Source organism: Thamnophis sirtalis, unplaced genomic scaffold (genome assembly GCF_051295495.1).
Source record: "Thamnophis sirtalis isolate CommonGarterSnake01/CBP01778 unplaced genomic scaffold, rThaSir2_p1.2 scaffold_8, whole genome shotgun sequence".
Taxonomy (NCBI): domain Eukaryota; kingdom Metazoa; phylum Chordata; class Lepidosauria; order Squamata; family Natricidae; genus Thamnophis; species Thamnophis sirtalis.
In genome coordinates this window covers 67,250,166-67,394,344 of record NW_028261388.1, presented here as the reverse complement: position 1 = coordinate 67,394,344, position 144,179 = coordinate 67,250,166, and the positions used below count along the sequence as shown (strand labels likewise).

At 43.2% G+C, this 144,179-nt stretch overlaps 2 protein-coding genes across 2 annotated transcripts; one reads left to right on the top strand and one right to left on the bottom strand.

The window, feature by feature from the left end:
* The first annotated feature begins 25,905 nt into the window (after nucleotides 1-25,905).
* POLR3F (RNA polymerase III subunit F) lies at nucleotides 25,906-78,578 on the top strand. The gene is made up of 9 exons (XM_014053252.2): nucleotides 25,906-26,063; nucleotides 26,586-26,703; nucleotides 27,524-27,591; nucleotides 38,637-38,704; nucleotides 47,997-48,109; nucleotides 71,230-71,373; nucleotides 72,765-72,872; nucleotides 73,974-74,165; nucleotides 77,967-78,578. The coding sequence occupies exons 1-9, from the start codon at nucleotides 25,960-25,962 to the stop codon at nucleotides 78,042-78,044; spliced, it is 993 nt and encodes a 330-aa protein (XP_013908727.1). The 5' UTR covers nucleotides 25,906-25,959; the 3' UTR covers nucleotides 78,045-78,578.
* Nucleotides 78,579-91,153: 12,575 nt separating this feature from the next.
* DELE1 (DAP3 binding cell death enhancer 1) lies at nucleotides 91,154-134,389 on the bottom strand. Its single transcript, XM_087721831.1, has 11 exons — nucleotides 134,266-134,389; nucleotides 134,031-134,130; nucleotides 129,668-129,749; nucleotides 129,416-129,551; nucleotides 124,818-124,879; nucleotides 115,501-115,594; nucleotides 107,256-107,317; nucleotides 103,731-103,824; nucleotides 100,077-100,219; nucleotides 94,612-94,705; nucleotides 91,154-93,819 (listed from the first exon to the last, which is right to left on the bottom strand). Exons 1-11 carry the CDS (start codon nucleotides 134,342-134,344, stop codon nucleotides 93,569-93,571), a joined length of 1,197 nt encoding a protein of 398 aa, XP_087577957.1. The 5' UTR covers nucleotides 134,345-134,389; the 3' UTR covers nucleotides 91,154-93,568.
* Nucleotides 134,390-144,179: the final 9,790 nt, after the last annotated feature.

The following is a 144,179-nucleotide window of genomic DNA, read 5'->3' as shown; positions in this document are numbered from 1 at the left end:
AATTCCATAAACATGGTAAAAGCAATTTATACGCAACAGAAAACTAAGTGATGGTTAATAGAGACGCAACGGAAAACTTCAACATAAAGGAGTGAGGCAAGGCTGTCCACTATCACCATTATTATTTATTTTAACCTTAGAAATATTAAACAGAAAAATACGACATGACCCAGAGATTAAAGGGATGGAAATTAAAAAGAAAAAATACAAATTACAAGCATTTGCTGACAATTTTGTTTTTATATTAGAGGAACCATTACAAGCAGCCCAAAAAATTATAGGCAAAATTGAGGAATATGGAACGGTGGCAGGGATGAAAATAAATAAGGAAAAAAATTAAAGTAATAGTTAAAAATCTCACCGATAAACGAAAAAGGAACTGACAGGAAAAATGTGTGTGCAGATAGTGAAAGGTGTGTTACAATTAAAGATGATAATTATATAAAACTGGTGCAGCAAATCAAGTTGGATTTGAAAAGGTGGAAGAATTAGAATATCGTGCAAAAGTCCATTTATTTCAGTAATGCAACTTAAAAGGTGAAACTAATATATGCGATATCTATCTCATATATTACATGCAAAGCAAGATAGTTCAAGCTGTGATTTGTCATAATTGTGATGATTATGGCTTACAGCTCATGAAAACCCCAAATCCACAATATCAGAAAATTAGAATATTATATGCACTCAATAAAACAAGGATTGTACATAGAACAATATTGGACCTCTGAAAAGCATAAGCTGTCACAGCTCCTTCACTTAATAACCAAGAAAGAAACCACTCAACTCCATTTTGAAGAATTAAGAGTACTTTTACTGATTATAAGTAATTAGAAGTTAAGCAAAGCTGGATCTGAGCAAAAGGCACGAAAGCATTAGATATTAGATGCTGAGGCTTGATTTTCGGAAGCTACTCCCCCACTGCAGGGAGGTGGAGCCGATTAAATGGTTCCGCCCCAGGTGCCTGATGGACCCGTTGGGATTTCAGACGGAGCTTGGGGAGATACCTGACTCCCTTGCCCACAACCCGACTGAGTCCTTGGTCGCTGCTTGGAATACAGCAGCGGCTGAGGCACTAGATCGGATTGCGCCTTTGTGGCCTCTCTGCGGCAGTGGATCCAGGAGAGCACCTTGGTTTACCAAGGAACTCTGGGAGATGAAGTGCCAAAAGAGACACCTAGAGAGACGCTGGAGGGCTAGTAACTCCGAATCTGACCGAACACAACTAAGAGCCTTTATTAGGACTTATTTAGTGGCGATATGGGTGGCAAAATGCACTCATTTTTCCACTCTTATTGTGTCCACAGAATCTCGCCCGGCTGCCCTGTTTAGGATAACATGCTCCCTCCTGAAAGGGAGGGATGCTGGGGAACCCTTACAGGTAAGGGCTGAGGAATTTGCTCAGTTTCTGTCGGACAGTCACTCAGATCGGAGGGACCTGGACTCCATTTGGACAGTGTCAGTGTCACCTTGATCAGATTTCGTGGAGTGAGTTCCAGCTTGTCACTCCTGAGGAAGTGGACAAGGCCATGGGTGCGACAAGTGCCACCACCTGTTTGCTGGACCCGTGTCCCTCCTGGTTGGTCTCGACCAGCAGGGAGGTAACACGAGGCTGGCTCCAGAGGATTGTGAACACCTTTCTTCAGGAGGGATCTTTCCCGCAACCTTTGAAGGAAGTGGTGTTGAGACCCCTCCTCAAGAAACCTTCTCTGGACCCAGCTGTACTTAAAAACAACCGTCCAGTCTCCAACCTCCCTTTTTTAGGGAAGGTTGTTGAGAAGGTGGTGGCCTTCCAGCTCCGACGGACCTTGGATGAAGCGGATTATCTAGATCCCTTTCAGTCTGGTTTCAGGCCAGGTTACTGCACCGAAACTGCTTTGGTCGTGCTTACCGATGATCTCTGGCGGGTCAGGGATAGAAGACATTCCTCTATCCTGGTGCTCTTTGACCTCTCAGCGGCCTTTGATACCATCAACCATGGTATCCTTCTGCGACGGCTGGAAGAGGTGGGAGTGGGAGGCACCGTTTTACGGTGGTTCTCCTCTTACCTCTCTGGCAGGTGCAGTCGGTGTTGGTTGGGGGACAGAGGTTGACCCCCAGGCCCCTTATATATGGGGTGCCGCAGGGCTTGGTCTTGTTTCCCCCTCCTATTTAATATCTACATGAAGCCACTGGGTGAGATCATTCGCAGGAACGGGATTAAATACCATCAGTACGCGGACGAAACCCAGCTGTATCTCTCCGCCCCGTGCCAACTCAGTGAAGCGGTGGAAGTGATGCGCCAGTGCCTGGAAGCTGTTAGGGCCTGGATGGGAGTGAACAAGCTTGCACTCAACCCTGACAAGACCGAGTGGCTATGAATATTGCCCCCCAAGGATAGTCCAGCTATTCCATCTTTAAGCCTGGGGGGTGAAGCTCTACACCCCTCAGAGAGGGCCCGCAACTTGGGTGTCCTCCTGGATCCGCAGCTGACACTGGAACATCATTTGTCAGCTGTGACCAGGGGAGCTTTTGCCTAGGTTCGTCTGGTGCACCAGTTGCGGCCCTACCTGGACCGGGAGGCATTTCAAATGGTCACTCACACCCTCCTCACCTCAAGACTTCACTACTGTAATGCGCTCTACATGGGGCTGCCCCTGAAAAGTGTTTGGAGACTACAACTGGTCCAGAATGCAGCCGCGCGAGCGATAATGGGTGTACCGAGATACACCCATGTTACACCTATCCTCCGTGAGCTGCACTGGCTCCCTATCGGTCTCCGAACACACTTCAAGGTGCTGGTCATCACCTTTAAAGCCCTACATGTCTTAGGACCCGGATATCTACGAGACCGTCTTCTGCCACATACCTCCCAGTGTCCGGTAAGATCACACAGGCTGGGCCTTCTCCAGTCCCAGGACGATCACTCCTGCAGAAACGAAAGAACACAGACAAACAGACGAACAACATAACATAGAAGAAAAAAGAGATGGGGAAAGAAAAGAGAAATCATTCGAGTTCAAGGCTTGTCTGGGTAGGCAGAGTAAAATTTACGGAGAAGTCGAGGAGCCCACACATGGGTGTTATCGACCCATTCAGCATGAGATGGAGGGAAATGCTTCCATGCCACAAGATATTGAACACAGTTTCTAAGTTTCCTAGAGTCCAAAATTTCTTTGACTTCAAAATGCTGTTCACCCTCAATCAGGAGCGGGGCAGGTGGAGCTGCCAAAGGACCCCATAACGGAGAAGTGCGTTCCGGCTTCAGGAGATTGACATGAAAAACCAGGTAGACATGGTTGAGGTATTTAGGCAGTTCAAGACGTATGGACATAGGGTTGATCACCTTGACAATTGGGAACGGGCCAACATATTTCAGGCCCAATTTCTTAGACTTCTGAGAGGTCCGGAGAAATTTGGTGGATAAATAAACACGATCACTGACTTTATATGCCCTCGCCTTTGCCCTCTTTTTATCTGCTTGTTTCTTATGTGCCTGATGTGCTGCATCCAGTGCCCGGTAAGCTAAAGGCCACATCTCATGGAGTTGGTCGCTCCATTCGGAAAGGGACAGCACTTGCAGTTTCTCCTGAGGTATTTCGGGGATAGGCACAAAATCATGTCTGTACACCACCCTGAAGGGCGTAAATCCCATGCTGCTGTGTACCGAGTTGTTATACACCACCTCAGCGTGAGGTAACAATTCCACCCAATTATCCTACTAGTAATTGATGAAACACTGGAGATACTGTTCTAGTACAGAATTAGTCCTCTCACAGGCCCATTAGTTTGAGGGTGGTGGGCGGAGCTTAAGCCCTGGGCGGAGCCTATTAACTTCAAAAACTCTTTCCAAAACAAGGAGGTAAATTGGACCCCTCTATCCAAGATGATGTGATCCGGTACCCCATGTAGATGAAAGATATGTGTAATGAACAATTTAGCTAGGGATTTAGCGGAATGGATTTTAGAGCAAGGAACAAAATGAACCTGTTTGGAGAACAAGTCGGTAACAACCCAAATTACTGTATTCCCTTGACTTTCCAGTAATTCAACAATGAAATCCATAGAGATCTCCTTCCACGGCGCCTCAGGATGGGCTACTGCTTGGAGCAATCCTTGAGGTTTTCCTGGCAGTCATTTCGCAGCAGCACAAGTGGGGCAACTAGCTACATAAGATTCAATGTCTTTTTTCAATAAGGGCCACCAAAATTGTCTTTTGATGAGATGCAGGGTCTTTACAAACCCAAAATGTCCAGCCAGGCGAGAGTCGTGAGCGTGCTGAAGGACCATGGGTCTAATAGTCATGGGAACATATGATTTAGCTCCAATCCAAGCCAGGCCATCCTTCATGGTGCACTCATTTGTATGTTGGTGAAACCACTCATCAACCTCAAGGGCTTCCTTGAGTTTTGCAACGAGGTCTTGCGTGACCTCCAAATTGGAAATAGTCTGACTCCTGGTGACAACTGGAGCGGTGAGGCTTCTTGTTGGCATGACAGGTTGGACAATACTAAGCTTTGAACCGTTATACTGAGGAAGTCTGGACAAAGCATCAGCCATAAAGTTTTTTCCTCCCGGGATATATTTCAAAGTGAAATTGAATCTATTGAAATGTTGTGCCCATCTCATCTGTTTGGGGGATAGTTTCCGGGGTTTTTTTTAATGCCTCTTGATTTTTGTGATCAGTCCATACCTCAAAAGGGTGTTTTGCCCTTTCCAAAAAAATGACGCCAGGTCATCAAAGCCCATCTGACAGCAAAAGCCTCCTTTTCCCAAATAGCCCATCATCTCTCAGTCTCTGTTAGCTTTCGAGAGGTATAAACGCAGGGTTGCAACTTCCCATGTGCATTCGTTTGAAGTAGCACCGCCCTTACTGCAACATCACTAGCATCCGCCTGGATCACAAAAGGTGAATCCATGTCCGGATGTTTTAGAACTGGTTCAGCTGCAAAAAGCTGTTTTAATTTCTCAAATGCAGCCTGGTATTCCATAGTCCAGTTCAAGGGTTTACCCAGCCTGGGTTTTGCCTCCCCCTTTGACTTTAGGAGGTTTGTAATTGGTAGGGCAATCTTGGCAAAAGAAGGAATAAATTGACCATAGAAATTAGCAAAACCCAAGAAACTTTGCAATTGTTTGTGTGTTCGGGGGGCCGCCCATTCGGTGACTGCTTGGACCTTCGCTGGGTCCATCTCTATTCCTTCGTGGGAGATGCGATATCCCAGGTAATCTACCTTCTGATGGAAATTGCATTTTGACAATTTAGCATACAGTTCTGCTGCACGGAGCTTTTTGAGAACTGTGCGAACAAGCTTCATGTGTTCTTCACGTGTTTCTGTGTAAATAAGGATATCATCCAGATAGACCATCACGCCTTTGTAAAGGTGGTCATGTAAAACCTCATTTATTAATTGCATGAAAACAGCTGGCGCCCCCTGCAGTCCAAATGGCATAATTCAAAATTGAAAACAACCAAGAGGGCAATTAAACGCAGTTTTCCATGCATCGCCTTCCGTAATTCTGACCTGGTAGTAGGCCTCTCGTAGATCTAACTTTGTGAAAATCCTTCCTTTACCCAGCTGGGCCAGCATGTCTTTCATTAATGGCAAAGGGTAGAGATTTTGGACACACACACCGTTCGGGTTTTTAAAATTAACACATAGACAAAAGGAACCATCTTTCTTCTCTCTGAATAAGACTGGAGCAGCCACTCGGGGTCTAGCTGGTTCAATGAAACCCCTTTCTAAATTTTTGTCAATGAATTTTCTCAATTCGTCCATTTCTCTAGTGGTCGTTGAGTAAATCTGAGGTTTTGGGAGTTTTACTCCAGGGAGAATGTCAATACTGCAATCGGTGGGTCTGTGTGAGGGTAACATATCTGAAGATTTTTCACTGAAAACATCTTTCAGGTCCCAGTATTTCTTCGGGATTTTTTCCTCCCCTTCAATTTTTTCCTGTCCTCTGGCTGCTAGGTTGGGGTCTGACTTATTCAGTTCTGGAACCCCTTCTTCCCTTTCAGGGGGTGTAGCAGATCGGATGCGTAACCACCCTTTCCTCCAATTTATGTGTGGGTTACACTTACTCAGCCAGGGCAATCCCAATATAAGGGGTCGGTCCATTCCTGGGGCTACAATAAAACTTATTGTCTCTTGGTGGGTTCCCATCCACATCTCAATCGGCTCCCTCCCGCAATAGAGCCATCCAATTGGCAAAATGCAATTGGGATTTTCAAAGTTTTTAGCTTCAATCCCAATTTCTATATTATTTCCGGGCTTGTAATGCATCGTGTACATCTGAAATCTAAAAGAGCTAGAATTTTCGCTTGTGCGCCAGAAGAGGGCACTCTAAGCTCAACTGGAATAGTCATGGGTCCCGAACGGGAACTTACCCATCGGTCATCATCAGAGTCACTTCCTTCCAAAGAGCTGGGGGGTTTCCTCTCCTCCTTCCACAGGGTTGAAACGCTGAGAAGTTTCCTCCCCTTGCAGGGCAGGTTCTTTCCTCTTGCTGCAAGGTTTTTCCAGCCTCTTCTCTTTCTGAGGGGGTGGGGTTTTTTGGTTCATCTTGACCCAGCAATTCACGGCACGATGCCCATCCTTCCCACAGCGGAAAAACACGAAGGGTTTGGGCTTACTTGCAAATCCACCTTTCCCTCCTTTCGGGACTCCTGGGGGGGGGGGTTGGCAGGGGGGGATTCTTCACCCTCACCTTCCCCTTGGTACTTCAGCCTGGCCAGGTCAATTTCTACAAAAGCGGCTGCTTTATACCAGGGCTGCAATCTATGGGGAGGTCTCCTGTTCACACAATGCTGGTAAATCTCTTTGTTTAACCCATCAGCGAAATGGTCCAGCAATGCTTCTTCAGACCACCCCTTCATAAAAGCTGACAGCTCCCAAAATTCTTGTAAATAATCAGCTACTGACCGTTTCCCCTGGGTAAGAGTTGTAAACTTAATTCTGGCTCTTCACTCTGTGAGGGGATCATCAAAGCGTTTCCTCAAAGCGGCTATAAACCCATTAAAGTCTCTCAAAAGCAGGGAATCAGCGTTGTGCAATCCCACCATCCAATCTGCCGCTTTTTGTTCCAAAGCCATCAATATAACCCTTACCTTTGCTTCATCAGAACCCAGTTCATCGCCATACATTTGCATGTAGTTCCACGCTTGAACAAGGAAGAGACCTAGCTCTTTTGGTCCTCTGTATTTTACACTTAAAGGAGGAACCTTAGCCATCCGGCGTCTGCGCCCCCCCTCCCTGGAATGTTTCTAGCTGCAGAGGTTGGGGTCGGCGCTGGGTCATCTTGTTCAACTCCCACTTTGGCCCCTCCAGTCTCTCTCAGGTCAGGCAAGATATATTTTTTCTCTGTCTCTACCTCAATTTCTCTCTCCATTTCACTCTCATGAGTCCGGTATCTCTCCCACGCTCCTTCGAAAAGTTTCATGGCTTGGGGCATCATAAGATTTTCCTCTTCAGGATCCCGCCAGTCAGCCGCTGGTTTTCTGGGCCTCCTCATAGTAATCCCAGTCAAAGGTTCTTCAGGATCCTCTTTCCGTCCCACCCCCCAAATCCACCTGGGTCGAACAGATCGTTCTTCCAACTGCAGGCCAGCCATCCGCTCCATCTCCAAAGGGCCTGCAGCTGCTCCTATATCTTCTTCATGATCACTGCCTTGGTGGGACATTCTTCAGGTTTTGGGTGGACCCCCCACTCGGAAGGTGTCAGCTCCGGAATGGGTGCGAGATGCGATCCAGCTTAATGTCACAGCTCCTTCACTTAATAACCAAGAAAGAAACCACTCAACTCCATTTTGCAGAATTAAGAGTACTTTTACTGATTATAAGTAATTAGAAGTTAAGCAAAGCTGGATCTGAACAAAAGGCGCGAAAGTATTAGATATCAATACATGATTCATTCCCCTTCCCTTGGTACCCCAGTCCATAGTCCAATCATATATCTCCACAGCTGTCAGGTGGGAGACAACTTCAAAAATCATCATCAGGGTGGTATGCCAGACAGTTGGCCTTGGCGGGAAACTCCCCTCCTTCCACATATGCAAACGAATGGTGAGAACAACTCCCAATTAACAGTCCTCCTGCACAGATTATTTCCCTCACCCAAATACCATGCCCTCCCTCCCGTTTCAATGGCAGCCGAAAAGCAAGCAGCAAAACAGAGGCTGACATAAGCATGCACGTGTACTCAGTACTTGGTTTGGGCCTCTTGCAGCAATTACTGCCTCAATGCGGAGTGGCATGGAAGCTATCAGTCTGTGGCACTGCTGAGGTGTTATGGAAGACCAGGATACTTCAATAGCAGCCTTCAGCTCTTCTGCATTGTTCGGTCTCATGTATCTCATTTTTCTCTTGGCAATGCCGCATAGATTCTCTATGGGGTTCAGGTCAGGTGAGTTTGCTGGCCAATCAAGCACAGTAATCCCACGGTCATTGAACCATATTTTGGTAGTTTTGGCAGTGTGGGCAGGTTCCAGGTCCTGCTGGAAAATGAAGTCAGCATCCCCATAAAGCATTCTGCAGAAGGAAGCATTAAGTGCTCCAAAATCTCCTGGTAGACGGCTGCGTTGACCCTGGACTTAATGAAGCACAGTGGACCAACACCAGCAGATGACATGGTTCCCCAAATCAACACAGACTATGGAAACTTCATACTGGACTTCAAGCATCTTGCAGTGTGTGCCTCTCCATTCTTCCTCCATACTCTGGGTCTTTGGTTTCCAAATGAGATGCAAAAGTTGCTCTCATCAGAAAAGAGGACTTTGGACCACTGAGCAACAGACCAGGTCTGTTTTTTTTTAGCCTAGGTAAGACGCTTCTGATGTTTGTTGTTCAGGAGCGGCTTGACAAGAGGAATACAACATTTGAAGCCCATGTCCAGGATCCATCTGTGTGTGTTGGCTCTTGATGCACTGATTCCAGCCTCAGTCCACTCCTTGTGAAAATCCCCAACACTTTTGAATGGCCTTTTCCTGACAATCCTCTCCAGGCTGCGGTCATTCCTGCTGCTTGTACACCGTTTTTCTTCCACACTTTTCCCTTCCACATAACTTTCTATTAATGTGCTTTGATACAGCACTTTGGGAACATCCAACTTCTTTTGCAATTACCAGCTTTCCCTCCTTATGGAGGGTGTCAATGATGGTTTTCTGCACAACTGTCAGGTCAGCAGTCTTTCCCATGATTTTGATTCCTACTGAACCAGACTAAGAGACCATTTAAAGGCTCAGGAACCCTTTGCGGGTATTATGGTTTAATTAGCTGATTAGAGTGGGATACTTTGAGCCTAGAATATTGCACCTTTTCACAATATTCTAATTTTCTGAGATTGTGGATTTGGGGTTTTCATGAGCTGTAAGCCATAAACATCACAATTATGACAAATCACAGCTTGAACTATCTTGCTTTGCATGTAATGAGTCTATCTCATATATTATTTTCACCTTTTTAGCTGCATTACTGGAATAAATGAACTTTTGCACGATATTCTAATTTTATGAGTTTCACCTGTACTTTTCTTATTCCAGGCAATACTGATAAAATTAGAGAAGGAATTTTTTGATGAATTAAACAGAACAATTTTAAAATATATACGGCAAGGTAAGAAAACAAGGATAAAACTAAAAATGTTGCAGGAATCCAAAATTATTGAGGGCTTTGGACTCCCAGACTGGGAATTATTTTATCAGGCATCAGCTCTTACATGGATAAAAGAATGGATAAATTTGACAAACAGAAGGCTATCTCCAATTAGGTTGGCATATTTTCTTATGGTATGGCAGGATCACGTGGTTCCAAAGGCACCATGTGAGGAATGCGCTGCTTTATATTTGAGAAAAAATTAAAACACAACATTATATGAAAATACCAGTCTGGCTTTCCACAATTGAAACATTAATATACCCAAACCTCATTAATTTTGAAAAAAATGTATTCTATAAAGATTTTTTGAATGAAAACGGCAAATTGAAAACCAAACAACAATTACAGAGTTATATTGGTAGTCATATCTCCAGATACAATCAAGGTATGAGAAAGACGTTAAAACATGGGGTGTAAATAAAGAACCAAGAGCACTTAACAAGATTCTGATGGGGAATGGATTAAAAATTGATAAAGAAAATGTATAATTACTTATTGACATTTAAAATGGAAGAGGAACAGGTCAAAGAAACAATGATTGTATGGGCAGGAAATTTTGGCTATAACATTGAATTAGAGAAATGGCAAAAATTATGGGATAGGAATTATAAATTGACTATGGCCTTAGCTTATAAAGAAAATGTATACAAAATGTTCTACAGGTGGCATCTACCTCCCAGCAAGACTGGCAAAAATGTTTAGTAACCTGTCTACAAAATGCTGGAAATGCAATCAGTCCCCAGGTAGTATGTGAAGACACACACTACCACATGTGTATGTGCAAAAAAGCAAGAAAATATTGGAAGAAATAACATAATTGGCTGGAAGATATAACTAAACAGAATATAGATTTGAAGCTGGAATTATATCTGTTGAAAATAATACCAGAGGGTTATGATAAAGGAATCACATAGTCTTGCATATACTGACAGCAGCAAGGATTATATTTGCCAAATACTGGAAAAATGAAAACACTCCGCCAGATGAGGAAGTAATTTGGAAAATTTTAGAATATGCTGAAATGGATAGGCTAACTTTTAAAATTAAACATAAAGAAGACTCAGAATACTACCGGATATGGGACAGTTTTTATGAATGGCTAGAGACATTGGGTAGGAATTAGAGGAAAAAAGACTCTGAATGTCTGTATTAAAATAGAGATGGTTTTCAACTATAAGTATGATAATCTACAAAATGTAAATAGGCCAAGATATAAGAAAACACAGTTGAAACTACTCGGTTATACTATAACGATTATAGTTAATATAAGTGTTACAGTTACTGTTATGATTCATGTGTTAATATTTACCATGTTTTTTATTCTGATCTTTGTCTGTGTAACTGACATACTCTATATTCATACACTGTATTCAAAAATGCATATATATATAAGGAGTCGATGGTTAACACATCTGCCTAAGAGGCAATAGAGCACAGGTTCGATTCCCAACATGGGTATGGCTAGCTGATGAGAGCTAAATAGCTTGAAATAGATCTATACTAGTCTCCCTTTATTTATTTATCAGCATAAATATAACATATATATATGTTTTCTGAGGTTTTCGCGGGTGTTAGTATGTAGGTCTCTAGTTGTTCGGGTTTTCTCCTGGAAACACCAAGCCTGAAGTAGTCTGAAGCAGCCTGAAGATGACGAATGAGACTTCGTCGAAACGTCGCCAAGACATCTCCAATTCTACGCGGGAGAAAACCCGAACAACTAGAGACCCATATATATGTGTGTGTGTGTGTGTGTGTGTATATATGTATATATACATATATGTATGTGTGTGTGTGTGTATATATATACACACACACACACATACATATATGTATATATATGTATGTTATATATTATATTATATTATATTATATATAAAATATAATATAATATAATATAATATAATATCTATTTAGAGTTACAACCCCCGGTATGCCCAAATATGGGAGGAAGTTCACTACTTCCATTCTCTGTCCATTGACTCGTCACAAGAGACCATCCAGACAGAAACACAATATTTTTACTGCTGCCTTTGTTACATTTGTGTTGTATTTGTGCTGATAAATAAATAAAGGGAGACTAGTATAGATCTATTTCAAGCTATTTAGCTCTCATCAGCTAGCCATACCCTTACTGGACACAGTCGAACTCTGTGGCTTAGTGGTTAACACATCTGCCTAAGATGCAATACAGCACAGGTTCGAATCCCAGTAAGGGTATGACTAGCTGATGAGAGCTAAATAGCTTGAAATAGATCTATACTAGTGCATATTTAGTGGGAATCATTTTGAGAATCATGATATTTGCAGGCTTACTATCAGGAGAGGCAGATACCGAGGACGCTACGGCTGTAATTCCAGAGATGGTAGAAGTGACTAATCTTTGGATCAAAGAGGTAGGGTAGGAAAAAGAGACCCCCAAAGGCTAAAAGCACCAAGAACCCAATACGTTTCCAGCAGGGACATGCAGTCAGGAGAGGCAGGGGAGGCAGAGCCTCACCACTGTCACAATGAAAAGAAAAGAAAATGTAAAAGGAATAAGGCAAGAGCTGAGGTCAGGCTGAGCTAGTTGCTGTCAGAGTCACCTTGGATGACTCTGCTTAACTGTTTAAAAAAGCCTCTAAAAGCACCCTCTACAGGAGGAGGCATGAGAACGACATGCCTCACCTACATCAGGAATTTTCCAGCTTTTAACCCTTGCTTAACTCTGCTCGAGTGATCAATGCCGGATGCCATTTGTGGCGTACGTCCACCTGCCACTGCCTTAGCCAGAGCAATCTGTGAGATGCTACAGAAGAAGCAATTGCCCTGGAGGTAAACCTTGCTGCAGCCAAAGTGGCATCTGATGAGAATTGGATGGCTGCCACCAACTTATTGATGTCCTGGTGTGACCTGACATCTGCAATCAGAGTGCGCTGTTGGCGGGGACTTTAGGGCTGGCCATTACCGGGGAAGGAGGGTTCGCTACGTTACAGAGATCCCTCCTTCTGGCCCTATGAGTCCCACTCCAAGGCCAGATGGCGCAAGTAATCAGGACCCTGGTCTCAGGCTGCTGTCGCTAAATGCCAGGTCTGTAGTTCATAAGGCTCCTCTCGTTCGGGACTTAATTCTAGACGAGAGGGCAGACCTGGCATGTATTACTGAAACCTGGCTGGGCCCGGAGGGAGGAGTCCCCCTCGTAGAGATGTGGCCAGAGGGCTTTCAGGTGCTTCATCAGCCGCAGGGAAGGGGTGGGGGTGTGGCTATTGTTATCCAAGAGTCCCTAGTACCTCGTAGGATCCCTGCTCCGGAGCTTGTCGGGTGTGAGTCCCTGCTGGTGAAGTTGGACCTCAGGGGTCAAGTGGGCTTGCTGTTAACGTACCTGCCTCCCAACAGTGTTGCAGCAGCCCTCCCCTCGCTCCTCGAGTCGGTAGCCGAGCTGGCAATTGAGTTCCCCAGGCTTATGGTTCTGGGGGATTTCAATTTGCCTTCGCTCGGTGAACACTCTGATGGAGCGCAGGAGTTCATGGCTTCCATGACAGCCATGGGCTTGACCCAAGTAATCCGGGGCCCAACTCACTTGGCGGGTCACATGCTCGACCTCGTATTTCTCTCGGAGCAGTGGAGTTGTGACCTTGGTCTGAGGGGTAGTGAGATCTTACCCCTGTCATGGTCGGACCACTACCTACTGAGGCTTGACTTTCGGAGACCAAACCCCCACTGTAGGGAGGAGGAACCGACCAGGTGGTTCCGCCCCAGGTGACTTATGGACCCGTCGGGTTTTCAGACGGAGCTTGGGGTTATTCCTGATACTCTCGCCCGCAGTCCGGCGGAGACTCTGGTTGCTGCTTGGAATTCAGCAGCGACAGAGGCTCTTAACCGGATTGCGCCTTTACGGCCGATCCGAGGCAGTGGATCCAGGAGGGCCCCTTGGTTTACTGAAGAACTCCGGGAGATGAAGCGCCGAAAGAGACGCCTAGAGCACCGATGGAGATCCAGTAAGTCCAAGTCGGACCAAGCACTTTTAACATCTAGCATCAGAGTCTACATCCGGGCAATTAGGACGTCAAAAAGAACACACATTGCCTCTCTGATTGCTTCCGCTGAGTCGCGCCCAGCTGCCTTGTTCAGGATAACCCGTTCCCTCCTAAATAGGAGGGATACGAGCGATCCTTTGCAGGGCAGAGCTGAGGACTACGTCCAATTCCTCACAGATAAAGTTGCTCAGTTTCGGGCAGACCTGGACTCCAATCCCGCAGAACCAGCTGAGGCCCCAAGGGATAATCTGGTAGGACATCACTGGATTGATTTTCAAGCTGTTACCCCTGAGGAAGTGGACAAGGCCATGAGAGCTGTAAGTGCCTCCACATGTGTACTGGACCCGTGCCCCTCCTAGCTGGTTGTTAACAGCAGGGAGGTGACACGGGGCTGGATCCAGGCGGTTGTTGCCGCCTCCCTTTGGGAGGGGGTCTTTCCCCCCGCATTAAAGGCGGCGGTGGTGAGACCCCTCCTGAAGAAATCATCTTTGGATCCAGCCGTCCTAAACAACTATCGTCCAGTCTCCAACCTCCCCTTTGTGGGGAAGGTTGTTGAGAAGGTGGTGGCCTTTCAGCTCCAGCGGTCCTTGGAGGAAACCAGTTATCTAGATCCCTTCCAGTCGGGCTTCAGGCCTGGCTACAGCACGGAAACCGCTTTGGTCGCATTGATCGATGATCTCTGGAGAGCCAGGGATGGAGGTCATGCCTCCATCCTAGTACTCCTTGAGCTCTCTGCGGCTTTCGATACCATCGACCATGGTATCCTTCTGCGACGACTGCGGGAGGTGGGGGTGGGAGGCACTGTCTTACGGTGGTTCTCCTCTTACCTCTTGGACAGGTCGCAGTCGGTGTTAGTCGGAGGGCAGAGATCGACCCCTAGGCCCCTAACGTATGGGGTGCCACAGGGTTCGGTCCTGTCCCCCCTCCTCTTTAATATCTACATGAAACCGCTGGGTGAGATCATTCGACAGCACGGGATAAAATACCACCAATATGCGGATGATACACAGCTGTATCTGTCCGCCCTGTGCCAACTCAATGAAGCGATGGACGTGATGAGCCAGGGCCTCGAGGCTGTTAGGGACTGGATGGGGGTTAACAAGCTTGTACTCAATCCAGATAAGACCGAGTGGCTGCTGTGCTTCCCTCCTACTAATTGGCCAAGTGTTCCATCTCTCAGGCTGGGGGGTCAAATAGTACGCCCCTCAGATAGGGTCCGCAACTTGGGAGTCCTCCTGGACCCACAGCTGACTTTTGAACACCATTTGTCAGCTGTGACCAGGGGCGCATTTGCCCAGGTTCGCCTGGTGCACCAGTTGCGTCCCTACCTGAACCGGGAGGCTCTCACAACAGTCACTCGTGCCCTTGTGGCCTCTAGGCTGGAGTACTGCAACGTGCTCTACATGGGGCTGCCCTTGAAGAGTATTTGGCAACTTCAGCTTGTCCAGAATGCAGCCGCGCGAGTGATCGTGGGTGCGCCTCTATTCACCCACGTAACACCTATCCTCCGCGAGCTGCACTGGCTGCCTGTTGATCTCCGGGTACGCTTCAAGGTGCTAGTCGTCACCTACAAAGCCCTTCATGGTATTGGATCTGGGTACTTGAGAGACCGCCTACTGCCAATTACCTCTACTAGACCAATAAGATCCCACAGACTAGGCCTCCTCCGAATTCCATCAGCCGGCCAGTGTCGACTGGCGACTACCCGGAGAAGGGCCTTCTCTGTGGCTGCTCTGACCCTCTGGAACGAACTCCCCGTGGAGATTCGTACCCTCACCACCCTCCAGGCCTTCCGCATAGCCCTTAAAACCTGGCTGTTCCGACAGGCCTGGGGCTAAAGACTTGCAGCCCCACTTCGAATGGTATGATTGTTGTGCTTTTTAATTGTGTATGGTTTTTATGTTTTGTAACTTGTCTGTTTTTCCCCTCCCTTGAGTTGTGAGCCGCCCTGAGTCCCTTTCAGGGAAAAGGGCGGCATACAAATAAAGCAAAATGAAATGAATGAATGAATGGAGCTCCTGCAACCAAAGCAAAGAAGACTGGTTAAAGAAGGAGGCAGTGATGGCCGCTCTCACTGCCCAGGCCGCTGCCTGGTGACCCCTTTGTAAGGTGAGGTCAGCCTTTTGGTCCTCCGGTTTCAAGGCGTCCTCAGGAGCTCCGGGCATGTTGGCAGGGGTATGCAGAGCAGTGACTGGAGCATCAATAGTAGGTTGCAACAGCACCTGGGCCATGTCTTTGTCCACATTGAAGAATGTTTTGTCATTTGAAGAGGGCATAGGGCCTGAGATGGGAGACGCCCACTGTCGCTTGACTAAGTCAAGGAAGGATTTAAGAGTGGGCACCATGTCTGCCTCGATAGCTTGTTCCTCAAAGATTGTCTCAGCAGAGATGCCTTGAGGTTGCACCAGTGGCACCGATGGCTTGTCCTCAAATTTTGCAAAGGCCTTAGCCTTAAATAGCAAGGACTTAAACAATGAAGGCTGAAACAAACCAGAAAAGGGGGGCTTAGAAGGAGGCATGCTTTTATCCTCAGAAAGGTTTTCCTCTCTGATTTCGCCCTCCTCAGAGTCTAAATCATTATCTTCCCATGATGGGGCAGGGGAGGCTGGAAGAACTTCCTCCTGACCATTTGGCCTCTCAGGAGCTAAAGGCAGTGGTACACCTGTTGGTTGAATTTGAGGCTGTTGGAAGGCCGCTGCCATGCACTGCTGGAAGGCCCTGAACATCATATCCTGGAGGTTAGGTACCCCTAAAGTGGGTAATTGACTGGCACTGGCCACTGCAGAAGTAGACGGAATAGGCTGGGCAAAGCCCCCATCATTGGGGGAGGCGCAGATGTAGTGCGTGGGGGTGATTGCCAACCCCCAAGGCCTGAGGTGTCAATGGGAATTCTCACATGGAGAGAGAGATCCTCCTCTGCAGCCTCTCCAGGAGAAGAGAGTCCTGGCAGATGTCCCAGTGAAGGACTTTTATCAATGCCCAAGACAAGAGAAGCCTTTTTGCCACTGGCCTTTTATAAATGAGCTCCAACGCCTTATGTCTCTGTCGCTCAAACTTAGAGATAGGCCTAGAACTAAGATTGGTCACTTTGGAGGCTTGTGAAGCTACATGCTTTGTCTTACTTCGTGCTTTGTGGCCCCCACCCCTGGGAGGGACATTAGGAGGGAGGGTAGGTGCAGATGGGGAAACCTCTGGGCTTCCCATAGGACTGTTGGTCGAAACTGCGAGGACCTGACTCCTGTCAGTGTCCTCTGGGTTGCTGGCGGCCACCATTTTGGATCGCGGCTCAGGCTGGCTTCAAAAAGGCGGTTCGCACCAAAAGCAACTGAAAGGTCCCTCAGACAAACGATAAAAGCGGCTTGTGATGCTTAGAGCTGCCTTCAGACTCACCTCCGACAAAAGCAGCTCATTAACAAGCTCCTCAAGCCGCTCTTTCACCAGCAGTCAATTTGCACTCCACAGTGTTTTAAACTGCCGCAGTTCACCGCTTGACCTTTAAGGGAACGGCAGAGAACTCCTGCGCCAATTGAGACATTCCTGCTGTCAAATATGCTAGGAAACAAGTCCAGCTGTCAAATAGTCAAACAAACTAGAGGCGCAGCACTTCAATCCTGCCAGTCACAAGTCCTCACAGAGTGACAATAGGTCTGTCAGTTATAACCAATCCTGCACGCCACCCCAGAGGTTTAATGGTGAATCTACACCACCCCAGGCTGGGGTTTCTGATGACAATATAGGTACTCACGCAGCCCAAATCAGATCTGAATTTAGACAATTAACCTAATATTTTCCAAAGTCCACTGGAGCACTAGGATGACACAGCCGTCAAAATTGAGGGACTGAGTCGAAAACTGGGCTTGCCTGGCAACATGGGAGTGGCTAAAAGGACTTATCAGGCTCAGTCCAATCAATGAGCAGATGAAGTTAACCCAGTCTGGATGCTACTTCCTCCACTATGGAGAATGGGGTCTTCACCTATAAAACAAAAACCAACCGATCTGATTGCTTGGACAATGGAGTGTCAAAAAGCCTTCGAGAAGTTGAAAAGACTTTTTGCCCAAGAGCCAATTTTGCAACACCCGGACACAGAAAACTAATTTATAATACAAGCAGATGTAGTCTCCAGAAAGCTCACCAACACTGAAAGGCAATGGGCCATTTGGGAGAAAGAGGCTTACACCTTCCACTGGGTCCTACTCATTTGGAGGCACTTCCTAGAAGGGGGTAATGTGCCTTTTGAGGTCTGGACTGATCACAAAAACCTTGAAGCCCTAAAAACCCCTAGGAAATTATTTCCCAAGCAAATCCACTTGACACATTACTTCAAGAGATTCAAATTTGAGCTGAAGTACATCCCCACGTGGAGGGTGGAAGGCTTCGGGGGGAGGAGCTGCCGCCGTCGGGAGCTCAACAAAGCTCCTGCCAGGACTCTGGTTCGTATATCTTATAAGATCTATAGATATCTCCCCTTTCTGGCAGAAAGGGGCAGGGAGAAGGTCAGTCGTTAGGATCTCTTTGTAATTCATAGCTTTTCTTTTTGCTGTGAATGGAGAAGAGGTTCAACATTAGCTGAGCCTTTACTCCGGCCAGTTTTCCGCGCTGCCTTTTTTGCAGCCTAGGCAGACTGCCTCCCCCCCCAGGACAAAGCCAAGCTATTTAAAAGTCAATCCGGGCGGGGACCATTCCCGAGGAATTTCTTCCATTACTATTTAAAATACCAGCTTCAATTTCGCAAAAGGCTCCCTTTCTTTTTTAGCTGCGTCACAAGATGGCGATCTCGTAGCTTTTGTGTTTGATGTGACGTACTTAGTTAGCCCTACCCTCCTGAAGGCTTCTCCGTACTAATTGCTAAAAGATTAACTGAGGGGAGCAGAGACTTTGATTTTTGGCTCGCTTGATTGCTTGTCTTTTATTTTTATTCTGGAATGGCTCCCAAATCTAAACAGAAGCGCTTCCTTAATAACATATCTCCAAAAACTGCTATGAAGTCGCTACCCTTGTCTCCTACACCCTCCACGGGAGAATTGCTAACACAAGAATTTCTTCTCAAAACGCTTAATGATTTCAGACAGGAGATTAATCAACTGATATCGGATTTATGTGATCAATTTGATGCTAAAATTGCTCAGGCAAAGCAGGATATGATCGGAGTAATGACAGTCATGACAGATTATATTGCTGAAACGGAGGACAAATTGGAACTTTTGGAAGAAACTAACCTTAATCTGATATCAAAAATTCAAACGTTGCAACAGGAAATTGAAACTGCTCAAAAAGAACTTGTTATGATAAATTATGATAAGACTGCCTTTGCTATAAAAGTTAGAGGACTGCGTGAAAACCAACAGGAGAATTTGAAACAGACTTTCTTTGAGGCTTTTAGCCGCTTGGTGGGAAGTCCGGGACTTAACTTTGATTGGCAGATTCAAAGAATTTACCGCCAGAATTCCTGGGTAGCAAAACAGCGACAGCTTCCGAGGGACATAATAATATACTTTACTACAAGGGAATCTAGAAATGAGATAATACAGAGGCTTTACGGAAAGAGGTTGAGAATTGATGGGGAGGACTTGATTGTTTTTAAAGAGATACCATTTCAAATATTAAGAACAAGGAGACAGTACGCTTTCTTAACCGAAGAACTCAGAAACTCTCAGATTCCATACAAATGGGAAGTCCCAGCTGGTATTACAGTTACATTTGGCAACCAAAAACACCGCATTAATTCTGTCTGTGAAGCCCAAAAATTTTACTACGAGACCTTGAAGGCGGGACTTCCTGATTCATCCGGACCTGGAGAGAGACAAGGAGAAGGAGAAGACAAACAGCGAGACACGTGGCTACAAGGCGGAGGGTGTTGCTTTTCTCTTCCGGAAGGGCAGAAGACTAAAGAATAAAGACTAAGCGATGTTTTTAAAGCTTTATGATTTCCGTCTGGGATAAAATGGAAAAGTGGCATATCGATGATGAGACATGGAGACTGAAAGAAGCGTTGCTGATTGTGGACATATATTGTACATAAGTTTTGTCTGAACTCTAACTCAAATTGCGCATGAACTATTTTCTAAGGCGAGGAGAGCGGAAATTGTGATTTTTCTGAGTTGTGGTTTGGGACGAACGGAGTTGGGAGGTGTGTGGGAGAGGGAGGGGTAGCGAAAGCTTAACTAGATTACCTGGGGCCAGAACGCAAGCTGATGTTTGTTTGAGTTGCTATCTCAATATAAGGTTAAGAAAGATTGGTCGGAGAATCTTCAGGAAAGTGGAGTAAACATGGGAGGAGCAATGAATGTGGATAAAATATATATGTGGATATGGATAAAGGCAGGGTGGAAGGTAAAAATTTATATGTGGAGGTGGGTAAGGATAGAAAGGGAGGTGTTGGAAATGAAAAATGAAAGAAGTATTTGAGCTTAATGGTGTAATAGAAAGGTTTGGATATTTGGATAAAAAAGAGATAAATTAAAGGTCTGAATAGATAGACAAAGCAATGAGACTTTTAGTTGGGGAATCCTAATTGATCAACTTACCTGGCTCTAATACAGTTTGAAACCCTGCAAGTAGCAAAATAACCGAAATTTGGAATGAACTACATTGTTTAAGATTTACAGATAATGGGAAGCTGTGTTAACGTAGTGGGTTTATTGACCCTTTTTGTTTCTTTCTTCTTTTTGTGTGTGAGTGTGTGTTTTTTTTTTTTAAATTTCTTATTTTTTACTATTTTTCCTTTTTCTTTTTGGCTTTACCTTTATTTTATTTTTTTAATTTTAAAGTTAGCTGGCCTTATTATACTCAAATGCTTGTTAAAGAATTATGCCGGGTATGGGACCTGCGAAGCCATAAGGGGGTTGGGGAGGGGGGATTATAGGGGGGAGGGGGGAGGGTGGAATTACAGTTTCAATCTTTAGAACAATAAGAATTCACTTGTATACTGCGGCTCGTTTTTCTTTTTTTTCCTTTTTTCTTTTTCTACTTTTATTTTAAAAACAAACTGAATTGTATAGATACACCAAAGTGAGGAGAAGAGGGAAAGAGAAGGGAGAAGTAAAGAGGGAGTGAGAGGGAATGTAAGGAGGGTGAGATGGAGGGAGGGGGAGATGTCTGAGGGGGTAGGGAAGTAGAAGAGGGGAATGCTGGAGGGGTGAAAGGAAAGTTGGAGGGGGAGAAGAGAGGGTGTATGGGGGAATGAAGTGTTATGTTGGGTTTTCTTTTTCCTTTTTTTTTTTTATGCACAGTATATAAGTGATTGTATAAAATGAAAATGAAAATGAAATAAAATGTAAGAGATTCAAATTTGAGCTGAAGTACATCCCCACAAGGAAAAACCTACTAGCAGATGCATTGTCCAGCAAGCCACAATTCGACAGCCACAGGGAGGAAGTGGTCCATGACCTCATTCCACTGCACAACTGGTAGCCCAAGTCACCACCAGAGGCCAAGCCAGATGGCCACCAAATCCCAGTCAGGACAAGCTGGCCGCCACCTTGAAAGCAGTGCTGCCTACCAACCCCTGACTCACCAACAATAAAGGCATCATAACCATGAGAGATGGCTTAGCCTGGAAAGGATCTAAAATATACGTCCATTTCAGCTTGAGGCTAGAAGTGTTACAGCGCAGCCATGATGCAAAGTTAGGCGGCCACTTTGGATTCCTAAAGATGCTTCACCTCGCCAAACAGCAATTCTGGTAGCCTAAGATGAAAGCAGAAGGGGAAGACTATGTAAAGAGCTGTGCCACCTGTGCAGCCAGGAAAATGAGGCCAGGAAAAACCCCTGGACTTCTACAAGTGAAAAGCTCCAGCTAAGAAATTGCAATGGATTTTATCGTAGAACTCCCAGAAAGTGGGGGGAACACAGTAATCTGGACTTCACTTGTTTTCCAAGCAAGCACACTTCACAGCATGGTCAGGGCTGCCGCCAGCAAAGAAGCTAGCAAAGCTGTTCCTCAAACATGTCTACCGCCTGCACAGGGTACCCTGGAGAATCATCTCGAACAGAGGAGTCCAGTTCACCGCCAAGTTCTGGAGGAAGTTCCTGAAGTCCATCAGGTCCACACAAGGACTTAGCTCGGCTTTCCATCTGGACACGAACAGAGCCGCAGAACGTGAGGATGCAATGGTAGAAGAATACATTTGATGTTATGTGGATTACCAAGAGGATAATTGGTCAGACCTGTTACCATTCACAGAAGTGGCGTACAACAATGCAGTCCATAGCAGCACTGGATTAACTCCCTTCCAAGTTACCAGTGGCATGGAATTTGTCCCTATGGCTGAACTCACAGAGAGCCCCCCTCCTCAATATCGTTGACTGAATGGATGGACTCTTTGAAACAAGGATAGAAGAATACAAAGAAAGCCCTGGCAGAAGCTGCAGAGGAATATAAAAAACAGACAGACAAGCATCGCTTGCTTCAACCCCCCTTCCGTGTGGGAGATAAAGTTTTTCTGTCAACCAAATACATATGGTTGAGGATGCCTAGCAAGAAATTAGGACCTACGTTTTTAGGTCCCTTCCCAATAGTAAAAATAATTAACCCAGTGACAGTTCAGCTCAGTCTCCCCTGAATTCTGGGAAAAATACACCCTATTTTCCATTGTAGCTTGCTGAAACCTGTTATTGGGTCTAGTTTGAGACCTCAGACCCAACCACATCCTCCTCCTATAGTAGTACAAGGAGAGACACATTCTGAGGTGAAAAAAATACTAAAATCCAGATTGCATAGGGATCAATTACAATATTTAGTGCATTGGAAGGGGTACCTGTTGTTTGAAGCTACGCGAGTAAAGAGTTGGAATGTGAAAGCAGATAGATTAGTTACACAATTCCATGATATATTCCTAGATAAGCCAAAGGCTCCTCCTCCGGGGGGTGGGGAGAGGTGGTTAGTTATGTAATGTTAACCTCCTGTTTATTATTGTTACAGAACATGCTTCTCTTCTGATGGGAGGCTGCCTGTGAGACCTGGAAGCCATTTTTTTCTCTTTTGGATTTCAGGCCGGCCACACTTTCTACTGTGGGAAACTGGGAGGGGGGATTATATAGAGTATGGGTGATGTGTAGCCATAATAACTTTCTTTCTTAAAAAGTCATAGTCGCTTTGTCCCTGCACCAGGACAGATGTGGATGGGAGGAAATTTTCTACATGGCAATGAAGGATTGGACCATGTGATAGACTTGTGGGTGTTGGGGCAGGGTCTTGAACTTGTAACTAGGTGGGAAAGATTCAGGTTTTCCCAGATGTGCCAATATGACATCTCTAATAAAGTGGAACTTTGAGGAAACTCAAGCCTCGGAGTTTTATTTTATTGGAGGTGTTACTTGGAACCCTGACATTATCTCTGTGAAGCCCCCTAGAGGTGCCCCTCCTTGTCTCCTCCAACACACTCACATCCGTCTTCCCCCACCAGTGCCCCCCCTCCCCTAGGGTCCTGGTGCAGCCCCAATAGCGGGATGTTTTTGTGCTGCAGTTTTGCTGTTTCAGACATGCTCCCCTCTAAGAAAATCTTGTGGAGCAACTGTGGCACTTTAAAAAACAAATCTTTCATTGCATTCTGTCTCCCCATAGCCCTTGAAATTGCTCATTCCACAGTTCCCCCTCCACAGCACCATTGCTTCTGCCTGCCATTCGATTAGTTGGGGGCTATTTATACCATGCGGCCAAAGTATATGTTAATGACAGTTGCAGTTCCAAGGCATGAGTTCATCATTTCTCAGCCAGCTTCTGACAAGCAGTCACTGGGGAAACCTGGATTCATTTAATGACATAGAAACACAGAATTATAGGGCTTGAAGGGAATTTAGAAGTTTTCTAGTCCAGAGGTCCCCAACCCCCAGTCCATGGACTGGTACTGGTCCATGGCATGTCAGAAACTGGGCCACACAAACAAGCAAAGCCCCATCTGTGGGATGCAGGTAGCACATGAAACCATGCCTCTTCTGGTCCACCTCCGCTCTCCATGGAACCGGTCATGGTGCCCAAAAGGTTGGGGACCACTGTAATCTAGTCCAACCCTGGCATTCCCCATTATTTAGCTGTCAAATCTTCTTATAAATTCCATGAAATAGCAGGGTTATTTATCCATATAAATAACATATGGGTTATTTACCCATATAAAAAATATAGGTTATATTCCAACTGGATGGAAAGTTGACATTATAGTTCCCCTAGATAAAAGGGAGACAAAGGGAAACAAAAAGACTAATAAGCCTTATTGGAATTGTGGTAATATATATGCAAAACACTTGTTGAAGACTTTAACAAAGAGCCCTACTGCATGCTTCCCTCCAGGTAGATGTAGTTCCACTAAGGACTACATTTTGAGGGTAGTTGATCAGCCAGGTATGAATCCATATGGTGGTGATGTTGTCTATCCCACATTTTTTCTATCTTACTAAGAAATAGATTGTGGTGTATTTTATCACACTTACTGGAATCAAAGTATACTATGCCCACAACATTTCCTTGAATCACTAATGTAATCACTTTGTCAAAGCAAGAAATAAGGCAAAAACAAACCCATGTTGGCTTCTATTAATTATCGTGTTCATTTTTAGTTGCTCACAAATATGCCTATTTTTTGTTTATTTTGATCTGCATTCCTATTTCCCATGGTGTTGCTTTTGATAGGTTGGTTTCTTTTTCCCTGTTAGCATGAATACAGATGCAAAGAAAGAATTAAGCAGTTCCCTACAACCCATTACTAGCTTGCCAACTTCTCCCATTAGCCTGATTGGCCACTTGCGGCCAAACACTGCATGACTCATAGTGCTGCTGCTGCTGCACGTGCATGCAATGATACAAGCCACGCAACCTCCTGTTGTGAGAGGCACCATCGGCGCAATGAGCCATGCAGTGTCTGACCGCAAGTGGCCACAGAAGACATCAGGCAGCAGCACAACAGGTATCAGGGTGTGAGAGGCCTGGCTGCGGTGGTCCTAAGGTAAACGGTAAGACTTCCTCTGAAAATAAGATTTGGTGCTTATTTTGCGGTCCAAAAGGAAATAAGTTGTTATGTTAAGGTTAAATAAAATATAGAGTAGAACCATACAGAGCTCTATGCTAGGTCCTATATTATTCAATATATTATATTATTATTGAGGTCTTTGAATTATGGTGCTGGAAAAGACTCTTGCGAGTCCGTTGGACTGCAAGGTGATCAAACCTGTCAGTCCTAGAGGAGATCAACCCCTGACTGCTCTTCAGAAGGCCAGATTCTGAAGATGAAACTCAAATACTTTGGCCACAAAATGAGGAAGGACTCACTTCCTTAAATGGACTCCAGAGGATGGTAGAGGATCCCAGCCTATAAGAAACCATAGCCGGTCACAAGCCCGGATAAATGGGGAGTGTTGGTTCCCGTGGCGACGGAACCGTGAAACAAGCTGAGAATCCAATGGCAGGACAACACACGGATAATGTAACGTGACGTCCTGCCCCTGGCCTTCACAATGCAACGGTCACTGCCTTGTGAACGTTGACATTTATGAAGATTAAGTCCAAGTAAGTCCAAGTAGAGGATGGGAAGGTTTGGAGGAATGTTGTCCATGGGGTTGCAATGGGTCGGACACAACTTTGCAACTAACAACAACATATTATTATTAAAATTTTGTACAAATATTCTGGTGAGAGATGAGTAAATACTATTATGAAATTTGGAAATAAATAAAAAATGGAGGCATAGCATTCAGGAAGAACTGAAATGCTGGAAAAATAAACAAAAAATCAGCAGGATGAATGTAGCCTGGGAGAAATCTAAAATTCTACATTTTGGTCAGAAAACACAGAAGAATAAGTGGAAACATCTTATTCTTCTCATTTACATTAGCATGGCATTTTGAAAATGATACAAATGCAATTCCTTGCAATTTCAACTCATTATGGGAATTTACTGAGAAATCCACGGAATCAGAATTATTTACTTGCTAAAAGTGATCTATATTAAAAGGATTTTCTCACAAAATCATTTTATTTCAAATGGACAACCAACAGAGTCACTGAGAACAAACAAAGGCTTTGAGAAAATAACGTCTTACTTGGAGGAAGATTTGCAGAATAAAAAAGCCGACAAACTAAAACATCTGATTCTCCCTTTAAAGATATTTTTATTAATCTTTTTTCTTCCTTCCCTTTACTCAGTAGACTACGATCTCTTCAATGTCGAACGCATCTATACAGGCGAAAATTCAAAAAGGCGTTGTTGGGATCCGTGTCCATGGTGATCTCCGTTACGTCTGTTCTGCCAGGCGCTTTGAAATGACGTTATCACAATGCTTCTTTTAGCGGAGGCGTTTGGATGGTTCGTATACAGCGTAATTTGAATGTTCAGGGGAGAAAGTGGGGAAGCGTATATGAAGAAAGAGAAGAAAAATAGTTTTGTAATGGCGGACTTGAAAGCTCCAGAACCTCTGGAAATCGAAAACAGGTAGGATATGAGTGAGAACGGAGAACGAACATTACTGATTGGTAGGCCTAAACATGAAGGGTTTTTTGAGTAGGGCAGGGAGGGGGTTGAGTAGTGGGGTAGGAATGTAACAAGAGAAAACCTGGGTGGATTAATGAGTGTAGGTTTACATATTACAAATTAACAACTTGGAAGGGACCTTGTAGGTCATTTAGTCCAAACCCATCCCATCTATTTCTTTAATGCTAATTGTTGGGAAGCCAATGTCTTTTTATTCACAAAATAATTGATACTAGTTATAGACTTTAGCCAATTTAGTTTTAATGTAAACTGCAAAGAACAAATTGTTTATATAATTCATTTCCATGAAGTCTGACTTAATTGTTTTATGTTTTTATATTTCTTTTTATTTTTATTTGCCTCTTTATGGGTGGAACATGTTTTTATTTATTTTATCGCCCCATTAGTCTTAATTTATAAGAAGAAAAAAATACACAAATTTAGAGTTAACTGTATTTATCTTACTACTTCTATTTTGCCCAGGATAATTGAGTTGTGCCATCAGTTTCCCCATGGTATTACAGACCAAGTAATTCAGAATGACATGCCTCACATGGAAGCTCAGCAACGGGCCATGGCCATTAACCGACTGCTTTCTATGGTAAGAGCTTCCTGAATGGTATGTGATTGTTGTTGTTAAAAAGTTATCCGGTTGCAGTCTGAAATAAAAAAATATGTTCTATGTCTGTGGTAAGAGTACTATATTAAAGTAAGAATATATTTTACAGTTTTCATCACCCTATAAACCCATATTTAGATTGATGCATCTTTGTCATACTAGGATTCTTGACATGTCCCTTATGAACTTAGTGTCCTTTTCTTGTTGGGGAAAAAACCCTTTGGTTTTTTTTTAAATAACTTCACATATTAATTTTATTATAATTTCTGTTTACAGTATTTATAATCTGTTAACTGTTTAATTGCTGCTTACATATTTATTACGCAGAGATAGTTTCAAATGGAACAGCAAAAGTAAAAATTAAACAATAGATGAAAAAATAGGAATCTGGGCTTGTCAGTGAATAGAAGTTCACAGAAAACTGTAGACAGTATATGCTTTTTGACATATGTATCTCTGTTGTTAATAATTCTGCAAATAATTATAGCTTGGAGTTTATTTCTTCATATTCTGCTTTTTAATCAGGAGCTCTAGGCAGTATGTCTACCTCTCTTAAAAATGTAACCCATCCATCCATTGGTTTTCAGAAGAAGGATAAAGTAATTATTCTAATAAGAGTCAGGGTTACTGAATTTGACTAATTTTGTGACTGAGAATTTATATTTATTTATTTATTATTTTTCATATTTTTTAATCTTCCATCTCCCTCACAGTTGGGTGGTTAAGAAATATATTACTTCCTGCTATGCAATAATTATTAGAAATCTATTGAAATGCTTTAAATTTGTGTGTATTCTCTTAGGGTCAACTAGATCTTTTGAGAAGCAGTGGTGGACTTCTCTACAGAATCAAGGAATCTCAGAATGCTACGTATGGATTATTTTTTTTACTCTTTTGTTAAAATTGTTTTATCAATTTTTTAGTATGAAAAAGTAGTAGAGGTTATTTATTTATTTATCATAAGATAACATGATAGAAGAGAAGTAAATTTATGCAATTATATATAAAACTTCTACAGGGGTACTGTAGGGAACCAAAGAATCTTTCCATCCCCACTGATACATAGTGACTAAATTAGTAGACTAGGGAAATACTGTGGACATAATATACTTAAACTTCAGAAAGGCATTCAACAAAGTTGACCACAACCTACTTCTTGGTAAGCTAGAAAAAAGTGGATATCAATATCAGATGGATTTGTAACTGGCTGACAAACAGTACTCAACAAGTAATACTCAATGAGTAGTCCTTAAAGTTACTATGTCTACATAGAGGGAAGTAAATGGAGTACCACAAGGTTCTGTCTTAGGGTTAGGGTTAGAGTTAGGGTTAGAGGTTAATCCAGTACTCTTCAACATCTTCATAAATAACTTAGATGAAGAAATAGAATGGGAACAGCAAATTTGCATATGATGCTAAACTAGCAGGAATAGCCAATACTCTAGATCAGTGATGGTTAACCTTTTCAGCACTCAGTGCCGAAACTGGAATGCACGCTGGAGCGCTGGCATCCTGGAATCTGGAAGAGAGCAGCTGGCTGGTGCGCATGTGCAAGGTGGACAGCTGCACTTCTGGGTTCCATCGCCTGTATGTGCGTCGGACAGCTATCCATCACGCATGCGTGCGATGGAACCCGGAAGAGCAGCTGGCAATGGCTTACGTGCCCATAGAGAGGGCTCTGCGTGCCACCTGTGGCACATGTGCCATAGGTTCACCATCATGGCCCTAGATGACAGGCTCAAGATCCAGATGCATCTTGACAGACTTGAACACTGGGCCCTATCTAACAAAATGAAATTCAATGTAGAGAAAAGTAAAGTCTAACATTTAGGTGAGAAAAAGCAAAAGTACACATATAGACTAGGTGAAACAGGCTTAATAGAAGTAACTGTGAAAGGGATCTTGGAGTCTTAGTGGACAACCAATTAAATATGAGCCAACAGTGTGGTAGCAGCCAAAAAAGCCAATGCAATCCTAAATTGCATTAACAGAGGGAATCAATCAAGATCAGGTGAGATACTAATACCACTCTCTAAAGCCTTAATGAGACCACATCTAGAATACTGCATCCAGTTTTGGTTATCACACTATAAAAAAGAACTTGAGACTCTAGAAAGAGTACATAAAAGAACAACCAAGATGATTAGGAGACCGGAGGTTAAAATATATGATGAACGTTTGCAAGAACTGGGCATGGCTAGTCTAGTGAAGAGAAGGACCAGGGGAGACATGATAGCAGTGTTCAAATATTTGAAGAGCTGCCACAGAGAGGAAGGGATCAAACTATTTTCTACGGGACTTGAAGGCCAGACAAGGAATAATGGATGGAAACTGATCAAGGAGAGATTCAACCTGGAAATAAAGAGAAATGTTCTGACAATGAGAACAGCCAACCAATGGAACAGCTTGCCATCAGAAGTTGTGGGAGCTTCATTATTGGAAGTTTTCAAGAAGAGACTGGTCTGCCATTTATCAGAAATGGTGTATGGTCTCCTGCTTGGGCAGAGGATTGGACTAACAGACCTCCAAGGTTCCTTCCAACTCTGTTAATCTCTATTTGATACAAGGCAGATATAGTTCTTCCACTATCACACCTGTTCAATTTCATGCAGATAAAGTGAGACAGGTTAAAAACAGATGGTTTGTTAAAGGGATCACTAATGGTCAGGCCACAAGAAGGTACCTTGGACCATTACTCTCTCCAGGCATTCTTGGAGTTAAAACTGGGTAGATGTTAGGTGAATAACTGTTTTCCATGGCTAAGGGATTTCAGTCTTGTGATGGATTGTGCATTGTTCTGGCCTTGTTATTTAGCATCCTTGTCCATAGTCAAATGAGAGCTAGTTGTCTTCTAATGTGGCGGGTATGATTTGCTAAGAAATGGTAATCATTGCATAGGAGTGGGATACAATGTGCCAGAGACACATTGTCTTGCAGAGTGGGACATTGACCATTTGGGTTTGGGCACTGTTAAGTCACACACTGGCATAATATTTAGCTGTGGAATAAAGCTAAGCCAAGACTGTTGTTCGTAGAGTGTTAGCATCAACACCCCAGGATGTTCCAGCCAGTCTGTTCAGTAGATTTTTCAACTTTGCAGCTGTTTTTTCTAGGTTTTGTCAGAACATTACTGATCTGTCCAATGTTATCCCCAGGTATTTTGGAGAGTTGTTAAATAACTTTCTTCTCCTATGATTGTGGAGACAGCAGCCAGACTGGGTTGCTGTCTAGTAACCAATTGGACTGAGTCTACGCTTGTGATGTCATCATACTCTGGTGACTCCCCCCAGTTTAGACTCAGTCCAACCTGGACTACTAGTGAGAATTGGTCTCTCCTCCTGGATATTAGTCTAAATTGTTCAATTTTACTCAATTGGCATTTTTCAAAATTATTTTCTTCATTGGAATTTTTTTTTCTCCTGCTCTGGTTTGAACACGAGATTCAAATTTGCCTTGGGGCTTCATCTCTGACTGACTGACAGCCTTGCGACCACGAGCATGCTCTGGGACGCAAACTATTTATAGTCAGTGTGGTGCTGATTCCTCAGCTCACAAGCTGTGGCTCTGGGGCTGTTTAAAGAAGCACTCTGCACCCCTGCACATCGGAAGGAGCCTCACGACCAGCCATTTCGCGCTTCGGCTGACATCGGGCAGAAGCGTCCACCATTTTGCGAATCTGCCGGTCAGGAAAAGCACGCGAAGACTAGCTGCCACCATCTTGCGGCTTGAATAACAAGAAAAAGCGCGGTTGCCATTTTGAGTACCCAGCGATGCTGAAGTGATCGCGGAGCTAAGAAGTGCTTCTTGTCACAGCTGCCTGTGGAACAGTGAGATCATTGCCAATCTTCTCCCAGCTTCAGGGGTTAGCGTACTGGCAGGCATGGCTGAGCACTCTATGGTGGGGTCTATTCCAGATAAGGAGCTGGAGGAGACAGGTCCATCGGTGAGGTGCAGCTGCAAAAGGACGGCTAAGGAGGCTCCTGATGCAGGAAAAGCTGCCAAAGCTTCTAAGACCTCCATTAGGGCAGATGAAAGAAGACAGAAGGCTCCTGAGAAGGCGTTTCAACTGGCCCAGAAACAGAACATCCAGGCATCATCAGGTTGGTATGCAGGACGGTTGGCCTTGACCAACTCTAAACACCAGCCATCAGCATGCGCAGTAGATGGTGAGAACAAAACTCCCTCTTAACAATCTCTCTGTACCAAACCTTCCCCTCCCAAATACCAGCCCCCCTCCCCGTTTCAATGGCAGCCAAAAGCGAATAGTGAAACAGAGGCTGACATCTTCCATAGAACCTGCTACCAGGGGTAATTTTTTTGATGTCCCTCTTAACAGGGACCATTCATTTGAACATGCTGGACGCCTACCAGATCAGAGTACAGGGGTGCCTCAGGCCTCGATCTTTTCTACAGAGATGGCAGCCATAATTTCGGAAGCTATAAAGCAAGGCATTGCAGCAGAACTTCAGCAGCAACCACTGTCCAGGTCCTCGCACAGGCATAGGTCATCAAGCAAACCCCTCCTTCTGCATCAGTCAATCAGGCCTCTATTTTTGGGGACCAAGATACCCTCAGGGACTTGGGCCTATCAGATGATGAGGGTATCACCCCAGATGCCCCCGCCTTTGCCGGATTGTTCAAAACTGATCGTTTTAAATCTCTCCTGTTCAAAGCAATAAAAGTAGCTTACTTACCTTCTTCTACACAGACTCAGGCTGTTGATTCAACCTCGACTGAACGTCCTAATGCTCTTTTCTCTGAACCTACAGTGGAAAAGGAGGTTATCCCATCTCCGAAGATCTTTATGAATGTGGTTCAATGACAGTGTGCCTCCCGTGGCACAGGTCTCTTACAAACCAACTTACACAAACGCCTTTACAATGTCGCTCCAGAACTTACCAAGTTCCTAGAGACACCTCCAGTGGACGCGCCTGTTGCAGCCCTGTCTTCGCCCACAGTGGTCTCTGGAGCACCTGAGGAAGTCCTCAAGCCTGAAGAGAAAAAGTCAGATCAAACATAGGTAAGGAGTTATCAGGCAGGTGCCTGGGCAGTGCGGGCTTCCACAGCCACTTCGTTATTCTCTAGGGCGGCACTAGTCTGGATCCAGCAGCTCCAGGAATGCATTGCAACCACTGATACTAGGTCACATTTGAATAAAATTAGGGTGGCTATTGAATATTCAGCAGATGCTTCCTTAAACGCCGCCCGTTTTGCATCAAAAGCCATGGCCTCTTCAGTCACGGTCAGATGCCTGCTATGGCTTAAGCCGTGGCATGCAGATGTCTGAACCAAGTGGCTCCTTGCAGCTTTCCCATTTAGTGGCACTCAGCTCTTCAGAGCTCCCTTGGATCCTTACCTCAATGAATCTAAGGATAAACGCAAGGTCCTTTCCTCTATATACAAGAAACAGGACAACCGTCCCTCCCCATTCTATAGGAAGTCGCCCTTTCGGACAGCGGACGGGGGAATCCTCCTTTCCCTGTCCGCAGTGTCAGTCCTTTCCAACCAGACAAGGATCCCATCAAGAAAGGGCTAAGGGAAATGGCCAGCGTTCCCCCCCCCCGCCAAGAAGTCTTACCAGGGGGAGGCAATCGCCAATTCCAAAAGCGAAAGTGACTATCTGGTCTCTCTACCAATCGGGGGCCATCTAGCATTTTTCACCCACCGCTGGGAAGAAACAACAGCGGACATTTGGGTCATCAAAACAAATTCAAATTCAGCCTACTTCTAGAGTTCTTCTCCACTCCTCAGGAGCACTTTGTACCATGCCCGATCTCCGAGTTCCCTCACAAGAGGGTGCTGATGGAACAAGCCATACAACACTGTTCTGTCCCCCCTTCACGGCTCTTAACACATGGCAAGACAGGCAAACTTAAAAGGACTTTTTCTTTATCAGTTCACAGTTCAAACTGGCTTCGAGCCCCAAAAATAACATAAATACAAGTCTTTGACCAGATAACCTAATGAAAACAAATCTTTCTTACGGCAACTCAATTTGAAGAAAACGAAAGCAAAAGACTTCTTCCAAAGTCTCTATGAATCAGGGTTACAAACAGACAGAGCACTTATCCAAGTGAATCTTACATAAACCACAACTGATGATCAAACAATGTTGTACAAACCAAGGCACGCACGAAGGAACGACGTTGACTCCAGCGACTGGGGCGTGGCAGCATCCGTCCTTTTATCTCCAAACTTCCTCCCACAAGCCCCAGCTGCATACTGAAACTTGTATCCCGAAAAGACTCTCGGCAGAACTGCTGAGTCACAACACTATCCCCCACTGCAGGGCCCTTTCCCCGGGTTCCAATGGTCGGGATGACGTGTCCCCAAGATGACCCGCACTCATTTCCCTTGGTGCCTTTTTCATGAATCCCAAACCTCTGGAGGCATAGCCCCCTTGAATCAGAACTCTTTAGGTATCCGGTGGCCACCATGTTTCCTTCCGCCCTTCCCCGTGTCGACACCCCGTCCAGGGTCATCCACCCTCCACAAGGCTAACCCACCAACCCCCCTACCGTCGGAGGTTGATGGCAGCTCTACCGACTGTGGCCGAGCCTTAACACCCTGTCCAGGGTCCTCCACCTTCTGCAAGGCCGATCCACCAGCTACTACACAATCCCCTCCCGCAGAGGCCTTTCCCCGGTTTCGATGATCAGGGTGCGGCCCAGAAGGGTTGGTGACGGCCTCCCCGGAACACAGTCCAAGACCCTGGCACCTCACTGGGAACCTAGAGACAAAGTCCAGTGTTGCGGGGACCGGAGTCGATAAAGTCTGGAATCTCGGCGGAGTTCTTGTAGACCTGGCCCAATGATACTGGGCACATGACTTCACGCACCTCCGTACATCATTTTTCAGATGGGGCCACCAAAATTGACGGGAGGCCAAGCGCAATGTCCGTACAAACCCCCAATGTCTTGCTGCAGACGCGCAATGAATCTGGGCAAGCACCCGTTGACGGATGTGCCCTGCGGGAACATAGAACCGGCCCCGACACTTCAAAAGATCCCCTTCCAAAGTCCATGGGGACGCCAGCCTCACTTCCGCCTTTTGTCGCTCCACCCAGTCGTCACCCCGCTCTGCATCCCGTACCAGAGCCTGCATGCTCCCGGGATGACAAACGGCAGCGCAGGTTGCAACCGGTAGAACAGTCCAAGGTGGAAGCGAGTTCGCAGGGTCGGAGTTCTGTTCTTTACTCGGCAGGGCATCTGCCCTGGGACTCCACCCCCCCCCCGAACGCAAGCTATCTTGTGCGAACGGGGTAACACGGCCGCACCAACATGCTGGTTGTCCGACTTGATCGTGCGTTGCTGAGGGACGGCTGCACTCCGCACAACCCTTCTGTTCTTCTTGGGGCAGCTCCCTGCCAAGTGTCCAAGATCCCCGCAGTAAAAACACAATCCCTCCGCACATCTTCTGTCCATCTCTGTCCGTGACACCCAAGGTCGGACAGCACCCAACTCCATGGGCTCCTCCGAATCCACTACAGTCTCTTGCTGAGCTGGCATGCTGGTGGTTTCCTGGAATACCCGGCGAGGCCTTCGCCTCTGCAGCCGGGCATCTATCCGGAGGCACAGGTGAACCACCTGTGGACCAACGCGTCCAACGTCGGTTGCCTGTCCACCCTCGCCAGTTCATCCTGCAAGGCCTCAGACAATCCATCTTGGAACGTGTCCATTAGAGCTGGTTCATTTCATGTGGAATCCTGGCTACGTAGCCCGAATTCAGAAACATTCTTGCAATGACCCAGTCCCCTGCTGCAGTGATTTCAAACTTCTGGCAGCTGTTTCCTCTTTGATTGGATCTTCAAACATCCATTTGAAGTGCTGGCAGAAGCCCTGAAAGTCATCCAACAGAGGGCTCTGCTGCACTAACAAGGGCGTGGCCCAATGGGCAGCTGTGCCTGAGAGCAAGCTGATAATGAATCCCACCTTCGTCCGGTCAGTGGGAAAGTCTCAGGCTCAGGAACAGCTGACATTGTCCCAGAAACGCAGTAAACATAGCCAAACTCCCATCATATTTATCTGGCATGGCTACTGGGCACTTCCTCCTCCTTGGCTGGTTTTTTTTTGCAGCTCTCTGCAACTGCTGAATTTGGTCTGAGAACATTGCTATCTGTTGCGCCATTAATCTACTGTCCGCCATGAGCTGCTCCATAATTACTGAGATTAAGGCTTGTCAGGCTGGAGTCAATCTGTTCTGTCCCCCCTTCACGGCTCTTAATACACGGCAAGACAGGCAAACTTAAAAGGACTTTTTCTTTATCAGTTCACAATTCAAACTGGCTTCGAGCCCAAAAAATAACATAAATACAAATCTTTGACCAGATAACGTAATGAAAACAAATCTTTCTTACGGCAACTCAATTTGAAGAAAACGAAAGCAAAAGACTTCTTTCAAAGTCTCTATGAATCAGGGTTACAAACAGACAGAGCACTTATCCAAGTGAATCTTACATAAACCACAACTGATGATCAAACAATGTTGTACAAACCAAGGCACGCACGAAGGAACGACGTTGCCTCCAGCGACTGGGGCGTGGCAGCATCCGACCTTTTATCTCCAAACTTCCTCCCACAAGCCCCAGCTGCATACTGAATCTTGTATCCCAAAAAGATTCTCGGCAGAACTGCTGAGTCACAACACAACACTTACTAGAGATTTGGGCCATCCAATCGGTTCCTTCGTCTTAGAGGGGTCAGTGGTTTTATTCCCGCCTCTTTGTGGTACCAAAGGCTTCTTATCCAATCCCCCACAGGGATTGGAGAGCAATCCTAGACCTAAAGTCATTGAACCACCACATTGTTTATCAGAGGTTCAAAATGCACTCCCTCCACACCATCCTGGAGGGGAGTCAGGAGGGGCAATTTCCTCACCTCGGTAGACTTAACTGAAGCTTATCTTCACATTCCCATCTTCGCAGACCACCGAAGATATCTCCGGTTCTCCGTGGCCCGACAAAGCTGCACTCATCAAAATAGCGGCGACAAATAAACGCCGACAAGAATGCATCGTCATTAGCACGCGCACATTACCGCGTCGATATCAGCACGATGACGAAAGCGCGAAGGAAGAAACAGTGAAGCTTTTGAATTATTTATCACAGAAAAAGATGATGGTGTTGGAGCCCCAGAAATTAAAGAAGAGAATGAAAATACAGAAAACAAAGATAAGACGTTAGATGAACTTATTAATGGAGTAAATGTGAGTGAAGGCGGAAAGAAGGGAAGCTGGAAAAGTGATTTTGATAATTTGGTGCTTTATTCCAAATTCCAAGATACAGGAGAAAAAGAAAGAGCGAAAAAGATGGAGTTAATAAGACAAATCTATCCAGAAATAAGTTTGACAACCAAAGTTAAGCTTACGTTAATAACAATTCAAGGGCAACAAAACTACATGAGAGAACTTTTAAGCTACGAAGTGCGGAGAGAAGCCTTAAACTCTGGAAAGGTCCTGAAAAGCGAATTGACACAACAGCTGGCGAGAGAGAAAAGACCATTTTGTTACTGGAAAGACACTGGTTAATAATGCTAGTTGATGAAAAAAAAAGTTACCTAATTATTGATGATTAATAAGTAGAGATCTTAGTACTTTGTAGACTGCTCTAGATTATCATTGAATGTTTATTCATTAACATATAATTTACTATGATACTAATAGTGAAATGATAACCTTAATTAGGATAAATAACCAGGCCATAAATTGTAATTTGGGATCTGGCGAAAAGCTGTACAAATCTTACAATTTTTTGTTTAGATCTTGTTATGAAAATATAAAGAATTTGAGTCAGAAGAGAGGAGATGTGATATAAATAAGGAAATGCTAATGTGTACTTTTGGTGATTATTAAGTAGAAATGTTAATATCTCTTAGATTGTTTTAGATTTTTAATGTTTATTTTGTTAATGTAATTAACTAATTTGGGACTAAGGGAAAAGACCTATAAATCTTATTAATAAACCTTTGTTTAGAGGTTATAAAGGTATAATCTCATGTGGGCCTGTGGAGAGGAGAGGTGAGATAAATAGTAAATAATCTTTAGTTAACTACAATAATAACAAAGAAATGTTGATGGATAATATTTAATGATACATACAGGTGTGTAATGGGGGGGGGGTGTGCTTAGATATCTTACTTAACTGAACTTGTTTCAGAATATGTCATAAAGGTGTAATGTTATTGGAGGTTTATTGAATGCAAATGAATGCCAGGTGGTTGTGTCTTTAAATACAAATGATTTTAGATAAAAACATGTTTAAATAATGGTAACTAAATGAGAATTGTGGTACAGTAATAGTACATACATAAAGTACATACATAAATTTTCTTTTTTGATTTAAAATGTACAATTCAATCTGAATGAAGTATATGTAAGGATTAGGGAAGATACGGACGTATTTCTAACCAATCGATACGCTTTCTACAAGATGTAACAAAAGATGATTTATTTTTTTTTGGTGTGTTTTTGTTTAATTAAAACAATAAAAAAAATTCAAAAAAAAATCAGATACTCTGAGGGAAACTCCAAATATCCAGGAGACTCCAAGGGCACAAAGCAGAATTCCTTCCCCACAAAGCCTTTTGTACACTAGCTACCCTCTACCTGCTCTGCATCGCTGACCTTCATTGTCTTCTTCCTCATGATACTCTCCAGTTTGGCCTTTTACAAAGGAGGAAAAAAACAGTAAAGGTAGCAACTTAACTTCAGTACGTTTAAAACGTCACTTTTTCCATGCTCTGAGGTGGGGCTGGAACCCTGGAGCTGGCTTCATGTGAGAAAAAAAAGTTGCCCTCACTTTCCCAAAATTTAGTGACGAGAGTACAGATCTCCCAAGGCTGTGCCTCAGTTCCAAAAGCAAATGTTTTGGCTGCCCTTTAGTATATTTTTTTTCTTTACAAAGGGCCAGGCTGTTTTGCCTCATAAGCTCATAGTTATTGGCTTGATTTTTGTGGGTTAAAATCATCAAGCACACATTCCTAGAGGAGATCTTCACAGAAGCCATTTCTATTTCCACATCCTCTTAATGTTTGCTTCTGTGCAAAAATTCTTGTAAAAAATTGCATTTACTTGGAATATTGACACTTTAGGCTGTACTAAAAAATAAAAAGAGAGTGGGAGAAGAGGGGTAATGGAATTAATACAGAAATATCTTTCAAAATAATATCAGTCAAATTATATTAAACTTAATTATATTTCTCTTACCTCAAAGACTCAATGGAACCAAAATAAGCTTGCTGTTGCTAAAATTTTGTAACTTAATACAGGTTTTTATTTTTTAAATACTCAGCCTTTAACTGAAATTAGTGCTGCAAGATATCCTTGGATAAAGACTCAGAAGAACTTCACTCTGACATCTCTTTCCACCAAAACTTTCCAATTCAGTTTCTTCCTTGCTAACATAGCTACTGCTGGTAACTGATCTCTCTCTGTTCAATATTTCTTTCTTCAGAACCAGCTAAAAGCTGATATTCTGATTTAAAATTAATTAAGTGTCAGACTCCATCTATCCAATGATCAAAATCAGTTTGTAGATTGTTTTATTTTTATTTTATCTTTAGCCAGGATCTTTTCAAGACTGAAAAATAAAATCCAGTTTCTTCCAGATATAAAACCTTTGCATTTTTCCATTATACATTGGTATTTTGAATTCAAACTTTAGCCATAAAGTGAGTTCATTTCGTCAGATTTCTGCTAGATTTCTGCCCTTCATCCAGAAAAGAGACACCAATTTCACTTCTGTAGAGTCCTTAGGATTTTTATTGGAATGTTCAGGTCTGAGATAGGCAGTCAGTTTTCTTTCTTTTTTAATATAGTATTACTTATAGTTTTTTCTTCTGCTATTCTCCATATTTATCAAATCTTTTTGATCTTTGAAAAATGAAAAGATGTTCACTTTAAATTCTGTTTTCTTGCAGAAAAATGAAGGGATCTGACAATCAGGAAAAACTGGTATATCAGATTATAGAGGATGCAGGAGATAAAGGTCTGTGTTTGGTTTATTGGGTCTCTTGCTTTACTGTTTCTTTGTGAAGTGCAATAGCTATTCTGTTCTTGAATATGGTGGAATTCCAAAAGTATGAGAAAATTATTGATTGCTTGCTGAATAGATATAAAAAGAAATCTGGACAAATTCATTTTCCTACATATGTGATCAAGGACTAGGAGGAAAAAAAGTAATATCAGAAATTAACATTTCTATCATTTCTTAATTTGTAGAAAATGTATTGACTATGTAGTTGCCTTGGCAGCTGTTTATTTGGTATTATTCTATTCCAGAGCAGGGAACCTGTCTAGTGCAAACAATTAGATCTCCACGTGAAGAGTTCAATTAGCTATTTTGTTGCTCATAAGAAATTTCTCAGACTGGTTGTTTGCACCCAAGCCACACTAAATAAGGTTCATTGGCATTTGGGAAAGGGCATTGAACTTTGTCCTCTTGTGCCTGTGTAGAGATACCAAATTAATTCCCTGCTTTACTTCTCTTCCTGATTTTGCCAGTCCTCCTGCAACATCAACTTTGGTGGGCAAGGCCTGCATTTGTTCTTTGGAACAATTACAGAGTTGTTAAATAAAACTGGGTGGAGTCTAGATAAAAAGAGATTGAGATGCTTGTGATAGTTCCCTCTCTTAGTTCCCAGATTGTCTTTGGTTGGTTTATTGGCTCATTAAAAAGAACAAAAAACAACTTCATAATTGTGCCCATCAGCACAAAGAAGGTTTTATTGTTAATATCATTATTATGTGAGATTATCATCCATGCATTTGGAGTAAAATACACAAAACTTTGATCATCCCACAGGATGAGGTAAGGTAATGAAAGGGGGTGGGGGGTGCTGCTGTCCCGAGGCAACATGGGGTGGGGCGGCTGTTGCTATAAACTGTTGGCCATTGTGTGCTCACCATCCTTTGTGTGTCTGTCTGTTTTTCCTCGCGGCTGGAGAGCAGGTTGCTGCTGGTCATCTTGGCCCCCTCGCAGATCTTGCCCTTGATTTGCATGTGGAGTATGTTCCCCTAAGGCAAGGGAGCTGAGAGGACCAGTGGCTACCTACTCTCCAAATGCAAGCAAAAACAGATGGGAAAAAAAGTACCGTATTTTCACGACCATAAGCCGCACTGAAAATCCTAAAATTTGATCCAAAATCGGCAGTGCGGCTTATAACCCGGTGCGCTTTATATGTGGAAAAAGATCTCCCAGCTGCTTTGCTCCTCGCGACTGCAATAGATGTCCAGAAGCGGCCCCTGGGGCCAATGGGGACCGGACCCCCAGCTCGACAGCCCCTGTCGCCTCTGGACGTCCACCGCAGCTGTGAGGAGCCGAGGAGAGCGCGGAGAAGAGCGCGCGACGGCCCCCGGCGCTCCGGGAAGCGGGAGAGGCACGCGGCCCGGCCTCTCCTCCCTGGACGCCGCAGCAGCAGCCCCAAGCGCACCGATCCCCGCGCCCTTCGCATCGGGGCATGCTCTTGCAGCACGCCCCGATGCGAAAAACACAGAGATCGGTGCGCCCGGGGCCGCCGCCGCCGCGACGTCCAGGGAGGAGAAATCAAACCGCGCGCCTCTCCCGCCTCCCGGAGCGCCAAGAACCGTCGCGCGCTCCCCTCCACACTCTCCTCGGCTCCCCACAACCGCAACAGACGTCCAGAAGCGACAGGGGCCACCGAGCCGGAAATCCAATCCCCACCAGCCCCAAAAGCCGCTTCTGGACATCTGTTGCAGTCGCGAGGAGTGGCACGAAGGCTCCCGGCGCTCCAGGAAACACCGAAAGCAGCTGGGAGAGGCGCGCGGCCCGGCCTCCCCTCCCTGGACGCCGCAGCAGCAGCCCCAAACTCACCGATCCCAGTGCCTTTCGCATCGGGGCGCGCTGCAAGAGCATGCCCCGATGCGAAAAACACAGAGATCGGTGCGCCCGGGGCCGCCGCTGCGACGTCCAGGGAGGAGAAACCAAGCCGCGCGCCCCTCCCAGCCGCCCTCGGCGCCCCCCGGAGCGCCAAGAACCCTCGTGCCGCTCCTCGCGACTGCAACAGATGTCCAGAAGCGTCGGGAAATGTGCGGCTTATAACCCGGTGCGCTTTATATGTGGAAAAAGTTTGAAAAATTAACGTTAATTGATACTGCGGCTTATAATCCGGTGCGGCTTTTGGTCGTGAAAATACGGTAGGTGGGCTGATGGTGTCTGGCAACATCCACCCACTACCTGCCTCACCTTGTCTGGACCTGTGGTGGCAACAATAGCCGGAAGCAGAGGTGAAGGGGGGAGGTACATGGTCCGGCCTGCTGGATGCGCTGGGCAGCCGCCTGCCCATTCCAGCCATATGTGATGGAGCAGCCACGTATGGTGATCTACATTATGTGCCTCCTCCCACTCTCCCTTTTGCCATGTTGCTGTTGCTCCTGCTTCTTGGAGGGCCAGCCCAGTGGTCACAGCTGGAGATCCTCCCCCATGCGCGCACACACAAACACATGCACAGGTCTGGAAGAAGTGAAGTGAGTGGAGACCCACATAGAGGCAGGGATGGGAGAGGGATCAAAATGTGAATCCTCTGTCCAAAGCCTCTAGCAGGTTAAAAAAAAACCTGTGGAGCAGCAGCTTTCCTTTTTGTCCACCCATCCCTCTGTTGCCTCCACGCCTAATGCTGAGAAGCCAGTTCTGCTTTTCCTCCTCCCCCTAATGCCAGAACCCGCATGCCATCACCACTCGCCTGCCATGTCCCCCCCCCCAGCCTCTGTGATCGCCTGTCGTGGCTGGCAGATAGAAGTCTCACGGTCCTAAAGGTCTCATTCCTTCTTCTTGCCATCTCCTTCCTTCCTCTGCACTTAAGAAGGGATGAGGGGAGGGGAGAGATCGGCAGCGTGGCTTTCTCACGTGGGGAGAGGACACTGATCTGCAACCTGATGGCTGCCATTAGACTGGCCAGCCTTAGATCTGTGGTGCTGCTTTGGTCCCACCCCCTGGATGTGTGCATAGGAAGCGTCAAGCGTATAAGGTCTGGAATCCTGGGTGAAAGGAAAGCGCTCAGAATGTAGTTCTCAGGGTTGCCAGGCTCTGTGTGCTTGCTGCCTCCTGTGAGCACACCCAGGGGCTGAGGCAGCACTGCGGATATCAGTCTGGCCATTGTCCAGCCTTGATGGCCACCATCAGATTGCAGATCAGCACCAAGGTTCACTGTTTCCAAAAAAACCTCGCAGGCCAGATCTAACCACCTTATGGGCTGGATGCGACCTGCGGGCCTTGAGTTTGACACTGCTGCTCTAGAAAGAGTACAGAGAAGAGCAACAAAGATTATTAGGAGGCTTAAAACATAAGAAGAATGGTTGTAGGATTTGGGTATGTCTAGTTTAATGAAAAGAATGAGTAAGGTCTTGCCTCAGCAGTACCCTCAAGAAAGCAGAACTCTTGAACCTGGCAGCATTTCAAATAGAACTTTTATTGGGAGACAGGGATAGCAAAGAGAGTAGGCAGCATCTGATGTTCCCACACTAAAATGTTAGGTTAAAAGTTACTCAGTCAAACACACCCCCCCCTCCCTGCTCAGTCCGACATGAGCCAATTACCAGATATTGAGTTGCTCTAAGAACTTTAGGCTGGGAAAGTGATAAGTTGTTATCAGGTGCCGCACTCTTGTCTTCTTCAGAGCTGAGAAAAAACAGGTGGTCCCAAGCCCATCCCTCTCTCCTCCCTAGCCCTTAAAGTAAAGAAAAACCAAAGCAGGTGACAAGTTATTGGCCCCCTCCTTCTGCCAGAATGGCAGCATCCTGATAGGGATTTATTTGGGATCTGACAGAAGGACTAGGGGTGACATGATAGCAGTGTTATCAAGGAGAGAACCTAATCCAGGAGAGAATCAATGCAGAACTAAGGAGATATTACCTGTCAGAACAATTAATCAATGGAATTACTTGCCTCCAGAAGTTGTGGGTACTTGAACACTGGAGGTTTTTAAGAAGGATAACCATTTGTCTGAAATGATATAGGATTTCCTGCTTGAGCACAGGGTTGAACTAGAAGACCTCCCAGATCCCTTCCAATTGTTATTCTGTTATTCTGATAAAATTATAATATTGTAGGAGAAAGAGTGGCTGTACCTGGGGGCAGATTAAAAAGAGGAATCATCTTAGAGTCCAATTTTAACCCTTCCTTCAATTTTGTTGGCCTTTACCTAATGGCAAAATACTGCTAATCATTAGTTGGGTAGATTCCTGTGCATAGGCATGATGCCCTGGCTGAGGTCATCTTGGAGGCTTCAGGGTTGCCACAAGGAAGAAGGGACAGGGAGGGGGGAAAATAGATAGCTGATATTTTATAGTCAAAACAAAAAGTTTTCCTGTGGAAACCAAGAACATTCCAACAGGTGGCTGGGGAGAGGAGGATCGGAGTAACCAAGCAACTGGACAGCATCTCTATTGGACAATGTGAGTGATGACTCGGGCGAAGGGGAAATTTTCACTTTTTAATTGGGTAAAAATGCAGAAACCTTCAGTATTGGTTTTCACCAGTTGTACCAATATGATGTATCCAATAAATTGTTTTTTGAGGAATCTACCTGCCTTGGAGTTCTGCTTTCCATGAGGATATTACTTGAAGTGCCGATACATGATATGTAACTTCCAGTGTAACTGGAACTTCATGTGTGGTCTATGACAGTATCTCACATTTATCCTTTGTCTATTATTTGTGTATAAAGTGCTGCTTGTAAAAGTATTTATATCCATAAAGGTATGGCACAACCTGGGCTTTTATTTATTCTGTATTCTCAATATGGCACAATTAACGTTATGATTTTTAAAACCTACTTTAACATTATCATGCCAAAAATGTCACTGACATCTCAGTTAATGTTCTTACAATTCTAAAGGTTTCTTATTTCTTAGCAACAGCCATTCTTGACTATTTTTTCCTTGATGCTTTCTTGTAATTTTTTTAACTGTGATCTGCCAAAGGTCGTTGATGTCAAAGTTCCGACTGACGAACCCACCCCAGCAGGCACTGATGAGACGATCCAATCTCTTAATGCAAAGCTTTATTGAGTCCATCATTTTGGCACACATTTTGGCCATCTGCTGAGGGAGAGCAGGTGCCCCCTGGCATCTCTCCCATCCATGATCTGGGAAGGAAACCCATTCTGAGATTGCTTAATTGACAGGTTGCAGGCCAACCGTCAGTTGCTGGTTAGGGGAAGAAATGGCCCATGTTGATGGCCAAGCTGGTGCCGTCCATGACCTAGGAAGAAAGCCAAACCTGGTGGTGCTTGATTCACAGGCTGCAGCTCAAACATTGTTTACTGGCTAGGGGGAGATGTTGGCCAAAATCCTTCCTGCTGGCTGGTTTGAATTCCCCATTTCAACAGGGAATCTGTCTTGAACTCAATTGCAGGGTAATGGGTCATTTCATTTATTGCTGTTTGGAAGGAGTCAAAATCTCCACTCCAGTTTTTTCCCCCCAAGCCTTGGCTGGGGAATGAGGGAGGTCATCACTCACGTTTAGCTGCTCAAGTTTATCTGGGACTTTCATTCTCCAGCTGTGCAGTGAATTAGTTTTCCCAGCCCCCTCCGGCTTTATCTTTCCAGATGCTATTTATCTGAAAATTTCCTTTTCCACAAATTCCTTTGCTGCTTGGGAGAGCTGTAGAGAAGCGTCTCATCTCAGCTTCTTATCTCAAAAGGCTTTTTCTTAATTGTTTGCTGATATTTTACGCTGACCCGTTGGGAGTCAGCACCCATCACCAGCCCCGTGCTGGGGTTTCTGATGATTTATTTTTTAGATAGATTCGGGATAATGTCAGCATTCTAAATATCATCCAGAAATAAATCATAGTCCAATGCAGAACTATCCTTAAACTTCCAATTTAATAAGAGAGACATGTTGGTACATCTGTGGCAATCCCAAATCTGAAACTTCCTGAGTTCCCACGCAGTTTAAAGTTCATGATCCTGTCCCCACCCCCACAAGTCCATCTCATGGTCCAATCTTCCTCTGCCACGCTGGCATTTTCACCCATCTAGTTCTGGTCAGGTGCAGAGGTGCGGAGACAAAGAATGATCTTGGGCTTCTAAAAAGGAATGTTCTATTGTGACAACAACACATTCTACAATTCTACTCCTTATTATTCCCTCTCCCAATTACTACACAAATGAAACAGCATAGCAAAATAATAGAGAGCGTGGCAGGCCAAAGATCCTAAAAGGAATATAATTGCAGGCCTGACACTGAATTTGTATCGATTGTTTGCCTATATAACATTGATCTTGACGCTGAAGAGGTCATTGACAGGTAAGACGTTGTAGCAGACAATTTTGTGTATTGTGTTCAGATCATACCACAGGTGGCACAGTTCCAGATTGCCCAAGCTCAAAATTTCAAGCCTTGTTGCATAAGGAATACTATTGTGAGTAGAGGAGTGGAGTACTCGTTTCATGAAGTACCTCTGGATTCACTCAATCGTATTAATGTCCGATATATAGTGTGGATTCCAGGCAGATGAGTTGTATTTGAGTTGAATTGGTCTGGCAAAGGTTTGGTATGCTCTAGTTAGCAATACAATGTTACCGGAAAAATGCTACAAAAAGATTAGTTGCAGCTTGGATAGGATTGTTGGCTTTACAGATTTAATCATTTTGTGATGCTTAGCTAATCTTTTCTATATTTTTATTTCTACGAGTGTTGTTTCCTTTTCCATTCCCGTCTCCCATTAGTTTTCTTTGCTCCTTTTGAATATAGCTATATTTTCTAATTGAGCCAATTACATTTGAAAGTCGAGAGAATGTTAAGTGAATCACATTAAATGAAAGACTTCCCATCTTTGGTCTTCCCTATGCATAAATGAATGTACTGATAGAGGAGAATATTTGTCGTTCAGGGTTAAAATGAAGACTCCTTGGTGTTCTCTGAGCTTTCTTTCTTTCTTGCAGATGTTTCATTACCCAAACTAGGTAACGTCATCAGTGCTACTCATGATGATGTTACTTAGTTTGGGTAATGAAACTTCTTCAAGAAAACAAGCAAGCTCAGAGAACACCAAAGACCCTTCATAAATGAATGTGCAACTCATTAGGTTGAATATGGAGTGTCTTGAGTGGATTGCCTGTGCCTCCAGACTCCCAAGCCCCCCCCCCCCCCGAGTTATGTCATGCTCTGCTTACTACCACTTGGGGTCCTCAGAGCTGCTTTGGCCCCTGTTCCATCATCTCCATCACTGATTACTCACTTATCTTTTCAATATCTTTTCAAGACCGAGTGGCTGTTGTGTTTCCCTCCCAACAATTTGGCTAATGTTCCATCTATCAGGCTGGGGGGTCAAATTTTATACCCCTCAGATAGGGTTCGCAACTTGGGAGTCCTCCTGGACCCACAGCTGACCTTTGACCATCACCTGTCGGCTGTGACCAGGGGGGCATTTGCCCAGGTTCGCCTAGTGCGCCAGTTGCGACCCTACCTGAATCGGGAGGCCCTCACAACAGTCACTCGAGCCCTTGTGACCTCTAGGCTGGAATACTGCAATGTGCTCTACATGGGGCTGCCCTTGAAGAGCATCCGGCGACTTCAGCTAGTCCAGAATGCGGCCGCGCGAGGGATTGTGGGCGCACCGCGGTTCGCCCACATAACACCTATCCTCCGCGAGCTGCGCTGGCTACCTGTTGATCTCCGGGTGCGCTTCAAGGTGCTACTTACCACCCATAAAGCCCTCCATGGTAGTGGATCTGAGTACTTGAGAGACCGCCTCCTGCCAATTACCTCCCTTCGACCTATTAGATCGCACAGATTAGGCCTCCTCCGAGTTCCATCCACCAGTCAGTGCCGACTGGCGACTACGCGGAGGAGAGCCTTTTCAGTAGTAGCTCCGACCCTTTGGAACGATCTCCCCATGGAGATTCGCACCCTCACCACCGTCCAGACCTTCCGCACAGCCCTTAAGATCTGGCTATCCCGTCAGGCCTGGGGATAAAGATTTTAATCCGCCCCACCCGAATGTTGAATGAAAGTTGTGTTTTATTGTTTATTTATTTTTATTTTTTTTATTCACGTACTGTCTTATGTTTTTGTCTTGCACACCCCCTCCCATGAATTGTAAGCCGCCCTGAGTCCCCTCAGGGAAAAGGGCGGCCTATAAATAATAAATAAAATCTAAAAAATAAAAAAAATCTAAAAATCTAAATATCTCCTTTAGGCTTTGTCTGCATCCTTGATTGTCAGGGTGAAGGGGTGGGGAAAGATACATCTCATGTTTTAGGAGTTTGTCTTGTTGCATCTTCCCAAAACTCCGTTGGGCAAAATGAAAGACAGCAGTGTTTCTTTCTGCTCTCAGTGCAAGCAGTGCCTTCGCTTTTGTGAGTTGCCAAGTTGCTTCTCTTCACTTGATGAGGAATCCAGATTTAAAGGACTTTTTTTTGGATGAGTAGCTTTTCTAAAGCAGAGGCCAGATTCTGCAGGGAGAGGGACTCCTACATGAGCGAAACATAATGAGTTGCTGCTGGTATTCCTCTTGTAGTATTTCAGAAATTCCCAACTGAGGGTTTCATATGTTGTTCTCTGTAGCTCAGTTGTAGTGAAAAATTGCCACCATTATCTAGCAACAGGAGCTGGGCTAGCTTCATAAACAGGTTTCCCTGGGAGTAAGAGGCACTGGGTTGGAGAAGTTTATGATCTGAGCAAGTTGAACTCTTGAGAGCATGAGCATGTCCCTTCCTTCTAGGTTGGCTTTTGAGAACTTAAAGGGATGTATGTTTCTCTCTTCCTCAACTGCTGCAAGTGCCTTCCTTCAGGCCTTGGAAGGAAGGCTAGGGCTTAGCCAGCATCTCAGAAAACAATGGCCACTTCTGGAACTTTACCATATGGCCCAGCAATGAAACATTCTGTCCTCCTCCTGTACCCCAAATACTTGAGCTGTGAAGATCTTGGAAAAGTGAATGATTGGTGGTGAGGAGTGGGGAAGAGCAGAGCATATGGAGCTCAGTGGGCTGGCCAAGCAGGCCTAATATCTGTGAGGACTCGATGGAGTAGGAATAGGTGGGGGGTGGGTGGGCGCTGCTGCAGAATATCGGCAGTTGGTCATAAGAATGAATGGCCGTAAGAGTGCTGCAACAGTCATAATTTTGGGACTGGGTTGTAAGACCTGCCTTAACTTGAGGAATGCATGCATGCATGTATGCATGCATGTATGTAATATTTAATTATTCAGTAGAGGAAAATAAAAGGTTTGGGAAGGAATAGCCACCATCTACAATGTAAGCAAATATATGATATGTTACTCAGGTCATTTTCATCTTTCTTTTTAAAAAATCAGGTATTTGGAGCAGAGACATCAGATATAAAAGCAATCTTCCATTAACAGAGATCAACAAGATCCTGAAGAATTTGGAAAGCAAGAAACTCATTAAAGCTGTAAAGTCTGTAGCAGTGAGTACATCTATAATTTTCAACTATCTCAGTGATCTTCACGTTTCTTTTGAACAGCACTTATTTTTCAATATTGTAATATTTGCAGTATTTTTACATTTGCAATAACCTTCCAACACAAATTGTTCTTTTTATAAACTTTTTATAAACATTACAAACTTTTTATAAATTGTATCTCTCATGAAATTATTGGCTTTTCTTATGATTTGGGGTAATTTGGGACATGCTTTTTGATAATTTCATAAAATGTATTACAACTGTTTTAGAAAGCCATTTAAGATGCACTAGGCAACTCTGTTGGGTCACATTTGTTTTCACATATAATATAGCTTGGCATTCTTTTATTATTATTATAGCAATAGCAGTAGACTTATATACCGCTTCATAGGCCTTTCAGGCCTCTCTAAGCGGTTTACAGAGAGTCAGCATATTGCCCCCAACAATCTGGGTCCTCATTTTACCCACCTCGGAAGGATGGAAGGCTGAGTCAACCCTGAGCCGGTGAGATTTGAACCGCTAACCTGCTGATCTAGCAGTAGCCTGCAGTGCTGCTTTTAACCACTGCGCCACCTTGGCTCTTTTAACTCCCCTTGCAACCCACACCAGGGCCCTCATAAAGTCATTTCTTCCTCTTTGATTGACCAATGAAATTGTTTGCCACTTTGCTGTGGAGAGTGGGCAAAATATGAAGATCAGGAGGGGAACTGCAATCTCGCTTTCCATCCCACTGTGTCCCAGGGGCCCTCTCCTCTCTAGGGAGGAAGAGGACTCACCTATTGGCTACTGGTATTCTCCAGTTCGCTATGCCTTGCCATCAGATATCCAAATCACTCCCTTGTTCTTCTCTCTCTGCCCACTGCCAATTAAAAGATTTCAAGTTTTGGCCTCATTCAATCAGAATCAGAATAGAGCTGGAAGGGCCTTTGGGCATCTTCTCGTTCAACCCCCTGCTCAAGCAGGAGACCCTATACCAGTGGTGGCGAACCTTTTAGACACTTGAGTACGCATGCACTGACATGCATAAACATACGCAGTGCTGACATGCGTGAACATATGCATGCATTGATGTGCATGAACATGTGCGGACATTTATGCATGCACAGCAGAGATCTGAAGATCAGTTGGCTGGAAGGAGGTGGGGCATCCCAACACCAGCAGCGCACAAGAGGTAAGATCTTTTTCTTTCGTGAGCTTCTGTTTTGTCATTTGCAGGGGAACAGAAGATCATGAAAGAAATGCCACGGAAATCTGACCTGGGGCGATGGCACACGTCCCACCAGAGAGGGTTCTGCGTGCCACCTCTGGCACGCGTGCCATAGGTTCGCCATCACAGCCCTATACCATTTCAGACAAGAGACTGTCCATTTTCTAGGGCGCTGCTCTGGAGAGTCCAAGCAAAGGTTAAATACAGCCAATCTGCCCAGAACTGAATTGAAACTTTAAGCCTCTGGTGCTGACTAGCTTCAGTTTTTTTTCAATTCAGCTAGACCAGTGGACACGCTTTCGAGTTTCTCTCCAATTCTATAGATTGTTTGGACTCTTCTAGAGTTAATTGTGTTCATTACGAGCAGGCTTGGTGAGGGAAAATTCCTTTCTTTTCAATTTGGCTATTTGCTCACCTTTTGGTCCTCCTGGTGTCCAGGGTTTGCTCGGGCCCCGTAGGGTTACAGGCAGCTGTCGTGGGAGGCGCGTGGGTCAGAGTGCTGATGCCAGCGCTGTTGCAGCACCCCTGCTGCGGTGGGGACCCCCACTGAAGATTCCATTGCTGCCGTCCGCGCTTTGCAGAAGCCGGCATTTGGTGCAGTTCTTCAGGGCTCCTATCTAATTCCGGCAGCCATTTTGGATTGCATGACTGGCACGGTGGCCATTTTTGGAAAAAGGAAGTTCCGTCTGCCATTTTGTTTTTGCCAGTTTCGATTCTGAGCACATTGCCGCAGCTGCCTGGTCACCTGACTCGTTGCAGTTAGCTGCATGGAGGCTCTTTGTCTGGTTTGACTGGCGATTTGGCTCCTAAACTAGTAAAACCATCAGATTGGTGCGGCAAAGGATCGTGGCTTGCTTAGGTCGCCCCTTACCTGACCTGCAAGGTGCTGGGAGCTGCTAATGCTCACACCGCATTCCTGTTCGGCTGGATCTGATCTCAATGACCTTCTGTGTGTCTCTTCTGAGTGCTTTGGTCCGAGGTCTGCAACGGTGAAGGGGGTGAGTGGAGGTAGTCCCTGCCTGTTTCAGTTAGACCCCAACCTTTCAGCCATGGCAGATCAGATCCCTGAGAATTCAGAGCAGCTTGGGCCCTCTTCCAGAGCTTTCTCCAGGCAAGCTGGCAGGGCTGCCTGGGAAGCCATCGGGCAGCAAACCCTATTCTAGGCCTGGATCCAAACATGGATCAGGCCCGGATAAGGATGCCATCCGTCACCAGAAGGCCTTAGTGAAGCACTTTTCCAAAGCTCAGCAGCAGGCCCAAACCTCCCAATCGTTGTTTCCAGTGGAGCGCTCCATGGGGGTTCAACCAGATCAGAGACAGCCCATCTCCGATAGTGATGAGGAGAGTCAGGAGTTTTCTCCCACTGCTTCCCTTGCCATGGCAGCTTCTCCAGGTCCATCAATGGTTGACCAGGCCGATCTCTTCACCTATCCTTCAGACCTGGAGGAAGGGCCTGTTCCCATGGGCCCCTTGGCGCCCCAGCAGCCACCACCCCGACCCATTCCAGGGGTTCGACCCATTGAGGACCAAGGCCCGAACCTTTCAGCAGAGATGCAGGAGGTCATTAACAGGGCTATATCCCAAGGCATAGAGGTGGGCATGCTGCAGCGGGGCAAGCACCCACACAAGACCTAACATCTCCAGCCCCAAGATGCTCCTAGAAAAGCATCCTTCACCCAGCCTTCTCAGTCACCACATTCTTCTCTGGCCAGCGAGGATTCTGACTGGGAGGAAGAGGACATCCTATCTAGGCAGGAACCTGAGTTTTCTGGGGACGAGGGGGTTGCATCCGAAAAGCCTGTCTTTTCGGGTTTATTTAAGCTAGTCAACTTCAAAACTATCTTGAATAAGGCAAAGGTTTTGACCCGCTTGGGGTTTACCCCCCCCAGATCAGGCGACTAACGATCCAGATGACCTATCTGGGGACCTTTTTGAAGAGGCTGTGTCGGCCCAAGAGATAGTGCCAGTCCCCAAGCTCTTTCTGAATGTGGTTCAAAAGCAATGGGCACAACCAGCCACCCTTGCTACTCCCAGTAGCAATGATAAGAGGTTGTACACAGTAGATGCCAGTCTGGAGGACTTGCTTAAATTACTTCCCATTGATCCTCCTGTGGCAGCCCTTACCTCATCCTCTGTACTCCCCCACCGATTTACTGGAGGGACTCAAGGCAGAGGACAAGAAAACAGAGGACGCCTGCCATAAAACGCACCAGGCAGCGGCTTGGGTGATTAAAATGTCCGCCTCTGCATCCTTCCTTTCAAGGGCCACCCTTCTCTGGCTGTCTGGCACTCGAGAGGGATCTCCTGAGCAGGGGTAGCCTCTCGACCAAGGTCATCTACACCATCCAGGCATCCAGGTGTCCCTCCACGACCCAGATCTACAACGCCACCTGGAGGTCATTCGCCGCCTGATGCACCTCTCACGAGGTATCTGCGACTTCGGCCACGATTCCCGTCATCCTGGACTTCTTGCAAGATGGACAAGGGACTAGCGCCCAACACTCTACGACGTCAGGTGGCCGCGATTTCCACAATACTTGTGCCTGACGAACACTCTTCTCTTGTGCATCATTCTACTATCCATAGCTTTCTGAGGGGTGCAACCAATCTGAGGCCCCCAGTAGTGCACAGATATCCCATATGGGACCTCAATGTTGTTGTCCACGCCCTGATTGGTCCTCCATTTGAACCACTTTGGTCGGCCAGCCTTAAGCATTTGACCTGTAAGACCGCCTTTTTGATCGCCATCATTTCTGCGCGGCATATCTTGGAGCTAGCAGCCCTATAGGCTCAGGAGGACTTGTGTTCGAACGTTCGGCTAGACCCAACGTTCATCCCCAAGATCAACTCCTGGTTTCACTGGGCCCAGGAGGTCATTCTCCTGATTTTTGCCCGTATCCCAGGCATCCGAGGGAGAAGCGTTGGCACATGCTTGATGACCGCAGGACGCTCCGCAGATATGTCAAGCGCACGGATGTGTGTTGTCATTCTGAATCGCTCTTTGTTTTTTTCCAACCGGCCTCCTAGGCCGGAAGATTTCCTCCTCTACTATCGGATGGTGGTTGAGGGCCTGCATTACCCTCACTCATGTTCTGCAGTTCAAACCTGTGCCTAGCCACATCACGGCACATTCTACTAGGAGTGCCGCCACCACAGCAGCCTGGGTGCCGATCGAGGAGAGTTGCAGGGCGGCCACTTGGACTTCATTATCTCTGTTTGTTCAGAATTACAAGTTGGACAAGTTTGCCTCGGTGGAAGGAACTTTTGGGAGACAAGTTCTTCAGGGCATTCATACCAGCAGAGAGACCCTAAATGCGACTGCTTCCCGCCCTAGTGGCATTTAGCTTGGGTATGTCCCTTGCTTGGACTCTCCAGAGCAGCGCCCTGGAAAATGACCATTGTCTTACCTGAAGGGGCGTTTTCAGGGCACTACGAAGGATAGTCCAACCCCACCCTGGGGTCTGGTTCCGCTGTTTTCAGTGCAGACTTCTGCAGTTCCAGTTGGATTTGTGCTTATTTCGGATATGGTTTTTGGACTTATTGTGGAACTTCTCGGTGCGCAACAATTCCACGCCTTCATTGAAAAAATCTGAAGATAGTCAGCACCAGAGGCGTGGCTTAAAGTTTCAATTCAGTTCTGGGCAGATTGGCTGTATTTAACCCTTGCTTGGACTCTCCTTCGCATCACCTTGAAAACGACCCTTCAGGTAAGACAATGGTCAGTCTCTTCTTAAAAACCTCCAGTGATGAAGTACCTACATCTTCTGATGGCAAGCTATTCCACAGGGTTCCACCACAATACCACAAAGCCCTTATCCGCGGAGACATAAGCGCGAGTGCTAATCCGCGCCGTCCGAATCGCTAAAGCAAATGCGACCTTACCGCGCTGATATAAGGGCGGAGGGCAAATCCGCGCCTTCCGAAGCACTCAGCACCCTAAACCTAACCCTAAAGCAAACCCCTAAACCTAATCCTAACCCTTACCTTAATTTAAATCGGCTTTCTGCCGCCGTGCTGTTTTAAAGCGCCGTTCTGTCGCCGCGCTGTTGTCGCGGCGGTGATGACGTCGCGGCTTTAGCGACACGGTTTTATCACCGCTATTTTGACAAGCGCGGTTTTGTCGTGCCACGATTCCACAGGTTAATTGTCCTCAGGAAGTTTATCCTTAGTTCCATGTTGCTTCCCTCTTTGATTAGTTTACACCCATTATTTCTTGTCCTGCCTACAGGTGCTTTGGTAAATAAGTTGACCCCTCCTCTTTGTGGCAACCTGTCAAATACTGGAATACTGCTATCATGTCACTCCTAGTCCTCCTTTTCTCTGAACTAGCCAAACCCTAATCCTGCAACAGTTCTTCATATGTTTTAGTCTCCAGGCTATCATTTTTGTAATGTGGTGAGCAAAACTGGATGCAGTATTCCAAGTGTAGTCTTTCTAAGACTTTATAAAGCAGTACTAGTACTTCATGTGATCTTGATTCTATGCCTCTGTTTATACAACCAAGGATTATATTACCTTTTTTGGCTGCTGTCTGACACTGCTGGCTCATATTAAAGTCATCGTCCGCTAGGACTCCCAACGTCCCTCTCACAGTTACTGTTTTTTTAGCTAGGTTTCACTTAATCTGTACATTTGGTTTTTCCTGCCTAAATATAAAACCTTGCTTTTCTCCACATTAAATTTCATATTGTCGGATAGGGCCCATTGTTCAAATCTGTCAAGATCATTTTGGATCCTGAGCTTGTCTTCTGGGGTCTGTCTATTCCTGCCAGTTTAGTATCATCTGAAAATTTGATGAGTTTCCCTTCTATTCCCTCTTCTAAGTCATTTATGAAGATATTGAAGAGTACTGGGCCTAAGACGGAACCCTGTGGCACCCCACTGCTTAATTTTTTCCATCTAGATGATGTATCATTAAGGACAACGCTTTGAGTATAGTTTGTCAGCCAGTTACAAATCCATCTGAAGGTGATGCTGTCTATCCCATATTTTTCTAGCTTACCAAGAAGTTGATTGTGGTCTACTTTGTTGAATGTCTTGCTGAAGTCTAAGTATACTATGTCCACAGCATTTTGCTGGTCTACTAATTTAGTCACTTTGTTAAAGAATGAAATAAGATTGGTTTGACATGATCTGTTTTTAACAAAGCCATGCTGTCTTTTAGTTATAACTTTATTTCTAGATGTTCACAGATCTGTTTTTTTTTATTATCTTTTCCAATATTTTCCCAGGTATTGATGTTAGGCTGATTGGTCTGTTATTTCCCCGGTCTGTTTCCCCCCCTTTCTTTGAAGATCGAACCACACCAGCTCTTTTTCAATCCTTAGGTCAGTGATGGCGAACCTATGACACGCGTGTCAGTGCTGACACGCGTAGCCATTTGGGGTGACACGCACAGGATTTCATGCGATTCATCCTCGGCTCCTGCACGGCCGCTGAGGATGAAAGAATCTGTGCTGGAGGAATGGGGGGGGGGGCGTGTGATCTCCCCCGCCCACACTCACTTACTGTATCGCCGCCGCCCCTTTCTGAGCGCAGGGGCTGCTGGTAAGGCGTGCGTGCCGTGCACAGAGAGTCTACTCCTGGGACTGTCGGTTATGACCGCACCACAGTAGGGAACAGCGGAGTGCCAACGGGAACTGTGAGCGCCATTAGCAGCAACTATAAATTGCGCAAAATTATGTTTTTGTCGAAGTGACACACAACGCGAGTTATGCTCGATTTTTTGCCGATTTTTGACACACCACGCCAAAAAGGTTGCCCATCACTGCCTTAGGTAGTTCCCCAGTGCTCCAGAATTTTTGAAAGATATGATACATGGTTCTGAGATAACATCTGCCAGCTGCTTCAGAACTCTGGGATGGAACTAATTAGGGCCCAGTGATTTATATTTGTCAAGATCAGATAGGATAAGTGATCCAAAACAGCCACTGTTTGCTTGTCAGGCTTCGTCACCAGCCAATTGGGCACAGGACCAGAGTGAGGTGGGAAACAGGATGGAAATATTTACCGTCTTCCCTTGCATCCCACAACCCATGTGTTTTTGGGAAATATAATTGGAAAATAATTGGAAATCAGAATCATGTGACCATGCTTTCCGCAGTGACACTGCCCTGAGCCACAAGTTTGTGAATACAACTACTGTGATAGTCTTTGACATTTTAATTACATGAGAATAATGGGTCCAGGTTTTTGTATATATTCTTTAAGTTAGTGGGTTTGAGATATCTTGATATTTCCTCTATGATGCACTGTTGGCAAATTGAAGATTTGAAGGTGTCCTATCCTGTCCTGTCCCATCCCCTATTGTTAGCATATGAATACTGGCAAATCATTATCATAGTTCTGGCTGATATCTCACCTCTTCTCCATTAATTTGTCCCACTAGTCCCTTTACATTATGGATTTATTTATTTGTTGCTTAGTTTATTTACTCAAAATTAAAACAACATAAAACCCATATTACAACTTCAAAAACCTAACACATTAAAAACAAAAACCTGATGCCAAGTCAAGCTTCCAACATGGAATCACCATATCATATCCTAGTGCTTGGGGGGGGAGGGGGAGCCAGATTTTCCTGCAAAAAGACGTGCATATCAAAGGACATACTTTTATATACTTTTTATATGTTTAAGTGAACTTTTAGAATTTTAAATTTTTAAATTAGAATTTTTATTTGTGGTTAAATTTTAATCTTTAAACTAGCAAAAAGAAATGTTGTCATGAAAAAAGAGACTGACACTGTTGTGACTTGTAAAATATGTTCTATCTATGTGCTTATGCCCATAGAAGACCCAAATTACATATGTAGTAAATGCAGTGGTGGGTTCAGACTGGTTCATCCGAACTAGTAGTAGCTTGGCAGCCTGGGTTGCTGGAACCAGCAGCAACCCAGGCCTGCCACACCCCCAAACTGGTTCTCCTAGTGGCGCCATAGGTGCCACCATCTTGTTTTTGGTTTCTGCACACGCACAGATCAATTTCCCCTGTACTGCGCATGCGTGCGTGGCGCATTCCTGAGTGAACCAGCAGTAGCAGCTGCCGGAACCCACCACTGAGTAAATTTAAATGAAATAAATTACTGGAAGAAAAAATAAAGGGTCTAGAGCAGGGGTGTCAAATTCAATTACGTTGAATCCTCAAGGATCACATCAGGATTATGGTTGACTTTGTGGGGGACGGACTTGGCCGGGGCATGGCCAGTTCCCATTGCTGCTGTGCTTGTTCTCCTTGGCCAGGTTGCTTATGGTGTATGCAGGAGGGCAAAGTGTGTGGGTCACTCCCTCTCCTTGCTACCAAAGCATCCTCAGTGATAGAATGGGAGATCACTAGGAGAGGTCAAGAAGTGGGGACAGGTGGATGGCAAAAGGAGGCAGGGCTGCTGGTGGCCAAGTGCTAAGGCAGGATTTACCTCAGACTCTTACTCTCTCCCATTATAATCTTCCTTCCTTCCTTCCTTCCTTCCTTCCTTCCTTCCTTCCTTCCTTCCTTCCTTCCTTCCTTCCTCCTTTCCTTTCCTTTCCTTTTCATTCTCCTTTCTTTCTTCTTCCTTCCCCTCTTTTCTTCTTTTTCTTTGTCTTTCCTGTCCTTTTTTGGATGCTCAATGCAAAAGGAGAAATTCCTCGATGTCTCCTCGCCTTGTGATCAAATGCTACTTTTGCTAGTAGTTTGTGGCCATTTAAAAGACAGAGAACAAACCAGGCTCAGTTTATCCCATGTTTACATTTTGTGGGGGTGTCCACAGACAACAGTACAGCAAAACTGTCATATGGCTCTGATAGTTGATCAGACTGCCTCTGTTTTTATCTGCAGCAGCTTTTGTGTTTAAGAACAGAGGTAAGTTAGTTGCTTTTTTATATACATAATCCTTAAAAGGGCTCTCCTATAGGGACCCTGCCATGATCTAATTCAGACTGGAAATATAGCAAAAGAAAATATTTTTTCTCACTGGAAATCGCTGTTTGCAACACACAAGGAGGGAATACTTTCCTAAGAGCTTACAATTTAAGAATAAGATAAGAAACCACTAAGATGCCTCATGCTTCTCACTCCCTGTTCTGCGGAGCCTGCCACCACTTCAGTGTAGAAGAGGAGACGAACAGCAAGGCTTTGCGCCAGCCAGCTGGCCAAGCAGGGAGCAGGTCAGGCAGTGCTGGCTGGCTGGGGAGGGGCATCGTGGCTGCTCAGGTGGTTGCTGCACCAGCAGTTTGAATGCCCCAACTGAAACTGGTGCTCACCATGCCGTGAAAGGCCCTGCTCTCCCGCAGAGCCCGCCACAGCTTGAGTGGGGAAGATGAGAAGAATGGTGAGACCCAGAGAGTAAGTCAGGTGGGACTGGCTGGTTGGAGAGGGGGTAATCATGGCTATTCAGATGGCTCCTGCCACCCTGCCACTGCCAGCTGCTCTGGTCCCCGGCTCTGTCCCTCCCTCCCTCCCTCCCTCTCTCCTCTCCCCCTCTCACACACACAGACTGGAGAGCTCTCTTGTGGTAGTTGTGGTGTTTCAGTGCCTGGCTGGCAAGGCACTCAGGTAAGTCAGGGTGGGGTGGAGTGGGCACGTCCGCCCCCCCCCTGCTTTGCTTCATCCTCCATCTCGCTTTGTGGCCACAGCACCAGTGCATTCCAGCTTTGTTATGGTGGCGAGCAAGAAGAAGAAGTGGCAAAGAAAGAAGAAAGGCAGTGGTGGTGGCGGAGGATGAAGCAAAGCAGGGGGTGCGGAGCTGCCTTTCCCACCCTGCTCCATCCCAGCTTACCTTAGGGCCCTTCAGCCAGGCCATCCATGCCAAACCCTCACACACACACACACCCCACCCCTCCAGGGCAGCCACATCCCTTCACTAATCTGCTTTCCAGCTCTGTTCGGCGTTGCTGCATGCAGGGCAACTAAAGTATTCTGTAGGACTACGGTGAAAAAATAGTTCAGATTTTCCAACTTCTCACCCCCCCCCCCAAAAAAAGATCTCTGAACAATGTTTTTTACCATAGTCCCACAGACTACTTTAGTTGCCCTGCATGCAGCGACGGAGAACTGGCCCTGTGTGCCCCCACCAGGATGGCATGGGCTGGGTTGAAGTGATATGGGCTAGACCCTTACATTTTCCAGGATGGCCACGTGGACTGGATCCAGTCTCATCCGGCCCTCGGGCCTTGAGTTTGACACCCCTGGTCTAGAGGCAAATCTAGCCACTCTGGAATTCAACTTACAGAACTCCAACTTAAGCAAGAAGGCTATATCCAAATTGAACATAATAAGGAATAAACAGTGTCTGAAAAAAATGACCCTGTATATGAACCTTTAGAGGAAAACTGATGGAAACATGTCACTCAGAAGAATACAATAACAATAGCATTTAGGCATATATACCGCTTCAGTGCTGTATTTACAGCCCTCTCTAAATGGTTTACAGAATCAGCATATTCTGTAATATGGGGTCCTCATTTTACCGACCTCGGAAAGATGAAAGTTTGAGTCAACCTTGAACCGGTAAGAATCGAACTGCTGAACTCTGGAAGCTGGCAGTCCGCAGAAGTAGCCTGCAGTGCTGCATTCTAACCACAGCTCTCTTCTGCCCCTTCTGTCTAGTCTAACTCTTTTGGAGCTAAGTAATCGATATTATTGCCTCCCCTGGAAGAAAACATGCAGCTACCTAGAAAAGAGCTATCAAGCGTTCCTAGAAAAGAGGCATCATCAAGTGCTCCTGTGAAAGAAAGAAAAGTAGCTCACTTTTCTTGGGCAGCAAGGTGAGTGTTGATGATAGAAAATTCTCAGGGGAAGAGAACCAGCTATCACTAGACCAAACATTGAACCTAGGGAGATATGTTGTCTCCTTGGAGTAAAGATGTGACTCAGAACCTTCCTAAATTAATCAAGGCCACAGATTACCTCCTTCACATAGGGATAAACAACACGACAACGCATCTGAAAACAATATCGAGAAATTACAAGCAACTAGGCAAGAAAGTTAAGGAGTTATGAGCACAAGTGATGTTTTCATCTATACTTCCAATGATAGGCCAACATCCAATGAGGAAACAATTTTTTTTAGAAATCTTAAGAATTGGTGCCACCAAGAAAACTTTGGATTCCTAGAACTTTGGATTCATATACATTACCCATAAGAAGGGCTTCTGGCAAGGGATGTGCTGCACTTCACATGAACCATGAAGAATGTATTCAGAAAATGACTGGCTCAACTTATCAGAAGGGCTTTAAACAAAAATTGAGCGGGGAGGGTGACCATACCTTAGGATCTTTAGGTCCTAATCCCAAGCATAAACCCCAAGACACACAATCAAACAATTAGGTGGGGAGTGATGGAAACGAAGGAAAACTCAGGAATAAAGTAGAAGATATAGGAAGCATACCCAGGTTCAGCCACACATGACTGAAATACTATACAAATGCTAAAAATGTGGAGAAGCAATAAGGTGAACTTGCACTACTAGTACACAAGGACAGGTATAATATCAGGGTTCCCACAAAATAAAAACCCAAAGGCAGGCATTTTCTTCAAAGCTTGAATTTATTAGAGATGTCATATTGGCATATCTGGGAAAACCCGAATCTGAAGCCCCCAGATTCTTGCCATCCAAAGTAAAGCCAATGTTCCTTCCCCTGCATCCACATGGGCATAACATGGTCCAATCAGGTTGCTGTCCCAACTGTAGTTGACTCCCATTCATGCCTGCCCAGGTGCAGGCTGAACATCCTTGACTCCTAAGGAAAAAATGTTATGGCTATACTCCCCACACTGTCTCCATTGCCCTCTTTCTCACAGCTTGCCCATCCACTGCTGTTGCAGTCCTGAAGATTACAAGTTAAAGATGGCTCTAGGGCTGGTAGGCTTCCCTCCTCAGATGATGAGTAGTTCCTGAAATGATATTAGGGAGGCGGTTTAGTACAGCTGTTCCTAACCCTTCCCCCCCCCCCCCCCCGGGACCTTTTGGCTTGCTAGGGAATTTATCATGGAACTGTTTCACTAATCTATCTGCCTTCACATCCCAGCTCTTAACCCAGGTAGCCTCAGACAAAGGGTACCCCTTCCAATTATCTAAATATTACAAGTGACCCCTATGCACTCTGGAGTCCAATATTTTCTTAACTTCATAATGAGTCTCTCTCTACACAATCATTGGCTTAGGCGCTGGACAGTCCTGCGTCTGAATTGTGATCTGACTGCAGGTTTCAGCAAGTTGCTATGGAAAACCGGATGCACATTCCCTAATAGGAGTGGGAGGCTAAGGTGTCCTGTTATTGGATTGATTACTTTCACTATTGGAAATCGCCCTAGGAACTTAGGTCCTAGTTTCTTGCTAGGCAATTTGAGCTTAAGGTATATGGTGTAAAGTACCCTAACGATGTCTGCTTCATAATAAGCGACCCGATATTGTAATACAAAAAGCAGTGATTTATTAACAGCTTCATTAGGCATTCTTCATTAGGCATTTCTTATTCGCAGCCATCTTTTTTGCTTTCTTTATCTGCTTTTGAACTTTGTGTTTCTTCCCTCCCTTCAGTCTTGTCAATAATTCACATTATCCAATAGCTTCATTCATCTCAACCCAGCTACTGTAATCTGAGATCCGGCTCTGCCGAAGCTCTGCATGAAATGTCAATACAGAGAGTTGACATATGGTTAACAAATATACATGATCTCCCACCCAGAAAGAGGGGAGAGGTTGGAGAGATCATAATTCATCCACCTGTTTCTTGTAAGCCTCTGCTGTCTCCGCTGGTGATTTCTTCGTGGTCTCCCAATTTGTGTTCTCAGCAATTCCAACCATTTGGCCAGGGTCATAGATGATGGCAGTTCTTGTGGCAACTCGAGCATGGGAACAAATTCCATGCTGCTAGTGATTTGAAAGTGGGTTAGCCCGGTGCTACTGTGCACTGCGTTGTTGTAAGCCACCTCCGCGAAAGGCAGCAAATTGCCCAGTTTTCTTGTTGATAGTCCACATAGCTTCTCCACCATGCATTCGTATATTCTAAGGCCCCGTTAGTACTTGGAAAAGCTGAGCTAAGTTCCTGGGTCGATTCAATGGGTTTTAAAAACTCCCTTCAGAATTTAGCACTTAACTGGACCCCCCTGTCAGAGATGACCCTGCGGGGCATTCCATGTAATCGGTAGATCTGCTTAATAAACATCTTGGCCAGCTTACTAACTGAGGGAAATCCTGAACAGGTGATGTCCATAGCAATTTCCTCCAGGACCGGCAGGGGTCGGCCACTTGCTGGAGAAGTCCAAGGGGTTTCCCTGGCCTCATTTTCATAGTTGCACATGTACAGCAGCTCTTAACGTAATCCTCCACAGCTGCTTTCAACTTGGGCCACCAGAATTGCCTCCTGGCTAGTGGAGGGTTTTTAGGAATCCAAAATGGCTGGCTAATTTGGAGTTATGGCTGCGTTTTAGGATCTGAAGCCTCAAACTGGCAGGGATCCTTTCCAAGCTAACCTCTCTCGTAGGGTCAGGCTTTCTTGATTTTCTTTGAACTCCCAGTTGGCTGGGAGTGCAGTCTTCAGTACCGCTGTCATTTGATCCCCCTTAGGGTCTCTCTGACGTCTGGATTGACCTCTTGTGGTGATTTCAGTCACCTGTTGGGAGGCGGAAATGATCGTGTGGATGACCTCTCTTTGACTGTTAAATTGTGGCTTTCTTGACAAGGAAACTGCTAGCAAGTCACCCCGCCCCGGATTTTAGCTCAAAATCGAACCATTTGAAGCATTGCGCCCAGCAGACCTGCTTGGGGGAACGCTTCCGGGATGGGGGGTCTTTAGGGCTTTGAGGTTGTTGTAATCAAAAGACCTCAAAAGGCACTTTACTCCCTTCTAAGAAGTGCAACCAGGAAAGGAGAGCCCTGTGGACTGCATAGGCTTCCTTTTCCCATATTGCCCACCATCTCTCCATGTCAATGTTAAGGTCTTGCCTCTCCAATCTTCCCAAGAAAACAGGACTCTTGAAACTGCAGTTGTTCCAAAAGGAACTTTTATTGGAAGGTTTGTGATAACAAGAGATCTAGGCAAGAACTGAAGTTTCTCACTTAAAACCAGCTCTTTAAAGCAATGATAACCAAACCCCTCCCACGCTACATCATTGCAGGAAAACAGAAACAGAGACTTCATACAGAGATTAACACAGTAATGCAGGAAACAGAAACTGGAAACTTCATATACAGATCACTCCATTCCTCCCCCCCCCTTTTTCCCACCAAAATGCCAGCATTCCTGAAGAAATATCTGGGACCTGACATGCCGACCCCCCTAGAAAAATGGGAAGTCCACCTGAAAGAAAGCAAAAGAGGGAAGGGGAGACAAAGGAAATGTAAAATCAAATGTCAGGGTACAATTGATGAAATATACATACTAATTTAGGGGCATGCACATGTTTTTTGTGAACCCATTCATTGTGTGTGAGAAGGGGAGGTGTTTCCAAGCCACCAGGTATTGCATGGTCCCGTGAAATTTCCTAGAGTCAAGTATTCCCTGAACCTCAAAATGTTGTTCACCCTCTACCATAATCGGGGCTGGAACAGGGGTAGTAGCCAGACAAAGATCAGAGGTGACTTCAGTCTTCAATAAGCTACAATGGAAAATGGGGTGGACTTACTGTAATGACTTAGGGAGTTATAATTCCACTGTGACAGAGTTAATGATGTGAACTATGGGGAAAGGCCCAATATATTTAGTATCCAACTTTTTAGACTAGTCCAAAATTTTTTAGAAACTTGGAAAGGTAAACTTTGTCCCCCACTTTATAAGGTTTAGGTTCAGTTAGTTTCTTGTCGGCTTGTGCTTTATAGGCAGCCTTGCCTTCATTCAAAGCTTTGCGAACCACTGGCCAAATGACTGATCCACTGTTTCAAGGAAGTTATATCTGGTTCATGTGAGGGTAACTCAGGCATAGCATTAAATTCTTGCTCTGTGGCTACTCTGAAAGGAGTAAAACCTGTGGTAGTGTGAACTGTATTATTATAGTATACTTCTGCAAAAGGCAGTAGTTCAGTCCAGTTGTCCTGCTGGTAATTAATACAACAGCACAGGTACTGTTACAGACCTGAGTTCATTTGTTCTGTGGCCCCGTTTGTGGATGATGACTAGAACTAACTCCCTGCTCAGTCTCAAGTAGTTTAAAAAAAGCTTGGACATGAATTGGCCCCTCCTATCCAAAATAATACGTCATGGGGCCCCATGCATTATTGCCATGTGGTCCATATGGACCAAAAACTGTGGACCAAGGCTTTAGCCATAGGGAACTTTTAGCATGGGATGAAATTAACCTATTTTGAGAAAAATCTGTGACAACCCAGATGACTGTGTTTCCAGAACTCTTGGCCAATTCAACAATGAAATCCATGGAGATCTCTCTCCATGGTGCTGAAGCATCAGCCACCGGGGTTTTTCCCCTGCCTGCATTTAGTGGCAGCACATAAACAAGATAATAAGATATAAACATATATTAGATAACCAATAAAGACTAAATACAAGGCAAGAATTGAAAGACGAGGGAATAGACATAGGCTGATGGCCTTATTTACAAATACAGGCAAGGTATAAAAAAAAACAGAAAGTGGTGGATTTTATAAGAGCCACAAGAACTGGATAAAATTCTACATGGAACCGAAGAAAAATTGATTAAAAAATATATCATTATTTATTAGAATTTAAAATGGAAGAAGAAATGGTGAAAGAAACAATGATAACATGATAACAAATTTTTGGTATACTATAGAATTAGCAGAATGGGGAAAAATATAAATTAATGATGGCAATGGCATATAGAGAGAACATGTACAAGATGTTCTACAGATGGCATCTTCCACCAGCGAGAATTGCAAAAATGTTCCCGGAATGCTCACCTATCTGTTGGAAATGCAACCAACAACACAGAACATACTACCATATGTGATGGACGTGCTCATCTGTGAAAAAATATTGGAAAAAAAAATAAAAGATTGGCTGGAGGAAATCACCACACACCAAATTGGACTAAAACTGGAATTATATTCGTTTGGAATTATAAAAAAATATTGATACTTAATTCTACACATAATCACGGCAGCGAGAATTACATTCACACAAAACTGGAAAAATAATTACACACCAACAGAAGAAAATGTAATAAACAATATTGGAATGTGCAGAGATGGATAGGCTCATGAAAGAATTAAAAGAGAAAGAAGAATCTGAATTTACTTTGTATGGGATTTATGGTATAATTGGCTAAAGGAAAGGGGGGGAAGTATGAAAGCAAAAAAGAAAAGAAGAAAGATCGATAAATTAAAAAACAACTATAAAACCGGAAAATGTTTAAAAGATAGAAATACGAAATAGACTGTAGCAAATAAATAATAGGAAATGGATACAAAATGAGTCAAATGTAGTAAAGATTATACATAGAATACATAGAATCATATATAGAATGAAGAAAAAAGGTATGATAATATAAATGCATATTTATTTATAGTTATATAAGACTTATATGTACAGATAAAAGAATCACAACAGATATGTAAAAGAAGTGTAATGTTCATTTCATTTTCATTTTTAGTTCATTTATTAAGATTTATAGGCCGCCCTTTTCCCTGAGGGGACTCAGGGCGGCTTACAATCACAAGGGAAGGGGGTGCAGTATCAAAGGACAAAACAAAATGTGAACAAAGAAAAAAATAAAAACACAACTTTCGTTCAGCAATCAACACTCGGGCGGGTAACTTGGAAACCTATCCCCAGGCCTGCTGGGAGAGCCAGATCTTAAGGGCTGCGCGGAAGGTCTGGATGGTGGTGAGGGTACGAATCTCAACGGGGAGATCGTTCCACAGGGTCGGAGCTGCAACAGAAAAGGCTCTCCTCCGTGTAGTCGCCAGTCGACATTGACTGGCAGATGGAATTCGGAGGAGGCCCAGTCTGTGCGATCTAGTTGGTCGAAGGGAGGTAATCGGCAGGAGGCGGTCTCTCAAGTACCCAGATCCACTACCATGGAGTGCTTTAAAGGTGGTCATCAGTACCCTGAAGCGCACCCGGAGACCGACAGGTAGCCAGCGCAGCTCGCGGAGGATGGGTGTAACGTGGGCGAACCGCGGTGCGCCCACTATCACTCGCGCGGCTGCATTCTGGATTAACTGTAGTCGCCGGATGCACTTCAAGGGCAACCCCATGTAGAGCCCATTGCAGTATTCCAGCCTAGAGATCACAAGGGCTCGAGTGACTGTTGCGAGAGCCTCCCGATCTAGGTAGGGCCGCAACTGGCGGACCAGGCGAACCTGGGCAAATGCCCCCCTGGTCACAGCTAACAGCTGGTAGTCAAAAGTCAGCTGTGGGTCCAGGAGGACTCCTAAGTTGCGGACCCTATCTGAGGGGTATAAAATTTGACCCCCCAGCCTAAGTGTTGGTACATTAGCCAAATTGTTGGGAGGGAAACACAACAGCCACTCGGTCTTGTCCGGGTTGAGTACCAGTTTGTTAGCGCTCATCCAGTTCTTAACGGCCTCAAGACCCTGGTTCATCACGTCCACCGCTTCATTGAGTTGGCACGGGGCGGACAGATACAGTTGCGTATCGTCCGCATATTGGTGGTATTTTATCCCGTGCCTCCGAATGATCTCGCCCAGCGGTTTCATGTATATGTTAAATAGTAGGGGGGATAAGACCGAACCCTGGGGCACCCCACATGTTAGGGGCCTCAGGGACGATCTCTGCCCCCCGACCAACACCGACTGCGACCTGTCCGAGAGGTAGGAGGAGAACCACTGCAGAACAGTGCCTCCCACTCCCACCTCCCGCAGTCGTCGCAGAAGGATACCATGGTCGATGGTATCGAAAGCCGCTGAGAGGTCAAGGAGAACCAGGATGGACGCATAGCCTCCATCTCTGGCCCTCCAGAGATCATCGGTCAATGCGACCAAAGCGGTTTCTGTGCTGTAACCAGGTCTGAAGCCAGACTGGAAGGGGTCAAGATAACTAGCTTCCTCCAAGGCCCGTTGAAGCTGGAAGGCCACCACCTTCTCAACAACCTTCCCGATAAAGGGGAGGTTGGAGACAGGACGAAAGTTGTTTAAAATGGCTGGATCCAAGGATGGTTTCTTCAGGAGGGGTCTCACCACCGCCGTTTTAAGTACGGTAGGGAAGTGCCCCTCCCGAAGGGAGGCGGTCACGACCGCCTGGATCCAGCCATGTGTCACCTCCCTGCTGTTGGCAACCAGCCAGGAGGGACACGGGTCCAGAATGCAGGTGGAGGCACTTACAGCTCGAATGGCCTTGTCCACATCCCCAGAAGCAACATCCTGGAACTCAACCCAGAGGTGATTTGCCAAGTAGTCCTCCTGTGTCTCGGCTGGATCTACTGCGGTGGAGTCCAAGTCCGATCGAAACCGAGCTATTTTGTCCGCCAAGAATTGAGCATAGTCCTCAGCCCTACCCTGCAAGGGGTCTCCCGCATCCCTCCTATTAAGGAGGGAGCGGGTTATCCTAAACAGGGCGGCTGGGCGTGACTCGGCGGACGCGACCAAGGCAGAGATGTATGATCTTTTGGCAGTTCTTAATGCCCTAACGTAGTCCTTGGTGCAGGTGGTCAGAAGTGCTCGGTTCGCCTCGGACTTATCGGACCTCCACAGGTGCTCTAGGCATCTCCTCCGGCGTTTCTTCTCCCGGAGCTCCTCGGTGAACCAAGGAGGCCTCCGGGATCCACTGGCCCGGAGGGGCCGTAGTGGCGCAATCCGATCAAGAGACTCCGACGCCGCCGAATGCCAGGCGGCAACCAGAGTCTCCACCGAACTGTGGGCGAGAGTATCAGGAATAACCCCAAGCTCCGTCTGGAACCTCAACGGGTCCATAAGTCGCCTGGGGCGGAACCACCTGGTCGGTTCCTCCTCCCTACGGTGGGGGTTTGGCCTCCGGAAGTCAAGCCTCAGTAGGCAGTGGTCCGACCACGACAGGGGTATGATCTCATTACCCCTCAGACCAAGATCACACATCCACTGCTCCGAGAGGAATACGAGGTCGAGCATGTGACCCGCTGCATTGGTTGGGCCCCGAATTACCTGGGTCAAGCCCATGGCTGTCATGGAAGCCATGAACTCCTGCGCCCCATCAGAGCGTTCACCGAGCGATGGCAAATTGAAGTCCCCCAGAACTATAAGCCTGGGGAACTCAACTGCCAGCTCGGCTACTGACTCGAGGAGCGAGGGGAGGGATGCTGCAACGCAGTTGGGAGGCAGGTACGTTAGCAGCAAACCCACTTGACCCTTGAGGTCCAACTTTATCAGCAGGGACTCACACCCGACAAGCTCCGGAGCAGGGACCCTACGAGGTAACAAAGACTCCCGGATAACAATAGCCACACCGCCACCCCTTCCCTGGGCTCTCGGCTGATGAAGCACCTGAAATCCCTCTGGGCACATCTCTACAAGGGGGACTCCTCCTTCTGTGCCCAGCCAGGTTTCAGTAATACATGCCAGGTCTGCCCTCTCGTCAACAATTAAGTCCCGGACGAGGGGAGCTTTGTGAACAACAGACCTGGCATTTAGCGACAACAGCCTGAGACCAGGGTCCTGACTACTCGCGCCATCTGGTCTTGGAGTGGGGCTCATAGGGCCGGAAGGAGGGATCTCTGTAATGTAGCGAACCCTCCTTCCCCGGTAATGGCTTGCCCTAAAGTCCCCGCCATATCTGCCCCTCCCTGTTATGACTGCAATGCTCCGACCCTCTCCCGTGGCCATAGTCCCCCCGACCACCCCGGTGACCCCCGCAAATCCCGGCAGGTCCTCCGAGTCAATCATACCCAAGCTCTCACACAAGCAGTCCTCACGAGTAGTTAAAAAACACAGATTACAACAATAATAATAATAAAAGTGAGGTCATTCACACCATCCCAGACAATCTCATGCACTCAACATACCAATTTAAAAAATTAAAATTTAAAAATTAAAAGTTGCGCAAGTTGGCAAGTCCGTGCTAAGCTTGTGATAGTCCAAGGCGTCCTCCACCCTCCCCTAGGGGGGGAGGGGGGGAGAGGTACTCCACTCCTCTCCCTTCCTCTGGCAATTAATTGGCAGGATGGTTAAAGGCCCAGTTCCAGTCCGCTGAAAATACATAGAGGGGGGAGGATGGTGCTTCTCTCCCTCTAGTAGGATTGAAAAGTCCCAGGAGTCTAGATGGTTTAGGGGCCTGCCAAAGATGTTAAGTCCGGACTGCCAAACGTTTAGTAAAAAGCAGAGTCTGAGTGGCTGCAGTAGTGACACTAGAACAGAGAGAGGTGACACTGATTGAACAGGTGTAGTTCGTTCATGCATATAAAAATCCGAGGGCTGCAGTTGCAGTAGTGGCCACTGGAGGGAGTCCAAGCTGCCAGCTCGTTGTCTCTCCGGAGTAATGGCGTCTAATACAAAATGATGGCAATAGTGGTGACTAATGCGATACTCCTGGAGTAGTAGCAGCAGTGGATGGCACTGGTCACCACAGGAGGCCTGTCGTTGGGATCCTTGAGTCCCAGTCTGAGCAGAAAGGTGGTCAGGCAACGTGGAGCCTCGTAGGGACAGCGGCAAAAGCGGAAGAAAGCGCCGCGCCAGGAGGGAAGGGGGGGAGTCCACAGGGCTATGGTGGGGGCAAGAAACCAGTCCCCCAGACCCGATAGACATCTCTCCTGGGCTCCCCACCCCCTCTTCGGGACACACACCAACGCCTCGGCACTGCTCATTTAAAGGGAAAGTGTGATTGCAAAGATGTGATTTTTGCCTAAAGAAAATAAAGTTTTTTATAAAAGGACTTCAACTCCCAAAATTCCCCAGCCAGCTGTTGAAGTCCATCAGTTGTCAAGCCTGCAGCCATATTTTCTTTTGGATCTTTGGCCCGCCACACTTTCTATTATTCTACTATGCATTTTCTATTGTGAGAAAATGAGAGGGGGGATTGTACAGAGTTAGAACGCAATGTAGCCATAACAAAATTCTTTCTAGAAAGTCAATGTCATCCTTTGTCTTTGCACCTCTGCACCTGACCGGAACTGGATGGGTGGAGCTGCCAGCGTGGCAGTGGGAGATTGGACCATGTGATGGACTTACGGGTGTGGGAGCAAGATCTTGAACTTTCAACTGTATGGGGAAAACCAGGAAGCTTTCAGATTTGGGTCTTCCCAAATGTGCTAATATGGCTCTCTTAATAAATTGGAACTTTGAGCAATCAAAAAAAGGGGGGGGTAAACTCATGACCCAAATGTACAGATGGAGAGATACAAATTTCAAAAGAAATAAAAGAGGAGGTAGAGTTGCATTATATGTAAGCGTTCACTACATCTCTACAAAAATGCATAAAACCAAGAATGAAAGTCTCCAGGAATGCATATAGGTCAATATAAAAGAAAAAAAAAGAATGAGATTTCCATAAATGTATATTGCAGGCTACCCAATCAAGCAGAAGAAATAGATAAACTTTTTGTTAACCAGTTAACATATCTGTAAGAAACACATCACAATAGTAATGGGGGACTTTATCTTGACATCAATTGGGAGACAAATTCTGCATCAAGTGAGATATCAAACAGGTTCCTGACCAACCTGACTGACAATTTTGTCAAAAGATAGAAGTTGGAATTAGGATAGCTATACTGGACTTAATTCTTACTAATAGAGAAGAAATGATAAGAGAGGATTGAAGTAGCCAGAATTTTGGGAGAGAGTGACCATATCATTGGAATTCAATATAATCGAAACACAAACAATAGAATATAATCTAACCAGTGCCTTAGACTTTTAAAAAGCTCATTTTAACGAACTTAGAAATAGCTTGGGATGGATGAAAATCATAAAGGGGAAAACAATTCAAGAAGTTTGGGAAACTATAAAGTATGATTATAAATGTCCAGTCCAGCGCAATTCCGCTGAAAAAGAAAAACAAGAAATCCAAGAAGAAACACACATGATTACACAAACTATCTGATAAACTGAAAGTCAAAAAAGATAAGTACAAAAAATGGAAAGAGCGACATATAATTAAGGCAGAATACCAACAAATAGCCCAAACTTGCAAAGATGAAGTTAGAAAAGCTAAGACTCAGAGTGAAATAAGACTTGCAACAAATGTCAAAAATACCATAGTAAAAGTTTCTTTCAACATATGAAAAACAAGAAAAAAGTCAAGGAAACCATCAGTCCACTAATGAGAGAAGATGTCAAGGAAGTAACAGGCAATAGAGAGAAAGCAGAGCTACTTAATTCATTCTTTGCATCTATCTTTACGCAAAAAGATAATACAGCCCAACCTACCAAAAACAACTGTAAAAGACAGACTAGGGATTAAATTAAGAAAGAAAATGATAAAAGAACGCCTGTCTGTTCTAGACAAGTTCAAATCACCGGGACTTGATGTTTTACATCCCAGAGTTCTGAAGGAGCTGGCAGACATGAACTTGGAAGCATTGAACCATATCTTTCAAAGACCCTGGAGCACTACAGGTAGTTCTTGACTTAGAAGTACAATTAAATCAAAAATGTCTGTTGTTAGCAAGTCCATTATTAAGTGTGTTTTGCCCCATTTTACAATCTTTCTTGCCAGAGTTGTTACGTGAATCACTGCAGTTGTTGGTAACATGGACATTAAGTGAATCTGGTTTCTTCATTGACTTTGATTGTCAAGAGGTTACAAAAGGTGATCACATGACCCCAGGACACGGCAAACATAAATACATGCTAATTGCCAATTTCCAAATTTTGATCATGTGACCACAGGGATGCTGCAACAGTCATAAATTTGAAAAATGGTCGTAAGTCACTTTTTTCAGTGCCATTGTAATTTCAAATAATTACTAAACTAATCATTGTAAGTTGAGGCATACCTGTATCATACAGGATAAATTTTCTTAAAGATAAATATTAGAAGTTTTTCATATTGCAGAGGAGTTGAATAAAACATGTCATTAACTCAATAGGCATCCAAGAAGAAAGTGTACATGTTGTACAATCTCCAGCCGGATCGTTCTGTGACAGGAGGAGCTTGGTATAGTGACCAAGACTTCGAATCTGAATTTGTAGAGGTGCTAAATCAACAGTGTTTTAAATTTCTTCAGACTAAGGTAAATGTAATTTGCTAAGGTATATATGTAATTTGCAAACATTCTTTCCCCTTTCTTCTTTCCCCGCTTACAAGAGGGAATTACGAGGGAGCAAGTAGTTACTCAATGGGGAATACCCACGGAAGCTTTGTGATAGTACTGGCAACACTGGGAGATGCAGGCATGTTACACAAAAATCCCAATTTGTTCCCAATTGTGTGCGTACACATTCTCTTGTAATTCATTCCTCTTCAATCTCCCTGCTGTGCAAAGGGGGAAAATAAGAAAAAAATAGATCAGTTACAACACAACAATGTATCCTAACTAATTATAATGGTGATAGTTATCATTCTGTATTTGATAAGGTTTCTCTAAATCTGTCCAACTTTTACTGCAGATCATTGCAACAAGTCTCTTAAGATTTCCAGTCCCTACTTTTATCAAATTTGTAGATTCTCTTTAGCTGGATTTTTAAAAACTCAGACTGTATATAAATTTTATAGAGCAAGGAGTTGGGTAGTATTAATGATGCTTTCTAACTATAATTTTGTGATACTTCAGAGTATTCAAATTGGATCTTGCCTCTTATAGTGGATGCTATGAAGCCTGTGACTCCTATAATGGTTTTTCCCCCCGAACAGTTTGAGTACATTAAAACTATTCCTAAGGAAAGGATCTTTGGGATATAACTAAAAAAGCAGATGTTTCATGTAATGATCCCACAAGCTGGTTAGGCACCTACATTTAATATGGCAGATGTGGCACTTTATGTGGCATAAAAAAAAAAGTCCAGAGTCCTAGTATATTACAGAGAATTCTAATTTACATGTTTAAATTTCTAACATTCTGCTTTCCAGAATACATATACTGCCTATCTTTAACTTTTAATAGCACTGAGAATGTCAGCATTTCGTGTAGTTTTATTCCAGTATTTGTGTCATTTCAACTTTATTAGCTAACTCTTTAGCCAACTCATTATTGAGTAAAATTAAATCATGAGATAACAAATCCCTTTGTGTTTTCTTCTATTCTCTGAAGAAAGTTGCAAACACTTTTCTGAAGAAAAAATAGGCCAGTTTTATTTCCTGCTAGATACTGTGGTAATTGTTACTGTTTATGACTCCAGTCTATGAATAAAAAATAATTTTTTAAAAATCATTTATTAAAGTTTACAGCATTTGTTTTTTAAAAAAAACATTAATGTTGAAGAAGTTAATGAAGTGCAGCAAAGGGAAGCCACAGAGGCGTTTGTTAAAGGTTAATTATTTTGATGCCAAGAAATGCTTATTTAAAAGACTGTATGAATAGCTTACTTGCAAACATCTTTGAATGAATACCAGCTAAAATGCCCTTATCCACTGATATAGGTTGCTTCTCTACTATATCTTTTTTCCATTGGTACTATCTTGTAGGCTGAAGCAGCTCGAGAAACGAAGCAGAATCCTATGATACAAAGAAACAGCTCATTCGCTTCTTCTCATGAGGTGTGGAAATATATCAGTGAGCTAGGTATTAGTAAGGTAAGACCAGTGGTGTATTAGTTTTTCATTTTGTACTTAAAGAACAACATTGTGTCTTGCAAAATAATAGGCATTTTCTTTTTTGTTGTTTTTGTAGATCATGTGAATGTCCACCTTTAGTTGAATTGCATTAATGCAGTGGTCACTTTATGGGGACTGAAGCTGCTACTATTCGTCGTAACTCATTCATGGTTCTAAAGGGTATCTGAATAATTGTTAATTTTTGCCAGTGGCTTTCAGGATCCATTTTAAAAAAGTAATCAGTTGGATTGTAAATCAATTTGAATATTATTTATTAAAAATTAGATCCTATTTTTTAGTTTTTATCCACAGAAATATGAAAAGAAAGAAAGAGAGAATGAAAAAGAAAAGGAAGTATTTTTTTCCTGTAAGCAATAGTAGTCTGGGTTCAATCGAGACTTTTAAATTAAAATGTATAGCTTCAGAATGTACCTTGAAGAAATGTTGGGTTATTGGGTTTAGCAATTACTTTTAATATTAATTGAATATAAAACAGATTTCAGTTTTGAAGAAAATTAAGATTATACCTGATAGAAAAAAAAGGGACATATTTTTTCATGAGCATATTTTTAATAGTATTGGATGGCCTCCTTGCATCATGTCATGGCAAAACTAATTCTGAATTAGTGAGAGTTCAGATACAGTACATGAGCTTTATGATCCCCTTGATTTAAAGCACTTTTTATTCTTTTTTTTTGTCTGGCATAGACATAAAGTCTGCTTTTGGGTGAACTATGTTTCCTTTTTAAAATGGATATTCAGCCTACCTCTGACAATTTTACTCCTCTTTATTATTTTTATTTATTTATAATTTGTATTTCTAGACTGCCCATCTCCCTCAGAGGGAGCATGCATAGTCTATGTAATTTGAAAGTAATTGCCTTTACCACATTTCTTGATAACTAAACTAATGTTAATCCTTTCATGCTGAAATCATGCTGAAGTTCCAATTGGATTTTTAAAAAACAGTCCAATTAAGCATAAGTTGTGTAATAGAAGCATTTACAATAGCCTGCTTTTCAAGCATCAGTATACTCCTTTTCTTAAATAATTCTTACTTGAGCTTTTTAAATTATTTAGGTGGAATTGTCAATGGAAGATATAGAAACCATTTTAAATACCTTAATATATGATGGAAAAGTAGAAATGACCATTATTGCTGCAAAGGAAGCATCAGCAGGGAGTGTAGATGGGCACATGAAACTCTACAGAGCTATCAATCCAGTTATACAACCCACTGGGTTGATACGGATACCTTGCGGACTTTGTCCAGTAAGTATTCCTCAGGTATAATATATTGAGATCAGATGTTTTACTAATGTGACTCATTAAAATTTATCTGCATATCAGTCGTTCAAATTAGACTTCAGAATACAGGTAGTCCTCATCTTACTTCATTTAGTGTCTGTTCAAAATTATAGCAGTACTGGAAAAAGTGACTTACTATTATATTAAGTTTTCTCACGACTGTTGCAGCGTCCCCCTGCTTATGTGAGCAGCATCTTCATGGTCATGTGATCATAATTCAACTGACTTGGCAACTGACTCATTTTGTGATAGTTGCAGTGTCCCGTGGTTAGCTTTTTTACCCTTCTGACAAGCAAAATCAATGGGAAGCCAGATTCACTTAACATGCGTATTACTAAATAACTACAGTGATTCACTTAACAACTGTGGCAAGAAAGATTGTAAAATGGAGCAAAAGTCACTTAGCAAATACCTCACTTAGCAACAGGAATTTTGGACTCAATTGTGGTTGTAAGTTGAGGACTACCTGTACAGGGTATTGTTTTATATCTGGTAAAATAATTAAGCAGGAATGGGAAATCATTCAAGTAAGGTTCTATTGGTGAATACATTGTAGAAACTACTGGATTGATATTTTTCAGAAAATTTATTATTTGGCTTATATTACTAGTAGTTTATTTGCTCATTCCAGGTTTAATTTTTAAAAAAATCCCTTTTATTCTGTGTTGAAATATCAAGGAAAAGTTAAAAATATCAGTCACTAGTTGGTTGGATACCCATGCTTCACTACAGAACTGGAACAGCAGTAGGTAATATTCTTCGCCATCACGCTCCATTATCCTGTAAATGTAAAAGGCAGCAGCAGACACGGTCTTCTTGAGAGGAACTTTGGTGTTTGGTTCACACTGAGGTATATTGATATAATAGCCATCTTCTCCACAGCAGAACATCAGAGGGTACTGGAGACTAAACCTCACTGATTCGTAACAAGCTGTTGTCTCTGCTGTGGAGAACGATATCTCTCTTCTCAAAATCCTGGCCGACAATGAGAACAGCCACTTCTGGGGGCATTGAAATGACTTCAGTGCTTTCCACAAGGCTTCTTATCGGTGTTAATCACCACTTGGAAGTCTTTGTGCCTCTTAGGAACAGAATCAACAGCAGCCTTAAGTTCCAGAATATACTTGCTGTGTTCACACAGCAACTTTTGCAGTTGGCTAACCAGTTGTGGATTCCAAAACAGATGTCCCTCTCATTGTCATAATCACCAATTCTGGTTGGCTTATATTCTTTATTGCAATAAATTTATAGAAGCCCATAGAAACAAAATTCTTAGCAATAATAGCAATAAGAAAGCAATGCTCATAGACATCCCAGGTACAGATTTTATCAACTTCTCAATCCCCCATGCCCACGTAAAGACACAAGTTTTAACAGGTTTTCTCAATATTATCTCAAGAGCAATCATTCTCACAAACTCCCAAGTTCAGAGTCCAATCCACCTCTCTATGTTTTGTGGAATATAGCAGGCAGAAATATTTAATATGCCAAGTTGACATGACCAAAATAAAGATGGGGGGAGAATTGAATCGTTATTACAGTCAACTTGAACACCATGTAGAAACAGTTTGGTAGTCAGTTTATCTTTGGGCATTTCCTCTGTATATGAATAATTGTATCTTATATTTAGCTGAAGTTTCTTGGTCATTTTCAAGAACAGTCCCCTATAGAGCGAGTTATAGTAGCACAACTGAGAGATGACAAAGGCATAAGCTGACTGTTGATAGAGCCTTCTGTTCCTGTTTTCATGTGGATGGGTATGGGAAGAAAAAAGTTACCATATTTTTTGGCGTATAAGATGCATTTCCCTCCCCTAAATGAGGATGAAAATTTGGGTGTGTCTTATACACCAAATGTAGCCCCGCCCACCCACCAGCCTCCTTGCAGCAAACAGCCAGTTTCAGCTTCAGCATAGCCTGATTAGCACAAGCAGGCCTCCCGACCATCAGCTGTTTTAGGCTGCAGTGATTGCCATTGTCTATTGCTGCCTCCACATGCCTGAAACAGCTGATAATTGGGAGGCCAACTGAAATTTTTATGGCTGCTATTCTTCCTACCACTGACAGTTTCAGGTTTTTCCAATTTTCCAGATCCCGTTTGATTTGTTATGTTAACCTAGTATAGTTATCTTCTTTAATTGTTGCACATCTTGCCGTTAAATAGATTTCCAAATATTTTACTTTCTTAACTACCTGGAGATCTGTCTTCTTTGTCAATTCATTTTTCTTTTTATCTGTGAGGTTTTTAACTAATATTTTGGTTTTTTCTTTATCTATTTTCAATCCTGCAACTTCTCCAAATTCTTCTATTTTACCATTAGCTTGGAGCCGGTTTCCAATGGCTCTTCTAGAATAAATACTAGGTCATCCGCAAATGCTTGCAATTTGTACTTTTCTCTTTTTATTTCCATACCTTTTATTTCTGGGTCATGTCTAATACTTCTGTTTAGCACTTCCAATGTTAATATGAATAACAATGGGGACAGAGGGCGTCCTTGTCTTGTGCCTTTTTAATATCAAAAATTTCAGTCGAGTCCCTGTTCACAATCACTTTTGGCATTTGTTTGGAATATATTGTCTTAATCATGTTTATAAACCTCTCACCGAAGTCCATACACTCTAATTGGTGTAATATAAATTGCCAGTTTACATTGTCAAATGCTTTTTGTGCATCTAAAAAGATCAATGCCATTTATTTTTCTGATTGCACTCCAACATATCTAAGATAAATCTTACATTATTTTTAATTTGTCTTTTGGGTAGAAATCCATTTTGGTCTGGATGTATAAATTCATTCAAAAATATTTTAAATCTTTCTGCTATTATTGATAAAAATATTTTGTAGTCTGCATTTAGTAATGCAGTTACTAGTTCTTTATTGTGTTACATCTGAATCTTCTTTCAGGATTAATGTAATATCTGCTTCTATCCAAGTATTTGGGATCTTAGCTTCTAGCAATACTTCACCTCTAGCATTAATAAACTTAATGCATCCTGTAAATGTTTATAAACTTCTGCAGGTAGTCTGTCTGGTCCTGGTGATTTGTTATTCTTTTGTCTGTTATTCCTCTATTAGTTCCATCATCTTTATTCTTTCATTTAGCATAGCTTGTGCCAGGGTTCCAAATAACATCCAAAATTAAATCAGAGTCCAAGGCAAAGTAATGCTCAAAGTATTGCATGGACAGAGTGGCGTCTGAGTATTGTTCATTTGGATACAAAACCAATATTAATACAAATAAAAATTCCTACATTAATCAAATGAACATAGTCTAGTGTTATTATATATATTGATATCAGTACGTATTGCCTGGACTTTCTGGTGTGTGGATGACAGTAATTCACAGTAGCTACACGAAGAGGGTTTTTTGGGGGGCCAGGAGTCTGTTTATTGGTTCTGCTAAGGCTGAGTCAGAACACCATCTTAAATATAAGAAATTTCCTGACGGTTGAGTGACTTGCCTTCAGAAGTTGTGGGTGCTTGATCACTGAAGTTTTTAAGAAACCATGATATAGAATTTCCTGCTTGAGCAGACAGTTTGACTCGAAGACTTCCAAATCCTTTCCAATTCTGTTATTCTATATAATTTGTGTGTTTTCATGGATTCATAGATTCTCTCTGAGCAGCAGCTAGCACCACTCTACACTTACAGAGTTTAGAAGTAAGGTTACTTGTATATAAATTGTTCACATAATTGTTTGTGAATATTGGTTAATACAGTTTGATCAAATAATATATCATATTTGTATCTTATTCTCTTCCTAGGTTTTTGATGATTGCCATGAAGGTGGAGAAGTATCTCCTGCAAACTGTATTTACATGATGGAATGGCTAGAGTTTTAGGAATCAAATGAAGAAATTGGCTCTGAAACTTTAAACCTGATAAATCAAACTTTTTATGAGTAAAACTGCTTGGGCATTGGGTTGATACTTTTGAAAAAAATTGACTGCCCTGTCATATGCTAAACGAGCTGCTGTAGGATTAAATCTATATTCCTACATATACATAGTAAGATACATAGAAAGATACATCGGGATACAATGAAACAAAGCTTTAAGAGACAAATTAAATTTTGGCCAAGAGTATTAGTTTGCTGTGCTGAATAAAATGAACCTGTGAGTTGCAACTGAATCCTGCAGTATGCGTTAAGATTATCGTATTAGAGGAATCTTTAGTTCACTATTTAATGGAACTGGAAATCAGGGTTTCAGTCCACCCAGATGTGAAAAAAAATTAAAATAAGAGAATTTCCAAAAGTGGCAATGCTTTGTATATGTTAATGAAGTTGGAGTTGGTGCTATATTCAGTAATATAAATGTTTTTACTTTAATATTGAAAAACAGATTTCTTGAAAATTTATTAAAATGCAAAACCAATCCTGTGTAAGTTGCTGTGTGTGTTTGACCAAAAATGTAGAATCTGGAAATATTAGAACCTATCATGCTTCTCTCAGAATCAAACTGATTATATGCTGCTGCCAAAATCAGTCAGAAACTGATTTGAAGCAGTATTAAAAACAATAAATCTTGATATTTCTGCATGCAAAGTATAGAGTAGCTGCAACTGGACCTAGAAAAGTTGTGCACTAACAAACAATTCTTTACAAATGGATATCCTCTATGTCTATAATTAAGTGTAGCTCATGAAAAAATCCTTCCCAAATTTTTTAAGTCAAATAGAGTGTAGGAGAATGGAAAATAATTGGATTCAATTGTACAGTATGTATGTCAACTCTCAAAACGACTCTAGCTGAAGCCATATTTTTCTTGCTTCATTTCTTAGTTGCCATACTTATGGGGGAGAGGGGGGTCTTATGGAATGTAGAATGTTTTCATCCAATGTGCCAGACATAACAATAAGACTCCTGAAGGGAGTGCTGAGAAGTTCATCACCTGCTGGTTGCCTCTCTACAGAGGACAGGAGTTGAGGGCCCAGAACATCCAAGGGCAGGGTCAGGGGACCCAGACCATCCCCAGAGAATACCAGGACCTGGCAGAGGGGTTTGGGTAGGAGGAGTATGACATGCTGCCTCCTCACAGGTCCATAGACTGAGTGATTGAGATCCTGCCAGGGGCAAAAATATCCAAGCCCAAGATGTACTTCATGACCCCCAAGGAGATGAAGAATCTGAGGAAGTACATTGCAAGAACCTAGCCAGGGGCTTTATCCAGCCAGCTAAATCCCAAGTAGTGGCCCCAGTCCTGTTCAAGGAAACGAGATTATGTGTAGAGTTTAGGGGAATCAATGGGGTGTGCATGAAAAATATGTACCCATGTCCCCTCATGAATGACGAGGTGCTGCACGAGCACTTGTATAAGAGAGTCCTAGTTTACCTGAATGACATTCTCATTTGCACTGAGACGATGGAGGAGCATGTCAAGCTAGTCTGCCAAGTCCTTAATAAGCTTCTGGCAGAGAACGTAAATGCTAAAGCTGTAATGGCAAACCTATGTGGCATGTGGAACCATTTGTCACGGCACGCTGGCCAGCTGACTTCGGCCTCCTTTTGAGGCCATTTTTCGCCCTCTAGAGGCTTCAAGGAAGCTTCCTTGAAGCCTCCGGAGTGTGAAAAACCAGCCCTACAGGCAAACCGGGAGTTTGGGAACGGACTTCCAGGTTGCTCGTAGGGTCAGTTTTAGCTCTCTGGAACGTTCAGGAGCCCTCAGGAGGCTTCCCTGAAGGCTCCGGAGGGCAAAAAATTACAGTATGAGCAAACTGGAAGTTACTTCTGGGTTGTTTGTAGGGCCGATTTTAGCCCTCCAGAGCATTCAGGAGCCCTCAGGAGGCTTCCCTGAAGGCTTGAGAGGGCTAAAACCAGCCCTATGAGCAACCCGGAAGTCAATTTGTGAACTTCCGGTTTGCCCATAGGGCCGGTTTTTCGCACTCCAGAAGCTTCTGATGGCCTCCGGGAGGGTGGGGAAAGCTGTTTTGGCCCTCCCCAGGCTCCTATAAAGCTTCTGGAGCCTGGGGAGGGTGGAAAAAGAGATGCCAAAAATGGGAGCACCGGTTGTGCACGCATGCACACTGGGGTCATGCGCAAAGCATTATGAGTGTGGCACACCCATGCATGACCCCCCTTCACTCCCCCCACTTTTGGCACGCGAGCCAAAAAAGGTTTGCCATCACTGCGCTAAGCTGTCCAAATGCGAGTTTCATTTTGAGAGTTTACTTTATTGATTAGCCCTTGGGCCATATCAAAGTGCAGAGTTCCAGACACAAATTATTACTAAAATCTGATAAAAACTATTTAAAATGGAATTGGATAAAATACAATTTAAAATGAAATTGGAATAAAATAAGATTTAAAATGAAATTGGAATAAATATAGTTCAAAATGAAATTGAGATAAAATACAATAATTTAATATATAGATAAATAAAATATGATAAAAATATATTTTGGTATCACCCCTACAATCTATCCCAATCAGTCCCACATATGCTGATCTCAACCGAACCATTTTGCTTAAGTACTCTGCTGTGTTAAATGTTATTTTCAGATTCTGGCCGCACATAAGTTGTTTTGATATGGGGATCCCAATGGGTCATTTGTTTGGTATATAGACCAAGTGAGCCAGATTTTCTACCACTGCTGCTCCGCAAATGGAGAGACATCCATTGTAGGGTATAGAATGGAATCTCCCATATGGAAATTGACCATTGTGTCAAGCTGTTTGAACCTCACTCACGTAAATATCTCCCTAAGATGTTTTGGCAGTTGTAACTTTAAATAGCTGTTTATTTGAAAAGTATGTTTGTATTTGCTCAGCCATTTAAAGTTACCCACCTTACTCAAGATAGCTATATTATTTTGTGCTTCTATATCATTAATCATTAGATCATTAAACAATATGTTGCAACAAGAAAAGATTAATATATTTCAAAAAAGATACTAATGATGTTTCAGTCTATCCAGGATACCATGGCAAAAAACATAATGATATGAAAAATGATATGAAGGAACAGATGGAAAACATGCATAAAATTGGGACCAAAATATATTGGCCCTTTCCCCATCATCAGGGTTCCCCCATCCGGTGACAGTTGAATTAGTTACCCAAAAACCTCAGGCATATTCAGCCTTTTAAAGCTGAATCACCCTCACAGTTGTGTTACCCTTGCACCCCACCACAAAGCCACCATCTGCCTCAATCCTGATTGAAGGGGAACAATATTTTGAGATCAGACATCCTTGACTCGCAAATTCACTGAAGCTAACTCCAGTACTTGATCCTTTGAAAAAAAGTTCTGCTTTCTGAGTTTGAGTGTGTCAATGCCCAACATGTGCAATCCCCATGCTTGCTTTGCAAATTCCAGAACCAATACCCTGATAAATTTCATTAAATCCCTAATACTAATTTCTCTTTTTTCCCCTTACGACTAACCCTTTTTCAGGGAGGGGTGGGTGAATGTTAGAATTGCCATCCCTCACGCCAGTCCTGCTTCATTAGATGCCAACCTGCCACAAACAATTGGGGGAGGGAACTGGGGAATGGGGAAACAAAAACTAAGCTTAGTGCCATCCTGAGTCATTGTCTCATCCTCCCAAGGTCACAGGCTTGGGAAATGGAATGTAACTATCAATATCTAACCCACCTTTGCAGGGACCAAAGCAATTTGTCAGCTGTCCCTACTTGGTCAGTTAGGAAAAAAAACAACTCTTAGGCCCATGGTTAACCAAAAATATACTTTATTAAAGCCAGAAGAATCAAAGATGGATCTGAGGTATATACTTAACTTTTCCATGTCCCCTTCCACCCCATGGTTATCAAGTGTCCTATTACCATATATTTTGAACTATAAGATGCTCTGGACTATATGACACACCTAGCCTTTGGAGTGGAAAACAAGAAAAAAAAGTGTCTCTGCCTCCCAGCAATTTGCCTCCTTGCAGCAAACAGCCTGGTCAGCTTCAGCCCAGCCTGATTTAGCATGAGCAGCTGGTTGACAGTTGGATCTGCCTTCCTATCAGCTGTTTCAGGCTGCGGGAATCGCTGCCGCTGCCCATCACTACCACCACATATCATTTTTGTCTTTTGCATGCCCCATTTTTGATCTGTCCCAGATGGCAGGCATAGGTGGTGGCGGTGATCCCCACCTGAAACGGGCTGAAAACAGCGCATAAAGACAAAAAATGGGGCACATGGAGCCCAAAAATGATGCACACTCAGGCCGAAAACAGGGCACATGGAGGCTGAAAACTGGGCATGCAGAGGTGGTGATAGGGTCGTGACGGTGATGGGAGGTGACAATCCCTGTAGCCTGGAACAGCTGATAGGTGGTATTCCAGGCTGATCCAACTGCTGATCAGCTGTTCGTGCTAAATTAGGCTGTGCTGAAGCTGATCAGGCTGTTTGCTGCAAATTGCTGGGAGGTAGAGGTCGAAGGGTGAGGGCCGGTGGGTGGGCAGGGCTGTGGAAACATTTGCTGTATAAGACACACAGACATTTCCACCCGCTTTTAGGGCGGGGCAGTGAGTCTTATACACCGAAAAATATGGGTGCTAACAAATTGTTTTGGAAACAGTCCCTGTCTTGCAACTGGCATTCCTTTCTTGATCTTGAAGCAGCCAGTGTTTCTCATAGGACAGTGGAAGGCTTGATTTCATTTCCTCATGGTATTCACTGGCAACCCTCCCTCTCATTCCATCCTGCAGCTCCTCTCCCATTTTTATGGTAGGCTGCCAGCAGCAAGCAGGTTGCAGCATAGCTTAATAGCAGCACTGACATGTTGCCCATCCTGGAAAGATTAGCCCTGCAGAAGAAAGATTTAGATCGGGGTTCCTCAAACTACGGCCCATGGACCAGATCCAGCCCACTAACATAATATAACTGGCCTGGGCAGTGGTGGGGTTCTTTCCTGCCCCCCCACTCCCATCTCACATGGCTGGCTTTTCCTGGCTGATGGGGGCCTTGGGAAGCGGTGCCTCACTTGCCAGAGGACATGGGGGATGGCCAGGAACTCCACAGCTGATTCTTCAAGAAACAGGCATGGTAGCAGCAGCACTTTTATTGGCAGCAGGCAGAGGGGCGGGGGCGGGTGAGGCACATGATGTGGTTCACGCACCTGCTCCATCGATGCACCCAGCTCACATTCTTCTCTCCTGTGCATCTGCCTTTGGCTACTGCTCCTACTGACCACCTTGCTCTAATGAATGGCCTGCACAAAGAAGAGACACAGAAATGAACTATTCAATTGCATGCACTGCATTAGGATGAAACAAGCACATAAAACAATAAAACAGCTACTTACAGAGGAGAGATGACTGTCCTTGCCAATCTTGAACACCACCACCTTACCACTTTGCTCCAATGACCTGCACAAAGAAGAAACACAGAAAGGAAGACTTTTTTTTTAAATACTTTAGTGCATGCACTTACACCTTACATAAGAATAACACAATGAAAGAGATACACTCGAGTACTTACTTGTGTTATTGGTTTTGTGGTTGAAGTTTCCAGATTGTTCTTAGGCTTCCAGACTCCTCAGTTGCACTTTTCTTGGTCTTCATTTGTGGATCATCAGTCGTGGGATGGTATGCTCTGAGCCCCTTTTTGACTGTAAGAATTGGGTCCCATCTCTAAACAGGCATGCCAAAAATGCTTATTGTCATCAGATTACTAATGTTTGGAACAATTACGCTGGTTCTTTGCTCTGAACATATGAGGTTCATTTTTGAGAAACCCCTTTCCACCTCTGCTGAACTAACTGCAATTGTCCTGACAATATCTCTAACTTTTTTGATACTGTCAGGAATTTTTTAGGTCTGGATCTTTGATCACATTTTCCAAAAAAATCTCTGTAGTCGTTCAAATCAATGTCATGATTAAACATTTTGCCAAATTCAATCAATCCTGCCTCTGCTTCTGCCCATGGAATTCAGCAAGGTCCCTCCCCCATTTGCTCCTCTTGAAAACTTTTCTTTTCTGACAGAGAGATGAGAGAGGGAGAGAGAGAATGAAATGGAGTGGAATGGAATTCAGCAAGGTTTCTCTCCCCCCCGCTCTCAATTTGCTCTTCTTGAAAACTTTTCTTTCCTGACAGAGATATGAGACAGAGACAGAGACAGAGAGAATGGAATGAAGTGGAATTCAGCAAGTCCCGTCCCCCCCATTTGCTCTTCTAGCACACTTAGGGAGAGGGGGAAGGAGGGAGGAACGGAATGGAGTGCTGCTGGAAAAACCCTTTGGATTTCCCCTCCCTGCTGGAAAAACCCCTTGGATTTCCCCCCTTGCTAGAAAATCCTTTTGATTCCCCCCTCCAATGTGACAGGACAACACAGGGGCCACAGAAAAGTTAAAACACAACTGGGTTGGGGTGTGGAGGTGCAGAGCTGTTGGGGAAGATAATGATAATAGATTGAATCAAAGTAATGGAGCCAAAATGTTTCAACCATAGGCATACTTCACATTTTGAAAACATATTCAGGCTCCCTCAAATTGGTATTCTACTACATTGAGATAGTGATTGTATTAAAGTATCAAATTTAAATATTAGTATCCTGGTTATGTCCTCATAGAATTGACGGAATGTTTCTTATATTAGTTCTATGTACCATTTCCATCTTTGGGGAGCAGGTGAATTTGCCAGTTTGTATGTGGAAAGGGGACCACCAGGACATCTCACAGATAGCAAAACAGGTTAATTTGGAAGCGAAGCAGGATGCTGTTGGTATGCGGAAAGGAGACTTGGTGGTCCCCTTTCCACATACAACTGGCAAATTCACCTGAACCTTGCCACAGAACCATGGTGAACTCTTAATAATACACATTTAAGCCTCTGGCTTGTTCACTTTCAAGTTGATGCATAGGTGGGTTGCTGAGCAGCCCAAAAACTGAATGAGAAGTAGGAATCTACTGTTGCAAATTAACTACTCAGAAGAACTTTCTTCCAACCACAATGTGAGCTACATGTTATGTAGATGATAACATATTCCCAAAGATTTGAGGAATAGTTACTGTAGCACTGGGGTTTCTTCCATGGAAGGGGAAGGGGAAGGGAGGGAAGAGGGAAGAGCAGATGGGAGAAAAGACAGAAGGCTTGTTGGCTCCGTTACTTTGATTCAATTATCATTAATTATCATTAACATTGGGGAGGATCCAAAGTTTTCCAGCAAGGGGGGGGGAATCCAAAGGGTTTTCCGGGGGGGGGATGCAACTTCTACACCCCAACACAGTTGTGTTTAACCTTCCTGTGGCTGTTGTCCTGTCCTGTCTTATTGGGGGAGGGGAGAGAAATGCAAAGGTTTTTCTAGCTCAGACCGAGGCGACTGGGCAGAGAAACAACCCCCCGAGAAGAAACTTGACACACAACACTTTCTCCCACCCTCCTCTCTCTTTCTCCCTTCCCTTCCTCTGATTGACTGGCATCGAACTGTCTCCTGAGCCCAAAAGCCTGGGGTGAGCAGTATTTTGGCTAATGGGCCATGACGAAGGATCTGGAACTGAAGAGGCCCAAGCCCTATTGACCAGGGTGAACAGCTAGGATCATTTCAGCAGAGGAGAAATGGTAGACGGGGGGGGGGGACCCTGGGGTGGCGAAGGGTACTAGGTGAACAGTCCTAGACTCCCATTGTAGCCTTCAGAAGTCAGCGTTACAAATATCATCCAGAATTAAATCAGAGTTTAAGGCATAGCTTTCATCAAAGTTCCAATTTAATAAGAGAGACATGTTGGCACATCTGTGGAAACCCAAATCTGAAAGCTTCCTGGGTTTCCACCCAGTTGAAAGTTCAAAATCTTGCCCCCACACCCACAAGTCCATCACATGGTCCAATCTTCTACTGCCACACTGGCATTTCTGCCCATCTAGTTCCAGTCAGATGCAGAGGTGTGGAGACAAAAGATGACCTTGGGCTTCTAGAAAGGAATGTTTTATTTTGACAACACATTCTATAATTCTACTCTTTACTATTCCCCCTCCCAATTACCCCACTAATGAAACAGCATAGTAAAATGAGAGTTTGTGTGGCAGGCCAAAGATCCTAATATGAATATGACTGCAGGCCTGACAGTAGAAAACTGGGTTTTTGACAATTTTAATTCCACAGTCATCAGGCTTATAAATTTGATGGTGGAGAAAGTGTATTTTGGCTCCAGTTTTTTGCAAGGCTGCCTGGATTTCAAAAATTTAGTACAAAATACTATTTTATCCCTCTCTTTGAATACCTTATGAGGGGCTTTTTATATGAGTATTTCTTGTAAGCCTCCCACTCTCTAGCGCTTTTAGGAGAATTGCACCGTGTTTTGCAAAGTTTTCACTCAGTCAGCCAATGAGACATGCTGGGGTGCGGTTTCCTGGGGAACTTCTGGCATAAGAGCAAAGGCCAGTTCTGGTGTAGGAGTAAAGTCCAGAAAGGTATAAACCCTGTGCTGCTGTGGACAGTGTTATATGTGACTTCTGGAAATGGTAGGTGCACCCAGTCATCTTGTGGATAACTTAAGTAGCAACAGAGGTAGTGCTCCAAATACCAGTTGCATGTTCACAAGCTCTGTTAGTTTGGGGATTGTGCAAGAAACTGAGTTCCTGGGAGGTCCCAACAGTTTCAGGAATTCTGCCAGAATTTATGATCTAAATTGTACTCCCCAATCTGAAAGTATCCTCTCTGGGGCTCCACAGAGCCTAGACACATGTTGTAGTCTTGCCAGAGTTTGTGCAGATGGAAGGGGGGGGGCTTGGGACAAGGGGAGCCTCCTTGGAGAATAGATCGGTTATGAGCAAAATCCCTGTGTTCCCTGAACCTTCTGACAGTTCTATAATAAAATTCATGGAAATTTCTTTCCATGAGACAGTGGGGTTGGCTACTGGTTGCAGCAATCCCATGGTTTTTCCTGGACATCTTTTTGCTGCTGCAAGTCAGGCAATTGGTGACATAAGGTCTCAATGACCCTTTTCATGAGAATTCATTAGAATTAGCATTTCACAAGACAGGTTTTTATGGACCTGAAGTGTCCAGCCATTTTAAAATTGTGGCTCCGCTGGCTGGCCAGCACATAGTCTAGTCCCCATCCATGTCAAGCCATCCCCCAATGAAAGTTCATATTTATGGAGGTTGAACCACTCATTTGCCAGAGCACCCTTAAATGCCTGGGTTACTTCATCAGTCATCAGTTCCTTGGGGTTGTTTTGCACTCTCTGGAGGGCAGGGACAACTATCTAGATGGAGGGAATGATATAATTTCTGACTTCTCTGATGCTATTGTATTGGGGCATTTGGAATAGGGCAACAGCCAAGAAATCCACCCTCCCGGCAAATAGCGAAGAGTAAAATTAAAGTGGTTGAACTATCGTGAACCCTCACTTGCTTGGAGGACAATTTCTGCAGGATTTTAAGTGCTTCTAAATTTTTGTGGTCAGTCCAAACCTCAAATGTAATCTTGCTATCTTCTAAGAATTGTCTCCAAGTGAGGAGTGCTGAATGAACAGCATAAACTTCCTTCTCCCACACTGGTCAGCAGTGTTCTGCACCAGAGTTTTTGGGAGGTGCAGGCACAGGGCTATAAAGCTTCCTTTGGGTTTTTTTGGAGAACCACCCCCACTGATACATCACTGGCATCTGCCTAGATGATAAAAAGTTTTTCAAAATTGGAGTGCTTGAGTTCAGTGCTTGAGTTCAGCTGTGAAAAGCTGCTTCGCCTTTTTAAAAGTGGCCTGACACTCCATTGACCACTTCAGTGGCTGACTTGGCTTGGGTTTAGTTTTTAAAAGATTTGTAGAGTATTGTGGGCAAAGGCTGGAATAAATTGTCTGTAAAAGGAAGGTGGAATAAGAAAAAGTTAACTGGGAAGCTTTTGTGCACAAAATCTGTTCTAGCTTTGATCTATTGTAACCACTTGGCTTTTAGTAAAAATACTCTTTTCACTACAAATGGAGTCAAGAGTCTTACTTTTCTAGACGACCAAGCTGGGACAGGGCTGACGCTTGCCTCTCCCCCTAGAAAATTGTGGGATACTTTTCTTGTTATAACAGAACATTGGATAGTACTTTTTTAAAAAACAAAACAAGTCATGCCTCTTTTATAGGTATCTGCATTCTTTCTTCCAGGGGGAGACTATGAAAACGATTCTTCAGTTCCAGAGTAGTGGGCTGGAGTAGGAAGCAGGGGCATTGCTTTTGATTATTGTTCTCTTCTATAAGTGACATATTTCCATCAGTCTTACTCTATAGGTTCACATATAGTGTAATTTTTGGGAGCTGTTCCTTATTGTGGATGTAGTCTACATTTGGACAGTCTTCTTGCTTAGGTTGGCATTTCTCACTTTGTAGGTTGAGTTTCAGAGTGGCTGGAGATGCCTCTGAATCCTTTATTTTTTTCTTCTAGTAATTCGTTTAATTTACATTTAGTAAATGCAATTTGGGTCGTCTATGGGCACGTCACAACAATGGGTACAAGTCACGACGTCAATATTTTTCCTTGACTAAAAGAATCTTTTTTTTAAATTATTTTTAAATAAATTAAAAGTTTACAAGTTCTTAGCTCTCAATTCCCTGCCTTGAACATTCATCCATTTCCATTTATGAAGTACTCCTTACTTATCTCCTTCCTCCCTGCCTTGTCTTGCACTTACCTGGCCTTATTTTCCCTGCCTTCTTGCCCTTTGTCTGCCTGCTCACTGCTAGAGTTCTCAATTCAGATTCTTGCCTCTCAGCTGGTTTTCCAGCTTTGCTGTCTCTCACCTACTCTCAGGAACTTGATTTGCCATGCATCTCACCATCTCTTGCCTTTCACTTGGTTCGCTGCCCCTTATCTCTCACTTGGTTCACTGCCTCTCACCTCTGCCAGGGTCTTTGGACTCGATGCATTCAGCTCCTTGTTCTCTTCACATTTGTCCTCCTGTATCCACCATGTCAGTCTCCAACTTGACAAATCTCAGCATATATATAGCAAGATGATAATGTTTTGGGATGACCCCTCGTTACCAGAGACTATTGTGCAAGTTCTTCCACTTAAAAAGATGAGAGAGGCCTGTAATTGACATCATAGGTAGACCTCAATTATGAAAGACAAAATGAGAAAACAAATCCAGACAATCACATTGTCTGATTTGGAAAGAATTTTTTTTTGCAAATTATGGTGGAAAATAAGTATTTGGTCAATATCAAAAGTTCATTATAATACTTTGTTATATATTCTTTGTTGGCAATGACAGAGGTCAAACATTTTCTGTAAGTCTTCACAAGGTTGGCACACACTGTTGCTGGTATGTTGGCCCATTTCCCCATGCAGATCTCCTCTAGAGCAGTGATGTTTTGGGGCTGTCGCTGGGCAACACAGACTTTCAATTCCCTCCAAAGGTTTTCTATGGGGTTGAGATCTGGAGATTGGCTAGGCCACTCCAGGACCTTGAAATGCTTCTTACAAAGCCACTCCTTTGTTGCCCGGATGGTGTGTTTGGGATCATTGTCATGCTGAAAGACCCAGCCACATTTCATCTTCAATGCCCTTGCTGATGGAAGGAGGTTTGCACTCAAAATCTCACGATACATGGCCACATTCATTCTCTCCTGTACACGGATCAGTTGTCCTGGTCCCTTTGCAGAGAAACAGCCCCAAATCATAATGTTGCCACCCTCGTGCTTCACAGTAGGTATGGTGTTCTTTGGATGCAACTCAGCATTTTCTCTCCTGCAAACACGACGAGTTGTATTTCTATCAAACAGTTGTACTTTGGTTTCATCTGACCATATGACATTCTCCCAATCCTCTTCTGGATCAACCAAATGTTCTCTAGCAAACTTCAGACGGGCCCGGACATGTACTGGCTTAAGCAGGGGGACATGCCTGGCACTGCAGGATCTGAGTCCCTGGCGGCGTAGTGTGTTACTGATGGTAGCCTTTGTTACATTGGTCCCAGCTCTCTGCAGGTCATTCACTAGGTCCCCCCGTGTGGTTCTGGGATTTTTGCTCACTGTTCTTGTGATCATTTTGACTCCATGGGGTGAGATTTTGCGTGGAGCCCCCGATTGAGGGAGATTATCAGTGGTCTTGTATGTCTTCCATTTTCTAATTATTGCTCCCACAGTTGATTTCTTCACACCAAGCTGCTTGCCTATAGCAGATTCAGTCTTCCCAGCCTGGTGCAGGTCTACAATTTTGTTTCTGGTGTCCTTTGACAGCTCTTTGGTCTTCACCATAGTGGAGTTTGGAGTGTGACTGTTTGAGGTTGTGGACAGGTGTCTTTTATACTGCTAACACGTTCAAACAGGTGCCATTAATACAGGTAATGAGTGGAGGACAGAGGAGCCTCTTAAAGAAGTTACAGGTGAGAGCCAGAAATCTTGCTAGTTTGTAGGTGACCAAATACTATTTTCCACCATAATTTGCAAATAAATTCTTTCCAAATCAGACAATGTGATTGGATTTGTTTTCTCATTTTGTCTCTCATAGTTGAGGTCTACCTATGATGTCAATTACAGGCCTCTCTCATCTTTTTAAGTGGGAGAACTTGCACAATTGGTGGCTGACTAAATACTTTTTTGCCCCACTGTAAGCCTAAATGCTATTGTTAATGCTATCAGTAACTGTAGATTATTTCTGTCCATAGTATCAGTCTATTTCAAACCAGTTTAAGAATTGTTTCTTATACCTGTACCTCTGTGTGTTTTATGAATTTCCTAATTGGATAACTTTTTCATTACAATATTTCACATTGTTTCAAGATCTTTCAATATCCTTTTGGAATCAAACCAAATGTCACCACTAAATTCTAGACATCCAGAAAATTCTCTGTTTCTTAGGTTTGAAAACCATATGGTATGGGTGCGATTAGCCCCAAAGATACATTTTTATGGATGTAGCATTTTATTTTTTTAATATTTTTTTTATTTTTTAATAAACACAAACAGACAAAATACAACGAACACCACAAAAATATCTTCCATTACAAATTGTAATGAGTGTGTCAATTGGTTACAAAGAGCTTTCGTCCATCCCTTCAACAGTCATCACCTCCAATTCATATGTTATATATTTTAAATCAAATATATTTATATATATATTACTATCATCATATCTCAATCTTCATATGACTATAGTTGTTTTTACGTCCCTTTATATAAAATATTCCAAAATTTAAAGCAAAGCCACACGATGACATTCCGTTATCTATTTTCAATATCATCCAGCAACATTACATCTTTATAACACTTTCTAAATAAAAATTAATTATGTTTAATAAAAGTTTCTAGATGACCTTTCTTAATCACTGTTTACAATTTATATCCAATTTCCCTTTTATCATGTCAATACAAATATTACATTATTATCATTATCAATCATTTATTTAACGATATCCATCATTATTTCATTTTATTTATTTTTGGGGTCTTAGTTTAACTAAATTTGACTTACTCTTACTTTTTAATTATTATTATTATAAGCTTTCATACATAAGAGTTTCTAAACTTCCTTTCATGATCACCATTTAGAATTTATACCAAATTTTCTCTTATCAAACCAATACATATGTGTACTTTGTTAATATTATCAATTATTTATCTAACTATATCCATTATCACCATTTTTAACATGCTCTAATTTTAACTAAATTTGACTAATATTTTGTTATTAGTTTTTTTATCTCAACCTGTATCTTTCCAGTAATAGTGCAATCTTATGTCTTTTGCCATTTGTGGAATTAGTCTTCTGGTTATTTCCTTAATCAAATTTGTGTGGACTTCTCTTTGCAACTTGTTGCTTTTTACATATCTTGTAAAATCTCAAGATCCTCTATCAGCTTCTTTAATCAGCTTATCTTTGGTTATCAGTAGTGCTTTTGTCAAAGCTTCTCTCCTTGAATCCATCAATTCTTCTCTTTTTTTCTTCTTCTATACCTTGAAATCTGAGGTAGAGCTCCTTTCCATCTATCTTCCCTTTCCATGTTCCATTCTTTCCATCTCCAACCACACTCAGTTCACTATCAGTATCTACAATTATCTTGCCTCTTTGTTTATTTTTCCCTTGGGTTTTTAGGACTCTAACCTCCACTTTTCCCATTTGCTGGATATCTTCAATTTTTCCATCGAATTTTACTGTATTATAATTTATATTTCCAATCTCTTCTCAATTCTGTGTTGTTTCTAATATTTTTTGAATTTCAAACATAATCTGTTGTAATGTTATGATTTCTTTTTGGTGTTGTGCCATTCTTTCAACTAGTAAACACTGCCACTCAAGTTTCAAAACAAGGTTTTGTTTTCACTTCTCTCCAGTTGCCAAAGAAGAATCCAAAGAGCACCTGTATAAACAACCCAACAACTCTTCTCCTTATCTCTTTTGTAAACAAGCTGGAGCCTTTGAAGTGCAAAGTCAAAGTGATCAAAGAGAAAAAAGAGAAAGCAATATTTCCAGGACTCAACCTCCAAGTGGCAGTGTAACTTCTTTTCCCTCTGATGTTACTACCCTCTTTATATTCCTTTTATATCTTCTTTATATTCCAGGATTAAAAGAAACAAAATTCTTAAATGGAGCAAAATAAAGAGAAAAAACCCATCCAAACCAATATTATAAAATAAAGAAAAAGATTTAATCCATAGGTAAAAAAAGAAATAGAAGAAGAAAAACCAATACTTTCACTTTAAGAAGTAAGAAATATTTGCAAAACTTCCATCTATAAAACAAAATGAAAAAAAGGATAACACACTGTCCAATATAATTTAATTTGGCTGCTTATTTTCTTTTCTTTGCAAGTTTAATTTAGTTTTGATTTTTTGGGGGCAGTCTCTTTTATAACAATAAAATTTCCTCACCAGATGGACACACTTTCTCTTTCCGCTTTCCTCCCGTTGCGGAGCTGTCCCAACTTCAGCAGCTTTTGGCTGTGCTTCTGTCGCCGGCAAGAAGAGATTCTCTTGGATCAATCAGGGACTTTGTGATGTCTCTGAGATCAGCAAGACATACTCTTCCTTGTCACCATCTCTTCGGGACGGTTTAGGTCCAAAAGGACCATTCAGCAGCAAAAGTATCGACTGTTGCGACGTCAGCTCCTGTCTCATGTAACATTTTCATGGTCTGATTGTAATGAGAATGTTCAGTTCAAATACTGAGTACAAATTTTCTCCAAAACAGTTAATGAAGGCAATTAGCTTGGTGACTATTTTTGAAGTTTGTAAAAAAGTTGTCATATAAGCATGTTAATACTTATACTTTCATGAGGTTAGTGAGAACACAAACTTGTAGGATAAAATAGTACATTCAAGCTGGGTTTGGTTATAAAATTCAATAACTTCTTACCTCAGTACGAGGTAAGAAGTTATACATTTATGAGGCAATTAAATATAACTTCAAAATGTCTATCTGCTTCTAAGCTTATAAAAAGTAACTATATGTTTTTCAAGTTTCTGAAAAGGAAGTTTCCTCATGATCTATGTTAATCAACTACTATTTCTGAACAGCAGGGTAAAGGCTGTAGTTTGATGGAGACTTCATCAGATAACCCCAAATAGGATTGCAGTTCACAACTATCTGCCATATCTTCCAGATGTCCTATACTCCATGAGCGAAGCAAGGCAACAGCTGGCTGTCCCAAGTGAACACTCAGTGGCTGACCAAGGCTCTGAAGGCAAGGACTGGACCGACAGGTTCTTTCTTTCAGTGGTAATTCATTCTGGTTCTGCATAACTGAGAAAAAGAACACAGGGACCACAGATATTAAAATTGTGCTTCATATAAATTCAAACCTTGTAAACATGTTGCTGAACAAGCTTTAATGGCAGTTTACACCAGAAGCCCAGATAGCACGGTGGTTTATCAGAATGTGTGATCCGAGCCTCAATCTTTCATTACCTAATGAGCTTATAATTGCAAACAGGGCACAGTGGAGATGATAAAAAACAGTAAATGATTTTTCCTATTTTCCAGTCATTCTTCCTGTCCATGATCATTTATTGAACAGCAGAGACCATTCCACTATTCTATCTAACCAAGCTTTTTATTCCTTTTACTGGTATCTGATCCATCAACTGCTGCCCTGGATTGCTTGACAGTTAGATTTATTTAATAAATAAAGCTGAGTATCTGCTATTTTCTCCTATAATAGTGTTCATTCTACTGATGAAAGAGAATGTTTATTCTCTCTTTAGATTTATAACTTACTTGCTAGTAATTCATTCTTTCATCTGGTTTAGAGGATTCCAAAAGCTTCCAGTCAATAAGGGCAACCTCTCCAAAATATAAGGTTTCCAAATGAACTGGTTCAGAGGTTTTTTGTGCTAACAAAATCTAAAAATGCTTTGTAACTAGCTAGCCATAAAGGGAGGTAAAAAGGATTCTGCTTAATAACCTAAATATGGCATGCATTAATTGCTCCAAATTACTTTCAAAAGTGAACACAATGCCAAAATTTTCCTAATAATTCACCAGGATTCCCCCTAAAATGGTAGCCAGGTCAGATGTTTACTTTGCTATTGTTACCTGCTTTATACCAGCAGCAGAAAAGCCATTTTACATAGCGGTATTGAGCCAAGAGGTGTCCCTGATGAGCTGCCCGCTGATAATAGAGGATTGCCTATAAAGAAACAGCAACTTTTTAGAAAAAAAGCATTACTTACTTACTGCCATATGTAGATGTATAGTGCATTCAGACTTCCTTCACTTTTCTTATATTTGTTATGCTACAACTTGATTCTACAGTTGTTAAAATTCATTTCCTCCCAATAATCTAACTCTAAGTACCTCATAATGACAAAGTAAAAAGAAAATTTTAGAAATGTCTGTAAATTTATTAAAAAGAAAAAATCTGAAACATTGGCGTAAGTATACAGATCCTTTGCAACAAAATGAAATTTAGCTCAGATGCCTTCCATTTCTCTTGATCATTCCTGACATTTCTACACTTTGAGTGGATTTGACATATGGAAAATTAAATTGATTGGACATGATTTGGAAAGGCACACACGTGTCTATAGAGAAGGCCTCACAGCTGAAAATACATACTGTAGCAGAGCAAAAGGCATGAGGTCAAAGAAACTGCCTGCAGAGCTCAGAGAAAGGATTATTGTAAGGCACAGACCCAGGGAAAGCTGCAATAAAATTTCTGCTGCACTGAAGATTCCTAAGAGCACAGTGGCCTCCATAATTCTCAAATGGAAGAAAGATGGCACAACCAGGTCTCTTCCAAGAACTAGTTGCCTGGTCAAACTGAACAATCAGGTGAGAAGGGCCCTAGTAAAAGAGGTGACCAAGAAGCCGATGGTTACTCTGACTGAGTTCCAGAGATCCTGTGTGGATATGGGACAGAGACAGCTGACAGCTTTATGGAAGAGTGGCTAGACGGAAGCCTCTCCTCAATGCAAAACTCATGAAATCACACTTGGAGTTTGCAAAAAAGCACCTGAAGGACTCTCAAATTGTGAGGAACAAGAAACTCTGGTCTGATGAAATCAAGATTGAACTACGGTCCACAGGTTAGGGACCCCCTGCCTTATAATATATACAACCACACTTGGAATACTGCATACAGTTTTGGTCGCCACAATGTAAAAAAGATATTGAGACTCTACAAAAAGAGCAAAGTGCAAAGAAGAGCAACCAAGATGATTAGGGAACTGGAGGCTAAAACATATAAAAAACCATTGCTGGAATTGGGTATGTCGAGTTTAATGAAAAGGACTAGGGTGACATGACAGCAGTATTCCAATATCTAAGGAGTTGCCACAAAGAAGATGGAGTCAAGCTATTCTCCAAGCACTTGAAGGCAGAACAAGAAGCAATGAATGGAAACTAATCAAGGAGAGAAGCCAACCTAGAACTAAGGAGAAATTTCCTGACAGTTAGAACAACAGAAGTTGTGAATGCTTCAGAAGTTGTGAAAGTTTTAACAAGAGATTGGACAACTATTCTCTGAAATAGCATAGGGTTTCCTGCCTGAGCAGGGGTTGGACTAGGACCTCCAAGGTCCCTTCCAACTCTGCTATAGATTTGATAGATAAATGATAGGTACGACATTGAAAAATATTTTGTAGGGCTGCTTTATTGTACAGCTTTATGCTAATGAGGAATCTTAAAAGAAATTTATGAAGATTTTCTAAGATAAAGTTAATTAACTTGTCACATGACATATTGCGACTTCTCCCCATTCCCTAAAATGGGGGTGGATGTGGCCAGCACATGAAGCATCTGGCCTGCGGGGCGTGAATTTGACACTCCTTATCTATAACCTTCAAAATACTTTGGTAGTTTTTAAAACTCAAACTGAATACTGACAAATATACTAATTCATGCACCACTGAATGTATGAAAAGTACAAGTAAAAACATTGAAGAAAAAAGCTTTAATTCCCCAATTGAAATTTCCTAGTCCACTTTGCATGTCATTTTAACTTTCCAATGTCATAAAAACCTAAATCACTGTATTAGGAATGACTTCCCCTTGTTCTGTATCCCCAATTCATATTTATTTATTAGATTTATAATCTTACTTCTTGTGCAGAAGCTCTCAGCCATGAAAAGAGTGTTTCCACCTCTTATTTTATCTCATAACAAATACTTGTGAAGTACCATATTTTTCGGAGTATAAATCGTACCTTTCTCCCCCCCCCAAAAAAGAGGGTGAAAATCTGGGTGTAGCCACCTGGGTCATCTGGAGAAGAGGCAGGTGAAGCGGGCACTGTGCAGGAGGCATAAGGCAAGGTGGCTCGCCCCTTTGCCTGCCCCTTCTCCAGACAACCCAGGCGGAGGCCGGTCAGCTTCTGTTCCTGGCCCAGGAGACAGATCTGTGATCCCCGCTGCCTGAAATGCCCTTTTCCCTTCCCAATTGCAAAAATGGGACATGTGTTCCTCCTGGCCAGATTCATCTCCTGTTCCCACAAGCCCCAGCACCTTTGCTGCCTCGGTCAGAGGCTGATTCCGCATGCCCAATTTTTGGAATAGGGAAGAAAAGGAGCATGCTCTCCTCCTTCTCCACCTTCTTTTTCCTCCTGGCCAGATCTGTCTCCCAGGCTAGGAGAAGAAGCCAACTGCCCTCCGCCTGGGTCTCCTGGAGAAGGGGGAGGCCGAGCAGCAACCTGCCTTGCTTTATACCTCCTATGCAGTGCCCACTTCACCTGCCCCTTCTCGGAAGTTCCAGGCAGCCGAGATCACGGTAACAGCTTTTTCGGGTGGCAGCATGCCTGGAACTGCCCAAGAAGGGGCAGGTGAAGTGGGCACTGCAGAGATCATGGTAAAGTTTTTTTGAGTGGCAGCGCGGTGATCTCAGCCACCTGGGTTGTCTGGGGAAGCGATAGGTGAAGCGGGAGCTGCAGAAATTGCGGTAACAGTGTTTTCGGGTGGCAGCACGCCTGGAGCTGTCGAAGAAGGAGCAGGTAAAGTGGGCACTGCAGAGATCATGGTAAAGTCTTTCTGTGTGGCAGCATGGCGATCTCAGCTGCCTGGGTCATTTGGAGAAAGGAGAAGATGAGCAGTGAGCCACTTTCCCTTACACCTCTCATGCAGCGCCCACTTCACCTGCCTCTTCGGGTGGTTCCACTTTTTCTCCCTTCTCCTCTCCTAAGGTTCAAAGCATGATCAATTTCCCAAGGGCACCACAATCCTCATGAAAGTGGGGGGGGGGAAGAAATGAAGGGGGCAAGAAAGCTCATGGAGGGCTTGAAGGAGCACCTGTCAGCGTCAGAGACAAGATATTCCCCCATGAAAAGGGGTGGGGAAAAGGAGCCCCTTTGGGAGGAAAACCACCACCTTCTTCCCCTTGGTTTTGCACCCTCCTGTTCCTCAGCAGCCCCACTGCCAAGCCTCTACTGGCTGGAACTACATATTTGTTTCGTTTTTTTACTTCTTGCTTCCATGTGTTTTTACCATAACTCCTTGGTGCTCCAGCTCATGGACTGGGGTGGGCGGAAGAAAGGCAAAGAAAACCAAGAAGCTGCAAGCTAAGATTGCAGGCAGGCTGGGGAAAGGGAGGGGGAAGAGGAAACGCCAAGCTTGTCCTCTCCTCTCCCAAGGAGCTCCTGCGCCACCACAAAAGAGCACCTGGTTTCAGTTTTATGCCACAAAAGTTTGGCTCGTGCAGAGGAGAGAAGATTTAAGGGGAGGAGGAAACGGCTATGGGAGGCGATGTTAACCAACACATTGTTAAATGCCCTTGTACGGGAAGGTGGAACTGATTTTGCAAAGTGAGGCTGAGAGAGAGTGTGCAGGGGGCAACAACGCTATGGAGATCGGCCCAGGCTACAGGGCAAGAAGTGGTCTGCCATGCCGCCTTTGATGCCGCCCTTTGTGGGGCTCTAGTGGGGAGAGCAAGTGCCATGCTAGAGCCCTGCGAAGGGTCTGGGCCCCCACAGCAGGTGTCCCTCCAAGAGGGCTTCCCCGAGCACCACCAGCACTGGGCCAGCCTCTTCAAGCAGCCAAGTCCCTCTTATGCCCCATGAAAATCATCCCCCACCCCACACACTCCAGTTAAATCTTCGTAGGGTGATAGGGTTTGTTTTAAATGGATAAAAAGACCTGCTTGTTACCAAAATCCAAGTGGAAGTAAGGATCCCCGCCACCCTTAACCACCCGAAAATGCAAGGTACATAGGCGGACATGGTCTGTGGGAATCCCTGCAGTCTGGAACAGCAACTGGCTGTTCAATCAGCTGTTCCTGCTGAATCAGGCTGCTGAAGCTGACCAGGCCATTTGCTGTTTGCTGCAGAACGCTAGCCAGATTAATACCGAGGCAGAGGCAGAAACTTTTTTTCCTGTTTTCCTCCCCTAAAGTTAGGCTGTTATATTCCGGTACGTCTTATACTTCAAAAAATATGGTAGGTTGGATTGAGAGACAATGATGGGCCCAAAGTCAGCCAAGATTATATAACATGTTCCAAAATATTTTCCCTATTATACATTCTCTTTGGGGAGTGAGAAACACTTACCATTGCCACCAGTGGAAGCTTTTACAAACACAATTGCAACACAGAATATGTTTTCCTTATCCAGATTTAATCCCACACAATATAATTACTGTGTAGCAATCTACACTTGTCAAGAGAAGGTGTTTTATTTAAAAAAAATCAGTACTGGTATTTGATGGGCAAGATAAGGTGGACAACACATGGTAACTCATGCACCCAGAGATTCCCTCCCTTGCTTTAAGCACAAATGAAAACACAGAGGGCCAGGCTTCTACACCAAAAGCAAGGCACCTGAGAGGGAAAAAAAAGCCAAAAATATGTAGTAGACGGAAACAGCTTTGGAAGCCGATAGTGGATCTTGCAAAACATGTGGTGACTTTAACATATCAAAAGAAAGGTGCCAATTTACTCAAATGTATATTATGAAAACATGCTTTGCACAATCTCAGCTACAAATACTAAGAAACAAAATATTAACAGCTTGTATCTACAGTAAAAGGAAAGTAAGTTTGGTAAAGTCACAAATAAAAACCCTTGCCAAGAAAATTTCAAGGAGTAGCCCCAGCAGTTGCTAGAAATCAAAACTGACTTGAAACATACCCTTCTTCAGAAGACAAGGATAACCCAAAGAAGGAATTTCTCTGATTTCCAACAGCCTTTAAAGCTGCTGGCCTGCAAAATTAGTATCACAGCATATCCTTTCTTTGTATTTATGATAGGCAGGCGTCATTTTCCTAGATTGAAATCAATAATTCATCCGAAACAAATACATATAAACTCACACTAATATTTGAGAAGTGGTACCTTTAGCTCTCTTTCCCTTCTTAATATGCAATGTTGTACAATTGTTGTGTACAACTTTTGCACACTTTCATAACACTTTCCACCAAAGATATTTTTTTTGCAATGAAGAAGCAACAAGATAGGAAAAAGGACAACTACTGAACTTGTTTCAGGACACACTTAGGCACTTTATAGATAATAAATGATTTCCTCTCCCTCAATTTTCTACATAAAGAGATAACACAGGCTGAATAAAACAAACAAAAACCTTAGTCATGTCCTTTGTGGTGCCTCTTCCATGTTCATAGCATAATCCTACATTGTATTGGGCTTTGCTATAATTGTGGTCTGCAGCCATTTTGAAACAGCAAAAAGCCATTTTGGACTGTTCAGCTTGCATGTTTTCAAGTCCTGAGGAAAAAAAATATAACAATAAAAAATTCAGGCAACATTAGTATTCATAGGTTCTTTAAATAGAGTCATTCGGTCTCATTTATAAGTAACTTCTGATCTAATTTGAAAGCTTTTCTGCAGTTGTTAAATGTAATTGCACCAAATTCAGCTTATACTATCAATTTCAATCTAATACAGGTAGTCCTCAACTCACTACCACAACTGAGCCCAAAATTTCTATGAAGTAAGACATTTGTTAAGTGAGTTTTATGACCTTTCTTGCCATAGTTGTTAAGTGAATCACTGCAGTTGAATAGTTAGTTAACTAGTTGTTAAGTGAATCTGGTTTCCCCACTGACTTTGTTTGTCAGGTCACAAAAGATGATTACATGATCTTGGACCACAGCAATGGTCATAAATATTTGCCAGTTGCCAAGTATCTGAATTTATTTTTTGTAAAAGGTTTTTTATTTTTCCTTTCAAATTCATTCTTAGATATACATTCTTATAATTGTTATTTAACATGGCAATTCATATCATTTTTTCCATCTGTATATTTACATTTTGACATATTCTTATTTCCCCTCCCATTTTAATCATATGTCATCTGAGATACTTATTTCATGTTTTGTTCCTTTTTCTTTCCATTTATATCTTTTTTCAAGCCATTCATAAAATTGCCCCATATCCTGTAGTACATGGATTCCTCTCTGTCCTTTATTCTCAATGTCAACCTATTCATTTCTGCACAGTCTAATATCTTCTTTATTACCTTCCCTTCTGATGGGATTTTGTCTACCAATAGCAAGCAAGCAAGATAGATAGAGGCTGACAGGTGGGGCTCTTCGAGAGATGACACACAACTTTCTGTTTTAAAACAGACTGGGCTACAGGACACTTTTTCTCAGAGTAACTGCTTACAGCTTCCCTAATATAGCCATTCATAGCACAACTATCAGAAGAAGCCAGGAAGATCAATTCCACAGGTTATCAATTTCACGGTTTTGGAAGAAGAGCTGAAGAAGCTTCTTAGTGAGAACCAAAACTTCTTCAAAGAAAAACCAGAAAATCCAGTTGCCTCTTGAAAAAGCACCTTTGGGATTACTACAAGATCCTATCCATTTCCTTGGGCTTGATAAACACAAACAAATCATAGGATCATACAAGACATTGTGTCAGCCAGATCTCCAGCATGGGTTTCTGCAGTGTGCTTGCTATTGGCTGCCACAGAAACAGGGAGGAGGACATGGGCAAATGCCCATGGGGAAGTGAGCTGGTGTGTAGACGTCCCATGAGAACTGGAAGGAGGTTTTGACTCATGAATTATGGTGCTGCTGAGTGGAGTGGCTTATACTCCGTCAAAGCCAACCATCTAGGGACTCCAGATGCAAGAAATACCTGAAGAGGAGCTTTCCCATAACATCATACTGGATGCTGATTGGACTCTGGACTCTGGGGGGAGGGAATTTCAATGTATAACTTTCGTGCATTTTTAACCAGTCTTGCCTTGCTTTCGCTGCTATCATTTCAAACTTAGTAAAAGTACCTCTTCTCTAATTCAAAGAGGTTGGGGGAATCTGGGTAACCCAAGACTGCTGGAAATAATCTGAGGATGCAACAAATTCAGATGAGAATTCAGAGTCTTATGAGCTTTTATCAACATTTTTATCAACATTCACTGGATCCTCTTCAGGTTTTTCATTGCAATCACTCTAGACATCTTTTCATTCATTTCCCTCAGTTCCTCAGTAAACCAAGAAGTTGTGTAAGATTGGCAATTGGGTACAAGTCTGGCAGAAGCAATCACCTTCAGTACTCTGGCCATTTCTCTGTACAGTAGTCCTCGACATGGCTACAATGAATCTGGTTTTCCCACTGACTGTCAGCCCTGGAGGCCATCTTTTATTTTGGATATTTAGGGCTGCCCACTTAGTGGATGGGCATTCTATGGAAAACATGAAGGGGGTTGGATGGAGCTGGAGAGAGAGAGATATAGCCATAACAACATTATTTTTTCTGGGAATCAAGGCCATTCAGCCTCTACCTGCAGAGGTGTGACTAGGAATCATTTCCAGTTGGGACGGTGGTTTGAGTGGAACATTTGATGGACATGTGGGTGCAGGGGATGGGGCTTTGACTTTCCTTTGGGTGGGAAAAACCCAGAGGACTTTCAGATTCAGATTTTCTCAGACGTGCCAATATGACATCTCTAATAAAATGGAATTTTGAGGAAAATGCCTGCCTTGGAGTTTTACTTTTGTTGGGGGTGTTACTTGGAACCCTGACATTGACTTTGCTTGTTAGAAGAACACTGAAGGTGATCACATCAGTGCAATGGTTATAAATATGAGCCAGTTGCCACGCATCTGAATTTTGATCACATGACCATGAGGAAGTTGCAATGGTCATAACTGTGAAAACAGTTATAAATCACATTTTTCAGTACCATTTTAACTTTGATGGTCACTAAACAAAGTGGTGTAAGTCAAGGACTACCTGTATTCCAAAAGCAAATGAAATACAAGTTGGAATTGCTCTGCCAGTAAGGAAACATCATTCCATGCATTCTATAATTCTAAAGTGTATCAATCAAATGAGCCCAACACATAGCTCATAGCTATGATCCACATAGAGATCAGGCATTTTGAAAAGGAAGTTTACTGACATAACAAAGAATAAACATTAATGACTTCCACCTTCAATAATTTTTCATATCCTTCAAAGTAAAGGCCAGATATCATGTCTCCTTATCTGTATTGTAGTCAGCACCACCTTCACTACGGAATCTATAAAGCCACAAACTATACTAGATAGATAGATTAAAAACCACCCTACATTTGTGGGTATGTATTCAAAGGGAGGCGGGGAATGACTATAAACAAACAGATTTTTAAATAATAGGGACAGCTGGATTTTAGGGAAAAAGTAAGACTAAGATTGAAACTTGAGCTTAAATATATTAAAATTTCCATGACTATAAGACTGGTGGGAAAGATTATTGGGACCCCCAATAGCAGTCTCAAGTTGATACCAGGACTGCAGCTGGGCAACTAAGTTGGTAGCATAGTAACAATAGCCCTAGCCTAACCCAATTCCACATAAAAGCAATCGTATGCCATTATTGTGAAAGTAGTGTTGTTTGTCACCATAAGGAACTCCTATACCCTAACAACTATCAATTTACCGTTGTTTCTGTTTTTAGCACTCAAATTGGTGTGAGAACAGGTGGTTAGGGTGCAGTACTGCAGGCCACTTCAGCTGACTGTTATCTGCAGTTCAGCGGTTCAAATCTCACCGGCTCAAGGTTAACTCAGCCTTCCATCCTTCCGAGGTGGGTGAAATGAGGACCCAGACTGTGGGGGCGATATGCTGACTTTGTAAACCGCTTAGAGAGGGCTGAAAGCCCTATGAAGTGGTATATAAGTCTAACTGCTATTGCTACTATCAGAAAAATACTAGATTAGGGCAGGCTGCTATCAACGCAACCAAGAATCTATAGATAAGCAAATTATGCCTAGCATTTTATTACCAAGGATGTTGGATGCTACTGAAATGCTGGCTTGAAATGTTTCTTGCACTTGAGAAGCAGCTTCTTTAACTAATTCTTCCTCTTCTAAGTTGGTCTGCAAAGAAAAAAAGGCAAGTGTTAATTACATGTATTTCTTGATAATCTTTTGTATTTTTCACACTGAAGTGGCAATCAATAATAAACTGCACTGTTATTTCAAGGAATATTTTAGGATTACTGAGGGATAGTTTTTAAACTGAGGAATTACAAGCTTGATATAATTTATCTCTTGAAAAAATTACAAAATGAATAATCCTGTATTTTATAGATGAGCTTTCTTTCCAGTGATTTACATAGCAAGTCAAGGTATCTTATAATAGATAAACTCCATATGTTTTTAATTTCTTAGCCTTTTGCCAAACCTTAATTATGAACCTTTGGAAACTGATTTTCAATTTTCTGAAAAGTATTTAATTTACTTAAAAAAAAACTATAAAAATAAATAATTCCCTTTTGCTTTTTTTCCTGCCTTTAATATTAAAATCTCATATCTCATATCATTTACCAAATCCTTTCCCGCCAAAGACGCAACCAATTGATGCAATAACCTTGTAATTGCGCTGTGTGTACATAAATTGATAGAAGTCACCAACTGATAACCCCAACTTTAAACCATTTGGCATGAAAAGTATGGGACATGTGAAATATGTAAATATAATTGATTGGTGCATGTAATTCACAAGCAGAAAAAAACTTTTTGGCAAGCAAAGCCCCTTTTGATTATTTGATGTGATTTGCAGCAATTTTCAAGAAGAGACTGGGCAATCATTTGTCTGGAATGGTCTCCTGTTTGAGCAGGGGCAGAACTAGAAGATCTCCAATGTATCTTCCAACTCTGTTATTTTATGTTTTATTATGCATTAGTCTTAACTGAACTGATGGCTGAAATCATAATACACAAAAGAACATACACTGAGAAGGATCATTAGAGAACCGTCTGTTGGAAGTGTCCCAGGGCGAAGGGGACTGCCCGCAGTTCTAGCCAATTTATGCTGTTTTGGCTCTCTTCTAGCAATCACTGACCCTGGGCCACCAGGTTCTGCATGTGCGCTCCCCACCCTGTAGAGGCTGGCATCCATCGTAAGAGTGAGATGGGACGGGTCTCTGAATAATGTCCCCTACAAGATCGGTGGGGACTGCCACCACTTTAGAGACTGGGTGACGTGTCTGGGGAGGAAAACCTTGAGGGGGGAGCAGCTCCTGTTGCTTTTCTGATGCGGGAGCATAAACCACTGCAGGGTCCTGCTGTGCAAACTGGTCCATGGTACTACCCCAAAGGAGGACACCATTTTCCCTAATAACTGGGACATCAGAAGCAGGGACACTTTGTGAAGGCGCAGGACCCTACTGACTACCTCCCTAAGGCTGAGAATGCGGTATTGGGATAGAAATACTCTCTACTCTCTCTGTCACAATGTCTATGATGATGACTGCGAGATGTAAAATGCAAGTCCCAGGAACGAGGTGACTTTTCTTGAGGTTCACTCCAAACCCGTGATCTCGCAAGGTCTGGATGGTTTGGGCTAGATCCCTCTTTGCTTGACAGGGCGACCTGGACAACAGGGGAATGTCATCCAGGTAGCAAAGAATTCTGATAAGAGAAGATCTTATCAGCACCAGCACCTTCGTGAAGACCCTGGGGGCGAAGGAGAGGCCGAACAGGATGGCTGGGTACTAGAACTGCGCCCCCCATAAGAGAACTGGAGACATCTTCGGTGGTCTGCGAAGATGGGAATGTGAGGATGTCATGTCTACTGAGGTGAGGAAATCGCCTTTTTTGACTTCTTGCAGAATGGTGTGGAGGGAGTGCATTATGAACTGCCGATAATGACGGGAGTAGAAGCCCCAACCCCTCTGATGGAAAGGGATCAGTTGGATGGCCCGAATCCATCAGTAGGCTCCTTTGAGGGCACTGTGATATCGGACATAGTACAAAGTGTTCCTAGGGGGTGGAGAGGAACTCCAGGAGAAGGCCGAATTTGACTGTTTTGATTATCCAATTGTCTGTTGTGGTCTCCTCCCAGCGGTGGGCGAAAAATGATAGGTGATCCGCGATTGGGAGAGAGTCCAGATAGTCATTTTCACTTTGAGAAATAGTGGTTACTTCATCCCCGGTAAGACTTCTTTTGGGGGAGGGGAAACGCTGGGCATTTCTATTCAACCTGTCCTGATTGGATCCCTGTCTGGATGTGAAAGACTGACGTGGTGGACGGGAGAAGGAGATCTCCCGTCAGTTGGCCGAAAAGGCGACCTTCTATAGAATGGAGAGGGACAGCTATTCTGCTTTTTATATATAGAAGAAAGGACATTGCATTTATCTTTAGATTCATTAAAGTAAGGGTCCAAGGGAGCTCCGAAGAGCTGAGTGCTACTAAAAGGAGAGGCCGCAAGGCGCCACTTGGTCTGGATATCCGTCTGCCATAGTTTAAGCCATAGCAGGTGTCTGGCCATGATAGCAGAGGCCATGGCTTTTGAAGCAAACCTGCCAGCGTTTAAGGAGGCATCAGCTGAATATTCGATGGCTGCCCTAATCTTGTTTAGATCCCTGTGTGACCTGGTATCAGTGGTTGTGATGCGCTCCTGAAGCTGCTCAATCCAGACTAGAGCAGCCCTGGAGAAAAATCAAGTGGCTGTGGAGGCCCGCACCGCCCAGGCACCTGCTTGATAACCCTTGACTAATGTTTGATCTGATCTTTTCTCCTCAGACTTGAGAATTTCCTCTGGGGCTCCAGAGGCCACTGTGGGCAAAGACAGGGCTGCAACCGGCACGTCCACTGGAGGAGTCTCAAGAAACTTGGAAAGTTCAATACGGTATGTTTAGAGCTATTTAGTTCTGTAGTATCTTTACTACTTTGGACCTGTATTTCTTCAACCATCTCATGCTTATTCTTTTTGTTGTAGTTTATTTATATATTTTAAAAAAACAGGTAAAACCTTAGGAAATGATAGCTGAGGTATCATTTGTAAGCTCCTGTTTCTTGTATCAATCTAATTATTCTATTATTTTGTTTTAAACCTTTATTCTGTGTGCTAGTTTACCTAATCCTTTTTCTGCTAATAAAAGCTTTTCCTAAATGTCATCCCATATTAGTTTTTCGTATAATGTCTCTTTATTTAATACACCTTTCCAGAACTTTTATCCATCTCCTTCTTTTCTTTAAGAGTGGTCTCTTCTAGCTCTCCCCTAAACTGCTGTTTCAGTCTATTTACTATTCTGGCTTAGTCTCAGCCACACCATTTTTGAGGTTTCAGCCTCTTCCTTTCTACCTTGTGAATCTCTTCCTAGTAAACTTTCCACCAGTTTGCCTCTTACTTTGATCTTAGATTACATAAAAATAAAAAACAGAAAATACTAGGGTACTAATCACTTATGTAAGCTCATACTGTAAAAAAGCATGCTTGCAATATTATCTATAGCAAAAAAAAACAACAACAACAAATAAGATGTTAAAGTCTATTCCACAAACCAAAAATAGGAGAAAGTACCTTCAAATCCAATAGGGAAGAATCTGGTTCAAAGCTGGTACTAGATGGGGAGACAAAATTCCCTGGAATAAAAGATACATTAATGATCAGGTTTTCGTGTTAAAGGTTATCATAGTCCGTATTTACCTTATTGTAGCTACTCTCCTATTCTTCTGTGATACTCTTCAAAATGAGCAACATAATTGTTTCCCTTTTTTCATTAACCAATTTGTGCTGATTTCAGTTTAGTAAAACCCTTGGGAGATTTTCTGTTAGGAAGGCTACTAAAATATATAAACAAATAGTCAATATACTATTGACTTTTACTTTCGTGGTAGAGACTACCAAGATCTACCGAGATAAACTTAGATAGATTTAAAAGGACAAGCTATTTTCTATTTTTAGTAGTCTTAATAAAAATTAAGTCCATTGGAAATTGGACAGTCTAGAAATATTGCAAAAATAAATATTTTATTTGCACTAAGTAAGAGCCAGGTTTGTAGCCTAACTTTTTTTCTTATTAAACTGTCATTGTTTGCCTAATATATATTTTTGCAATGGGATAGGGCTTCATAAAGTGGTACTAGTACTTCACATGATCTTGACTCTATGCCTCTGTTTATACAACCCAGGATTGCATTAGCTTTTTTGGCAGCGGCTGCACAATGCTGCCTTACATTCAGGTGATCATCCACTAGGTCTCCAAGGTCCCCCTCACAGTTACTGTTTTCAGCCAAGTCTTGCCTAAGCTGTACCTTTGATTTTTCTTGCCTAAATGTAAAACTTTGCTTTTCTCTACTTTGAAATTCATTTTGTTCTTCAAGTTTGTCAAGATCTTTTGGGGTCCTGAGCACATATTATTCTGAAATATAAATAACATCTTTCTCTGTATTATTTTTTTAGAATTTTTAAAAACATTTTTTTATTTCCGAAGTTAAAAATACAAAATAAAAATAAGAAAAACAAAAACAAACTGCAAAACAACAAAACACATAGGAAAAAAAAACAATAAAAATATGTACAAGAAGTAAGAAATATATCATTAATATTACTTGTAGACTTATTATGCAAGAGGGAAACGCATCAGATATTTTAGTTTGTTTTTTTCAACATTCACCCAGGGTGGACATTTTATGTTTAATACTGATGTCAACAATATATTTATCATTGTTATTTTTCAGAATTTTTAAAAGACGCAATAACTTTTGGCTTTTGATTCTGCCCATTCTGAATTTTCCTTGCATACTTCTAGAGGGTAGTTCTTTTTTATTATTATTATTATTATTATTATTATTATTATTATTATTATTATTATTATTTAAACACAAATAATACAAACAGTACATACAACTGCATTCCAAAAAAAAGACAAGACAAAAGGAAAAGGGGAAAAACACACATTACAATGCACCACTTTCTCCCCCCCATTATATTTCTTAGATATACAATATATTCCAATTGTGTCTTTATATCCTTCAAAACAACATATATTCTTGAGTAGGTTTATTCCCTTTGCCTTCCACCAACACAGATTTTATAAAATCCCTCCAAAGTTCATTATAATTATTTATTTTAATCATCCCTTTTTAAAGTTTAATTTGTTGTTAATTTATCATTTGTTGCCATATTCCAAATTTCATTATACCACTCATTTCTTTGAATACCCCAATTTCGTTCCCAATATTTAGCCATCACTAATCTAGCTGCCATTATCAAATTTACAATCAATTCCTTTTTTTGTTTCATTTATATCCCGTTTTTCCACTAGGAACAATGCAATCTTTGGTGACATCTCTAGATTTACATCCAACAGTGCTCTAATTTCTCTAAACACCATGTCCCCATATTTTTTGTGCACTATCACAATCCTACCACATGTCTTTTATATGTCCCAGCCTCTTTCTTGCACCTCCAACAAACATTTTTAAGTATAATCTTTATTGTCATTGTACTTAAATACAATGAAATTGGTTTTAACCTCACTGGTGCAAAATTATAACAGAAATGAAAAAAGAAAGAAAAAGGAAAAAAAAACCTAGCGTGTGCATGGAGTGATTGTGATTGTATTTAAAATCTCATAGCCCAAGGATAGAAACTATCTTTAAACCTGTTTGTTCGGCTGGCTATACTTTTGATTTGTATATCTATTTGATTTAATTTACGTGGTGTTAGGTACCACCTCCATATCACTGTATATTCATTTTCCTTAACTCTAACTGACTTATTCTTATATACTCTTCTATTCCAAATATTTTTCCAATCATTATCATTTATTTCTCCCAAATCTGTTTCCCAAATTAATTTTAATTCTTTTGCTGGCTCTTCTAATTCAGTTAATAACCTATTCTTCCTTTCCCTACATATTCTTCATTCATTTTTTATAATCATTTAAAATTTTGTTAATTGTTTATCTTTCTTCTTGAATCTTTCTCTAATTGCATTAAATTCAACCAATTAAATTTAATGTCTTCTAAAACATTTTTTAGTTGTTATATTCTTTATCTTGTTCTTCCAGTTTTCCCTCTTATATATCTGCTCTTCTTTTAGTTTACTAATCCATTCTTTCAATTCAATCTTAGGGAATTTCTCCATTTCTACCACCGGTGTTAAAGGAGAGATTCATGGTAGTAGCCGATATCTCCATTTATTCCAAATATTCCATTGTTTTTTAAAAAGGGATTTTGTATCCTCCTAACAATTTTTTAAATATCCTTTTGAAACTAATATGTTTCTATATGATCACCTATTTCCCTTAACTCTTTCAATTCTATATCCCTCCATATTAAATCTCTAGTTACTACTATAATATCTGGGACCACCTTTAATTGACCCAAGAATTTCTAATATTTGGAAGACTTAGGCCACTAGTGGTAGGATTCAAAAACATTTGCTATTGGTTCAGTGGACGTGGCTAGATGGGGGATAATGTGACTGAGTGGGCATGACCAACATGATATCATGCCCACAGGAAAAGGTAGGAAATTTTTTAAGATTCTTCCCTATCTACTCCCGCCCTCCCTTTGTTAGTCGCACACTTTTCCCCACTTCCTCCACCATCACCAGTCTCTTTGGTTGCTTACCTTCCATGGTGGCTGGTCCAGTCTGGAAGGCAAGCTGACCGGAGTTTTCAGCGGTCCCCAGCCAGCCACCGCTGCTGGGAAGCGGCTGGCAGGCAAAGAAGCCTCTTTGCAAGGCAATGGGATGCGCATGCACGAAGAAGATGGCAGCAATGGCAGCCACTTTTTCGCCAACTGGAGGATTTTTCAGCAGCCTGCAGCCAGCTAGCAGCCTCTTTGAGCAACCAGAGATAGGGGGACCAATTTGGGGACATGGCCAGCTGGCTATTGCTACCGGTTTCCCAAATTGCCCAAAATATCTGCCATTTTCAGTTCAGTTCAGGCAAACGTCTGAAATATCAACAATTTTTCTCTCATCATATTATATCTTTACCCTTTTTTGTTCTTTATTACTCCAATCAGGCTTTTTGCCTTTTTAGCTTGTGTGGCTCTAGCCAACATTCTAGAATTTTTATTACTGTTTTCATAAAATTCCATATTTAAGTATATTGGATTTCTCTGAACCTGTTCTATCTCAATATTTTGCAACTCTTTTCTTTTAGCTGATAGTTCTAATATAATCTTATTCTCTCTACTTTCTATATATTTCCTCTCTAGTTCCCTAATTTCCTCCTCCAAACACTTTATATATTTCTCTTTTTGTATTTTTATATTGTAAGAGTATTTTATCCCTAAACCTCGCAGTACTGCTTTCATTGCATCCCATATTACACCTGTATTACTACCTCCCTCTGGCTGTAGCCAGAGCTGCTGCTCCAGTGCGCAATTTGCTAGTAGTGCGAGCCTTATGCAAGAGGGGCTTAAAGAAAGGTGTGAAAAGCCCAGAGAAAGCTGGAAGGTCTGGAGGAAGGGTTCATCCTCAGACAGCTCCATCTCAAGCTGGGTCTCCTCCCCCAGAATGGAACCCTCACAGGCCAGCAAAGGGGAGGCAGGTCTAGGATCCTTGTGAGGAATAGCCCTCTTTTGAATGTGAGTTCGCTTAGCTCCCTTCTGAGTCCCTGGCATCAGAACTGGAGCCCTGTGAAATTGCAGTGGCTATAAGCCTGCACAGGCTCTCTAGAAGCTGCTAAAGGGCAGCAGGATCAGCATAGGGGTCAACCTCCTCTGGAGCCTCAGGGCTTTGATAGGATAGGCCTCAGGTAGAGATGGTCTCAAGAAGTCCTTTCCAGGGAATCCCCCATAACATCCCTTATGGCCTCCAGCGACATGGAGGGGGAAGGAGAAATCTAATGCCTGGATCCTCTCCTAATCCTGGCAGGGGAGCGAGGATGGAAGGGAGAAGGACTGAATCCCTGAACAGGTGACCTGTATCTGTGAAGGGGGCTAGGCCTATTGCCCTGGGCCTCCCTCCGTTTCTCAACATGTGCTACTGCCTTCTCCAGGGCCCGTTGCCACCGCTGCTCATCCCTGGTTTTTCCTCTGGCAGGGCGATGGGCGGCTGAGGGCAAGGCCGTTCTAGCCCTGGTATGGGGCCCTGAGCATCCTTCCTCTGCCCCTCGATCCCCTTCAGGTAGCAAATTTGAAGCCGCCTCTCCCCTGGCAGCCACCATCTTGTTCAGGCCCTGGTCTACTTACCTGAGCCTATCTGCTCAATCTGGTGGTCAGGAGCCTAACCGGTGTACTGGCTGCATGAAGAGGCTGGAAGGCAGTTCCTGGCAAAGTGGCGTTAGCCGATGCAGAACCGAGCTGGGTTTCTGCAGTGTGCTTGCTATTGGCTGCCATAGAAACAGGGAGGAGGGCATGGGCAAATGCCCATGGGGAAGTGAGCTGATGTGTAGATGTCCCATGAGAACTGGAAGGAGGTTTGGACTCATGAATTATGGTGCTGCTGAGTGGATTGGCTTATACTCCGTCAAAGCCAACCATCTAGAGACTCCAGATGCGAGAAATACCTGAAGAGGAGCTTTCCCATAACATCATACTTGATGCTGATTGGACTCTGGGGTGAGGGAATTTTAATGTGTAACTTTCATGCATTTTTAACCCTGACATTGACTTTGCTTGTTAGAAGAACACTGAAGGTGATCACATCAGTGCAATAGTTATAAATATGAGCCAGTTGCCACGCATCTGAATTTTGATCACATGACCATGAGGAAGTTGCAATGGTCATAACTGTGAAAACAGTTATAAATCACATTTTTCAGTACCATTTTAACTTTGATGGTCACTAAACAAAGTGGTGTAAGTCAAGGACTACCTGTATTCCAAAAGCAAATGAAATACAAGATGGAATTGCTCTGCCAGTAAGGAAACATCATTCCATGCATTCTATAATTCTAAAGTGTATCAATCAAATGAGCCCAACACATAGCTCATAGCTATGATCCACATAGAGATCAGGCATTTTGAAAAGGAAGTTTAATGACATAACAAAGAATATTGAACTATTGAACAAAAGGGAGGCGGGGGAACCCTTGCAGGGCAGAGCTGAAGAATATGCCCAATTCTTAGCGGACAAAATTGCTCGGTTTCGGTCGGACTTGGACTCCACACCTGCAGTTCCAGCCGAGGCACAGGGGAACCAAGTAGAACAGCTCTGGGTTGAGTTTCAGGACGTTACCCCCGGGGATGTGGACAAGGCCATGAGAGCTGTAAGTTCCTCCACCTGTGTTCTGGATCCGTGTCCCTCATGGCTGGTTACTAACTGCAGTGAGGTGACACGAGGCTGGATCCAGGCGGTTGTAACCGCCTCCCTTCGGGAGGGGAACTTCCCCGCCACACTGAAAGTGGCGGTGGTGAGACCCCTCCTGAAGAAACCATCCTTGGATCCAGCTGTTCTTAATAACTATCGCCCGGTCTCCAACCTTCCCTTCTTGGGGAAGGTTGTTGAGAAGGTGGTGGCCTTCCAGCTCCAACGGTCCTTGGAGGAAGCAAACTATCTAGACCCCTTCCAGTCAGGCTTCAGACCCGGTTACAGCACAGAAACCGCTTTGGTCGCATTGATCGATGATCTTTGGAGAGCCAGAGATGAAGGACATTCCTCCATCCTGGTCCTCCTTGACCTCTCAGCGGCTTTCGATACCATCGACCATGGTATCCTTCTGCGACGACTGCGGGAGGTGGGAGTGGGAGGCACCGTGCTACGGTGGTTCTCCTCCTACCTCTCGGACAGGTCGCAGTCGGTGTTAGTGGGGGGGCAGAGATCGTCCCCTAGGCCCCTAAATTATGGGGTGCCGCAGGGCTCGGTCTTATCCCCCCTACTATTCAACATCTACATGAAACCGCTGGGAGAGATCATCCGCAGGCACGGGATTAGATACCATCAATATGCGGACGATACTCAATTGTATCTGTCCGCCCCGTGCCAAATCAATGAAGCGGTAGACGTGATGAGCCGGGGCCTTGAGGCAGTCATGGACTGGATGAGGGTTAACAAGCTTGTGCTCAACCCAGAAAAGACCGAGTGGCTGTTGTGTTTTCCTCCCAAAGATTTGGCTAATATTCCAACACTCAGGCTGGGGGGTCAAATTTTATACCCCTCAGAGAGGGTTCGCAACTTGGGAGTCCTCCTGGATCCACAGCTGTCATTCGACCACCACTTAACGGCTGTGACCAGGGGGGCATTCGCCCAGGTTCGCCTGGTGCGCCAGTTGCGACCCTACCTGAATCGGGAAGCTCTCACAACAGTCACTCGGGCCCTTGTGACCTCTAGGCTGGAATACTGCAATGTGCTCTACATGGGGCTGCCCTTGAGGAGCATCCGGCGACTTCAGCTAGTGCAGAACGCGGCCGCGCGAGTGATTGCGGGTGCACCTCGATTCACCCGCATAACACCTATCCTCCGCGAGCTGCGCTGGCTACCTGTCGATCTCCGGATGCGCTTCAAGGTGTTATTAATCACCCATAAAGCCCTACATGGCAGTGGATCTGGATACTTGAGAGACCGCCTTCTGCCAATTACTTCCCTGCGACCTATAAGATCCCATAGACTAGGCCTCCTCCGCATTCCATCGGCCAGCCAGTGTCGGCTGGCAACTACAAGGAGGAGGGCCTTCTCAGCAGTAGCCCCGACCCTTTGGAACGAGCTCCCCGTGGAGATTCGTACCCTCTCCACCGTCCAAGCCTTCCGCATAGCCTTGAAGAACTGGCTCGCCCGTCAGGCCTGGGGATAGGATAGTTACCCCGCCCGAATGATGAATGTATGTTGGTTATTATTTTACTATATGTTGTTATCTTAATGTTTGTATTCCCCCCCTTCCCGGTTTTGTGTGAGCCGCCCTGAGTCCCCTCAGGGAAAAGGGCGGCCTACAAATGCTAATAAACCACTAATAGACATTAATGACTTCCACCTTCAATAATTTTTCATATCCTTCAAAGTAAAGGTCAGATATCATGTCTCCTTAACTGTATTGTAGTTAGCACCACCTTCACTACAGAATCTATAAAGCCACAAACTATACTAGATAGATTAAAAACCACCCTACATTTTTGGGTATATATTCAAAGGGAGGTGGGGAGTGACTATAAACAAACAGATTTTATAAATGATAGGGACAACTGGATTTTAGGGAAAAAGTAAGACTAAGATTGAAACTTGAGCTTAAATATATTAAAATTTCCATGACTATAAGACTGGTGGGAAAGATTATTGGGACCCCCAATAGCAGTCTCAAGTTGATACCAGGACTGCAGCTGGGCAACTAGGTTGGTAGCACAGTAACAATAGCCCTAGCCTAACCCAATTCCACATAGAAGCAATTGTATGCCATTATCTGTGAAAGTAGTGTTGTTTGTCACCATAAGGAACTCCTATACCCTCACAACTATCAATTTACCGTTGTTTCTGTTTTTAGCACTCAAATTGGTGTGAGAACAGGCTGTATATCTTTCTTTTAGGTAGAAAATCAATTGTGCTTCCAATACTAAGAGCCGAGGTGGCGCAGTGGTTAGGGTGCAGTACTGCAGGCCACTTCAGCTGACTGTTATCTGCAGTTCAGCGGTTCAAATCTCACCGGCTCAAGATTAACTCAGCCTTCCATCCTTCCGAGGTGGGTGAAATAAGGACCCAGACTGTGGGGGCGATATGCTGACTTTGTAAACCGCTTAGAGAGGGCTGAAAGCCCTATGAAGTGGTATATAAGTCTAACTGCTATTGCTACTATCAGAAAAATACTAGATTAGGGCAGGCTGCTATCAACGCAACCAAGAATCTATAGATAAGCAAATTATGCCTAGCATTTTATTACCAAGGATGTTGGATGCTACTGAAATGCTGGCTTGAAATGTTTCTTGCACTTGAGAAGCAGCTTCTTTAACTAATTCTTCCTCTTCTAAGTTGGTCTGCAAAGAAAAAAAGGCAAGTGTTAATTACATGTATTTCTTGATAATCTTTTGTATTTTTCACACTGAAGTGGCAATCAATAATAAACTGCACTGTTATTTCAAGGAATATTTTAGGATTATTGAGGGATAGTTTTTAAACTGAGGAATTACAAGCTTGATATAATTTATCTCTTGAAAAAATTACAAAATGAATAATCCTGTATTTTATAGATGAGCTTTCTTTCCAGTGATTTACACAGCAAGTCAAGGTATCTTATAATAGATAAACTCCACATGTTTTTAATTTCTTAGCCTTTTGCCAAACCTTAATTATGAACCTTTGGAAACTGATTTTCAATTTTCTGAAAAGTATTTAGTTTACTTTTTTAAAAAAACTATAAAAATAAATAATTCCCTCTTGCTTGTGATTTGCACTCTGGGGCTCCAGAGGCCACTGTGGGCAAAGACAGGGCTGCAACCGGCGCGTCCACTGGAGGAGTCTCAAGAAACTTGGAAAGTTCAGGAGTGACATTGTAGAGGCCTTTGTCCAAGTTGGTTGGATGGGGACCTATGCTAGGAGAGTTCCACAACTGTTGAACAACATTCAGAAATATCTTTGGAGATGGAATAACTTCCTTTTCCACTACAGGTTCAGAGAAAAAAGTGTTAGGACGTTCAGACGAGGTAGGAGCTGCAGTCTGATGAGTAAAAGGGGTGGGAGAAGCAGAAGGTAAGTTAGCTGCTTTTATTGCTTTGAACAGGAGGAACTTAAAGCGATCAGTTTTGAACAATCTGGCAAAGGCAGGGACATCAGGGGTGATACTCTCGTCATCTGATAGATCCGAATCTCTGAGGTTATCCTGATTCCCAAATATGGAAGTCTGAGTGACAGAAACCGAAGCAGGATTTTGTTGGGGGTTTCTAGACCTATGCCTGTGCCCATGAAGTGACCCAGAAGAAGGGCGCTGCTGAAGCCTGCAGCAATGCCCTGTTTTACGGCTTCCGAGATTATGGCAACCATTTCTGTAGGAGAGGAGATTGAGGCCTGGAGCACCACTGAGGTCTGAGCAGGAGGGCGACCTGCCTGTTCAAAGGTACGATCCCTATTGAGGGGAACATCAAAAAAATTTCCCCCGTTATCTGGTTCGATGAAAGATGACGATGAGGAGGACGACAATTCCCATCAGATTCGTCCAAGGGCTGACAAACCTCCATGAGTGGTAGATCTGGGAGGGGGGGTAGGAGAGGGAGATGGATCCCCTATGGTGGGAGGAAGAGGGGCCTGGATGTCCTGGGCCCACTGAAATTCCTTCTCCAGGGCCTATTGTCTGCGTTCCTCTGTCCTGATGGAGGTTTTGCCTCTATCAGGAGCCTCCTTAGCAGCCTGTTTGCAGCTGCACCTCACCCCCAATGGTCCTGCCTCCTCTAAATCCCGATTTGGAACAGACCCTTGATCAGCCATGCCTGCCTGAACTCCAGCCCCCTGAACCAAAGTAGGTTGGAACAGTGACCCGACAAAAGGGCGAACAACAAAACCGCACCGACTAAACCGCATCGCTAAATCTGCGATGTCATCAACGCGACGACGACAGCGCCCCGACAACAGCGTGGAGACAGAAGGGCAATTTCAGTCGACAGAAGGGCAATTTAAGTTAAGGTAATGGTTAGGTTTAGGGTTAGGTTTACGTTTAGGGTTAGGTTTAGTTTTACAGCCAAGTAGCTGGAGCTTACTCGTGGTTGCAAGGCTGCTGAGGGAAGTCTGGAAGGCAATTTTGAATCTCCCGCCCCAATTTAGGGCCAGATAATTTTTTCCAATCCAATTATAAATTTTGAAAAATGCCAATTAGTTATTAGACAAAATTAAGGAGATCAATTCTCACAGCTTCTCCTAGGTTGGACTGAGTCTAAACTAGGATGAGTCACCAGGGCTCGATGATATCACAAGTGTAGACTCAATCCAATTGGTTACTGGACAGAGCAACCCAGTCTGGCTGCTGTTTCCACAATTATAGGAGAATGTCTGTGTCCCAATATTGCTTTTAAAGCGCACTGTAAACCAGTACCCTCAAACAGAGTACCTGGATGGGAGACTACCAAGTGATTCCAGAATTGTACGCTTGACAAGCAAGTGAGATAGGCTGGGATATGAGAGTGGCCATGTCCCAAATTTTAATCTAACATGTTAACAGTGTCCTTCACTGGACACTTTTCATAAGCACCCTCTAACAGTGGGTGCTAATGAAAAGGACATCCCCAGTCTTTTCTTCAACAGACACTGTTAACAAGCATTCCTAAATAGAGTACTTGGATGGGATGGGAGACCACAAGGCAATCCCAAAATTGTATATTTGGCAGGGAAGTCTTGAGACTTTGGCAACACTTGTGATTTTCTTTTTCCTAGCACTGTTTGCATTTTCCAACAGCAGACAGGGCCTTAACCCTGTAAAATGGCCAGTGCTTTTCCTTTGCAGGAAAGTGTGAATTCTATCAGAATTCTCTTTGTCACAGGAAGAAAATGCTGCTTGCCCGCCCCTGCATCTTTCCCAGGGGTGACATGTTGTGAGACCACCACCTGGGCATCAATGGTGGGAGTCAAATAATTTAATAACCAGTTTTCTGATCTAATGACCAGATGAGTAGGCATGGCTGGGCAGTCATATGACTGGGTGGGCATGGCTAACTCAATGTCACTCACGTCGAGAGGTGCTTTTCCTTGCCTGACCTGTGTGACTGGGGATGCTGCAACGGGTGTAAGTGTGAAAAACGGTCATAAGTCACTTTTTTCAGTGCCATTGTAACTTTGGTCACTAAACAAACTGTTGTAAGTCAAGGATTACCTGTACAAAAATACAAAAAGCTTCTTTGCTTGTAAAAAGCTGTTCTAAATACCAAACATTACATTAAAAAGACCTGCAAGCTGGTGTTACAAATCAGGCAGGGTGCCAGAGCACCTTGAGGAATTAAAATAGTTAAAATGCAATGATAACTATCAGCACCCAACTCTCATAAAGTGAAACCCTTTAACAGAGAGGTCATTTAAGATCTCCAGAAAGAGCACACTCAGGAGAAACAATCCTTAGATCCATTTGCAGCACTTAAAGTTAACAGCTGGCCTCACTCACACCATCGCAGCTGCAGGGCAAGGTGCCCTTGACTCTCTGAGAAAAGAATGTTATTTTGACTATATCTCACCCATACTCTATATAATCCTCCCCTCCCACTTTCCCACATTAGAAATTGTGCCAAATCTAAGGGCCCAATGTAAAAGATGGCTTCCAGGTCTGTCTGGCCGGCTCCCTTTCAGCAGAAAAGTGTGTCCTCTAACAAGATTAACACAGGGGTTAAAATCATACATCTAGTAACCTCTCCACCACCATCCCAGGGGGACCTTTTGGCTTATCCAATTGCTTTACCAGTCTTATTTGCCTTTACATCCCAACTTTTCACCCAGGCAGCTTCAGACAAAGGGTACCCTTTCCAATGAACTAAATATTGTAAACAATACCTATATAACCTAGAGTCTAAGATTTTCTTCACTTCATAATGGGTTTCTCCCAGCACTACTACAGGTGGAGGTGGTGGCTGGGTCTGAGGTCTTAACCTAGACCCAAGAGCCAGTTTCAGTAGGGTACAATGAAACACAGGATGCACTTTTCCTAGTATGTGGGGGAGGCTAAGCTGAACTGTCACTGGGTTCATTACGTTCACAATTGGAAATGGATCTAAAAATTTAGGTCCCAGTTTTTGCTAGGCAGTCTGAACTGTATGTATTTGATTGATAGGAAAACTTTGTCTCCCACTCGGAAGTGGGGTTGAAGAGAACATTGTTTGTTCGCCTGCTTTTTGTATTCCTCAGCAGCGTCTGCCAGCACTTTCTTTGTATTCTCCCACCTTTTCTTTAGGTACTATATCCACTCTGTCAAAGTCATTGAAGAGTGGGGCTCTCTAGGCAGTCCATGCATGGGGACGAATTTCATGCCACTGGTAACTTGGAAAGGGTCAATCCAGTGCTGCTATGCATGGCGTTATTGTAAGCAACTTCTGCAACCGGCAATAGGTTCGTACAGTTCTCTTATTTGTAGTCCACATAGCAGCTTATATACTGTTCCACCATTGTGTTCATCGTTCTGTTGCACCGTTCGTACTCTGATGAAAAGCCGAGCTAAGTCCTTGTGTGGATCCGACGTACCTCAGAAACTCCCTCCAGGACTTGGCCATAAACTGGACTCCTTGGTCAGAGATGATTTGGCAGGGTATCCCGTGCAGTCGGTAGATATGATTGATGGAACAGTTTAGCTAGCTTCTTTGCCGAAGGCAATCTGGAGCAAGCAGTGAAGTGGGCTTGCTTGGAAAATAAACCAATTACTGTCCAGATCATTGTGTAGTCGTCCCCCCACTTTCTGGGAGTTCAACTATGAAGTCCATTGTGATTTCTTCCCAAGGTCTGCTGCAGTTTGCCATTTGCTGAAGGAGTCCAGGGGGGTTTTCTGGTCTCATTTTCATAGCAGCACAGGTGGCACAGCTCTTTACATAATCTTTTACATATGCCTTCATCTTTGGCCACCACAATTGCCTCCTAGTGAGGTGAAGGGTTTTCAGAAATCCAAAATGTCCAACAAGCGTCGAGTCATGGCTGCGCTGTAACACCTCCAGTCTCAAGCTCGCAGGGGCATATAGTTTGGATCCTTTCCATGCTAGTCCATCCCTCATGGTCAAGACATCTTTATTGTCAGTGAGCCAGGGGTCGGCTGGTAGCATGGTTTTTAACGCAGCTGTCAGTTTGTCCTGGCTGGGGTCAGGTGAGTTGGAGGAAAGGACTTGCCCCGTCTGCCAGTCCTCCAGCATCAGTCCTGGGGCAGATCGATCTCCACTTCCTCCATCAACACATACTAGTGTTGTATAGGGTTCACAGGGTGTCACGTGAGACCCAGGTGTGGTAGTCATTGTTGAGGCCATCTTTGAAGCAGTTGATGAGGATGTCTTCAGTCCATGTGGCTAACCGGCCTTTGGGGTCTTTGAGGAGCGATCTGCGCAGGTGAAGTGGTTTGTGCAGCTTGGTCTGGGATGAATCAGGAACCTTGGGTAGCTGTCTGTGCAAGATGTTCTTGGGCTCTTCGACTCCCCCTCACCTGTTGTATCAGGAACAGGGATTGGTTCAGCAGGGCTTCCTCTGGGTTTCCCTCTGGGGAGGGTCTTCCCTTTACCCCACATCCCTTGCCCATCTCAGCCTGATTGGCTTCTGGTTGAAGTCATTGTACCTCAGCTCGAGCACAGTGTGGTCTAGTGGGAGAGCCGGCCATAGCTCCAGTTTCGTCCAGCTCACTCCTGTGGGATGATCAGTGGTTCCTGAACCACAAAGACTCCTGCTCGATAAAAGGATGGACGGCCCTTGGTGGGAGGAAAACTATATGTCCCAGCTAGTCAAAAATTAAAGCTCATGCAAAGCATGGCAGAGCACTTTGGGTTTGTTAAGACACTCCATCTACTAAAAAGGCAATTTTGGTGGCCATCTCTAAAGGAGGACATTGAGGCCTCCGTCACCAGCTGCCTTAATTGTGCTTCTGCTGAAAGATGACAAGGAAAAAGCCTGGCCTCTTGCAACCAGTAGCTGAACCTTCAGCACCCTGGAGAGAGTTCTCCATGCATTTCATCATAGAGCTGCTCAAAAGTGCAGGAAACACTGTCATTTGGGTAGTGACTTCATTCCATGCCAGAAAATCCCTACAGCTAAAGCACTAGCACAGGAGTCTTCAACCTTAAACTTTCCATTTGAACCCGTTTCCCACAGAAAACACCAGGCCACAAAACCTTGTTGGGCATGGCCAACTCAATGTCACTCACTCCCACCCAGTAGTATGCAAAGCCTTAGACAAAGCAAGAGCAGCTTACAAAGTGCAAGCAGATAAAAAGTCAATAGAGCCAAAGTCATTCCAAGTTGGGTATAGGGCAATGTTGGTGAATCTTTTTAGTACCGAGTGCCAAAATGGGAGCGTGTATGCATGCGAGGGAATGCCAGAAACTGGAAGAGCAGCTTCATGGCACACCGGAAACCGGAAGAGCAGCTGAGCTTTTGGTTTCTGACGCACACATGCACGCTGGCCAGTTCTTGGTAATACTGTGTGTTGTGCCATATTTTCTCCACTTGTTGATGACTGTCTTCACTGTGTTCTATGATATATGAAATGCCTTGGATTTTTTTTTCTACTCTCCTCCTGACTGATACCTCCCAAGGACCCTTTTGATGCTTTGTAAGCTCTTTGCAGTTCATGGCTTTTACTATAAAAAGCCAACTGAGAAAATGTCAGAAAAAAAATTACCAGACCAAGTTACCTTTATATGGGCTTGATTAGAATCACTTTAATTGGTGGCAAATGACTATTTACTATCATTTTGAATGTGATTGGCTAATTCTGAACACAGTCACATCCCACTTATGTGGCTGCATAAGTATGCATACCTTCTTTCTTATACATTCTTCTGCACACTTACGCAGCTACATTATTCTAGTTTTTTATTGTTATTTCCTCTGAAAAAGGTTTCTTTTTCCATTGAATTGTGCAGCTTGTATGTTATATTAAGGATCTAAAAAAATTGATGTGATCTGAACTTTTAACATCTCGAAAACCTGGCATTTTAACAGTTGTGTGTAGACTTTTTATATCAACTATATCCACTTCTGTTTGTATAGTCTTCAAAATGGCAATGACAGTAAGAATGTTAACTTAAAATGCCTCTCAAATCAAGCACAGCAAGTTTCTGAGAGCTCTAACATACAGTATCTGAACAAAGTAACAATATCTTGACCACATTAAAAAGTGCTGCTAGATGCTATAAATGATCATTATCACGGTCAACAAAAATGTTATACAGTAATATGAACCAGTTAGCTCTGCTGCATTTTTAATACAATTTGCCTATTTCAGCTTCCCCCCCAAAAAGAAGTGGCGGTTTCATAGGCATAGAGAGGGCAGAAGTGAAGCCGTGACATGGATTATTTTGTTTTCTCACTCCAAAAGTCTACAAGGGCCTTCATAGGTCTCCAGCTCTGGCTTCTACAAAAGCAAGCATCCATGAGATTCCAAGTCTTTTCACGATAATGAAGAGGAGTAATGTTGTGAGATGTCACTAATAATCTGACTATGATAATTTCTTACATTTAGGAGCAAATTATTGAGGATATATATTGTATAATTTCTTACATTTAGGAGCAAATTATTGAGGATATATATTGTTTTTTGATTGTTAGAGCCCAAGATGTTGGGTCTATAAAGTCCTATGTGGTTTTGCTTCAAGGTACTGAATCTATGATTTTTAAATATATTCTATCAACTTCCTCTATGTAGTGAACTTGGTGTCTACTCAAAAGTAATCTCAATGAATTAAACAGCATTAAGAATCATTTTCTATAACCAATGTTATTCTAACTTCTTGTTTCAATTTCTTTTTTGAGATATGATTCTAACTACATCCCCTTTTGTAAGGGTTAAGTGATTCATAAGGTAACTAGGAGGCATATCTGTATTTTTCAGCAATAACATGTCCTTTAATTATATATTGAACTGTACCATATACTCCAGAATCAAATTTTATTTCCTGGCCATAGTTATAGGAAAATCAAATTACTATTAATACATTTTATTATTTAGCATTAAAATCAATTTTCTTTAAAGTTTGGGGAGTTAAAAAACAGGCTAACTCCGGGATGGTGAACCTATAGCATGCAAGGTTCTGAGTTCAGCCTTTTTTGAAGCCATTTTTCGCCCTCCCCAGGCTGCAGAGGCTTTATAGGAGCCTGGGAAGGGCGAAAACAGCTTCCCCCCCATGGAGGCCCCATGGAGGCTTCAGGAGCTTCCCTGAAGCCTCTGGAGTGCAAAAAAACCAGCAAACCGGAAGTTCAGGTACGTAGTGCCGGTTTAAGCCCTCCGGAGCCTTCAGGAGGCTTCCCTGAAGGCTCCATAGGAACAAAAAATGACACAACGGACAAACCGTTGTGCCCAGAGGGCCAGTTTTTTGCGCTCCGGAGGCTTCAGGGAAGCTCCTGAAGCCTCTGGAGGGGCTCCGGGGGGGAGGGGGAGGCTGTTTTCACCCTTCCCAGGGTCCTATAAAGCCTCTAGAGCCTGGGGAGGGCAAAAAAAGTGTGCAAAAATAGGGGGGAAAGCCTGTCACGCACGCATGCACGCTGAGGGAGTTGCGTATTGCATTATGAGTGCGGCACGCCTGCGCACGACCCCCCTGGGTTCCCCCTGCTTATGGCACACGAGCCAAAAAACGTTCGCCATCGCTGGGCTAACTACATTAAATCATGATACTTAAAATATGCATTTTTAATTTTGATGCATGTTTTTCTCATTCTAAAGCCAATGATTTCTGCATTGATTTGGTGCCATCAAGAAGTGCAAATATATGATACATTTCATATTCAAAGGCCAATATATTTGGACATGTTTTTATGTGTGTGTGACTAAATACATTAAAAGTAGTTCTATTCTGTTCTTGATATTCTATTTTATCTTAAAACTTTTTTAAAAAAAATCAATGTAATATTACTTGAGAGCAATACGGTATGTTTAGAGCTATTTAGTTCTGTAGTATCTTTACTACTTTGGACCTATATTTCTTCAACCATCTCATGCTTATTCTTTTTGTTGTAGTTTATTTATATATTTTTTTAAAAACAGGTAAAACCTTAGGAAATGATAGCTGAGGTATCATTTGTAAGCTCCTGTTTCTTGTATCAATCTAATTATTCTATTATTTTGTTTTAAACCTTTATTCTGTGTGCTAGCTTTACCTAATGCTTTTTCTGCTAATAAAAGCTTTTCCTAAATGTCATCCCATATTAGTTTTTCATATAATGTCTCTTTATTTAATACATCTTTCCAGAACTTTTATCCATGTCCTTCTTTTCTTTAAGAGTGGTCTCTTCTAGCTCTCCCCTAAACTGCTGTTTCAGTCTATTTACTATTCTGGTTTAGTCTCAGCCACACCATTTTTGAGGTTTCAGCCTCTTCCTTTCTACCTTGTGAATCTCTTCCTAGTAAACTTTCCACCAGTTTGCCTCTTACTTTGATCTTAGATTACATTAAAAAAAAAAAACAGAAAACACTAGGGTACTAATCACTTATGTAAGCTCGTACTGTAAAAAAAAGCATGCTTGCAATATTATCTATAGCAAAAAACAACAACAACAACAAATAAGATGTTAAAGTCTATTCCACAAACCAAAAATAGGAGAAAGTACCTTCAAATCCAATAGGGAAGAATCTGGTTCAAAGCTGGTACTAGATGGGGAGACAAAATTCCCTGGAATAAAAGATACATTAATGATCAGGTTTTCGTGTTAAAGGTTATCATAGTCCGTATTTACCTTATTGTAGCTACTCTCCTATTCTTCTGTGATACTCTTCAAAATGAGCAACATAATTGTTTCCCTTTTTTCATTAACCAATTTGTGCTGATTTCAGTTTAGTAAAACCCTTGGGAGATTTTCTGTTAGGAAGGCTACTAAAATATATAAACAAATAGTCAATATACTATTGACTTTTACTTTCGTGGTAGAGACTACCAAGATCTAGAGATAAACTTAGATAGATCTAAAAGGACAAGCTATTTTCTATTTTTAGTAGTCTTAATAAAAATTAAGTCCATTGGAAATTGGACAGTCTAGAAATATTGCAAAAATAAATATTTTATTTGCACTAAGTAAGAGCCAGGTTTGTAGCCTATTTTTTTTTCTTATTAAACTGTCATTGTTTGCCTAATATATATTTTTGCAATGGGATAGGGTTTCATAAAGTGGTACTAGTACTTCACGTGATCTTGACTCTATGCCTCTGTTTATACAACCCAGGATTGTATTAGTTTTTTTGGCAGCGGCTGCACAATGCTGGCTTACATTCAGGTGATCATCCACTAGGTCTCCAAGGTCCCCCTCACAGTTACTGTTTTCAGCCAAGTCTTGCCTAAGCTGTACCTTTGATTTTTTGTTTTAAATGTAAAACTTTGCTTTTCTCTACTTTGAAATTCATTTTGTTCTTCAAGTTTGTCAAGATCTTTTGGGGTCCTGAGCACATTTTATTCTGAAATATAAATAACATCTTTCTCTGTATTATTTTTTTAGAATTTTTTAAAACATTTTTTTATTTCCGAAGTTAAAAATACAAAATAAAAATAAGAAAAACAAAAACAAACTGCAAAACAACAAAACACATAGAAAAAAAAATAAAAATATGTACAAGAAGTAAGAAATATATCATTAATATTATTTGTAGACTTATTATGCAAGAGGGGAAACGCATCAGATATTTTAGGTTTTTTTCCAACATTCACCCAGGGTGGACATTTTATGTTTAATACTGATGTCAACAATATATTTATCATTTATTATTTTTCAGAATTTTTAAAAGACCCAATAACTTTTGGCTTTTGATTCTGCCCATTCTGAATTTTCCTTGCATACTTCTAGAGGGTAGTTCTTCTTCTTCTTCTTCTTCATTATTATTATTATTATTATTATTATTATTATTATTATTATGCAATTGTATCACAGCGGCCAGTTGTTTCGCCGGATTTGGCATTGGTTACTAGTTGTTGTTGTTGTTGTTGTTATTATTATTATTATTAAAACACAAATAATACAAACAGTACATACAACTGCATTCCAAAAAAAAAAAAAGACAAAAGGAAAAGGGAAAAACACACGCATTACAATGCACCCCTTTCTTCCCCCCGCCATTAAATTTCTTAGATATACAATATATTCCAATTGTGTCCTTATATCCTTCAAAACAACATATATTCTTGAGTAGGTTTATTCCTTTTGCCTTCCACCAACACAGATTTTATAAAATCCCTCCATATTTCATTATAATTATTTATTTTAATCATCCCTTTTTTAAGTTTAATTTGTTGTTAATTTATCATTTGTTGCCATACTCCAAATTTCATTATACCACTCATTTCTTTGAATACCCCAATTTCGTTCCCAATATTTAGCCATCACTAATCTAGCTGCCATTATCAAATTTACAATCAATTCCTTTTTTTGTTTCATTTATATCCCGTTTTTCCACCAGGAACAATGCAATCTTTGGTGACATCTCTAGATTTACATCCAACAGTGTTCTAATTTCTCTAAACACCATGTCCCATATTTTTTGTGCACTATCACAATCCTACCACATGTCTTTTATATGTCCCAGCCTCTTTCTTGCACCTCCAACAAACATTTATAAGTATAATCTTTATTGTCATTGTACTTAAATACAATGAAATTGGTTTTAACCTCACTGGTGCAAAATTATAACAGAAATGAAAAAAGAAAGAAAAAGAAAAAAAACTAGAGTGTGCATGGAGTGATTGTGATTGTATTTAAAAGTCTCATAGCCCAAGGATAGAAACTATCTTTAAACCTGTTTGTTTGGCTGGCTATACTTTGATTTGTATATCTATTTGATTTAATTTATGTGGTGTTAGGTACCACCTCCATATCACTGTATATTCATTTTCCTTAACTCTAACTGACTTATTCTTATATACTCTTCTATTCCAAATATTTTTCCAATCATTATCATTTATTTCTCCCAAATCTGTTTCCCAAATTAATTTTAATTCTTTTGCTGGCTCTTCTAATTCAGTTAATAGCCTATTCTTCCTTTCCCTACATATTCTTCATTCATTTTTTATAATCATTTAAAATTTTGTTAACTGTTTATCTTTCTTCTTCAATCTTTCTCTAATTGCATTAAATTCAACCAATTAAATTTAATGTCTGCTAAAACGTTTTTTAGTTGTTATATTCTTTATCTTGTTCTTCCAGTTTTCCCTCTTATATATCTGCTATTCTTTTAGTTTACTAATCCATTCTTTCAATTCAATCTTAGGGAATTTCTCCATTTCTACCACTGGTGTTAAAGGAGAGATTCATGGTAGTAGCCGATATCTCCATTTATTCCAAATATTCCATTGTTTTTTAAAAAGGGATTTTGTATCCTCCTAACAATTTTTTAAATATCCTTTTGAAACTAATATGTTTCTATATGATCACCTATTTCCCTTAACTCTTTCAATTCTATATCCCTCCATATTAAATCTCTAGTTACTACTATAATATCTGGGACCACCTTTAATTGACCCAATAATTTCTAATATTTGGAAGACTTAGGCAACTAGTGGTAGGATTCAAAAACATTTGCTACTGGTTCAGTGGGCGTGGCTAGATGGGGGGTAATGTGACTGAGTGGGCATGACCAACATGATATCATGCCCACAGGAAAAGGTAGGAAATTTTTTAGGATTCTTCCCTATCTACTCCCGCCCTCCCTTTGCTAGTCGCACACTTTTCCCCACTTCCTCCACCATCACCAGTCTCTTTGGTTGCTTACCTTCCATGGCGGCTGGTCCAGTCTGGAAGGCAAGCTGACCGGAGTTTTCGGCGGTCCCCAGCCAGCCACCGCTGCTGGGAAGCGGCTGGCAGGCAAAGAAACCTCTTTGCAAGGCAATGGGATGCGCATGCACGAAGAAGATGGCAGCAATGGCAGCCACTTTTTCGCCAACTGGAGGACTTTTCAGCAGCCTGCAGCCAGCCACCAGCCTCTTTGAGCAACCAGAGACAGGACCAATTTGGGGACATGGCCAGCTGGCCATTGCTACCAGTTTCCCAAATTGGCCAAAATATCTGCCATTTTCAGTTCAGTTCAGGCAAACGTCTGAAATATCAACAATTGCCCTGGGCCTCCCTCCGTTTCTCAACACGTGCTACTGCCTTCTCCAGGGCCCGTTGCCGCTGCTGCTCATCCCTGGTTTTTACTCTGGAAGGGCGATGGGCGGCTGAGGGCAAGGCCGTTCTAGCCCTGGTATGGGGCCCTGAGCATCCTTCCTCTGCCCCTCGATCCCCTTCAGGTAGCAAATTTGAAGCCGCCTCTCCCCTGGCAGCCACCATCTTGTTCAGGCCCTGGTCTACTTACCTGAGCCTATCTGCTCAATCTGGTGGTCAGGAGCCTAGCCAGTGTAGTGGCTGTATGAGGAGGCTGGAAGGCAGTTCCTGGCAAAGTGGCGTTAGCCGATGCAGAACCGAGCTGCTGCTTCAATCAGCGATGCGATGAACTTCGGGCCTTCAAAATGGCCGTCGCCTCGTGGCCACAGCAATGGCCACTGCTGTTCTCGCTGCTCTGATCCTCCTCGCCATCCCAGTGCCTGGCCATCGAGTGGCCGAGGTTCTGCCGGCTTGCGAAATGCTAGTTTCCCGCAGAGCTGCAATTTGGAGCTCTGGCAACCCCCCGGCACAGGGACCTCAGGCTCCACATGGCTGGGAAACCGGCTGAATAGCGGAACCGGCATACCGGACTTCCGAATAGGAGGCAACAATGGACAACCCATTTTTCTCAGGCAACTCACAATTTAGAATTTAAATGGCCAATTGTACTAATTTAAAAATTTCCTCTATTTTACAGGAGCCAAAGGATTTCTATCTCCTTAGGACCAGACTGAGAGGAAAACTGGGGTGTCAAGGAAAAAGTGAGAGGTGTGGCTTCCAGAACTCCACTCAGTCTCCGGACCAATCAGGACTTGATAATAACCCACTGGTGGCCCCTCCCGCAGCAGCCCTGGAGAATTGTTAGTCCTCTTCTCTGGCGCAAGCAGAGGCTAATGCAGATAGGTGCACATTAAACTTAATATGAAACATACTAAGTATATTTTAGTTTTTTAACCTTTTTAAAAAGGATTTACTTCTTCTACAACAGAATGTGCAACTCACAGAAATTTTGCCACACTTATTCAGTTCTGCTATTTTATGGAGGAAATTATATCTGCAGTTATTTTACTTTCTAAGAAGCTTACCTGATTGATGACATTGGGACAAATCAGCACTCCATGGCTTTGATTGACAAACTTTAGTGTTTCTTCCATCTGGTTGAACAGAATGCAGCCAGTGGGCTTGTTTCATTAATTCCAAAGCAAGAACAGCCAATGTACTCTAATAAATGACAAAATGCATTGAGACCATTATAGTAAGGTCAATAGTTTACACATGCCTTCAATCTCATTTGGATGAATAACCAAGGAAAACTGAAGTCATATGAGCCTGCTTACCCATGTAAAGGCTTCTAATGGAGTATAGCAGTAGACATTCCTGTCTCCAAAGGTTTTGGGCTGCTGATGCTTGCCACGCCAGCTTCAAAAAGAGAAAAAATTACATAACTGCAGAATATATAAATTTAAATAAAAGAAAAAAATAAATATGTACTCTACAAGGCAACTCATCTAGCAAAGCAAGGTTATATATGTGGACTATTGCAAAATGTGCATATAGATCTCTTGACTATAGTTTGCCATCAATGGAACCGTATAAATACTGTATCCATGTTTTACTATACAAAAATAGGATTAGAAATATGAATCTTAAATATGAAAATATTAATTTTTTGTTGTTGTGCACAACTCACACCAAAGATGGATGGATGGATGGATAATAGAGGGAGGGGTGGATGGATGGGGGGATAGAGGGAGGGATAGATAGGTAGACAGAGGGATGCAGAGATGGAGGGATAGATAGAGGGAGGGATAGATGGATGGGTGGATAGATGGATGGATGGCTGGATGAACAGATGCTAGGTAGATGGAAGGATGGATGGTCGGACGGACAGATGGAGGGATAGATAGGTAGATGGAGTGATGCAGAGATGGAGGGATAGATAGATGGATGGATGGTGGAATAGATAGATGGATGGATAGAGGGACAAATGAAGAAATGGGGGATGCAGGGATGGATGGAGGGATAGAGGGAGGGAGGAATAGATGGATGGAGGGATAGATAGTGGGATAGATGGAGGAAGCGAGGGATGGAGGGAGGGAGGGATTCAGCGATGGAGGGAGATAGATAAATGGATGGATAATAGATGGAGGGAGGGAGGGATAGATAGATGAGACAGAGAGAGAGAGAAAGAGAAGAGAGAGAGAGAGATGGAGAGAGAAAGAGAGAACAGAGAGAGACACAGAGAGATACACCTATTTCCCACAGAAAAGAAAACTGGGAGCCACAAAACCTGGATAGGCATGGCTGGCCAGGGCTCATGTGACTGGGTGGGAGTGACATCAAGTTGGCCACACCCACCCAGGTTTTGTGTCTCCTGGTGTTTTCTTTTTTGTGGGAAACCGGTCCAAATGACTGATTGAGTGTTTTAAGGTTGCAGACCCCTGCCCTAGATGAGACTGGAGAACTGGGCCCTATCTAACAAAATGAAATTCAATGTAGATAAATAAAGTCTTACACAGGCAAAAAAAACCAAAAGTACACATATAAATTGGGTGAAACCAGGCTTAATAGCAGTAACTGTGAGAAGGATCTTGGAGTCTTGCAGTGGACAACCAGTTAAACATGAGGTAGCAGTGTGCAGCGGCAACCAAAAAAGTCAATGCAATTCTAAATTGCATTAATAGAGGGATATAATCAAGATCAATGAAGTATTAATACCATTCTATAAAGCCTTAGTAAGACCACGCCTAGAATACTGCATCCAGTTTTGGTCACCACACTATAAAAAAGTTGTTGAGACTCTAGAATGCAGAAAAGAGCAACCAAGATGATTAGGGGACTCGAGACTAAAATATATGGTGAAAGGTTTTACAAATTGGGCATGGCTAGTCAGGTGAAGAGAAGAACCAGGGGAGATATGATAACAGTCTTCCAATATTTGAGGGGTTACCACAGAGAGGAGGGAATCAAGCTATTTTCCAAACCACCTAAGGCCAGACTGATAATGGATGGAAATTGAACAAGAAGAGATTCAACCTACAAATAAGGAAAAAATTTCTGACAGTAAGAGCAATCAACCAATGGAACAGTTGCCTTGAGAAGTTGTGGGAGCTTCATCACTAGAAGCTTTCAAGAAGAGACTGGACTGCTATCGGTCAGAAATGTTGCAGGGTCTGCTTGGGCAGGGGGTTGGACTAGATGACTTACAAAGTGCCTTCCAACTCAGTTAATCTGTTAAATTATACTTATATCGATGTCAGACTTGCATTTGATCTAGTTCCCAGAGCAAGGCTCACATCGTCACGGCAGCGTCACATGATGTATTGGTACTTTTTCCCCCTTCGCTAAATGGGTGTGGGTGTGGCTAACAAGTAACGCATCTAGCCTGTGGACCAGGTGTTTTGACAGCCTTGCTTTAGGCCAGTGAGGGCGAACCTTTTCAGCACCAAGTGGCTAAACTGGAACGTGCATGCATGCACATCTTGGTGCATGTGCTAGAGTGCCAGAAACCCAAAGACCAGCTGGCCGGTGAGCATGTGCGTCCTGGCCAGATGGTCTTCGGGTTTCCAGCATGCACATGTGCTATGGCCAGCTGGTCCTTGCGCGTGCCAGAGCACCGGAAACCCAAAAACCAACTGGCCAGCACGTGCATGCCTGTTTTTTTTTTGCCATTTTTCAGCCCATTTTCAGCCCATTTGGGGGGCCAAAAACAAACCAGAAAACACCCCAGAAAACGCCCTGAAAATGCCCCCAAAATGACATTTTTCAGCCTACAGAGAGGGTTCTGCGTGCCACCTCTGGCACAGGTGCCATAGGTTCGCCATCATAGCAGGCAAAGTTTCTACATACCAGTATTAATAGATGATTACTATTGCTCATGCATTATCTTTGTAAGAACTCTAGATTCAAAGTTCACTGCACTATGCAAAGGTCACTATGCCAATGAGACTCCATCTTACAGGGGAGGAAAGCAGGGATGTATTTTAGCTGCTTTGGTGTTTAATCTATATATAAACCAATTTGTGGCCAAAATGAACTTATTAGAACACCACTTTCCTCCAAAATTAGCAAACAGGCAGAGGTCCCCCAAAATTGGCTTTATTTTCTTCCAATAGAAATAGGATAAAAGAAAAAGATTGCTTAGAGCTCACATCCCCCAACACTGGAAAATCTTGCTTTTGTAAGACCTAGTAATTATAACAATGCATTCAACTTGTGGGAGAAAATGACTGGTATTATGAGATGAGGGCGGGCTTTTTAAAAAATAAACATTTATTTTATAGTTAATGTTAATTATAAAGTATGAATATGACATATAAATATTAAAATATATATTCAGACTACATGTATACATAGTGGAATCTTTCAATTTGGTTTCAAATCAATTTGGCATTGAAAAGTTAGGCATTAATTTTTGTCTATCTCTTTTTTCTTCTTCTTTCTATTCCTTACCTTAATGAATTTTTTCTTAAATGTTTTGCTGTCAAGACCCTTTCAACTTTTAAAAATTATAAAGGATCTCAAAAGAGCTTTTGTTTGCATGGGCTATATTTATCAATATATATACTGTTTTAAAAATTAAAAATGATGCATTTGTAAATATTTATTTAATCATGTAAAAATAATGTGACAGTGTTAAGGAACAATCCTTTAAGAATAGGGTCACATTTTAAGAAACACTGCTTTAATGTGTCTTGGTTATGACAATTCATACAATTCATAAACAGCATTCAGTTAATATGAACCAAATATTTAGAGCAGCATAGTTCCTTCATGAAACTTAGAAATTAGGAGCTTTTATTTTAAATTCATATTAAAAAACTTTACCAGAATTTTATGAATGATGGAAACAATTTATGACTCTGATAATCTGAAGATTTTCTAGTTAAGCTAGTCAGTCCAGGGCAGGAATCCTCAAACCATCCCAAATGATGATCCAATCTTTGCTTGAAAATCTCCATTGATGGACAGACCTCCAAAAAATGGCACCCTGAGCAGATGGGAGTCCCCCCCTCTCCACTGCCAATGGCAGCTAATGCCAGTTCTGTGGCAGCACTTGCTCCCTAAGATTTGAATGAGAGCAACTAGGAAAGACTCCAAATCACTTTCAGATGGCATTATTTACCTGCAAAGAGGGACCTTGATAATTACAATCCATGTAAACACAATTGGAGCCCTGTTATACTGCAGTATTACAGGCAACTCTGCCCATAGCCAGGAATTCGATCCTGACCGGTTCAAGTTTGACTCAGACTTCGTCCTTCCGAGGTCGATAAAATGAGGACCCAGATTGGTGGGAGCAATATGCTGACATTTGTAAATCACTCAAAAAAGTGCTGTAAAACCCTATGAAGCTAAATATCAGTCTAAGTGCTATATTGGTAGTTGGCTTCCACACATCTTAAAGTTGTTGAAGTTGAAAAGCATTGCTTTTCACACACGCTTTTCACACATATCACACCATCCAATTAATTTCAATCACTGGCCTCTCCGAGCGCTCAAGGAAGAGATGAGCCACGCTGCTCAGACTGCTTAAAAACCTATGCCCCCATTCCCCCCAAATGCAGAGGTTGGGTGAAAAGGCCCTCTCGTGCCCTTCTTTCACTTCTATTTGCATTCTTCCGCTCTCTGAATGGGGCCTTATAATCTAAGCGTTAAGTTCTACTTCTCATGGGACGGGCGCCGGCACCCGAGCCTTACCTGTTATCCGTCTGCGTAGACTCCTGGGCGAGAAGCAAGGATTCTCCCTCCTGAAGACGGGAGCGAAAAAGGCCAGCGACCGCTCCTCCAGGTGATCTCACTGAGCAAGGTAAAAAAGATATATATACATATATATACATATACATACATATACATACATACATACACACACACACACATCAGGCCTAAGTGAGAGAAAAAACACACGCAAACCCCTGACAAAAGATAAGCGAACCTCCGCGGCTGAAACTCCATAGCCAACGCCATAACATCTTTCTGCATCGGATCGGCTTAGTCTTAGAGCAAGAGAGCATGCGCTTACGTCATCGGCTGCATAAACTTAAAAAATGGATGTACAATAGCCTGCGAGTTCCTTTACAATCTTTTCCCCCCTCACAAACCAACTTATTTCGATCTCTTTTGGGATCTTTTTTACCCGCGTTTTTTTTCTCCGCGTTTCTTAACATTTTGGCCTGAAATGAAAGAAAATATTGAGGAAACAATCGAGTGACTTTGGAAAAGGTAATCATATTGGATTTTCATAATTGTGAATGGGAAATAAAAACCTCATAGCTCAGACATGAAAGTGAAAAAAAAAAAAGCAACAGAGGCAAATCATTTTTTGTACTGTTGCAACGAAAACATGAAAGAAATTAGATTTGGAGTTGGACTAGATAGAGAGAATCTTTATGACTGAATAAGAGAAAGCTCTGTAAGGATTTGAAAGGGATTATACTAAATAATACTATGGTGCCTTTCCCTCCCTCTCTTTCTCTCCTTATTTCTCTGTTTCTCTCTTTCTTTCTCTTTCCCTCCCTCCCACCCTCCTCTCTTTCTCTTTCTCCTCTGCTGAGTCCCGCCTCGCTCTCGCCTCCCGCCACTACTTCTTTGCCGCTTTCTTCCCCAAAACCGGCTCTCTTGTCTCTTTAAATCGCTCCTCTTTGTCTCAAGAGCCCAAGCAGGGCAAAGGGAAAGGATTGGTATGGGCAGGGGGAGGAGGGTGATAAGGTAAGGAGAAGAAACGGAGGCATCTCATCTCGTTCTCACCTCCCAGATAGCTTTTCAGGCAGAGGTTCCTGTGTTGGGATGCCCCGCGTCCCTGTGCCCAGCTGGGCTTCGCAGGCGCGCTGCTCCTGGGCTCACCAGCCTCCGGACAGACTCAGATTTTCACCCTCCAGCACCAATTCATGGGTATGCATGCATGCATGCATGTATGTATGTATTAGATAACATTCCAAACCACTGATTCAGGTAGTGCATTCCAGTCATTGACCACTCTGTTGCTGAAATCGTATTTTCTGCAATCAAGTTTGGAGTGGTTTACCTTAAGTTTGTATCTATTTTGTGCTCGTGTATTGTTGTGCTTGAAGCTGAAGTAGTCTTTGACAGGTAGGAGGACATTGTAGCAGATAATTTTATGTACTACCTTAGGTCAGACTGAAGATGGTGTAGTTCTAAGTTGTCTAAGCCCAAAATTTCAAGTCTGGTGGCATAAGGTATTCTGCTGCAAGCAGAAGAGTGGAGGACTCTTCTCCAGGTGTGGGTTCTGGCTGGCACTACTGCCAGTTCACTAGTGTGCATTCTTTGTGCATGTTCTTGATGCGTGCATGCACATTGCAATTAAAATTGTTCTGCGTATGTGCAGAACTGAAAAACAAGATGGCAGCGCCAATGGCGCCAACCGGGAGACTGGTTCGGGGGCGTGGCAGGTCTGGGTCGCTGCCAGTTCCACCAAACCACTACCGCTTCAGCTGAACAGGTCCGAACCGGTAGGAACCCACCACTCCTACTCACGTGAAATATCTTTGGACTTGCTCAATTGTATTGATGTCCAATATGGAGTGCGGGTTCCAGACAGATTAGCTGTATTCAAGAATTGGTCTAGCAAATGTTTTGTATGCTCTGGTTAGCAGTATTACCAGAGAAGAAGCTACGCAAGATTAGGTTAACAACTCTTAATGCATTTTTGACAATGTTGTTACAGTAGGCTTTTCATTTTCATGACACAGTGAACTATAAATATATTTGAGTGGGCTCATGCTACATATACACTAGTTTGTGTTTTGTTGCCCTTAAGTGAACAAAGCCATTTTCTGCTACAGCTAGATATAATTCAGTAACTTGATTGTAATTTCTGTCAGCCATGATGTTCATTTAAAATATGGGTATTAGGGATTTGAGTGCAAAAATCCAGATGACTACATGTAATAGTCACCTGGATTTATGCAGCCCACATATGTTACTGTACACTTGAACATACCGTATTTTTCAGAGTATACGATGCACCAAGGTTTTGAAGAGGCAAATTTTTTAAAAAAAGTTTTTGCACTCTGCAAACCTCGCAAAAACAGACTGTTTTTTGTGAAAATGGGCCTGTTTTCCCCCCCTCCCACAAAAAAGGCATGAATAGCCTTTAGGGGGATTGCAGAGTGCTCCTGGGGGGTGCCCCCCCAAACAAGCAGAAAATGGCCCGTTTTTCACGAAAATGAGCCCTTTTGTCAAAAAAATTGTATGCATAGCCTTTAGGGGGCTTATAGAGTAGTCCTGAGGCGGGGGGGGGGAGGCAAAATTGAGCAAAAAACAGGCCACGTTTCACTCATTTCCACCTTCCCCAGCTCCCAGGAGCCCTCTGAAAGCCTTCTAAAAGAGCTGGCCCAGCAACCAAATGCCACTGCAGGTGGTGTGTATGAGATGCAGTGGAAATCAGCCACGGGAGGTGTGCAACTTCAGAAATGCAATTTGTCAGCATTGGGGCCAAAAGGGCCACATGGCCAGAGTATGTACAGCTGTTCAGCCCTCCGTGACCCAGCTTGCTAAGCCACAATTCAACAGATGACCACAAAAGGGTCCTAGAATAAGAGACGACTGTCACACAATTTTTTGCGACCCTACATATTCTCAGCCGATCATCCAGCAAACAAGCAATACCCTCAAAAGGAAGATACAACTCACTGTCCAACTAGAAGGGGATGCCTGCTAGATGGAAGTGGACGCAGGGTCTACAACATCCATTATGTCCTGAAGCACCATCAAGCAAATTATGCCTCGACTTGCCAAACAATGATTACAAGTCTGTAACTTGACCCTAAGAGACTACCAGGCAACAACATCCCTATCATTGGCAGCGGTTAGTTCAGGGTCAAGTTCAGGGGATTCTGATCATAGTGGAAGGGTCCCTGCCAAGCCTCCTTGGACTCAACTGGTTTGAGTCCTTGGGATTCAAGATCAGCAGAATCTATCACGTCCAAACTCAGACCTGGACATTCTGACAAAGGAATTCACCCTCGTTTTCGATGGCAAGCTGGGCACTTATACAGGGACTCCAGTTTCTTTCAACCTGGATCTCAAGGTCGCTCCTATTTGCCTGAAGCTGCGGCACATACCTTTCACGCTTAAAACAAAAGTGTACGCAGAATTAGATAGATGTATTGCACAAGGCATACTGGAACCAGTGGACTATGCAAAATGGGAGACCCCCATAGTCACGCTCATCAAACCCAATGGCTCAATTGGAATCTGTGTGGACTATAAGTGCACACTGAATTGAGCCCTACCAGCCAATGCCTACCCAGTGCCAGTGGTCCGGCACCTGCTGCACTCTTTGAGTGAGGGCACAATTTTTGCTAAGCTGGACCTGGCACAAGCCTACCAGCAGCTGCTGGTAGATGATGAGATGGCAGAGGCCAATACCATCATCATGCGCAGGGGAACATTTAAATGCCACTATCTTCAGTTTGGAGTCAGCGTGGCTCCTGGCCTGTTCCAGAGCCTGATGGAATGCCTACTGCAAGGTATCCCTCATATCATCTCCTACTTCAATGATGTCCTCATTTCAGCAACCAGCCACCATGATTTGATGGCCATGCTCCGCATCATGTTCCACCATTTTCAGCAGGTGGGAAAGGTAAAGAAAGAGAAGTGCTACATCACCGTTCCCCAGGTGGAATTCCTGGGTTTCCTCATTGACGCAGCTGGACTACACCCAACAGCCACAAAGACCAAAGCTATTCAAGATGCGCCCATGCCTACTATTAGGACCAAACTCCAAGCCTTCCTTGGACTTATAACTTTTAGGCTATTTTCCTTCCACACAAAGCCTTGGTAGCCAAGCGCCTGCATTGGTTGCTGGACCAGAAAATGTCCTGTGCTTGGGGAAGGAGAGAGGCTGGAGCGTTCCGAACTGTATATAGCTGTTGATTTTCAATGCCGTTCTCACAGAATATAGCAAGAAACTCCCACTGCTGTTAGCATGTGATGCATCCCCATACAGGAGCTTGTTGCCAAATGGCAGGGAAGCCCCTGTCACGTTTTTCTCAAGGACCCTGGCTGTCGCCGAATGCAACTATAGCCAACTTGACAAAGAGGCCCTGGCTATAGTTGCCGGCATTAAGAAATTTTTTGATTATCTCTATAGCCACAAGTTTGAGATTGTGACGGATCACCAGCCACTATTGGGACTGCTTTCAGGAAACTGACAAATGCCACAGGTACGATCCCTTGTGATGACCGGGTGGATTGTGTTCTTGCTGGCCTATGATACATGCTGACCCATAGTGTCAGGGTTCCAAATAGCATCTGAAAGTAAATCAGAGTTCGAGGCAAAGGATTCCTCAAAGTTCTAATGTATTAAGAGAGCCATGTTGGCACATCTGGGGACCCAAATCTGAAAGCTTCCCAGTTTTCCCTACCCAATTGAAAGTACAAGATCTTGCCCCCACACCCACAGGTCAATCACATGATCCAACCTTCTACTGCCATGCTGGCAGTTCCACCCATCCAGTTCTGGCTAGGTGCAGAGACCTTGGCTTTCTAGAAAAAAATTTGTTATGGCTACATATCATCCAACTCCGTATAATTCCCCCCTCCCATTTCCCCACAATAGAAAATGCATAATAGAATAATAGAGTGTGTGGCAGGCCTAAGATCCAAAAGAAAAGATGGCTGCAGGCCTGACAGGTGGCCTCCCTCAGAAGAAAAGCATATCCTGTAATATGCATATCCTCTAATATGCTTTACATATCCTGTAAAGAGAATAATGTAGGGGGTTAACATAAGCATAACTAACCACCTCCCCCCCATCTACCAGCAAGTTCTTCCCAGCAGATATGGGCTTCAGTTCGAATTTAAATCTCCTGAAATATTGTGTCCAGCAAACTTGCTTTGGAGAGAACTTCCTGGGGCTTTTTAGGGCTTTGAGGTTTTTATGGTCAGTCCAGACCTCAAATGGCACTTTTCCCCCCTCTAGGAAATGCCTCCAGGTAAATAGTGCCCAACGGACTGCATAGGCTTCCTTCTCCCAAATGGCCCACCTTCTTTCAGTGGCGGTGAGTTTTTTGGAGACATAAGCTCATGGCAAAGAGTCCCTCTTTGTCCCTTTGCAACAGTACTGTCACTACTGCCACATCACTGGCATCTCCCTGGATTATGAATTGCTGTTCTGGGTCGGGATGTTGCAGGATGGGCCCTTGGGCAAAGAGCCATTTTCATTTCTCAAATGCTTTTTTGACATTTCATTGTCCACCCAATAGGCTTCAGTTTGGTTTCGGCTTTGTCGGCGATGGCCCTGTTTTTAACAGTTCAGTCAGGGGCAGAGCAACTTCTGCAAAAACTGGGATGAATTGCTGATAGAAGTTAGCAAATCCCAGAAAACTTTGTAGCTGTTTGCGGGTGCAGGGGGGTTGCCAGTCTAGCATAGATTTCACTTTCCCTGGGTCCATTTCTATCCCCTCACTGGAAATATGATAACCCAGATAATCTAGGGAGATTTTGTGGAATTCACACTTTGATAGTTTCACATAGAGCTTGGTGGCCAGAAGTTTTTCTAGGACTTGCCGCACCAATTTTACATGCTCTTCTATGGTCTCCGTAAAGACAAGAATGTCATCAAGGTGTTCATGCAGCAACTCATTGATGAATTGCATGAAGACTGCAGAGGCCCCTTTTAAGCCAAACAGCATGACTTTGAATTGTAAACTACCAAGAGGGCAGTTGAATGTGGTCTTCCATTCATTCCCCTCCTTGATTCATATGCGGTAATATGCCTCTCTCAAGTCCAGCTTGGTGAACACCTTGCCTTTGGCCAAGTGATTCAACATGTCCTTCTGAGGGGGAGGGGGGCAAATGGTGTTAATCCACGTGAAGTCAGTGCATAGTCCCTCCCCCCCATCTTTCTTCTCTTTGAAGAGAATGGGCTGCTACTTTCGACTTGGCTGGTTGGATAAAGCCCCGCTCCAAATTGGAATTGATGTATTTCCTTAATTCCTCCATTTCTTTAGGGGTCATCCAGTACATCTTAGGCTTTGGTAGTTTGGTCCCAGGCATGAACTCTATCATGCAGTCAGTGGGTTGGTGAGGGGGGAGATAATTGCAATCTTCCTAACTAAAAACCCATTCCAAGTCCCAGTATTCTTTTGATATTTGCTGGGTGCCTGAAAGTTTAGGGTCTACTGCAGAGGCTCTGGATTGTCCGCTTTTAGGGGTTCAATGGTCCCAAGATGGCCTTCCGGCTTCATGGGGGGTTAGCAGACCAATGCCTAGGGTTAACTTTCAATAGCCATCCTCCCACTTTATGGTAGGTTCAATGGTCCCCAGATGGCCTTTGGCTTCATGGGGAGTTAGAGGACCAATACCTAGGGTTAACCTTCAATAGCTATCCTCCCACTTTATGGTAGGTGCCCATTTGTCCAGCCATGCAAGCCCCAAGATGATTGATTAATTCATTTTCAGTGCCATGATGAATCTGATGAGTTCATGGTGGCACTCTATCTGCAACCTCACCAAGTCGGTGATTAGCTTGGCCGAGGTACCTCTGATTAGCATCCCGTCAACTTGCTCAAACTGATGGGATGGGCTAAGGGTCTTGTGCGTATGCCCAGCTGCTCTACAATGGACATGCTAATTAAGCACCTTGTGCAGCCCGTGTCAACAACTGCCTCAATTTCCCCTTCTACCCCAATCTCTGGGACTACAGGGCGGGGCATAACCTTTTCCTAGGGGGTCACAGCAACACTTGTAATAACAACACAAATAATTCATACACCATTCGAAAGCCCATCAAAAACTGAGTTTATTGACACGATTTAATAGTCAGTATGACCACCATTAGCCCTTCGAACAGCATTCAAACGAGGTGGATAAGAACACAACAAATCTTCAAACAGTTCCGTTCGATTTTCCAGATTTTTCAACACAGTTTCCAAATTCATTCTCAAAGTTTCAACCGAATATCGATTTTGACCTTGCTCCTGAATCATCAGAGCTTCCACTTCATCCTTAATTATGGCCCCAATGTTCTCTGCCGGATTGAGATCTGGCAAATTTCCCGGCCAGACGTCATTGCCCCAAAATTCGACATTGTTTTCCTTTAACAATTGCTGAGTCGCATTTGCACGCATGCAAGGAGCTTTGTCATGAAGAAAGACAGCCTCACCAACCACCAAGACATTGTCTGGATCACTGAGAAATGGAATGACATTCTCCAATAAAATTTTCTCACGGAAATAACTGCCATCCCAGGATTCCCCTTTATCCTTCAAAACCCAATGCAGTTTCTTGGCTGTGAAAATGACGAAAATCCCGATGCAAGTCGGATTGCGAACGATTTGTCGATATCGTTCATGTTTGGCGATGTCATCGACGTCTTTAGCCCAAATTCGATCGTTCTGGAAATTTGGTTTTCGAATGGCATAAACGAAGAATTCGTCAGATGGCGCCAAATGAAGAAAATCTTTCTCGGTCCATTCAGACAACCAATCGCACAACCAAAGCCGATCTTGAACGTGTGTTTGAGTTTTCAATGGTTTGCAAATGACGTGGAATGGCTTCAAACCTTCTCGTTCTCGATATCGGCCGATTGTCCTTTGATCAACTCGTTTTCCACGAATTTGAAGGATTTCTTGGGCCACTTTTCGGTTTCCTTTTCGTTGTTTGCGACTGCCAGTTGCAATGATGGCTTTGCTTTCTTGGGACAGTTGCAGAGGACGCCCTTCTCCAAATTTTGTGAAACATTCTTGGGCTGTTTTGTTCCAATTATCAGTAACCCAATCCGGATGACGTTTCAATTTGTTTGCAATCCATTTTCGATTGATAAACGTCGCTCCAGCATCGTGAGCCTCTCGAAAGGCAATGCATTTTATTCTGTCAATGATCCTTTGTTCTTCCGAATCAAATTTTCCAGCCATTCTTAAAGCAAATTTAACATTTAATAGCTCATTCAATTCAGTTTTTTATGGGCTTTAAAATGAGGTGTCGCGGAAGTTGTAAACTGCTGTCGATCTTGCTGTGACCCCCTAGGAAAAGGTTATGCCCCGCCCTGTATAAGTTTGGCTTTGATGGCAAAGGGGTGGATGGCTGCACTTACCATTGGATTGTCTTTGCTACTGTTTTCCTCCTCTGAGCCTGGAGGGATTTCACTGTCTGGCAGAGTCTCCATCTCCTCAGGCTGGGGAGAGGCTTCTTCCATTTCGTGGGAGAGACAACTCTTTTCAGGGGGGTTTTGTGGGGCCCTTTTTGTTCCACTGACAGTTTGGGTTTGCGCTTGTAGGACTTGGGCTGGGGCCAAGCATTCTGACACTCTGTGCCCATGTTGACCACACCAGTAGCACTTTATAACTCCTGCCAATTTGGGGGGAGGCATTTCGCCTTGCTTCATTTGGGTTCGGCTGCCCAGAGGTCTTCTGGCAGGCTTTTCAGTGGTAGGCTTTTGACGTGGTCCAGAATAACTGCAGTAGTATACCAATTCTGGATACATTCTAGCACCCCTCTAATGCTGCATGCCTTTCTCAGTTCAGGATCTAGGGCATCTTTGAACATGTGCACAAGGAGTCATTCTGGCCAGTCCCATAGCTTTCCAGCTGCCCTTCTAAACTCCCAAACTAATTCCTTCATGGGACGGACAGCCTGCCTCAACCCTTAGATTTGCTCTTGTGCTTCCACAGATTGGGCCACATTGTTAAATTGGATGTGCATCAGTTGAACAAATCCGTTGATGTCTTCTAATTCAGGAGCTGCCTCATTGTGGAGCTCTGCTACCCATTTGGAAGCCTCCCACTCGTTCATCCCTTCTGTTATGGCTGAAAGCAGATCTTTGGTGCGCTCGGTCCTCAAAAAACTCAAGGCGACTGAACTTTATGCCAAATTGTCTAAATGTAAATTTCACCAGGAGAAGGACGATTATTTAGGATACTGTATCTTCCACAAGGGTATTGAAATGGACCTGGAAAAAGTCCAAGCCATCACTGAGTGGGCAGCTCCTCGCACCCGCAAACAATGTTTTTGGGGATTTGCACAGTTTCTATCGCCAATTTATCCCCTCGTTTGCTAGCATCACACTGCCAATTACAAATCTCCAAAACTCAAAGGGGGAGGCTAAACCTTGGCCAGGTAAGCCTCTGAACTGAACTATGGAATGTCAAGCAGCTTTTGAGAAATTAAAGCGATTTTTCACAGCTGAGCCTGTTTTGAAACACCCAGACATGGATGCACCATTCATGGTTCAAGCTGATGCCAGTGACGTGGCAGTGGGGGCAGTATTACTCCAAACAAACGCAGAGGAAAAATTACAACCTTGCACTTACAACTCATGTAAACTTACAGAAACTGAAAGGAGATGGGCCATATGGGAGAAGGAAGCTTTCGCCGTCAGATGGGCCTCGATGACCTGGTGACATTTCCTAGAGGGAGTGAAACACCCTTTTGAAGTATGGACTGATCATAAAAACTTGGAAGCATTGAAGACCCCACGTAAGCTGTCACCTAAACAAGTATGCTGGGCAAAGCATTTCAACCGTTTCAACTTTACCCCCAAATACATCCCAGGAGGGAAGAACTTTAAGGCAGATGCCCTGTCCAGGCTTCCCCAGTACAATAGTTCCAGGCTTACCATGGTTCATCCAGTCGTCCCTGCTAAGAATCTGGGTGCCCCAATGGTTACTAGGAGCCAGGAGCCAGTGGACTTGATATGACCACTGACTTGATGGATAAATTTAAGGAAGGTCTTGGGTCTGATGACTGGTTCAAAAAACATTCTGATGAATGCATCATGAAAGATAGACTGTCTTGGGTAGGAGCTAAGCTGTATGTTCCTGCCAGCCTGAAACCTGTTGTCCTTCAACGGGCCCATGATTTGAGAACGACGAGCCATTTTGGATT

Coding starts and splice junctions, on each gene's coding strand:
- POLR3F (XM_014053252.2), top strand. CDS start 25,960: ATGTTCAGGGGAGAAAGTGGGGAAGCGTATATGAAGAAAGAGAAGAAA. Junction 48,110..71,229: donor AAGCTGTAAAGTCTGTAGCA/GTGAGTACATCT, acceptor TTAACTCAATAG/GCATCCAAGAAGAAAGTGTA. Junction 71,374..72,764: donor TTAAATTTCTTCAGACTAAG/GTAAATGTAATT, acceptor ACTATCTTGTAG/GCTGAAGCAGCTCGAGAAAC.
- DELE1 (XM_087721831.1), bottom strand. CDS start 134,344: ATGCTCTCTTGCTCTAAGACTAAGCCGATCCGATGCAGAAAGATGTTA. Junction 134,131..134,265: donor ATGGAGTTTCAGCCGCGGAG/GTTCGCTTATCT, acceptor TACCTTGCTCAG/TGAGATCACCTGGAGGAGCG. Junction 115,595..124,817: donor CTTCCCTATTGGATTTGAAG/GTACTTTCTCCT, acceptor TTTTCTTTGCAG/ACCAACTTAGAAGAGGAAGA.